Consider the following 138,101-nt stretch of genomic DNA (forward strand, 5'->3'; position numbering starts at 1 on the left):
ACTTTTCAAATGGAAAAAGGCAGGGATTAGGGCGAGAGGAGAAAACCAGTTTCAGCCTGTCCCCATCTCTGGAAAAGTCCCCGATGCCGATGCCGGGCACAGCCAGTGTCTCAGGACTAAGGACATATCCTTTGCCGAGGACTCATGAGCGATTTAGAGTAAGGTGTGCTCCAGGAACAGTGGGCACAGCAGGGACAAGTACAGACAGCCTGGATTCGCTCAACAAACCTTTGTAGAGCTTCCTGGTCAAACTCCTCTGCTTCTCCAGGCTTCAGCGGATGGCAGGTGTTCTGTGATGGAAGCTGTAGCAGCAGCAGCAGCCTGGAGTAGAACTCTGAACCGCACGGGGGTGTGGAAAGGGCTTAAGGAGATAGGTTCAGTGGTGATGGGTACGGAGCCCGACGCGGGGCTTGAACTCACCAACCGCGAGATCATGACCAGAGCCGAAATAAAGAGTCGGGATTCTCAACTGACTGAGCCACCCAGGAGCCCCGTAAAACTGACACTTAACCAGGAAACTAGGACAAAATAAGTGGGTTTTGGTCTTCAGGCTCATTCGAGAGAAATCTCAGGGAGTTTGTGCTTTTGTCAAGTTAGTCTCACTTTGCTCATCTCCCCAGTTGTTGGCTGAGAGATTGAGAACTTTAAGCAGGGCTGGAATGGGGGTGCTTGGGTGGCTCAGTAGGTTGAACTTCCGACTCTTGATTTCGCCTTGGGTCAGGAACCCCAGGGTCGTGGGATCGGGCCCATGTTAGGCTCCGTGCTGAGTGTGGAGCCGGCTTAAGATTCCTTCACTCCCTCTGTCCTTCTCACCCACTCACGTGCTCTCTCTCTCTAAAACCAAAAACCAAAAACAACTAAACAGATCTGGAAAGAGAATGAATCTCAAATGGTAAGGGAGGAGCTGAATGAATGAATGAATGTCTGTCCTGTCCCCTCAGTAGGTTCATTGCTACCTTTCCCAGCTGCCAGACCTAGCAATGAAGACTGAGAAGGAGGGGTAATGCCCGGAGTACTTTTTGAAACACTACTAGTCATTCATTCACTCATTTATTCATTCAACATACTTACTGCGTGCGCACTAGGTGCCAGGAGCTGTATTTTAGACCCGTGCCCTGTCCAAATGATAACTGCTAGCCACACGTGAGTATTTCAGTTTTGGCGAGTTCCAACTGAAATGTGCTCTAAGCGTAAAATACATCTCAGCACTTGAGGATTTAGCATGAAAAAAGGAATGTGAACTATTTCTTTAATAATTTTTAATATTGATCACATTTGAAAATATTTTGAATACAATGAGTTAAAGTATTTATTAAAATGGGTTTCACCTGTCTCTTTTTACCACATTTTAACGTGGCTCCTAGAAATGTGAAAATTGCACGCGGGGCTCACATTTGTGCTGTGCGTTCGATTTCCACTGGGCAGTGTCACGCGGGACACTCTCCCTACTCTGAAGGCACGCAGACCCTAGTGGGTGAGAAGAGCAGAAACAAATGTTACCAGGCAGGCATAGGGTACACCCAGGAGCAGGCACCCGGAGCCTCCCCTCCACTGTTGTCTCTTTATTTCTTTCGGATCTGCATCAGATACAGCGCTAGTGATTTCCTGAAGTTCAGCAATGTGGGTTTCACTCCTCTGCTCAAACATGGAGGCCCACGGAATCCCCTGCCCGCTCAATGAAGCCACACCTCCTCCCAAGTCCACTGGATTTCCTGCCAGTGCCCCCCACCCCCTAGCACGCTGCTGGCCAAAGTGGACTTCCTTCCTCCAACCTCACTTTCCCACTTCCGTGCCCTTGCTTTGGTCCCTGTGCTCCAGCTGTCCTTGCTATCCCTGCCTTCCCCCTGGTAGAATTCTTAAGTTTCAATTTCAATTCGGATTCACCCCTGACCCCCACACCCTCATCACTTCTCCATCTAAATATATTTGTCCTCCTCCAAGCCTCTGACAAACTGGTTATTTGTTCATCTTCCCCCAAACACTGTTAATTCCTTAAGCCAGAACGTGCCGTCCCTGGGGCATCTCGCTCACCTTCAGGGCCAGGTGGCCACTGGGCAAGCAGCGGCGGAGTTCTTGAGTTCGGTCAAATGGCTCTGAGTCATAAAGTTAGAGCTGCCGTGGAGGGGGCTCCGGCAGGGGGAAGGGGTGGCGGCGGTATCGGGAGGCAGCTTAATGGTCCATCCCGGGCCAAGACAATCTCTCTGACGAGGGCCTTTGTTAGGGTCACAACCCAGGCACTTGCGTGAGAATTAAAGCCTGGTCAAGCCTGGAATGCGGGGGCTTGGAGGCAGCAAGGAGAGAAGACTCAGTAAATCAAACAGAACAATGGAGGGAGGCCATCCTTGTCGATCTGCACTGCTGGAGAGCTATGAATGCCCTTACCCCTGGGCTTTCTCTTACACCTGGAAGGCTGATCTGACCTCTCCAAGACCCCCGAGGCAGGGTGTTTTGGGAATCTCTCCTGAAGCAAATGCCTCCAGATGGGAGAGTGGAGGCAACTGAGCGATTACTTGGGGGAGGGGGGACAGAGTAGGCAGAGAGGAAGGGAGCAGGTTTCTCAGTGCCCAGAAATTGCATTTCTGGTAATTATATGTTACCAGATGCTTGCAGGGTTGGGAAACTGCAGTGGTCACTAAGAGGGGCTGTTCGGGGCTGGGCTGCTTGAGAGGATGTGAACCTTCTTCTGATGGGCTCACAGAACACCAAAGTCGTTGCCCCAAGCAACATACCAGCACCGAGTGGAAACCAGAGGCTGGAGGGAGATGGAGACGGTGGATTGAAACCTACATGAAGGTCAGGACTGTCTCGCGTCCTTTGCATTGCCCCAGCAGTTAGCCCAGTGCCCGCCACACGGGAAGCGCGCAAACTAAGTCCTTCCAAACTGAAAACAGGAGACAAAAGCGCCCACTTTTCTGCACTCTTGTGCCTGTCCTATTCAAACCGCCAAGTTACTCGCACTCCCGGGGAGTCAGGGAGCCCGAGGTAGAAGGGTGTGGAGGCACTGGGGGCCCGAGGTAGAAGAGGGCAGGGGACCCGCAGAGCAGAGAGACGCGCGGGGGTGGGCGAGTGGGCGTACGCGCACGCACAGGCGGGCGCGCGGGAGTGTCGGGGGAAGGGGGTGGTCTCCAAAAGGGGGAGGGGAGAAGGCAGGGGGCGGGGAGAAGCAGGGCCCTTTAGGACCCGGCTGCGGCTGCGGGGGAGGAGGAAGAAGCGGAGGAGGCGGCTCCCGCGCTCGCAGGGCCGTGCCACCTGCCCGCTCGCTCGCCGCCGTCGCGCTCACCACCGCCAACATGCTGCCGAGACTGGGCGGCCCCGCGCTGCCGCTGCTCCTGCCGCCCTCGCTGCTGCTGCTGCTGCCGCTGCTGCTGGGCGCCGGCGGCGGCCGCGGGGTGCGCGCCGAGGTGCTGTTCCGCTGCCCGCCCTGCACGCCCGAACGCCTGGCCGCCTGCGGGCCCCCGCCGGCCGCGCCGCCCGCCGCCGCCGCCTCCGCCGCAGCGTCCGGGGTGGCCGGCGACGCCCGCGCGCCCTGCGCCGAGCTGGTCCGTGAGCCGGGCTGCGGCTGCTGCTCCGTGTGCGCCCGGCTGGAGGGCGAGGCGTGCGGCGTCTACACCCCGCGCTGCGCCCAGGGGCTGCGCTGCTATCCCCACCCGGGCTCCGAGCTGCCCCTGCAGGCGCTGGTCCTGGGCGAGGGCACTTGCGAAAAGCGCCGGGACGCCGAGTACGGCGCCAGCCCCGAGCAGGTTGCAGGTAACGCGGGGCTGGGACAGCTAGTTCGGAGAAACTTGGAGGGCAGCGGAGCGCTGGGGGCGGCCGTGCCGCGGGGGACAGGCGTGGGGCCCGGGGCTCCGCGACCGCTTGAGCGGCGAGAGAGCGGAGTCCTCGACCCGCAGTGGGGCGGCTGCTGGGAGGGGGACCCGAAAGTCCGGCCCGGGGAGGGGAGCTGGAGTCAGAGCGTGCGGGAGAGCCCTGGCTGCTTACTGATTTGGTCGGGACATACGGGCAGCGGAAAGGCATCTCGGGTTACCCTAGTCTTCCCCGGCTGGAACGTACCTTGACTTCTATTTTGGAGGGGGGATTTGCCGTGGTGGGGGGTGGGGAGGGTGTTGGTCAGACCCCGGGGAGTGAGAGCTTGAGGCTTATTTGGGGAGCACAGCTTGAGTCGGTGACCGCCGACCAGAGGTTCCTGGAAAGGTGCCGGTGGAGGACGCTGCTGGGGGGCGGAGGCTGGCGGGTGCCGGTGACTTCGGGGACGTCTGGGGAGAACGGGCGCTAGGAGGAGGCGGCGGCTCGTCGAGGGACCCTTCCTTCTGCGATTGTAAGGTGGGAAGAAAGGACTTGCTGGCACTTTGTGGGGTGGGGAGAAAGGAAAACGAGCGCTACTCGTGCATCTCGTTTAGGGGGAACAATGCAAGAGGGGCGCTTGGGAGGCTCAGCCCAGCGGTTCAGTCTGTGTAACTTAAGCCGGGTGGCGGGCTGCAGCCCCGGGTGAGCCTGGGACCGCCGTGCCGCTCACTGGAGCATCTGGGCCCCGGGGCGGACGGCAGGGGGATGCGGGGCGCTGGACGCAGCCGTTCTTACCGCAGGGAGGTGTCACCCCCGTCCTAATCCGAGGGATTCTTCCTGTCCGGTAGAACGGGGCGGGGGAGGGGGGGGGCTGGGAGCCTTTGTAAGGGATCCTCATTCCCCAACCCCCCCAAACCGGGCTGTCAGAATCTCACTTTTGTTTTTGTTTTCCGTTCGCTTTTAAAATTACAAAAACCTCCCGCCCCCGTGGCCTGGAGGAAACTGTAATTACTTTCTTTCTTCTTGGACACCGTTGGGAAAGGTGTCCATTGCCTGCTGCTGTTGCTTAAAAAGCAAGCGAGCCTGACCAAGTTCCTCAAGCTTTTTAGAAAAAGAAAGAAGAGAATAAGTGAACACGTTCTTGCCTGTAAGCTTCTGCGGCCCTAGTACAACTTTCCCCACCCCCCTCCCCAAGACCCCCGGCCCCCCTACTCTTCCTCCAACCAGCTATTGTGTTTCCCCTGTTCTCCTTGAGAATGAAATTGGGGGTCAGAGTTGAAATATTTCTTCTATTGCTCTGGCTCATTTTGACCTTGAGTGCAGAGCAAGTTAGGGCTTCCTCCCAGGGAGCCAGAAGAACCACTGAGTCCTTTCTTCTGCCTCTGCTTGCTTCCCTCCCCAGCGTGTCTCGCCTCCAAGTTAACCCTTCTCTCCTGCTTCTCTTAGAAAGTAATAAAAGGAAAAGTCTTGGTCCTGCCTTCCTCCTCCATTGCCCCCCCTTCGCACCCCCCATGCCCCCCACCAGGGAGGTGCTATGCTTTCTGAGCTGAACTCTGACCAACTAAACATCTTCCTCAGCAGGATGAACTTTTCCAAAGGCCTCCAAGTTCATAGACTCGCTTGGATTTTGACCATCTTAACACAGTGCGTGGTACAGGTCCTTCCTGACCATCGTAGAATTGTTTTTTCATTCTTCATCCTTCTCGCTGGCAGCCCGAAAACCGGCTCTCCTGCTTCCAAGCCCCAGAACAGATGCAGGAGATTCTCTCCATTCACTCCTCCCTAGAGCCCCAGAGGGGGGAGTTGTCAGGGGAGCCCAGGGACAATGGGGTGAGTTCATGGGAAGAATGTCACTCTGGATTTTCTGCCTGGTTATGGGACTCCTTTCCGCCAGCTAGCCCCAGCTGCCTCCTCAGCCTTCTCCTCCCAGTGCCCAGACAGACGCCTTCCGCATTTTTCTCTTGTGTTCCAGACTGGGAAGAGGGGACACCAGGTTGGGGGCGGGGGTGGGAGCTAGATGTAGAAGCCCAGTGGGCACCCTGGAAAGGAGTGACCCAGAGCAGGGTGCTCAGGGGTCAGTAGGGCTGGGGGAAAGGGGGCACGGTGGGGAGAAGCCTGGGCTGGCAGGGATGCAGGGAAGACAGGGGCAAGTTTGGAGGCTTCTGTGCAGGAGAGGGTCTTGGGCTGGGGCAGGGTTGCAGCCCTGCTTGGAGAGCTCCGGGGTCCGGGTTGGGGGCAGGGGCAGACACTGGCCCAGAGGGGACCATAGCGCTGAGTGCTGCTGCCTCCCCCTCTCCCTCTCCCATCCCCTTTTCTCCCCTCTCTGAAGAACCGGCTCTCTCCCATCCCAGCCTGCATTCCTCTTTGAGCAGGTTGCTTTTGAGAATTTTAAACACACCCTCTTATTTTGAGGCAGAAAACCCCAGCAGTTCCGGCTTTGCTGTTAGCTCTTTTGTCTTTGTTCCCAGGACTCAGGGGCCGTGTTGCTGACTTCCTGGGGACGGCTGGGATGCAGGGGGCGGGGGTGGGCACATCTGCGGGTGCTGAGCCTGCGTCCCTTGGGGGCGAGGGGTCGGGACTGGTTGGTTCAGAGCCACTCAGAAGTGAGACTGAGGGTTGGAGTAGGTGAGCCTGGAAGAAAAATGGGGGGGGGGGGCTGAGATGTGGTGAGGTCTGGATCTTAACAGCGCGTGGGTGTGTTTGCTGGTGGAGTGGGCAGAAGTGCCTAGAAATGTCGGGGTAAGAAGAGGAAGTGGGCTGGGGCCCGGCCGGGCCCTTTCAGAATTCTGGGCCGGCGGGGCGACTGGCTCCTTCAGCATCTCCCCTGCCTCCTTCCCCGCCGGGTACAATGCCTGGGATTATGCCGAGGGGCGGAGCCGCCCAAGTGGCCGTCTGGCCCGCTGCACATATAAAGGTGCTATAGAAATGTGCAGTCATTCAAAGTCCCGGGGCAGGCAGGCCGGCAGGCGGGCGGGTCTGAGGAGGCTTTTGCATCTGCAGTTGCTGGGGGAGCGGGAGCGGGAGGGGGGGGGCAGAGGCGAGCCCTGATTTACAGTGGTTCCGTGCAGCTTCAAAAAAGGGGAGAAAAGCAATGGGGCTTCTGGCTCAAAGCGCTGTTTTGCATCTTGTCTTGCATAAATTTGCATACTGAGTTCAAAGTCGTAAAATAGACTTGGGGAATGAGTGGGACCCACTGTCACCGATTGCTAACACCACTACCTTCCGCCACCCTCCCCCCTTCTGGACAGAACACCCAGAACTAACTCTGCTAAGCTGCTCTGAGTCACCACTGGAAGGAGGAGATGGGGGGGTTGAGGGCTACTGCTCCTGGGTCTCTGGGAGGGAGCTGTGTAGTTCCTGGGCCACAGGACCCAGCAGGGTGTGGCTGGGTGCACTCTGGCCTTGGAGGCAGGTCTGATCCGGAGGGTGTGGCTCTGACAGGTCCGGAACCCGCTAGGCAGGCAGTGTTTGGCCAGCTGCCTCCTCCGGCCATTGTGCATGGAGGGCTGGAATTTGAGTAAGTCATAGAATCTGGGTTTTTGCCTGCAGTCTCCTTACTCACCTTCCACTTATGTCCAGATTGTTCACTGAGATAGTTCCCTTTGTGTGGTAGCCATGATCCCATCCATTCCTTTGACAGAGGTATTTGAAGAAGCTTCGAGAAAAAAAAAATCGTACACAAGGTCAAAGGATCTTAGGAAAACAAAATCCAGGGCCAGGAATCTCTGAATTAGAAGAGGTGGTGGAAAGAAGAACCTAACTGTTCGTGACCACCGCAGGGGTCTATCTGTGCACCGGTTCTTGGTCAAGTCAGACTGTTGAGTTTCCTGGTAGGCAGAGGGAAGAGGGAAGCTTAGGTGGTTTTCACCGTTAGCTTACCTTAGCATTGAGCTTTAAAATGAAAATTTCAGGCAAATCATTCCTTTGGGTTAGGGGACAACATGGAAGTTAGTCCTAGAAAAATAACTGCGTGTTATTCGAGAGCAGGCTCACATTCAGTCACCACTGTCCAACATTCGAGGGCTTAATTTGAGAGACTCACTGTACTGTGGCCCATTTATCAGGTCAGAATATAGTTGGGTCTCAGGTTAGCTAATCCCTGCCGTAGAAAATTGGATGTGCAATTGCTAAATTTTGGTACCGGGAAGTTTTGAAAGTCCTTGGGTCCAATGAAAAGCAGAACAGGACAGTACCTGGCCGGGGTGGGTGGGGGGTGGGGCGGGGGGGGGGGCATGCACAGCAGGGGGTGCTGAAGGGAATGAAGATGAGCAGAAAATACACAGGCTGTGCCCACATTTGGTTTTGTCGTTGACCCTCCTCATACCCTACAACAGGGTACCAACAACAACAATGAGAGGATTGGTTATTATTATTGTTGAAGAGCCTCCATGACCAGAGGCTACATTTAGTTTCAGTCTGTCCCTTCCTAGTGTTCCCAGTCCCCCTTTCCTCCCCTGCTTTCTCCATTCTGCCTTCTTAACCACCCCCTCACCCCCACCCCAGCATTGGTCTCCCATGCATCTCCCACTGTGGTTAGGTCTTGAACACCTGGCTGGATGCTAAGTAGGTGGGAAGGGCTCGAGAAAATGGCATGGAAAATCTATCGCCCCCAGCCTTCCACGGGAATCCAGGTAGATGGAGACCAGGGAGGTGATTGGGGGTTGGAATGCTGGCAACCAGTCTAATCCTGAAATGATGGTGGTTGGAAGCCTCGGCAGGGGCCAGGCTGTGTGGGTGGGGAAGTGGCCATGTTCCCTAAGCGGGTTTGTGCTAAGGCTGCTCCCGCTGACACCGAGGCACAGAGGAGCAAGATTATGCTTTTTAGTCGCCAGGGGAGCTGGTGTTCTGCTTGGCAGATGTTCTAGGCCTCTCTAATACTTCTTGAGGTCTCTGGCCAGCATTTTGCTGAGGTGGCAGGCAGCTGCCAGGGGTTCAGCCACCTTCCCATCTGCGCTCATCCTTTTATGAACTGATTTCTTCGCCTGCTTTGTCTCCTGACTTACAAGATCCTTGTGAAGGAGAGGGGGAGGCTTTTTACCCCCATTTCACAGGTGTGGACTCTGAGGCTCATCAACGGATGCCTTAGCAGTAAATAATGAGATGAGAGGCTGACCTTTCCTCTGTACCCCTCTGCCCCCATGGCCAAGTAAGGGATGGGGCTGTCGGCAGGAAAAGCCTTTGACCCTGTCAGCCAGAAAGTTTGTTCCTGGACACCTGCCATGTGCAGCTGATGCATGGGCCAGGTTCCTTACTGCCAGGTTCGGTGGTGTGCATTCCCTCAAGTCCACTGAGAGACCCAAGTCCTGGGGACTTCAGAGGGGGAAGTGGCCAGTGTGCGGCAGGCAGGGGAGACCAAAGGGTCCCAGGGTGGGGCAAGAAGAGCTGGTGGGCAGCAGATGATGCTGGAAGCAGCCTGGCCTCTGCCGTCAGGATGACCGGGTTCCATTGCAGCCCTGTCTTCGAGATCTTGATTGCTGATGCCCAAGGGCCTTCCTCAAATACCAGTTTCCCTGTTGGTGAAATGGGGGTGATTGTATCTCTTCATGGGGTGCCTGTGGGGCTGGCAAGTGTCTGGCACATAGTAGGTTCTCACACACATTAGCTGCCTTAATGTCCACAAGCTGCGTCTCCTCTCTGACGCTTAGTTCGGTGGCCTTTAGAACGGAGGCCAAACTGGCTGTGCCAGGCAGGCCACTCGTCTCTCTGCAGGCTTTACCATGGACTTGAGTGGCCTCATCTTGGTGTGAAGTTGTTCCAGTTCAAAGCCCAGTTTGCAGCCACATACGTGTCACCCAAGGCAAGAGTTTCCTTATCTGTAAACCAAATATAGATAGTACCACTCCGTGGGGTGGTGCTTGCATGCGTGTGTATTTGTGTGTGTGTGTGTGCTTAGGTGTGTAAAGCTAGATAATAAGACAAAGCCGAGCACTTTGGCGGTGTGTGTGTGTGTGTGTAATGCTTCTGTCGGGAGTGGAGAGACTGAGGGGACAGAAGTGGCTCTGGAGTTTGGACCCTGGGTACTTGTGCTGGCTTGCTGCTCATAAGCAGGTGACAGGGCAGAGTTCTGCCTTCATCCAGCCCGCCAACCGTTAGGACCCAGCCCTCCAACTGCAGGTTCTCAGAGGACCAGGGAATCTCTGAGGCCACGTTTCAGGGGTGGGAGGCAGCTTCCTCCATGGACAACCCCCTACAGGAAACCTGCTGGGATCCAGGCTTCAGAATAATAGGGTCCGGGAGGAACCAGACCCGTCTCAGCCCCCTTAGTGCGTAGGGCATGTGTGAGGGTGTACGTTCACTGAGTTGACAAAGCCAGTGAAGGGACTCCGTGGCCCTGATTTCCTGCTCCAGGAAAATGGGCTTTCACATCTATCCTGGCTGAGCCTAGGGTGCCAGAAAGTTGAACGTGATCCTGGCAAAGAAACTGGACGTTCTATCCAAAAAGTGACGTTTCCTTACTACGCTGTCTCCAGAGTTGACTTCACCCCCGAGTCGGGGAGTGGCGCCTCATTTTGAAGGGTTGATGGGTTCTCGACAGGAACGCTGGGCGGGGGAGTGTTTTCTGGGCCCTGAGATTCTTCCTAATGTCTCATTCCATCTGTGGTCCCAGAGAGCCCTCCGAGTGACCGCCTGTCTGGGCATAACGATACAGTGACTCTGTTCTTGAGCATTCTGGTAGAGGGGAGGCCCCAGGAAGCAGAGAACGGGGGTTGCTCGAGTCATCAGGGGTCAGCATATGCTTATGGTGGTGACAAAGCACAGGATCTGCCACTGGGAATCCAAGGTGGCCAGTTCCTTGGACTCTGGGGGCCTTTGTGATTGTGGGGAGGGGGGCACAGGAGGAAAAGCCCACTGGACAGCTGGGGTAGTAGATTCAGAGAAGCTTGTTGGCTTTCAGGTTCCAGGGTAACTGCCCCCACCCTCACCCCCACCTCCACAATGAGTAGAGTGTCTGGGCTATAGATTTTTTTTTTTTCTCTCCTGGAAAATGGACCATCCCCTGTGCCCCTCCCCCTGCTCGGCCACTCCTGCCCTTTAACAAAGCCAGGGAGGATCTGCTCTGGCTCAGCTCCTGGGTGTCAGTCAGGACGCAGAGGGAGACCTTGCTCAGACAGCCACCTCCCCCGGAAAGAAATACAGAGTCGACTGTAGTCAGGAATTGTTTCTTTCCTCCCCCCGCCGCCTTTTTTTAAGCAGGGGGAGGGGGCACTTGGCAGCCCGTGGGGCCCCTTCTGGCCGCCAGCCCCGCATCTCTTCCTGGCTGTTGGGAGGTAGCAGGAGCGGAGATTGGGGAGAAGGGGCAGGGGCTGGCCGGCCTCCAGCTGCGGGGCAGGAGAATTGGCCCCCATGCTCCAGTTCAGCCGGCCGGCTCGGAGCCAGGCCTGGGGTTTCTAATTAGCGGATGGGTATAGGTGTGTCAGCCCGTGTTTCATTCAAGGAGCTGAGTTCTGGGAGGCAGGAAGCCAGGAGGGGCGCAGAGCCCAGGAAGGCCTCAGCAAGCTGGGGAGGTGGGACTGGGGGAGACTTAGCGTACTCAACCCCTGAGAAGTCAAGGAGGTGGGAGGCTTCCAGCTGGAGGGAGCGGAGCCGGATTGCAGAGTGCAGTCAAAGGGTCTACCCCAAAGGGTAAGTGACAAAATGACGGTAATCAAAATTGCTTTTTCTCTAGACATGGGCCACTTTCACCAAAGCGCCTGTAGGGTTTTTTTTTTTTATTTTGTGTTTTCCAGCTCTGTTTTAGCCTCAGGATTCTCCCCACTTGACAGATGAAGAAATCAAGGCTACGTTCAGGTTCCAGTGGCGAGGCGAGCACAGACCAGAATGGAGTCTGGGTCTCCAGATTCTCATTCCGGGGCTCCATTCCATCAGACTCACGCATGCAAAAAAGCAGCGAATTATATATTGCTGCTCAGAAAAGCTCCTTTTCCCTGGGAGGCAGTAATTAAGGCATAACTTCTCAAAAACGTTCCTTTATGCAACTCCCCAGGAAGTTTCTTTCAGGTCTATTGTCTTGGCTTCTGGATGGGGGTGCCAAGTTGCCCCTGGATGGTGAACTTGCTTTCTAAAGTGCCCGAGGCCAAGATAAAATGAAAATGGCGGTTCCCTCGGGCCCTGACTCTGCAGCTGCCTGATAACCCTGGGTAGTTTCTGTGGCAACAGTGGCAGGAGGTGTGTTGGGAGGGATAAAAGGGGGGTGGGGGTGGGGTGGGTGTATGGATCAGAAGGCTTTTGAGGTTGGGTGGGGCTGGCTGGTATCTGACTGATGACTTCCCTCCCTGGGAAGATGAGGGTCCCATGGAGGTGCAGAAGGGACGAGGTGGTGGGGGACAGAAGAAACAAAGCCCTGGGGTTAAAAGCCTTCAATGGCATCTTTCCGTAGGTGATGCCGATGGCCAGATTAGATGCCTTTCTGGTTGGGTAAGAGCTATAAAGCTGAACAACCTGGATTTGGTTTTGGCTTTGCCATTGTCTACATGACTTTGTGCAATTGGCCTCAAACACCATGGTTGTTTTTTTTTTGGGGGGGGGGGTCAAGGTGAGTGTGGATAAGAAATTATCAACCTCATGTGATTGCTTGATGATAAGACAAAGTTATGTACATAAGCCACTTAGCACAGAAACTCAGATAATCGGGTGAAGTCATACAGGTTCTGACCGCCCCCCGCCCCTCCACCCTTAACCTCCTTCCTTGTTCCTCTAGTCTCAACACCCAGAAAAGAGGAGAAGGCAAATGCCTCTTTTTCCATGTCCTCTGATGGGCCAAGTTTATTAAGAAGAGGCACTTAAGAATCCATTTCACAGGCATGGCTTCTTCCACGGGGTGTAGCTTACCTGGACAGCTGCCCTTTGCTTTGGAAAGTCCAGAATGGGGTTAGCGGCGGCGGGTTTTCCACTGGACAGTCGTGGCCTTTGATGCCACTGTCATTCACTACGGCTCTACCAGTGGTGGAGGGCCCAGCCCGTTTATGTCCCAGAGGTGAGGGTTCCCATTTGAACCCATTTGCTTGTCTCTGGTTCAGCTTGCTGCCTCTAAAGGGAGCATAAGCAAGGAAGACCCCTGATGCGATGCAGTATTCTATCAGACACAATTAGTGAACTTTTAGTTGAAGAGAAAGAAAAGCATGGTGACCTATTTAAAGACACTTATTTATATTCAGGACACTTCTTGTGCTGGTTTGAGAGTGTGGCAGGCAATCCTGGACATCCTTACAGGTTTTTAGTTTCTGTTTGCACCCTCTGGGTTCAATTTGTCAGGCCTACAGTCTCTGGGAACAGTCTTATGGGGATGGACAAGAGGTAGGCCGAAGGGGAGGGTGGGAGGAGAGAGGTGGGTAGAACCCAGTCTTTATCACTCTGGGAGCTACTCTGTGGGGAACTGAGCTCTTTGGAACTGAGCACAGGCACAGTTGTTTGTATATGGGTCCCCTGGGAGGGAAGCGTCTTTTCTCTCCCATCTCGTGCTTCCATTTAATGATTTCTTTTTTTTTTTTTTTTTTTCTTTAACTCCTGACCGTCCTTGCTGCTCGGGGGCCTGGATGGTGAGGGAGAGGCCAGGAAAGTGAGGAGAAGTAATACAACATGATATTCTAGGCCAGGACTCCAGGTGGGATGTTCTCCAAATAGTTAGCTTTCCTGAGGTTTAAATGTTTGTTTGTTTGCGTATTTATTTATTTGTTTATATTATTTATTTTGAGGGAGAGAGAGGGAGAGAGAGAGAGAGAGAGAGAGAGAGAGAGAGAGAGAGAATCTCCAGCAGGCTCTGCACTGTCAGAGCAGAGCCCAACGTGGGGCTCGATCCCACAAACTGTGAGATCATGACCTGAAGCAAAATCAAGTCGGAGGCTTAACTGTCTGAGCCACCCAGGTGGCCCCTTTTGTTTCTGCTTTTCTTTAAAGCACTATGGAAGTGAAGTCCAAGTTTGTGTCTTCAAGAAGCTCTTCCTTTGGAGGAGGAGGGCAAAGCATGGAGCGACGGCTTTTAGCCAGTGAGCTCTGGGACATTTTTTGTGTATGGTTAGGGAGGCGGGAGGGAAGTTCACTCAAATTCCAAGAGTGCCTTGCCCAGGGTTGCCCTTCATAGTCTCAGTCAAGCGGCCTTTGGACATTTCGGAAGCCATATTGTCCATCCTCCCTCCTCCTTGAAAGGCTTTCCCTAAACCATGCGGTTTTTCCCATCTGCAGTTTGTTACCTGTTTTAGTCCTTCCTGTGAAACTCTTGAGTGGCTTCTACCCTGGCTCTCTCCTGTTTCAGTTTGAAGCTACTATCTCTCTGGGCCTCGAGGAACAGGTGCATCCCTTCCACTGGGCATGACTGGCCCTTGGGCACCTCCCCCACTGCACACCTCCAGTGCCCTGTGGGCTATACTAGGATGTGCTCGTCCCTTGGCTTTCCGTTCTCAGACCTGCACCGTCTTGATTCCTTTGTCGTCCCCTCCTTGACCCTATGACTGTCTTCTACTCTCTTTGGGTCTTTCCTCTGACTCATTTCCCACTTCTTTTTGTTTTTTGTTTTTTCTTTTTTTAACGTTTATTCATAGTTGAAAGACAGAGAGAGACAGAGTGTGAGCAGGGGGAGGGCAGAGAGAGAGGGAGACACAGAATCCGAAGCAGGCACCAGGCTCCGAGCTGTCAGCACAGAGCCCGACATGGGGCTCGAACTCATGAACTGCGAGATCATGACCTGAGCTGAAGTCGGATGCTCAACTGACTGAGCCACTCAGGCTCCCCTCATTTCCCACTTCTTCATGCCACAGAGACCTGGCCAGGAGCCCCTGGTGATAGGTGGCCATGGTGACACTACTCTGGCCTCAGAGTGGCAGGGCAGTTGTCCAAATCACTGATGTTCGGTCCTTTTCCAGCCAGTGGGCTTTCAGAGGCACCCCAAGTTACAAATACCCCTCTTGACAAGGACCTGGAAGAGTGAGTGCAGTGAAGGAAGGGACTTTTTCTTTTTAAAGTTTATTTATTTATTTTGAGAGAGAGAGCAGGAGGGGGGCAGAGAGAGAGAGAGAGAGAGAGAGAGAGAGAGAGAGAGAATCCCAGCTTGGGGTTCAAACTCATGAACCATGAGATCATGACCTGAGCCAAAATCAAGAGCTGCAGGAGGCCTGAAGAGGCCTGAGCCACCCAGGCACCCCATGAGGGATGGGACTTTTTTTTTAATGTTTATTTTTGAGGGAGAGAGCGTGAGCCTATGCACACAAGTGGGAGAGGAGCAGAGAGAGAGGGAGGCAGAGAATCCAAAGCAGGCTCCATGCTGTCCTCGCAAAGCCCTGTGCAGGGCTCGGACTCACAAACCGTGAGATCGTGACCTGAGCCTAGTCGGTTGCTCAACCGACCGAGCTCCCCAACTGCCCTAGGAAGTGACTTTTAAAAGAAAAACGGTTGCGGAGTGCCTGGCTGGCTTGGTTGGTGGAGTGGGTGACTCTTGATCTTGGGGTTGTGGGTTTGAGCCCCACATTGCATGTAGAGATTACTGATTACTTAAAAATAAAATCTTAAAATGGTAACACTGCAGCCAATAATAAGAATAACGCAGTAACTCCAGTCTACCACCCAGAATTGGGAGCAGTTGATATTTTGTCATTTTTGCTTTATGTCTCTTTAAAAATCTTTTCCTGATGGCCTTCCCCACCAGCCTCTTGTTGCCGTCCCTTGTCCCCAGAGGCAGCCACCGGCATGCATTACTTAGTGTTTCTTTTCCTCGGCTAAACAAATTTGCTAATGGATAGCCAGCATCTGGATTTGTTCTCTGAAGATAAGTTAAATGTGCCCAAGAGGTGTCCTTCTGCCACTTTTTTGCTCTGTCAATATTAGGTTTTTGAGATCTGTTCATGTTGGGTAGATCTCTGAGCGATCACGGGTCAGAGTGATTCTTGCCAGCTGTTGGGTATTATTCCATTGTTATTACTCTGCTGATTTTATTCATCCATTCTCCTGTTTGGATCGCATTGCCGATGGTGTTTTTTGCAACCACAGATGATGCCGTAATGAACATTGTTGCCCATGTGCCCACCGCACGCATATCTGAGAGATGTCGAATCACTGGGTCAGGCTCATTCTTCCCGTTCCCATAGTCCCCGGTCCAAGTTTGCACCAAAGTACACCGTCTGCTCCCATGGGCTTTCGGCAGACAGGTCACCTTGCTGGGTTGTTGGATGACTTCAGTTGAACCGGAGGAGAAATGTTTGGGACCCACAGAAAGGAGTGAAAGCTGAGAGTGCTGTTTGCCATCTTGGTATCAGTTTCTCTGGCTCTTAAGGACAGCCTGGCTCACTGAATCCCAGAGGACCTTGGCTGAATTTGAGCATGTTTTTGTTTTCTCAAACGTTCTGCCTCAGCGCTGACCCTCCCCAGGTCTTTGCCATTCCAGGAATGACCCTGGTGTTTATAAAGCAGCCCGTTAGGGAGTGCGTAGGCAGGGAAGTTCTGTAGAGGCCGTGCTATTTCTGCAGCGGTGTGAGGGCATGCTCTAGAAATCTCCATGATGCCTGGCCAAGAAGGACCCCCTGTGTGCACCCAGGCATGCGTGTGTGTCTGTTTCTGAACCCGTGAGTCTAGGGGCGGAAAGAGCTCACGGGGCTGTGTCTTCGCAGAGCGTGTCTGTGAAGTCATATCTTTTGAAAAGAGGAGGCCTCTTTCCCATCACTAGCAAGTTCTCCAGGAATCTGAGGGCAGAGAGAGAGAAGCACAAAGGAAGGGGGCCTTGGAAATGCCAGAGCTTGAAGGAGGTTGTTAAAAATACAGAGTCCCCGACCCTTGCCGAGGCTTGCTAGTTCACAGACAGGTGAAGTCTAGGACCATTTTTAGCAAGCTCTTTGGATGATTTCTCTTTTTCTTTCTTTTTTTTTTTAATGGGAAATTTCTTTATATTTTACTTTTTTATAGTTTTTTTTAACTTGTTTTATTTTTAATTTTTTTAAATTTACATCCAAATTAGTTAGCATATAGTGCAACAGTGATTTCAGGAGTAGATTCCTTAATGCCCTTTATCCATTTAGCCCATCCCCCCCTCCCACAACCCCTCCAGCAGCCCTCAGTTTGTTCTCCATATTTAAGAGTCTCTTATGTTTTGTCCCCTCCCTGTTTTTATATTATTTTTCGTTTCCTTCCCTTATGTTCATCTGTTTTGTATCTTAAATTCCACATATGAGCGATATATTTGTCTTTCTATGACTGACTTGTTTCACTTAGCACAGTACCCTCTGGTTCCATCCACATTGTTGCAAATGGCAAGATTTCATTCTTTTTGATTGCCGGGTAATACTCCATTGTATATATAAACCACCTCTTCTGTATCCATTCGTCCATCGATGAACATTTGGGCTCTTGCCATACTTTGGCTATTGTCGATAGTGCTGCTGTAAACATGGAGGTGCATGTGTCCCTTTGAAACAGCACACCTTTATCCCGTGGATAAATGCCTAGTAGTGCAATTGCTGGGTCATGGGGTAGTTCTATTTTTAGTTTTTTGAGGAACCTCCATACTGTTTTCCTGAGTGGCTGCACCAGCTTGCATTGCCATCTTCAGATGGTTTCTGACAAACACCCATGACTGGGAGCCGTTCCCGTAACCTAACTCCCTGAATTTGTAAATGAACACACTGAACCCTGCACATCTTGACCATAGAAGGTTTTTTTTTTTTAAGTAATGAACATCCAATGTGGGGCTCAAACTCTGACCCAGAGATCAAGAGTCCCATGTTCTACCGACTGAGCCAGCCAGGTCTCCCATATACTGAGGCCTACACATCTTTTAAAACGTATTTTTTTTAATACTTATTTTTGAGAGAAAGAGAGAGAGAGGCAGAGAGAGAGGGAGACACAGAATCTGAAGTGGGCTTCAGGCTCCAAGCTCTGAGCTGTCAGCACAGAGCCCAGCGTGGTGCTCGAACTCACGAGCCACGAGCCCATGACCTGAGCCGAAGTCAGGCACCTAACTGACTGAGCCACCCGGGTGTCCCTTGAAGCCTACACCTCTTAAACACCGTGTCGAGCATCATTCAGAGTCCCAGGCATGATGGTAGCAGGGGAGCAGAACCTTGGACACCACCCCCCACCCCCAGCTTTCACACCAGCACTTCTCTTCCTATTATGGCCAAAGCTTTGAACCCAAGAGCTGTTGTTCCAAAGGGAATCCAGAAGGTTTAGGGTGGTTTGGCAAGCAGTGGGCCCTCTGCCCTGCTTTCGTACACTGTCACCAGTAGCAGGCGACTCCTTCCCTGTGTGAGCGTGGGTACCGGCCATTCCCCTCCCCAGAGCTTATGAGCTCAGCAGCACTTGGCTGGGCGATAAGCCTGAGGCAGTTGCGGGTGCAGGGAGATGGTCCCCAGCTGAGAATGGCCAGGTCCTGCACTTGTGTGCCATAACCTGGATGACCTGTGGATCTAGAACATCCGAAGAGTCTGCTCGGAGCTGTTTCCTACCACAAGGGAGTTCCTTTTGTTCTAAAGCTGTGCTGAGGAGCTACCGGTCTGTTGCCAAAGGGGTTTCTCCCAGAAGGTGGTAGTGTCTGAGACCTCAGATTTGCTTTGCAGGCAGCCATGCAGGGAGCAGGGCCTTAGAGGGTGGGGAGAGAATGGGAAGGGAGTTTGGAAGGAAGCTGGGTGTCAGCAGGAGGTAGATGGGCTGACCAGGAGAACATCATTCGCGAAGCTGGAATGTGCCCCGCACGCAGCAGCTGTCCATGTACACACGGCTGCCACCTGCTGCCTCTGACCTTTAGGCAAAAGGGTGGAGGGAAACACATAAGCAGTGTCACTTACCCAGAGAGACAAAGGACCTCAGCTGAAAAATAACAAGCTCCCCTTTCTTCTGTACCCATTGTTAACTTCTGCCTCCCTCCCCACCTCCCAGCATGGCCTGGATTATCCCACCCCAGCCTTGGTGGCCTGCATTATTACACATAGTGGCCACAATCAGCCATCCAAAGGGACTGGCTTCAAATTCTCTGAAACAAAAGCTGTTTCCCCTGTATGTTGGTGAATTTGTCTGTGAGCCCTGTCTGCCCTGTGCATGCAAGGCAGTTATGAGCCACCTCCCCTCCCTCCTTCCATGTCTTCTTCTCTCCCTCCCTCTCTGCTTCCCTTGCTCCCTCCCTTTTCTTCCTTCCCATAGATTCTGTAAAGTTAAAGTAATTTAGGCAAATCCACACTCGCCCAAGGACTTCCATCAAATGGTGGACAACGATGCTGTTTAGCGACATACAGAATTCCTATAATCAACAAAATCAGGCTTTAGAAGAAACATGCAAATAGTATTCTAGAACTTTCTTGTAACTCATTTTCCCCCCATGTGCGTGGCCATTCTACAGATCAGCTATCACCCACCCTTCCCCTCTGCCTAGCAAATACGTCTTTCATTTACCCGTTAGATCATCTGCACATTTCTTCTGAAGCTTGCTTCTCCCATGTTGGGCAAATGCTAACAACACTGTATCCAGTTTAAGTAGCGATCATCCTGTATCCGGTAGCAACCTTCACTTTAGTAGGATTATTATTTGCATTTGTCACTCTTGAGGAGTTGGAGCTCAGAGAGGTTAGAGGGTTTGGCTACAGTCATGGGTGAATCATAAACAGCAAAGCCAGGCCTGGCATTCAGGTCTCTTGACTCCTGCAATTCTTTGCCCATTTGAGCTTGCTAGTGAATTGTCCTCTGCCCTGGATGTTCATGGAGAAGCTGTCCAGGAGGAAAGAGGAAGATGGTAAGTTAGTATTCATTCTTTTGCTCAACACGTGTCAAGATTAAGTGCATTTGGGGAGAGACCAACAAAGGGAGCCATGTGAGGTCTGTGCCCAGCTAGAATGGAACCAGGAAAGCAACCCGCGTCACCCCGGCCCATTACTCAGAATCCAGTCTTACAGGGCCTGGAATGCTATCACCTGTTTGAAGGAGGTGAATCCACTGGAGGGAATGATAGATTTAGGGTCAGATTGGATGCTTCCCTGCGGTGTTCCCAGCTCTTAGATTTCCAAATAGTCAGGAGGTAGACTAAAGAGAAGGTTGGAAAATGGCTAGGTTTTCTTCAGGGTGGGGGAAAGACAAGAAGAAAGGAAGGAGACCTTAATCTGTTGTGAAGATGTGGTGTATTTCTGGGGAAATTCCCTTTTCTCACCAGGCCTGCGTTAAGGACAGAGCCTCATATTCTAAGCAAGAGGGAGTAGGGGGTTGCTTTTGGATCTGGGGGGCCTATTTTCTTGAATGCTTTAAGGTCTTCCTTAGATCAGGAATCACCAACTGTCCTTTGGAGCACTGAGGTCAGAGCATCGCGCTAGGGGAAGATGGGGTTTCATGAGAGTAAGGATCTGATCCGTCGGACCCAAGGGTCCATGACCTTCATGGAGTAAGGGCATCAGTGCTACAATCCAGCGAGATTACACTGGGGGAAAAAAGTCTAGGCCAGAATTAAAATTTAAAACTAGGGTATTAATGCGTAGTCTAGAATGCAGAATGCAGGTGTAAGTAAAGCCCTATCTTCTGGAATGTCTGCTTCCAGCTGCCCTCCTGGGCCACTCAGTAAGGCTGCGTCAGAGAACAGCGTGGGGACCCCACGCCAATTGTGAAGCATCTCTGATGGTGGCACGGAGGTTGTGTGTGCTCCTGTAGACCACATGGTAGTCCAGCTGGGCCTCGAGTTTGGTGTCTGTAAAATGGGGCAGCTCGTCCATTGCCTCTCATTCTACTGGCCTTTCTCCTCTCCAGCCCCCCTCCAGGTGCATGAGGTCGAGCGGTGTGGCAGTCCACTACGCGGGATGGGAGTTCTCACGCTTCAGGTCCTCCGGTGTCTCCCCCACTTTGGAAAAGCTTTCCTTTCCATATATAATGGGTGAATTCCCTGTTTCGGTGTTGAACCATTGCCCGGGATGCTATATAGAGAGTGGCTAATCCTTAGGGGAAAGTCTCCGGGAGCCTCTGAGCCTGAAGCCTTTTCCAGTTATGTGATCTGGGCTGCTAAGAACCATTTCTTAGACTGACCTTTGCACTGCAGCCCACGGAGCTGCATACATAAGTGGTTGCATAATAAATATTATTCTGAACCTCACTCTCAGGCCGAAAAAAAAATGCAGCCTAGTATTTTTGTTCCGAGGGCAGATTCCATCTCTAGCTGGAGTTCTACATCTGGAATGTTCTCCTGCGGATTGCTTCTGTCACCTATAAGAGAACATATGGGAAGAACTGGGTAATAACGTGACGATGCCCTTGTCCTACTGAGCGTAGGGGATGCCACGTGAGCACTTCCCCGAGCCGGGGGTAGGAGGGGCGGGAAATGGGAGCAGCTGAGAGCTGACTCCGTGTGCTCCTGCTGTGTGCCTGGCACTGCGTGTATGTGCAGCTTCTGGAATCTGGCTGCCCGCTGGAGGCAGGTGCTGTTTGTCCGCGGTTTACAGATGAGCCTTGCAGCCACAGAGAGCTTAAGTAACTTGTCTGGGGCTGCACAGCTAAGTGGTAGACCTGGAATTCAGTCCGGCGATTAGACTTTGGAGCCTGAATTCTTGAACCGCCTTGGCTGGAAATGTAACCGCCAAGGAATCGAGGCTTTCCTCAGCCTACAGTCTTTTCTGAGCCCCACCCCGTCAGCTCGCTGATCTCCTTCCCTGGGCTTCCATTTCAAGGTGTGGAGTGTCAGCATGTGCGTCAGCAAATCGGACCCGGACCCGTGGATTTCTTCATCCTATTGGCATGTTCGTTGGCAGCATTGAGATCAATAACGGAATGGGACAAAACATAGCCTTGAATCCAAGTGGCCTCTGCGAGGGTGGACAAACTGACCTTGACTCTAGAGAGATCGGGGCTGTCTCAGGACAGGAAGCTGAGTCCGTCCTTGGAGAAGACTGTCCAGTCGGCCCGCATCTTCTGGGACCTGGTGCAGGGCTGTGTTAGGGACTCTGTGGACCCTGGACGCCTTTGCGTTTGTGGCTTTTCCTCTGTGAGAAAAAGTTCCAAAATCATATTTGGTAACTGCATCTAATAACGGAAAGTATTGTATATTAAGACCTTTTTTTTTTTTTTTAATGTAAAAGCTTATTTTTCTTTTTGATTTTAAAGTGGATACATTTCCTAGGCCCCTGGATGCCTGTGCGTGTTGCACCTAATGACGGGCCAGCCCTGCCTAGAGCCGCTAGGCCTGATGTGTACTTACCTATACGCCTCTCTTTCATCCAGCCTGTTTCTTTCTCTTTCTTTTTCTTTAAGTGAGGCTGGTAACTTTTTTTTTTTAAGTTTATTTATTTATTTTTGAGAGAGAGAGAGAGAGAGAGAGAGAGAGAGAGAGAGAGAAAATAAGCCGGGGAGGGACAGAGAGAGAGAGGAGAGAGGGAGACACAGAATCCGAAGCAGGCTCCAGGCTCTGAGCTGTCAGCGCAGAGCCCCTTGTGGGGCTCGAACCCACGAACCGTGAGATCATGACTTGAGCCGAAGTTGGACGCTTAACCGACTGAGCCCCCCAGGCGCCCCCATCTAACATGTTTCCACAGTTTGTTGTGAGCAGTAAAGGTGGGCTGACCTCTGAGACTCAGCCAGGGGATGCTGCTTTGGCCCCTCTGAGTGGTCTGAGGGCGGGGAGAGCTCAGGGAAGGGGAACCAGCAGCCTGGGAGTCCTCTGGATGCCTAGGGAAGACCCCCCCTCTGTCGGAAGGGAGACTAGTGGGCCAGAAGTGTGTTGGAGATGGGAGAGTGGCGGATGGTCTTAGCTGAGGGAGGGGAATGTGGTAGAACTCAGATCAACCTTACGTGGGGCCTGGGGTCATCGGTGCTGGGCTGGGCAACTTCCAGGCCTCTGGATAAAGCCTAACTTCTGAACGGCGGTTTTCAGTGGGGGGGCGCTTTTGCCTCCCGGGGCCTTTTGGCAATTTGTGGAGGTATCTTTGCCATCTGGTAGGGAGGGGCCCAGGATACTGCTTGGCATCCTGTAATGCACAGAACAGCTCCCCAGTGAATCCTCTGGTCCCAGTGTCGGTGGTGCCGGGTTGGGAATCAGGGTTGGTGATGAAAATTTGGGGTGGGTTGATGGGTCCACTCTTACATGACGGGACAGGACTCCCACCCAGCTCGATGGTCAACGCTTCAAATAGCTCTTCCCCTGCAGGTGGTGTTGGGGCTTCTGGAACAGGATTTAATCCGTGGTCAGTTTACTTAGGGTAATACCCAGGCTACCCAGACATTAATCCCATCCCCTTTTGGATGTCTCAAGGTCATTGTCATTAGTCAAGACAACTCTTGTTTTGGGCTACAGAATGTGGAAGTCCTCAGGGGTCATCGATGGGTATGGAGTTGTGAGCTCTGCACTAAATATCCCCAAAGTTCTTATGTTGGGTTCTTTTTAGCGTCCTCGTTTCTCCCTGCCATTTGATGCTTCTTGCCACTATCCACGTGCCTTTTTTCTTTCTCCTTTTAATTTTGTTGATTTTATTCTGTGGTGGCCTTGGGAACCAGACATCCAGAAACCGGGCTTGCTGGAGCCATGCTGCTGTGAACCGTCTGTGTTCTTCCTGTGCCGAATGTCCCCGCGCCTTGTGAGGAAAGCGCTAGAATTTGACCACGCATGGGTACAGTGACAGCTGTTCTGATGTTCGGGGGCTTCTGTTCCTCTGCTTCCTGGTCCTCGGTCGGGTTCCACATTGCCGAGATAACAGATGACTGAGGCCGTCTTCATCACTGTCAGAGTAATAACTATCACAAGCGGGGCCTGGGTTTCTGTGTTCCAGGCCTTATCTTAACTGCTTGGCCTCTAACATGCTCTCAACCGTCTTGCGAGGCGGGAGCTGGTAGGATCCGACAATTGAGCTAAGAAAACAGAGGCGCAGAGAGGTTATGTGTGCAGGAGAAATACAGCTGGCATAAAAAATGGGGGAGCTGGGATTCGACCCTACCAAGTAGTGCTCCCTAGTCTGGAGATAATGTGCAGGGTTTCTGAAGGAAACCGCTGTAGCTGGTGGGGACACCTGGGCCAGGTGGCAGGTGCCTGGTCTCCTGGAGCCTTCTGGAGCATGCTCCGTGAGAGCAGGTGCCAGTTCCCCATGGTACTCATGAGTGTCCCCATCCCTTAGTTGGCAAGTGAGAGTGAATGCCACAGCTTTCGCACAGGGCAGGGTCTGCTCTTTCTACCGTGAACACTGGTCAGGACAGGGGCCATCTGAGCCCACGACGCTGAATTCTGAGAGGACAACCAGGTTCTAAGTGCGTCACCTGAAACTCTTGGGTAGAAATATTTTAGGAGCCATGCAGTCATGTTATCAGGGCTGTAAGTTTTTGAAGGCACGAAAAAGGGGAAGAAAAAATGGGCCAAATTGGTTTAGAAACATCCCCTCCACATCTGTAGGTCTTGTTGGGACCTGAAGGGGGACCACTCAGGGGGGCATGGTCTGAGACCCTGTTTGCTCTGCCTTGTGTGCAAGGGGCTGTTTGAGTCCCAGCCGTCCTAGGGCCCTTGGGGATTTGGCCCCCTTGTTATGACTCTTCCGTACCATCCTGTTCCTCTGGCCTGGCCGTTGGGTGTATACACCTGAGCCAGTGTGAGACTGGGGTTGCCGGGAGCTGTTCTCAAGGCTCCCTCCACCCTGAGCTATGCACTTAGTAGGAACCTTTCCCTGTTGTTGACTGGTGGTTGAAGAAAGTTGAAAGAGACTTAACATGCTCCTTGGACAAGCATCTGGGTGAGGCTACGTGCCTTGTGATAAGCCAAAACTACAGAGCTGGACGGGTTCCTGTGCCTGGGGCTGGCGGTGGCGTGTGTGGACAGACATGGGAACAGTCCAGGGCCGCCGGGACCGTGCTGGAGCGGTCGTGGGACTGAGTCATGGGGGCACGTGAGAAGGGGGCCGTTGGGCAAATGAAGAGTAGCAGCAGGGGTGATGGAAACCGTGGGTTCTGGTGGTGATTCCCCACCTTCTCCCTTGCCAGACATGGCATGTGCCCTTTTAGGTCACGGATGATGAAGATCTTAAACTGCAGGTTATGGCAGGTGAATCTGGGAGGTCTTTCTAGAGGAGAATGATGGATCCAGAAGGACTCAATCCCATTCCATGGTGAAAGCCTTGCAGACACGTTCATCCTTCTGTGCTCCTTTGCTGTGCCTTGGATGGAGGCAGAACCGGCCAGGCCTCCCAGGCATTTTGCTGGGGTCGGACGGCCTGCGTTCAGATCCCGGATTTGTGGTCTTGGTCATTCTCGTGCGCCTTGACATGTCTCTCTGCCAAAGTTGGGGTAATGCCCTCACCCCGCCCAAGAGTTGCTGCGAAACTGAAATTGACAGTCCATGTAAATTGCTTAGCTCAACTGCATGGATATCAGTCCTCTCCATCTCCAGGGGTTCAGACAGTTGCTGGGGGGCCCGCCGCTCTAGAAACAGCACCCTGAGCTGGTCTTCCCTTCCTCTCTCTGCAGACAACGGAGATGAGCACGCTGAGGGAGGTCTGGTTGAGAACCACGTGGACGGGACCGTGAACCTGTTGGGCGGTGGAGGCAGTGCTGGTAGGAAGCCCCTCAAGTCAGGCATGAAGGAGCTGGCCGTGTTCCGGGAGAAGGTCACCGAGCAGCACCGGCAGATGGGGAAGGGTGGCAAACATCACCTTGGCCTGGATGAGCCCAAGAAGCTGCGGCCACCACCTGGCAGGGTCAGAGGGGCCGGGTCTGGCTGGAGGGGCGGGAGGACATGTAAAAGGGGTCTCGCGGTGGGGGAGGGCACCCAGTACCATCCGAGTCCTGTGTTGCCGGAAGGCAAAGCACTTTCCTTTCTGGTTCTGCCACTAACATATTCAGTGACCTTCAGACTGATCACTGTCTCCTTTGGGGGCCTCAGTATTTCTGGCTGTGCAAGGGACTGGGCATACGGTTTCTTGAAGTCCCTTCCTTCTGAAACCTCCACACTTCTGCTTGGCAAGGAAGTGGATGCTAGAGATGAGGCCGGACCTCCTTAGACTTGCTCAGTCTCGCTGGGATATGCCCTTCCCTCTCCCCAGCTCAGCTCTGTTGTCTTGGGTCTTGGCCTGGCTGGGTTGATGGAAAGAAATGGTGGTTGGCCCACTGGGTTGGAGTAGAGATGCTCTAGAGACAGCCACTTGAATTCACGTTTTGCAAGTAGATCCCATTTTGATCCCTGAAAGCCACTGACACAGAACGAGAGAGGGGTGAAAACTCCTATCCACGTGACTTTCTTCAGAGAGTGGAGTGGGGCACAATGACATATCCATGAGGTCGCTGTCGGAAGTCCCTGGTTCCACCAACTTGCTGGGTGACCTTGGGAAAATCCCTTCCCTGTGCATGAACTTCTTTCTGAGGTTGTTCCCAGGACCCGTGTTTTGTGAGCTCAGTCTCACTCCGAGCTCCCTCTTTGCCCCTCTGTGTCTGTCTGTGCCCACAGACCCCCTGCCAGCAGGAATTGGACCAGGTCCTGGAGCGGATCTCCACCATGCACCTTCCAGATGAGCGGGGCCCCCTGGAGCACCTCTACTCCTTGCACATCCCCAACTGTGACAAGCACGGCCTGTATAACCTCAAACAGGTGAGAGAGGATCTCCTTGGCCTTGGGCCCCGGGTGTGCTTGTCCCTGCCCCACCCACCTGTCATCCTCTGAGGTCTGAATGCTGAGGGGGCGTGGGGAGGCCAGCTGCCAGGCCTCTGCACCTCCAGACGCAGAGGCTGACTCCACCTACCCAGCCACCTGCCATCAGCACTTGGGGTCCAGGTTGGGAGGGAGCCTCTGGGAAAAGAGATGTCGGGCTACCCTAATGCCTGTCAACTTATTATTGAGCATTAGAATCGCCTGGCAGTGACTCCTGGGCCTTACCATTCCAGAAAGTTGGGTGGGGACCAAAAACAGTTTTTTTTTTTATGTTTATTCATTTTTAAGAGAGAGAGAGACAGAGACAGAGACAGAAACAGAAACAGAGCATGAACAGGGGAGGGGCAGAGAGAGAGGGAGACAGAGAATCTGAAGCAGGCTCCAGGCTCTAAGTTGTCAGCACAGAGCCAGACGCGGGGCTTGAACCCCAAGAACCACAAGATCATGCCCTGAGTCAAAGTTGGGTGCTTAATTGACTGAGCCACCCAAGCACGCCAAGGATTTGCATTTCTAATAAACTCTCAGGGATTGCTGATGATCCGTGAGCTATACTTGCAGAATCACGGATTTAAACCATTGACAAGTAGTCTCTGCTGACCCCTAAGGGGTCTTACTCCCCCACTTTCCTCACAGCCCAGGCAGGCATCCTGCCCCCTCTAAATATCAGTGTAGTATTCAAAGCTATTTGTACACGTGCCCTCGAAATGTCAGCTGACTACTTCATTTGGAGATCAAAAGTGGAAATAGTGATCTCTTCTAATGAAAGACAGGCTGTGGCTGGTCCCTTATGGGTAACTAAAGGGGTTTTCAATGGTAATTAGTTTATGGGTAAGAGCAGGGACCCTGGGACAGGAATGCTTGGGTTCTTATCTCAGCCACGCCTCTTACTAGCTGTGTGACGTTGGGCAAGTTACTTAACCTATCTGTGCTTCCTTCTGATCATCTGTAAAGTGGTGAAATAATGGCACCTAACTCACAAGGTGGCTGTGCTGACTCGGTGTGAGGAGTGAGCGACTCCTGATCTGAGGGTCATGAGTACGAGCCCCACGATGGGGGTAGAGATCACTTAAATAAATACGCTTTTAAAAAAAAGCGTTGTAAACTGTAAATGAGCAGTGTGTAGACTGTTCTCACGGTGCAAAGCACCTGCTAGGGGCCTGTGCTAGTGCTGACTTCTACTGTCACGTGCTGTTTTCCCTTCACGCTATGACTGAACTCCAGTCCGCTGGGCCCCCACTGGATGGTCCCCCCTCCTGCCGGTGGGCACTGAGTCGTTTCGATGTGGGGCATCCCCCACTAGCGTGGTCCCTGGGCCAGAGCACCAGCATCACGCGGGAGCCAGACAGAGTCTTAGCCCTGCTCCGGGCCTCCTGAAGGGGAATCTGCATTTCAGGGAGGTCCCCTCGCACCCTTCACGGCTGAGAAGACCACCGCGCGGCACCCTAGCTTGGGCGCCCCGTAGCTGCTCGGCAAACCTCGGGCTGAGGGAAGCAGGGAAAGCTGGTGGCCTCAGGCCTGTCCTCCATACCCTTCTCTTCTCCTTCCTCAGTGCAAGATGTCTCTGAACGGGCAGCGTGGGGAGTGCTGGTGTGTGAACCCCAACACTGGGAAGCTGATCCAGGGAGCCCCCACCATCCGGGGGGACCCCGAGTGTCATCTCTTCTACAATGAGCAGCAGGAGGCTCGTGGGGTACATACCCAGCGGATGCAGTAAACCACAGCCAGCCGGTGCCTGGCACCCCCCGCTCCCGCCCCCTCTCCAAACACGGGCAGAGAGAGGAGAGCCTTGCGTGGTGGGCGGGGAGGGTTTTCCAGGAGTGTTGACACGTGTATTTATATTTGGAAAGAGACCAGCACCGAGCTCGGCACACCCCCGCCTTCCCCCTCCCCAGATGCCTGCACCCCCCCCCACCCTTCTCCTGTCCCTGCTGGGGAGGAAGGGGCAGTTGCAGTGGTGGAGCTGGGGTGAAGATTTGGGGGGGGGGAAAGAAATTTTTATTTTTGAACCCCCGTGTCTCTTTTGCTTAAGATTAAAGGAAGGAAAAATAAAGTTGTGTATCTTTTGCCTGAGTCTTTGGGGGGCTTCCCCGGGAAAGCGATCTGGCGCTGGCTGGCCTCGTCTGTCCACCTCTGTCCCCGACTCCACCTCTGTCCCCGACTCCTGGGAGTAGGGGCTGGGAGTGAGTGGGACAGGCACAGCCTTGGCTGGGCTGGGAATGAGAAGGATGGGTCAGGAGGCAGGGGAATCTCCTCCCTCAAGTGGCCTATGGAAACTTAAAGTCTTCAGTCCAGGTGGACCCTTCCAGTGCGGCCACAGGACTCTGGTGTCTCCCCTGGACTGCCAGCTCAGCCTCTGGCCCCCACGCCGTCCCTGGGTGGGCAGTGAGGGAGGAGCGGTCGAGCGAGTGTCTTTCTCTCTCCCACGTTCAGTCTCACGTTCAGGTGGTGTTACAGAGGGCGACAGAACAGGGAGACACTGGATCTGAGGCCCTCTGGCCCCTGAAGTAAGGACAGCTCCCTTCTGGGCAGGGGGAGATGACCCCCAGGTCCCCAAGGAAAGGGAGCGGGTTATTGTATGCCAGCGTGTTCACCAAGGTGCTGCCTCTGGGAATTCAGGTGCTGTTCTCCAAGGGGCCCAAGTAACTCTCGGCTTCCAGAACAGCAGTGTTTACAAGACTACACGTGCACCGATGAGCACCTGTTTCTGAAGCAAAATTCTATGAGAGTTCTACCCACTGTTCTGGGGGCCCCTGACCCCTGGCGAGTTGCAGGGGCCTCTGCACTTGGCAGTGGGCCACAGGGAAAGGAGTGCCCCCCTCTCTCCCCTCGCTGGCACCAGGCACAGAGCCCCACCTTTCCTGGTAGTCCCTTTTTTGTGTCTGGAGTCGGACACTTTCCTGCCACAGGAGGTGAGGGAAGGTGGTTTTGTTCGACCATCTCCCTCCTGTCCTTCCTTCTATCGACTCAGGAGAGGCAAAAAGGCACTTGGGGCCTTTAAGGGGGTGAGACTTGCTTCTCCCCTTAGAAGGAAACCAGGTCCCCCAAAGCAGATAAATCCTGGCCAGAGTGCTCTAGGCTGCATCAGGCCAAGGCCAAGGTCTGCAGGCTGTTTGGTCACTTGGGCCATGTGCTCTGCTGCTCCAAAACTGAGTTAATTCTGTCAATCCTCATGAATCTATCAACGAGGAACTATTAGGCCCACTCTACAGATGAAGAAAAAACCCACAGAGGTGTCCAACCTCCAAGGCCCAGGCTGGGGCTCCAAATTCCAGAGTGCGGAGGCTGCTCAGCTCTGAGTTACGCTGCCCTCTCGGGGCGGAAGCAGGGCGGGGCTGCCTGGAGGGAGCCCAGGGCGCTCTTGGCGCGGGCTGAGTCTGTACCCTGTGGGCCAGCCATCCTGGTTTGGGGTCTGATTTTCCTTCATCCACGGATGGGTGCTCTTGCCGCCCACCCCTCGGCTGCAGCTGCTGTCCTGGGATGGGGCAGCGGGTGCTGGCTCTCCCTGCAGGTGCAGGCGGTCTCGACCCTGGCTAACATTCGAATCTACCGGGGCACTTAAAAAAACATGCATGTCAGTATCCCACCGTCAGAGATTCTGATTTAATTGGCCTGGAGTGGAGCCCAGGTAGGGTTTTCCTTCCTTCCTTCCTTCCTTCCTTCCTTCCTTCCTTCCTTCCTCCCTCCCTCCCTCCCTCCCTCCCTTCCTTCCTTCCTTCTTTCCTCTTTCTTTCTTTCTCTCTTTTTCCTTTCTCTCTTTCTTTCTCTTTCCTTTCTCTCTTTCTTTCTATTTTTCTTTTTCTCTCTCTCTTCCTTTTTCTTTTCTTTTCTTTTCTTTTCTTTTCTTTTCTTTTCTTTTCTTTTCTTTTTCTTCCTTTTCCCAGGCAATTCTAATGAAGAGCTGGGCAAAAAGAAAGCTGGAGTCAGGACACCTGGGTTTGAATCCTGTCCCACCACTTACTGTTTTATTGCCCTGGAGCTACTCGCCTCCTCTGAGACTCAAGTTTTCTGCATCTCATGGGGAGGATCTCAGCCTCAAATAACTGGGTGGTAGCAATGTGAGACCATGGATGTGAAAACCATATAAATTGGGGTGGGTTATGAAGGGGCCATCGCTGGAGTTAACGCTCACGCCAGACCCCCTCCCCCGCCCCCGCCATACCCCAAGGCTGCCGACTCGGGCCCTTTCTGTAGTATTTTTGCAGAGTGCTCATTTCCACGTCACTTGCTCACAGCCTCCCTGTGCTCTAAACCCTCTGAAGAGGATTTTATGGGTGAGCCACACCCCCACTGTGGCTCTAGCTACAGGAACCCCCTGATGGATGGATGGATAGTATGCCCTAGAAACCTTTGCTGAGGGAAAGTATAATTGCTCCCAAGTGGGAAGATGGCTGGGAGGAGTTGGGGGGGAGGGATCTTGAGGATTGCAAGCTGGTTGCTCACCTCCTGGAACTCCTGGGCTGTTGACAAACACTGGGGCTATACTGCCACCTTGGGGGCAGCACAGGAAACTGCTGCTGGGTCTCGGAGGGTGATTTTGCTTAAGCGGTGGTCCCAGGAGTCCATTTGGGAGCTTGGGTGCTTGTTAACCTCGCAGAAACAGGGGACCCATTGTCGAAGACCGCCTGAGCTAGAAGCCTGGGAAGGGATCTGGGAATCTGCATTGAAACACGCCCCCTGGGCGATTCTAATTCATAGAGTCACCTAGTTTCTCGGTGACCTAATTTGTACAATTTGGGGCAGATTCAGAGCCCCTGGTTTAGAAATTATTAAGAATTTCAAGGGGCGCCTGGGTGGCTCAGTTGGTTAAGCGTCTGCCTTGGGCTTGGGTCATGATCTTGCGGTTCGTGAGTTCGAGCCCTGCGTCGGATTCTCTGTTGTCAACACAGAGCCCGCTTTTCGGATCCTCTGTCTCCCTCTCTCTCTGCTCCTCCCCTGCATGTTCTCTCTCTCCCTCTCTGTCTCTCTGAAAAATAAACATTTGAAAAAACAGAATTTCAAGACAGTTATGGCAGAGGATTAAGCCAGGCCCAGGCCCTGTGTGACCACACAGCCTTCGTGCCTGGGAAGCTGGCCTTGTTGTTAAGCCCTCTGAATCGTCCTGGATAGCCACTGCTGTAGAGACTGGACCGGCTCCATAGGATGTGGTGGGTGAGAGCGCCCCCGGGGGGTGAGGCAGTTTTTGAACGGAATTTGGACTCTACCACTTATGACATATGGGACTTTGGACACATTCCTAACCTCTGAGCTTTATTTATTTCCCTTTTAAATACTGGGATGATTTCTTTTTCAAAGAATTGCTTTGAGAATATAAAATCATTTCTGTCGTATAGGAAGTGCGGCTGACGTGTAGTTAGTGCTGCATCCTGGGCTCAGGGTTAGGGTTCTCGGAGGTGAAGATGAGACAGATTACGGCCCCTGTCCCTAAGGGTTGACACTGCAGTGGATGGAAACAGCCACGGGAGTCTGCGACGTCCATGGGAGGGACAGAGGTGTGCCCGAGTGCACTTGGGAGGAATGTATGTCCCACAGGAACAGTTGTAAGGAGGAGGTAGGAGTTTCAGAGGAAGATGTGGTGTGTGTGTGTGTGGGGGGGGGGGTGTTCAGGCCGAGAGAACAGCATGAGCTACGTGGAGGCTTGAGGCTCCCTGTGGTCGAGAGAGGGTGTAGATACAGGAGCAGCTGGGGAGGAAGTCAGAGGAGAGCTCGTCAGGAAGGATTTTGGGGGTCTTGCTGAGGGATTTCAGCTTTGGACTGAAAGGAAAGCGTTTAAGCAGAGGATGGGCATGACTGGATGTGTGATTTTTTTTTTTTAATTTTTTATTTGAGAGAGAGACAGAGAAGAGAGTGCAGGGGAGAGGGGCAGAGGGAGAGAGAGAGAGAGTCTTAAGCAGGCTCAGGGTGGAGCTCGACGTGGGGCTTGATCTCATGAACTTGGGCTCATAACCTGAGCCGAAATCAAGAGTCAGATGCTCAACCGACTGAGCCACCCAGACGCCCCAGATTTGAGAGTTTTCGATGAGGTAGCCAATTCCTGGGACGTGGGGACGTAGGAGGTGAATGAGGAGTCAGCAATGACACTGGGGGTCAGGCTAAGGCAACTGGGTAGATGGCGGTACCATTCTCTGGGACAGCAGCCGGAAAGGGAGGAAGGATTTGGGGAGGAGGAGAGGGTGGTTTAGGAGGGAACGTGATGAGTTCAAATGGCGTTCTTGTTCTTGAACTTGCAGTGTGTAAGGTGTAAGATAAAATAAGATGGGCAAGGTACCTGAGCGTACAGGATGAATTCGATTTTGGGCACACTGTATTGGAGCTGCCCGGAGTGCCAAGAAGACTCTCTTGACTTTCCCATCACGCTCATCTTGACATCCAATTCATGAACAAGACCCATTGGGTTCTATCCACAAGACACTGTTCATATGTGCCCCTTTTGCTCCTTCTCCACCGTCACCTCCACGGCAGGAGAGGGGTGGTTAATGGCGAAGGGTGGGAGCCGCAGATGTGCAGGGCACAGGAAGGCGGCTGTCCTTTGGAAGCAAGAAGAAGGGTTCAGGAGGGAGGGGAATGGGGCGGTGGCTTTCTGGCTAACTCCACAGGGGTTTGGATGCGAAGGTAGGACATTCTCACAGGCTGGTCTTGCTTTTCTCTGATGGGGAGCAGGGGGTACGGAGAGGAGCACGAAAGGGTGTTGTAGACACGGGGGAGCGTGGGAGGGAGGCAAGGCTAGCAGGATTTGGAGCCTGGGGATTCTGTGGTGATGCCAGCCCACACCGCGGAGGGACCTTCTCCAGCAGGGCTCAGCAGGGCTGAACGGGAGTGCCACTGTTGGCTGGTGAGGCTTCTCCAGGGCTGAGGTGCTGCAGGGCAGGTGGGACCCAGAAAAGTAGAGGTAACAGTGGACCCGTGGGTCTAGTCTCCTCAGGGAAGGAGGCAAAGCCGGAGAGGCTCGACGGCTTGGAAAATAGAATGGGGAGACCAAAGACTCACTCTCCCCCGAGTAAGATGCCGGCCTTGCAGCCCCCACCTGTTTCCTCCCTGAGATACAGAGTACGAGTGGAGTGGGGAGCGGGGTGTTGGGATTCTCCGTGTGGAGCCCTTCGGGGTCCTGAGGCTCAGAGCGTGCCTTCTGAGCTTTGAGTGTTTAGAGGCGAGACTGTTGAAGTCGACAGCACAGCGAGCAGTGTCTCTGGAAGTGTGGCCATGGACCAGCGCGGCCGGCTGGCAGTGAGGGAGGCGCCAGCCCAGTCCTACTGGGTCACAAGGACCCCGTGAGTGTCTGATCACTGGGGTGCTGTGGGGGTTGTCCCGATGACCCCTGAATCGTGCAGGGCGGGGTGGGGCGGGGCCAGGACTGGAGCAGCCAGGAGCCAGAATCCTAGGTGACCTTGTGGGTGAGCAGGAAGTTCGCAGAGGAGGGTTGTCAGGGCAGGGGGGAGGCCCACGGGCAGCAGCGGAGCCTGGTGGAGGGAGGAGCAGTGGGGAGAAGACTCCGGGTTCACATACCCCCACCCCCAGCAGCATGGGGGGGTGACAGGAGGGTGAGCGGCTGCCAATGGAGACGCCAGGAGACAGTCCTGGGGCAGGGGTACCATGTGGCTGGACCAGCAGAGCCTTCCCAAGCACTACTCTCCCTGGGCTCCCTCATCAACCCCCCTGCAAAGGGAGGTGAATAGATACCCCATCGCTCTCTGTACCTCCTTGTGCATCTAGGCAGAGGCAAGGCCGAGGGGCCTGCTCTATCTTTGCCTTTGCTGCTGGGCGCTGTCTGAATGACCACATGTCTGAAGGGTCCCAGGGAAGAGAGTTTCAGCGACCTTCAGGATGCATGGCCAGCGACAGGCCAACCTCTTCACCAGGCAGGATGCTCCTAATCGCTCCATCGGCCACATGACTCGGATGGGGCGGAGGTACCGGGGTTTGGGCTGGGCAGAGTGGGGATGCCACCAACTCTGTCTATGTGCTGTGCCCGAGGACTGGGAAGCCATCGGGCACCGTCAGTGGGATGCACGAAGGGCAGTGAACTCCTGTGCACCCCACACGTGAAGGGGGGGCATGGATATTAGGAAGAAGGGACCCAGGAGGAAGGAAAGACAGATAGTGGGGCAATGTAGGAATTGTGCTCTTTCAACGGCTGTAAGGTTAAAATCTGAGTCATTAGCCATTTTATGGCTTTCTTCTTCACTGGGCGGAGACAGCTGGGGGCTGGGCAGGAGCAGGAGGTAGGATTCACGTTGGCCAGAGGTTCCCAGGAGTTAAGAGCTTATACGAGGCACCAGAATCAGCGACTGAGGAACATTCTAGAAATGCCTTCCTGAAAATCCTCTCCAAGGAAAAGGGACCCGTCATTTGCTAAAGGGTAGATTAAGGCCACTTTACGTAATAGCAGGGGCTGAGATTCAATGATGATAATAACGGTAAAAAACAGTAGCTGAGCGCACATTGCCTAATTGCTCTAAGCACGTTGTGTCCGTTAACTCACTGGAATGTTTTGAACGGATGGAGAAGGGGGCGCTCAGGTTTGGATGGGAGGCTGGGTCTGGGGGCTCCTCTGTGGAGGGAGCAGGCCCGTCAGCCTTTCCTCTGCCTGGCCCTTTCTCCTTGCCCTCTGGAATGTGGCCTGAGGGGACCCCTGTGTGCCTCTCACCCTTCACCTGCCTCCCTGGGCCCTCGGAGGACGCTGACGCAGGCTAACTGAATGCATAACTTTATTAAATAAATGCTTTGTCATGACAAAGACAAAGATCAAGGAGTAACATAAATTATAAGTTGAATAAATAGTATACAGCAATCTTCACTTTTTTAATAAAACGTGAGATCCTCTGGCTTTTTGTTTTTGTTTTTGTTTGTTTTATTTCCTCAGGTACAAAATGCTTAAACAGGAGGCGAGCCCCTCAGCCTGGTTTTATTTGCCGATTTATTTTTTCATCCTTTTCACCAGTAAAGATTATGAGCATTTATTTAAAAAAAAAAAGAGTTGAAAACAAAACAAGGGGAGAGAGAGAGTTATGGTATGTACGTATGTAAAACTACAAAGAGCTACAGTAATATGTGCTGTGGTTATTGCTGTCTTAAAAGAAGAAAAAAAAAACCGGTAGGCAACTCGGAATCTGAAGGAATCTTGTCTGACAACTGTCTATCCGTGTGGGCTACTATGCGGTGGTGGGTGGTGGTGGGAGATTGGGGACTCAGGCTGGTGGCCGGGGACCAGGGAGTGGGGGGGGGGACGGGCACGGGTGGCCGGTGCTCCCCACCTTCCCTTCCCCCATTGGAGAGGGGGCCAGAGTCTGTGAAAATGGCTAACCTATATACTCCATTAGAAAACCAAGAAAGTATGTTTAAAAAAAGAAACAAAAACCTAGGAGGAAAAAAAAAAGTGGAGAAAAGTGCAAAAATAAGTCTTGCACTTAGTGGTTTTAAAAATAAAGACAGTACAACACCCAGGTGGCCGGTTGGCAGGTCCCCGTCCCCTCGTGCCACCACTTCTCCAAACCCAGCCTCCTTTCTCTCAGAAGCCAAAAATGTCCTCTTTGAGCCCAAGGATTGCTTCTCCTTGGCCCACTCCCCTCTAGAGTTCCATGGGCACGGCAGCCCTCTCGGGGGGCCGAGCAGAGGGAGAGGGGCAGCCGTGGGCCACCTTGGGGGGGGGCTTGGCAGTTGAGTGGGGTAGCCGTGTGGCTGCCACCAGGCTGGGTGGTGGGAGAGCAGAGGTCAGGCCCCCCTCCCCCAGGGGAGGCTGACCCTGCGGTTACCATGGAGACCAATGAGGTGGTGACAGCAGGGCGGAGGGGTGGGGGGGGTGGGAAATGGGTGAGGAGACAGGAGGTAGACCCCACGGCCTCCTGGGCCTCCCGTCCTCCCCTGTGGGGAGTTGAATGTCTCCAGGCCTGCCTGTCCAGGCCTGGCTGTCTGAGAAACTTTCGAGTCTCTTCCGTCCCAGATGCCCTGCTTTGCTCAGGTGGGTGGGGAAGCTCTGGGGGAAGGAGGCTCAGTCCTGGCTAGGCCTCCCTCAGTCAGCGGGAACCAGTGGAAATGACGGATATCCTCTCGCTGCTAGAGTGAGGCATGAGTCAGAGGGGGATGGGAAGAGGCCCGCTGTTGGGTGGGTGGGTGGGTGGGGCGGGGGCAACACTGAGTCTTGAGGCCACAGAAAACCCGGAGCCTAAGGCCTCTAGGTGGATAAACAGCAGCCGTCAGGCAGCCTGGAGTCAAGAAGATTCCTGCTCAGGATCCCAGCTGGTGGCGTTGCCCACCTGCCTCTCCTCCTGCCCTGCCCCGGGCACGCTCCTCGATGGGGACATCTTCCTCGATGACTGCCTTTGCAGGCCAGGCCTCCCTCTCATCCTGGGAGGTCACTCTCATCCGTCACGAAGGTCCAGCATCCTCCGGGGAGTGGCCAGCTGACCAGAGTCACCCTCTGCAAAAGCACTGGCCTCACAGGTTCGGGTGAGGCGGCCTGAACGGCAGAAACCCGAAGACGCTGGTGGAGTGAAACCAGACCATCCTCCCCCACCTCGCGGCCGACAGCAAAGAGCCGAGATCAGGGGCAGACGCCCGTTCAGAGTCCAGTAAACAGCAGGGGGAAAAGAGGGGGCCCCTCTCAGGAACCAGGTCCAGGTCTTGGGAGGGGTGTGGGAAGGGGTATGCAATCCCTGGCTCAGTCTTTTCTTAGGGGCAACGGCACCCCAGTATCCACTTGGCAGATCCCAGTTAGAAGACTGCTCAAGATCCACAGAAAGAAAGGGCAGACAGAAGAGTGAGGTGGGAAAGGTTTACAATACTGGCCTAAGACACAGAAACGTGAGTCGGGGGTTTGGGGACAGTTGTGCAGAGAGATGGGGCGCACAGACGCAGCAGGTCAAGTGAGTCCTCACGGCCGCCATCCCCGTAGGGCCCTCTGTCCTATGACAATCGACCATCTTTCCTGTCCCAGCCAACTGTCCAGTTGGGGGGGCAGGAGACCCCCCCCTCCCCGAGTTCCATAGCTACAAGTTTCCCACCAGCTGAAATCTATCTGCTTCTCTGCTGTCCCTCTTCACTGCCCCAAGTTCGGTGTTGGGGTGGCCTCCATGGTGCCACGCCATCGGGAGAGAGTGGAGAGAGCTGTGTTCATGGCAAGAAGGGGTCTCCTTTGCCAGTTTCCTGCCCTTTCCTGGCAGGTCTTCTTGAGCCTCAGAGGACAGCCCCATGGCTGCCAATCCGTGGAGGAAGTCAACAGGAATGGGAATTTTCCTGGTTCAAAATCTGGCTGCCAAATGACAGCACCCTTGGAGCATCCATTTCCTGGTCGTCCTGGCCTCTCGTCCATCCTCCACACTGAGGACAAAGCCTGCGCCCGCCCGTGTGGGTGGAGAGCTCGAAAGACTCTGGCCTCAGTCCCTCCTTGCGGGTTGAAGGTAGCCACCTGAGCGCATGGTCTTGTCCCTTCAAAAGCACAGCCAGTCTCTGCCGATCCTTGCTCCTGTCCAGCAGCGAGGGTCTAGAACCTGCCTAAAGTTGCCATCCCCTCCGGCCTGGATTAAGCTCATTTCTCTCTGAGAAACTGTGCCCCCATCTTCCTCTTTCTTTCCTCTCGAATCCCAAAGGGTGTAGAGGGTGGGGAGCCAGGGAGGCTTCTCTTGGCTCTGTCCTCGTTTCTGTTGCTTTGCTCCAAAGCTAAAACAGGGCAGTCCCCCTGCCCACTACCCCCGTCCCTCCAGCCCCCGTCCCTCCATGTGCCCTCTACGTGGGCCTGCGCAATGCAATCACTTTTACTGTTTCCCTGTATTTAAACCGGTTCACTTCCATCGCCCCTGCTGCCACCTCTCACTTCAGTCTCTCTCCCGCTCTGCCAGCGTGAAGGCCCAGAGAGGCTTTCAAAATGCAGGCTCTGCCCGGATGAAATGAAAAGGCTGGGCAGGACCAGGGGGTCCAACTTGGAGCTGGTGTGCGCGACTGGTGCAGGGCCCAGAGCCGGTTACTTCTGGAGGGTCCAAAGGATGTGCTGGGGGGGGGGGGGGGGGGGGAGGGGGGAGGGGGGGAAGGTGCACGCAGGGGCAATGCACCATCGAGAGCCCTCATCTACCTGGCTCGGTGGTACCTATGGACACCCACACACGCGTACGGGGAATCGTGAAAAAATCCAACACCGTGGCCCGCCCAAGGTTGTGTTTGCCCCTCGAGGGAGGCTGGCCAAACCAGAGTTACGGGTTGTGTTAGAAGAATTTGGGTTTTCTTGGTTTTTCCCCAAATGAGGAAGTTCCTCAGTGCCCCCAGAGGAACTCCTTTGAAAAGTTAATGCAAACCTTTGAAAGAAAGGAAAGAAGAAAAAAAAGAAAGAGAATAGATTTATATGCCTTATAGATCACTACATGGAGCCTCGTAGATAAATACGAGGCCACATTGTTTTCAGCCTATCCTCCCCCACAGAGGCCGTGCTAATGGTGAATTGAGTGCAATGAGGGGCTGAAATCACCGTGCGTGTCGGCATGATCTAGTCACCCTGGAAGGGCAAGTCTGTCCACTCTGGGTGTGTGTACTGGGTTCTAAACGTCTGCACGGGGAGTGAAAGATGTACACACAAATCTTTATGTATCTGCTTAGGAAAAATCTATCTCTCTAATGACACTCGGTTATTCATTTGCTCTGTTTGGAGAAGAATGGAATGCATTTTAGTTTTTAGAAGTTTTGGGGAGGGAGAACCCTCTGCCGGGTGAGAGGGGAGGAGGGGCGGGTGGGAGCCATGCAGCTCGCTGGCTGGAGGTGGAGACAGATCCAGGAGAGGCACTGACCCCTTCTGTCTTTTCCTTTCTCCCCCTGCATCCAATCCAGTCGGGAAAACCCCCAAGGGTGTCATCGAATGCCACACCTTGGGCCATACCTTCTAGTGCCCAAACGTCTCCCAACTCAGGCCAGGGCTGGATATGACAGGTGGATCCAGCCATGGTCCCGTGATCTTTCCTTCCTGCCCACATTCTTCTTTCCTTTTTCGAAACTCGGTTTGTCTCCCCCTCTCTTCTACACGTGCACTTTCTTCCTTTCTCTCTCATGTTCCTCCTCCCTTCCCCTCCCTGTCCATTCAACTTGCTTCAAAAAGAAAACCATTTTCAAAGCGGGGGGGGGGGGGGGGTCTCTTAGCTTTTTGCATCTCCGCTGTTGCCGGTTTGAAAGTTGAGACCTTGCTAGAGATTCCGAGGTCCTCAGTTTCCTCAAATAGATAGATATATGTATTTTTTTTTCCCTTAAATGAGATGAAATGAGTGGCGTCCTGGGGTGGAGGGAGGTGCTGGCTTGAGTCGGGGCTGGGGGTGGGACGGGGCGAGGGAAGGATGGGGAGGGGACGCATCACTCAACGTTGCTGCTGTCGAAGGTGTGGCACTGAAAGTCCCCATCGACATACTCCATGCCTGGCAGCTTCATCCCGTACTTGTCCACGCACCAGCAGATGCCACGTTTGCGGCCGCGGGAAGGCTTGCACTGGGGTGGGGAGAGCGACAGGCCGTGAGGGTGGCTGTCCCCGGAGGCTCTGCTCCTGTCTGGTCCTTGTCTTCCCTGCCCCCAGACAGATTCTCAACCCCGACCTCAGCCGTGGGGATCCAGTAAGCCCCCTGCACGGGGATGGCCCCAGGGAAGATGCTAACTTAGACAGTCGGCCCTTGATTAGCTCTTACAAGCTCTTTTTTATGTCACCCATTCAGGGTCCTCCGCCGCGGTGTTCTCCAGGCGGCTACATGATGACGAAGGCAGTGGTGGTGATGGTACCGGGCATCACTTGCACAGCTTCATCATGTAGCAGACTGAACTGCTGAACACTTACTACATAGAAGGTAGTGTTCTAAGGGTTTTACAAAGAAGAGTCCATTATCCCTCATAACCGTGTAAGGACAATGGGTGCAGTCATCATTTTGCCAGAGAAGCTGGAGGCAGAGACATTAAATGACTAGGTAAGGGGGACACAGCTCATAAGCGGGAGAGCCAAGAATGGACCCAAGGCCACCTGGCTCTTGACCCCCGACCCTTGTGGACCATCAGTGTCAGTCACCTGGGAGGGAACGTGTTAGCAATGCAAAATTCCCAGAGTTCCATCCCGGAAAACTCTGGTCAGCAATTGGTGTTTTAATAAGCCACTTCCCAGGAAGTGTGAGAACCACCGGCCTGAGGTAATGGGTACCACTTGAATAGGCTCAGTAGTCCGTGTTGCCCAAAGGGCAGGCTGGCTGCGAATGGGATGTAAATTATCTCGGGGGGGGGGGTACCTGCTGAAAATAGGTTTTGAAGTCATCATCTGCTGGACATATGTATTTCTGTGTGTGGGGTTGTCAGAAAATAGTAGGTGCAACGTGCGATATGACATAGTGATATAAAGCTTCCTTTTTAAATGGATTCATGGAAACAAGGTGGATCATTAAAACTTAAGGAGATCATAGCACAGGAGGGAACGGGGAGCCCGACGACCGGGGTACCTGCACGGAGACCGGAGGCTCAGGAAACACTATTGTTAATGACGGAAATCTTAAGCATTCAGAGGTAAAAAAAAATTTCTGGCAAGTGCCATTTCAGGAGCCCTCTGAACCTGGGAGCAGGGGCGGGGCGGGTGGCGTACCTGCTTCCTCTTGTAGAATCCTTTGCGGTCACAATTGGGCAGGTAGACGGCGCGGGGCACCATGCGTGGGCTACCTTTGAGCTCCTGCAGGGAAGCTTCCATGTGTCTGCGGCAGGGGCCCTGCGTGAGGACAGCAGGGGTGAGGGACACGGTGGCACCCAAATGGAGAAACCACCTGTATACGCAGAGCGCGTGGCCGAGGGCATGGGGGCTGAAGGGTCTGTCGAGACTGTCGCTCCAATTACTTGCTACCTAAGATCTTTCCTCCTCTGGGAGGAGCCTGCGTGTGACTAGACAGGAAGACACATGCTCCCACTTACCTCCCACAACACCCACCCTCAGCTCTTCCGCTCTGCCCTGATTACATCCGGGGTGGTCGTCGGCAGATGCCCTAGGGGAACGTGCAGCCTCTGCCCACGTGACGTCACAGCTCCTGGTGTGTTTGCTGTGGCAGCCCAGCACCTTCCTTGAATGAGCACCGCCTCTACTCCCGGGGTCCCTCGGTCAAGCCCCGAGGCCTGATAAACGTAGGCTGTGAAAATCCTCCCGAATCCCAAGCTGATCTGAGCGGTTAGGCCCTCAGCTAGGCCCAGCCAAAGCACCTGCTGCCCACGGATGCTCATTTAGAAGCAGGGGAAGGTCAAAAGTCAGGGGAGTGGCAGCGGTGGCCAGGTGCGGATGCCGACAGAGATGAGGAGAGAATCCTCGAGACTCACCTGCTCGGATTCCTGTCTCATCTCAGGTGCAGAGATGACCCGGGGGTGGGCAGTGTTCTCAGCGCCCCCGACAAACTTGGACTGGGTCAGCTTCTTTCTGCGGTCCTTCTTCACGGCCTCGGCCTTCAGCTCAGAGATGCGGGTGTGCTTGGGCCGGAAGATCTTGGGCGAGTAGGTCTCCTCAGCCATCTCGGAGGTGGTTGGTTCCTCGTGCTCACGGGAGTCTCTCTCTGCAGGAGAAGGAGGCAGAGGATCAGCCTCAGGGGTGAGATGCAGGCTGTTGGGGGAAAATAGGTGACAGCCCAGCATGGACAGGAAAGGCCAAGTCTATCCTATGTGGGGTCTTTGTGCCTCCGGGACTGTTGGAGCTGGGATGGATTCTGACTTGGGCAACCGGGATAGGAGTAGGACGGTCCTCGGGATCTAGGCTAGCAGGGTGGTGGTGGGGACCATCACGAAGAGGAGGAGATCTGAGAGAGCCAGACGTGTGGGGCTTGGAGGGGAGCAGTGCTGGTGGTGGGGTGGGGGGACCTGGAACCTTTGAGCTGGCTCTGTGCTCTGGGCCCTGGGAGGCTGGAACATAAGTCAGCTCCAGGCCAAGAGAGGCTGACAGCTGGCTGGGGCTGGAGAAGTTATATATAGGAGAGACTTGGTGACAGTCTATACTTAGCTGACTTATGACCTTTAAAAGAAGCAGGACTTTGTTCATTTATTTGTTGATCTGTTAATTCTACCCCTAGCCTTTTCTCCCTCCACAGACTTCCAGTACATTCCTCTCTCCTAGGCACCCTTCTCTGGGTCCCCACGTCTCCTCTCAGCTCTTTGACCCCACCAGCCTCGGCAGACACAGAGCCGCTCTTCCCAGTCGGTCAGGGCGTGGCCAGGATGCCCAGAGCAAGACCAGGTACAAGGTGGGGCGGGTGGGGGCAGGGAGGCCCCGTCTACAACGCCTCTTTTCTTTTCAAATTTTAGAAAGAGAAGACAGGGCTCTGGAGTGACCCAGACTGACTCGAGGAGAGGGAAGATCCGGTCCCCTGCCCACTCCACCGTCACTGGGCTCCCCAGGAGCCATGAGGACAAGGCACCGGGATGGGAAATGGAGGGAGAGGACTCCAAGGAGGTGTGGATGAAGGGATGCACAGGGAAGGAGAACCTTGGTGGGAAGACACTGTTTTGTGTCCCCCGGGCAGAGGCCCTCTTCCCAGGGGGAGTTCCAGGTGTGGGGTAAGGAAGGCGTTTGGGGACCCGGCCTAACCCGGTCAGGATGGCAGGTGGCAGGAAGCACCTGGGCACCTGTTTGTCTCTTGGCTTGGGATTTGTCAAACTTAAGTGAATAGGTATCCGGTCTTTAAGGCCCTGGCAGGGAAGTTCCCCGCCCTGAAGAAGCCTCCACAGGTTTGCAGTGTTTTGGGTGGGGGTTAGCTGATTTGGGTATTTATCCATAGGCAGGGAAGTAGTCACCGGAGAGGAAGAGGACAGGAAGAGAGCAAATGGCGGAGCAACAGGCGGGCTTTCTCTGAGCAGAAAACTCAGTGCCAGGTCCCCATCCCCCACTTTTGGTCTTTCCCTCCCTCTTCCCACCTCGGCTTGACTCAGTGGAGTCAAGCAAACCTGCTGTGATGACTAACTGGCATGGTGATGTGACTGGCAGATGGAGGATGCCTAAGGAGTGGGGTTTGGAGCAAACCAACTTTTCTTGGTTGCAGGACAAGTTAGAATGGGGTGCAGCACAGGGAGGAGCAGAGCCGGCTTGGGGTGGAGGGGGGGGACTCTGTACAAATTGAAAGGCTAGGGCTCTGTTATCTAGTAACTTAGTCCCAAACCCGAGGCTCAGGTCTTGGGGAGAGATGCGTGGAAAGGAAAAGCCAACTGTGGCACAGAGGGTGGCTGAGCCCATCTTGCTGGGTGATCTGAGACACTTCACTCAACCTCTCTGGGCATCACCAAGCATTCGGACTTTTAACAAGCAGTTGACAGCTGAGGTAGGAGAGAGGACAAGAGATAGTTGCCACTGAAAGGTTGGGGGCGTTCTGGGGTGCATGGCCACACCCTTTCCCTAATTGAGATGATAACCACGTGAAGTGAGGGAGGGTGGGTGGTGGGTGGGCCAGATGCCGCCCAGCACCTGGCAGAAGGCTGAGTGTCTCCTTCAGAAACTGCTCCAGCCTGGGCTGCAGGACCAGCAACTTGTCCTCAGGGGCACCTGCAGGGCCGGGCTCCGGGAGTCACCTCTTTCATGGGAGAGACCCCAGGAAGCTGCTTACCTCCAGGGGCTGGCTGTACCAGCTCCTGGAACCCTTCCAACGGACCCCCGGGTCCACGTCCCTGTGTCCAAGCACGAACAAGTACACCCACATTGTCTCAGGGTGCTCTTTCTACTTCCTGAAGACATCTGGGACGGGATCGCCACCCATCCTCCTCTGGCCACCTGTTTTGCAGGGGCCCCTCCGTCCCTTTGGTCAGAGGTTGTCATCCTCCAGATTTCGTGTCACCTCTCACGGAGCTCCTCTCTCTGCCTTGTGGGCCTGGCAGCATGTTGGCTCACAGCACTCCATAGATCGACAGCTTTTCTCAAGACTCTTCGCCTCCTAGGACTTCTTCTAGGAAGTGCTATGGGCCACTCTTACCCTGGACTCACTCTTCCTGGCAGGAGGACAGGGCGGCTGACAGTGGTTCCATAAACTCGGGAGCGAACTCTCCTTGACCTTAGTCCTTTCTCTGAAGGTGTTCAAACACGGCCTCGGGGCTAGGCACATGTTGATGTAGGAAAATGATGCAGATCCCTGTAAGTTCTCTGAGGAACTCAAAACACTCCTGCAAGCCCTCTCTCCTTCTCCGGGCTCACCAAGGCGGGGTTCCCGAGGGCACACCCTCCCCAGCGCACAGGCTCTTTGGCTGCTTCTGAACTTTAAGTTTTGATGTGCCTCCTGGTTTTTGGTGCCACTTAACCCCACGGGACCTCTTAGGCAGCAGGACAGTCGAGTATCAAAGATACTAATCAGGGTCTTGTGGTCACCTGCAGTCTCCAGAGACAGTGGAAACGTGGCACCAAGCCAGCGCAGAGCCACGAAGATTAAAAAGCTGGAAAGTAAGACCGGAGCTGGAATGGCAGAGCCGGCTAGCCCTACTCAGCTGCTTCCCGGCCAAGTCATAAATAGGCGTTCAATTTGGGAAGGGTTTAAGTTTTGGGTGAGACAGGCAGGCACAGGTAGCTGGCTGCTCCTGCACTTTTTCATCCAGAGGATATGGACCAAAGCTGCAGAGGGGATTTAGGGGAAGACTTCCTGGTGAGTTGCCCGGGGCGGGGGGGGGGGGGGGGGGGGGGCCTGAAAGGCAAGGGAACTTCAAGGGGCAGGGGGTTCTGGAAGCTGGTCCAAAAACAGGTCAATACCTCTGCATGGCCAGTAGATGGCGGAGGAGACTGACGGCCACACAACATGTTTCCAGTGCTTCCAAGGACTGCAAGCAATTTTAAAATCTGGGATTTGGGTGCTTTCCTCCTCTACTTCTGTGACAGCTACCCAAGTCCTCTCCTTCTCTCTGTGTGTCTGCAGCATGCATTTGAGGAGTCATGGGGATGGCCAGTGAGGAACTGGAAAAAAACCCACCTGTGGACACAGTGGGAGAGTGGGAGGCTTGTTGGGGAGGGGGGGGGACGGACAAGGCCGACCTGTGCATAAGCCCATGTTGCTTCTCTAATCTGCAGCTGACAAGTGATCTGGGGTGGAAGAGAGACATGCCCAGGGCCTCCCTTCCCATCTCTGGATGTCATTTTGAAAGGATTCTGCAGCAGATGGAAAAGCGGCATGTTCGGTTATTGTTCGCTCCTCCACGGGATGGTGGAGGCAGGGCCCTTTGATTCTGCAATCTCACCCAACGACTGAGGGAGTGAGGGCTATCCCGTCATCCTGATGGTTGCCTTTCAGGTGGGTTCTGAGTCTGGTCTGCCTTCCAAGCTCAGTCATTCCAACCAGCTCCCTGATGGCCCCAGCCCCTGCCAAGTCAGGGTGGCCAACTCCGTTCCTTTTCCATTCATAAGGCGCTCCCAGTTCAGAGCACTGCCCCAGCATCCAGGGACACAACACGGCCGTTCCTGCACCGACAGGAACACCTCCTGGAGGGCTGTGCCATTTCCACGGCCCAGCAGTCATAGAGGGTATCTGGCTGTAGGCCCAGCTGCTATGCACCCGGAGGCACCCTAGGGTGGGCAGATCTACTCACAGCGGAGTATACGATGCATGCTTCCTACCCAAATGCCACCGTGCTGTCCACATCCAACCTCTGGCTGCCTCTGCTCTCTCGCAGGGGCCGGACGGTGCACCAGCAGGTGCATTCTGATTCCATCCTTCTCCCCAGCCCGGTGACGGAGGTGTCGGGGACCTGCTGCTCCCTGCAATCTAACCCTCCATCCTGGGGCTCCTAGTCATGCCCTGGCATCATTAACTCCCTGCTCCTGGGCCGGCGGTAGTTTCCCAATCTATCTTAACCTCATAATCGAACTTAAGAGAAAATGGGGTGGCCCAGATATTGCGACTTTGCTTGCGGAAATTGAAGAAACCGAGGCATATTCGGAATTCACAGCTCCGGAAGAATGTAGGGCTTTGCCAGGCCACCTGGACCTGGGGAAGGGAAAGTCTCTTTTTCTAGCCAGGAGACAAGATGGGTTTGCCCAGAATCTCTACAAGGAATGAAAAGGGGAGCTGGGTTTCCTCTGGCCCTCACTCTAACTCCTTCTGTGGAATTTAAGCAGTACATTTCTTAAGCACACAGCTTTGTCATTTATCTTTTTCTCTCGATTATATGGTAACTGGTATATAATCTTTAAATAGAGGCAGGCACAGATTTCCCCAAGAGTTAAAGAGAAGTGGGTCTAGAAGCGCTTCTGTAACATAAACTCAGGCATGTTAGGGTTCCTTGGATGCCTTGAGAGGTCACATCACTCAGGCCCCTGCCTTTAAGCATTGAAGCTGCTGCAGAGGGAGCCAGAAAGCCGAGGAATTAGTCTTAGAGGAACGGGAACAAGGAGGGATCCCCGGATTTACTGGGCTTCTTTGATCTAAGGTTGTGCTCTCCAATACAGTACTCACTAGCCACATGTGGCTACTTAAATGCACAAATATTAAATCAGATCACGAATTCAGCTCCTCAGTTACTCTATCCACGTTTCAAGGACTCAGAAGCCACAGCGGTGAATGGCTACTGTGTTGGACAGTGCACGTATAGGGCATTTTCATCATCGCAGACAGTTCTACTGGACAGCTGGTCTGAGGGCACTGATCTGTGCCTGGGTGTGGCTAGATGCTTTGAGCCCCCTCCCAACCTTGCCCTGTTTCGCAGCCAGCCCACATCCTCCTGCTTTTTGCGAGGACAGGAGGCTTACGGGGAAATGATGGATTGGCGGCTCCCTGTTTAAAAAACCGTGAGACACGTTTCAGTCTCCTGAAGTCTGACCGTTTCCCAGCTGTGGACGCCATATGAATCAATCACACTGTGTGCGCATGCCCTTGCATAAACAGAAAGGGGACATGGCGGTAGGGAGAGGCTGCTGAACCTTCCTGGGGAATTGCAGTGTCCCTCCTCCTACCCATTCCATCCCTGGCCCGTGTCTGCCTTGCCCTAGTCTCTCCTGGAAGACACTGTTTTCTTTTCCTCTGTGGTCAGCAACAGACGTGCATGTTCTGGGCTCTTTTGAACCTGAATTATGGTCTGAGAACGACAAAAGCACTGTCTTTTCAAGAGGAAAACAAACCCAAACAACCGTCATCCTAAGGGACAGTTGCAGAAGACACTGGAGGGGAACTTTGACCTGGGGTGAGTGACAGAGGCGGGGAGCAGGTTCAGAGAGTCTGTGAATAGACAGGGAGGCCATGAGGCTTACCCCGCTGAGCTCCTTGACAGCCCCTGCCCCATTTCAGGCCAGGAAAACTAAAGTACTCAGGTGCTCTAAGCCAATGGCCAAGTTGGTCAACAGGGATATGTGACATCTAAGCAGAGAAATAAAGACAGCATCTAGCATAGCGGGTAAGCAGTCGGAACAAGAGTCAGACTGCCAGAAAGTCTGATCACCAAGCCCAGGTAAGAGAAACCAGTCCCTACCTCGAGAACTCCCTCCAGAAGTTTCCCCTTGTCTAATTGCATTCCTAATTCCTAATTGCACCTAGGTTGCCTAGATGGCACAGATGTGGCTGGTGTCAAGTTGGTAACACTCCCCAGAATGAAAGGCCAAGGTCTCCCTCACACATCTTCCACCATCCTGGGATCAGAGGTAAAGAAAAAACGCCCCTCATTTTACTTCCCCTAGGGCCCAAGTAGGATTCAGGGCTGCAGCTCCGGTACACATTTCTTGATCCCTGGAAAGCAGCTGGTGGTAACTTTACATATAAGACACACACACTTATGCACACTGAGCCTTGGGGTGCCTGGGTGGCTCAGTCGGTTGAGCGTCCGACTTCAGCTCAGGTCACGATCCCATGGTTCATGAGTTTGAGCCCCGCGTCGGGCTCTGTGCTGACAGCTCGGGGCCTGGAGCCTGCTTCGGATTCTGTGTCTCCCCCTCTCTCTGCTCCTCCCCTGCTCACACTCTGTCTCTCAAAAATAAATAAAGATTTAAAAAAAATTAAAAAAAAAAGAAGAAATACACACTTACGCACAACGTCAAGATCTCTTGCCAGGTTTCTCTGGAGCTGGCGAAGGTGGAGCATGCTCAGTAGAAATGTCTGTTCCCTACAGACATCCCAAACCAGAAGGGAGAGGAGGGGCCAGGTGGAAAGCAGCCTCTGAATGGAAAAGGGGGGAGGCGGGGAGGAGACACTTGGCCATTTCTCTGACCTGGCTACACTTCCACTCATGACTCATCACAGTCCATTCAGAACCTTACAATTAAGCAGCCACATTCCCTCAAAATGGTCCTGGATGGCCAGAAGGGGGTGGCAGGGAGCAAACAGACAGCGAGAATTCTCTCTGGTCCCCCTAAGAATAGAGTGGCTAGGGGTCAGAGAAGAGTCCTGTTGTGTCTGGCAATCCAGACACGAGACTCTTCCTTTTGGACTCCTTGGATGCCGGAGGAGAGTAGGGACGTTATTTCCTTCCTCAGGTTGGGGAGGGGCTTGTGGTGGCTTCTATGCTGTCCAGTTACAGGGCCGCTAGCCACATGTGGCTACTGAAGGTTGAAATGTGGCTAGTGGGGCTGAATTCAAGAATGTATTTCATTTAAATTAAATTAAATTTTTTTTTTAATTTTTGTTTTTGAGAGCAAGAGACATAGCGTGAGCAGGGGAGGGGCAGAGAGAGAGGGAGACACAGAATCCGAAGCAGTCTCCAGGCTCCGAGCTGTCAGCACCGAGTCCAATATGGGGCTCGAACTCACAAGCCGTGAGATCATGACCTGAGCTGAAGTCGGACGCCTAACCGACTGAGTCACCCAGGCGCCCTTACCCCTACATTAATTTAAATTTAAAAACGAATACTCGTTATTGGACAGTTTTTGAGCATGTTTGGAACAACTCAGGTAGGTGAATCCAGTTTTTCAACTGTAACTTTTACGAAACTTAAAACTACAGATCAAGTATTTCTAGTGAAAATGTAGTGTCCCAATTGAGATGGGCTGTAGATGTCAACTGCACCTCAGATTTCAAAGATTTAATGTGAAAGAAAGAACATAAAATCCCTCATTATAACTGTTTGGGCGTATGTTGAAATGATAATATTTTGGATATATTGAATTAAAATACATGGTTAAAATTAATTTCGCCCATTTCTTTTGCCTTTTTAAAAAATGTGGCTAGTAGAAAATTTGAACTGACGTAGGTGGCTTGTATTATATTTCAATTGGCCAGTGTTGTCCTAAAGGGTCTGGAAGGACAGTCATCTTCTTCGGTGGGTGACAAAGAGACTGTGGAGCATATATGCTCAGTTCAGCTGGGATGGAACAATCTGAATGGTTTGGGATAACTGGAGCATCGTTGCAAGACATTGTTGCAAACCAGCAAAGGTCAAAGGAGCCCAGGTTTTGAGTGCAAATTCAGCTTCAGGATTTAGCAAGGGAAGGCCCACATCTGATGGTTGAGGTTGAGGGATGGAAAATGAGGTAACCTATTTGTAGGCGCACCTGGCAGGTGTAACCTACCGGGAAGAGGGCTTTAACTTATCTGTCTGGTCCTCAAGAATCAATCCCCCAAGAGACAAGGGACAGGGTGCCACAGCTCCAGGATGTTTTAGCATGGCCTTTGGCAATTCCTCAGATCAATCTGAGGCCCCCAGCTGTAATCAGGAGGCCTCTCTCTCTCTCTCTCTTCTCATTGGGAAAGATCGTCTGACATACTTGTATACGCTCAAAATCTGGTGACTTGTTCTCCTCCTTATCAACTCTTGTGGCTTGTGGTTTTCTCTCCCTCCTCCCATCCTGCCCCGCAGAGCTTGCCAGCTCTGGTCTCCCCATCCTGCTTGCCTGCCTCCACAAAAGGCCTGTGCTGGCGGAGGCTGGTGGCCACAGGAAGCCGGCTGCTTCTGGGCACATTCTCCTTGGCCCCTGTGGGCCAAGGCACAGCCAAGGGGAAGCGAGGGCCTGCCTGCCTGGCTTCCCGCAGCCGGAGAGCACCCTGCAGTTCAGGAAATGAGGTTTGGTACATGGATCCGAAGTTTGGGCTCAGCACTGCCCCTTTCCACTCTCCTTGCCCCTGCCTGTCCCTCACCAAACCACTGGCCTAAGCCAGCCTTGTTCCCAAGACCAGGTAGAGAAAGGAATGCGACCGAGTGGGATTGCAAATAAAAGGGGTGTTGCATTCTCTGCTTTGGGGCCACTTCACTTCCCATAAAACAGAGCACCCCCAAGTTCTGAGCCCTCCATTCACCTTCACACCCCCCACCATTGGGCTGTACTTGCCACAGCCTCGCTGCAGGTTGGGCCAGGCCCCAGGGACTAGTGAAGAGCCCGGAATGGCAGAATGGAGTATAGAATCAACAGGACTGTAAGACTGAGTTCTATCCACCCGACTCTGCTGCCAACTCCGCGCCTAATTTTGGGCAAGTGACTCAACACCTTCAGCCTCAGCGTCTCATCTGTAAAACCATTGCTTTGATTGCTGTGATCTGTGGGGTCCTTCCAGCATCAGCACTTTTTGGCCAATACCCAGACAATTCCTGGGGGCACACTAGGACCTAGCTAAGCCAAGTGGCCAGACAGGAAGAGCCACTTTGTCTCTCTGGATTTATATTAAACAAAAAAGAAAAGAAAAAAAAAAAAAAAAAAGGACATCATAACAGAAATCATGGAAAGAAATGGAACAGGAAACAAAAGTGGAGGAACGTCTGTATGTGGGGCAGTGGGGAGGAGAAGCTTAGAACTGGCCTCCTTGTAGATTTGCTTATTTGTTTTTGCAAATAGGTAACAAATCTTATTGTTTTGGAAAACATATTCAGATGGCAATTTAAGGATGGTCTCTGGGGACTGCAACTTTTAGACCAACTGCAAAACGCAAAACAAAAACCCTAACAAAACCCCTCTGAACTGCCTCCTCGTCTCTCACCGAGTCCATTCTCCCGCCCTCTTCACTTGTACCCCGTGTTGGTCCCTCACTGGTACCTGCTCTGTTTATGGCATTCTTCCAGTTTCTGGATGCAGTGGGCTCGGAGTGTGCAGATCCCTTTTCTCAAGTTCTACGTTCTTACACATTAAATAGCCCAAGGTTGCAAAGGCATTGCTCAGGTACAAAGCAAAAACTTTAGACAAAAATCACCTTCTTTACCCCGCTAGCCACCTCCCCCTATCTCCCTTCCCCCCATCCCCCATTAAGGGGACCCGGACTTCTGTTGGGAATCCTGCTCTCGTGCCCTTTGCTGGAACCCTCGAGGTGACCTCTGCCTCCTAGGTCCGCCTGGTCCTCCCTCTGCAGCTTTAAGCCCACTTGCTGCTCAAAACCAACCACCCAAGCCCCAGGCTAACTGGCAGCTGCGTGGACTTAAAACTGGAGCCCTCAGGGGCGCCTGGGTGGCTCAGTAGGTTAAGCGGCTGACTTCGGCTCAGCTCATGATCTCGTGGTCTGTGGGTTCGAGCCCCACGTCGGGCTCTGTGCTGACAACTCGGAGCCTGGAGCCTGTTTCAGATTCTGTGTCCCCCTCTCTCTGACCCTCCCCCATTCATGCTCTGTCTCTCTCTGTCTCAAAAATAAATGTTAAAAAAAAAAAATTAAAAAAAACTGGAGCCCTCGGGGAAGCCCTCAGGGATTGCTGGGAACTAGGGGCTGGGGGTGGGGGCGGAGTGGGAAGGAGGGGTAAGAAGAGAGGAAAAAAAAATATGGAAAGAAAATGAGCTCTCACTGTGGCCAACTGTCCATACTCTTCCAGCGTGAGCTGACACAGCAGAAAGAAGGGGCGGGAGGTAAGAAAAGTCCAGTTAAAAGCACCATCTCCTGTCTTCCTGACTCCCATTTTGGTTGGCTCAGGGCACAGCCAGCCTCTCAAAGACTTGTTTCAAAGGGAGGGGATGCGGGTGGGAAAGGAATCTGGCTCCTTCAGTTTTCCATGATCTTGTTCAACCCAGACACAAATTTGGCCAATAAACCTAACTCTGGAACTTGATTTCAACATGGCATTCGGACCAGGTTTGGAGTGGAAGCCAGGGTGATGGAGGCCAAACCCCTCAAAGCAGCAAAGGTCGAATTTATTTTTATTTAGGTAATTTTATTTTTTCTTTCCCAGAGCATACTTTCTGTCCTCTCTTATTTCTCAATGACAGAACTGAAACTCAAAACCCATTTCTCCCTGTATCCCAAGCTTAATGTCCCACAGGCTCAAGAAAGATCTCCCAGACCCGGGCAAATATGTGGGCTGCCCTCCCTCCCAGAAAGCCACAGGGCTCCTTCTCCAAACAATGCCCAAGCAAAAGCCCGGTGCTTCCTTGACTCGACCCAGCTCACCGATATTTATTGAGCCTGGCTCAATAAATAGCTCTGTCTCCCGCCTCCCTCCAGCCTTCGCACACACTGCCCTCTGTTTCTGTATCTATCTTTGCCCCAGAACTGGCCAAAATAAAATGTAGGGCCCGGCGCGCTCCCAGCACCCAGTTCGCGGGCGGACTCGGCTCTCCGGTTGCTCAGCAACGCGCCCAGCAAAACACCAGTCTCCGCCCGCCCGCCCTCGGCTCTTCCTCCCAGCAGCTTTGGCTGCCTGCCACCTCGCTCTCCTCAGCTCTCCATTTCGGATTCTAGAGATGCACTTTTTCTTTCGGTGAAAAAAAAAAAAAAAAAATATATATATATATATATATGTATCTGTATCTGTACCTTTCTTTACATGCGCATGTATCTTTTGATTTATGGGTGTGTGTGTGTGTGTGCATAATCTATATCTGTACGGCAACCGCAGGAGGGAGAGGCAAATCCAAGTTCTCATTGCTGATTTTGGGAGGGGGACATGGCGGTGGGGTGTTGGGGAACAAGATTTCTGGCCAAAGGAGCCGACACTCTCCTCCCGCTCTCTGTTCTTTTCCCTCTTTTTATGAACCGTCTCTGCCCTGTCTCCAACTTTTTGGGGACCCACTCAGCGGTTTTCGAGTTGAAAGGCGCTAGCCAGGAGCGCCCACTAGCGTACTATCGTCCGGAAGGAAGGAAGGAAGGGGGTCAGCTCCTGTAGCCATTCCGAAACTGAGGTGGGTCAGGCACCTGCCGAAGGCGGGGTGAAGTCGCAAAGTCTAGGGTGGGGCGTGGAGGGTGCTACGTGTTCGCCGAGAGGCACCTTTTGGGTGGGGGTTGAGGAATGGGCTGCAGAGAATTCTAAAGGGCATCTTGCTTGGGACAAAAGCCAGTGTGTGTGTGTGTGTGTGCGCGCGCGCGCGTATTACGTTGAACTGGAAAGTTGGCTGATGAGCCAATTTGCTCTTCCAGCAATTGCGCGCGCGTGTGCGCGCGCCCTGCGCGCACAACTTTCACACCAACCGCATCACACCAACCACACGGTTGGGCAAATAAAAGCGGGCCCAGAATGCGGCTGAGTGATACCTTGCATACTTTCGATGTGACCGGATTTTTACCCAGAGCGCTGGCTTCCAAGCCAGGAAATCGATTCATACCTTTTCTTCCCCCGTGCTAAGATTTTCCAAATCCACATCCCCCAAGATGAAGGCGGCCAGGACCGCCTTGGAAAGTGGCTCCTAATAAAAATAACTTCGCAAACGGGCCTCTAGGGCCTCCGGGGCCTGCGTGTTGCCCTCTGTTCCTTTTTGCAGGCTGCAATCCGGAGAACGACAGCCTCTCGCAAAGTGGAGGGGCAGCCGCGGGCGACGGGCGAAACCTGCAAACTTTGCAGGGATCCAGGAAGAACCCAGGAAAGTTCTCCTGCCGCTTCTCAGGAGCGGACTCCTTTCCTGTATGATAATGTCTGTAGTTTGCAGTAGGGAAAACTCACGTTGGGTGCCTACACAGAAAAAAAATTATTTAGCCAAGTCTTAACCCCTTTTGGAGAGAATAACCAGGTTGATGTTTCAGAACCCAGATTTTTGTGTCCAATTCACTGGAGTTTAAAAAAAAAAAGTAAAATCAGGTCTAAGTCCAAACGGAAACCCCGTCTGGTGGTGGGGGCTGCGGGTAAGGAGGCAGAACTGTTCTGACTGAACTGATTGAACAAGTAGCTCTGTCAACCTTTTAAACCCTAGACGCCAGACACAGAGAATTTGGGGGCGGGGCAACCAGGGGGCGGGGCTACTGGAGGCGGAGGGGAGGCTCCCTGAGCGCGGCTTTTCCGTCTCCGCCCACTTGATTTTGCATTCTGCGTTTCCAGGGCCCCTCTTGCATTTACACCACACCCACTTGCGATCCGATTTGAAAGATTGAGGTGGTGGTGGTGGTGGGGAGATTAGCACTGGCGGGCAAGTTGTGATGTCTGAGTTTTCCATCCCTTCTTGTCCCTCTACCCACCTTTCTTCCTAGGTGAAATCGGAATTTGGGCGGGGAAAAAGGAATTAGATTCGGGGACGAATACTCAGCACAGGAACCTAAACCTTACCCGTTCCTCCCCGCCCCCCGCCGCCCCCCCCCCCCCACCGCCGCGGAGCGAGCTATTGTAATTTTTCCTTTCCCAGGAGGAAAGAAGGTATTTTGCATTGTACTATGTTTCACCATCTACCACAAACAGTCAAACCAAGTCAAGAGCAATGGTGTGCACGTGGGAGGGGCATCAAAGCCCCCACCCTAAAGGCGTTAGCTTCCAAGCGTGCGAGCGTTGTGTGTGCGCGCGAGTGTGTGCAGGCGTAGAGGATAGAAATGTCAGGACGGACTGGGGAGGGGGGGGAGGGCAGGGACTGGGAGGCACAAAGGTGGAATTACCACAGCAGACCCGTAACGCCTCTCTCTCCAGGTCCCCAGTCAAAGCAATATTTTAACAAAAGAGATTTTCTTTATCAAGTCCAGAAAAAAACCGTATTGGGTGGGGGTGGGGGATGGAGGAGGGAATCGATAATGTAACATGCACCCTCTAAGATTGGAGACTGAGTACCCGGCGGTTTGGACCGGGAGACTGAACAGCAGCTCAGAGTCAGTATTCGGCAAGAAGGGGGAGGGTGAGAAGGGTGGGAGTAGGGGCGAGGAGAAGGAGCGAAAACCGCGAGAGAAGCTCGGCTAGAAAGCAGCCCGGGGTAGCTGGATCGGCCAGGCTCCAATTCCGAGGTGCCCGGACCCTCCCCACCCTCCTCCCCGGCTACACCCCGGCTCTAAGCCACTTGCTGGGCCAAGCGCGCGGGGCCAGCTTGTCCCGTGTCCCCCGGCCGTGCGCCGTGTAACTGACTGGCACACCGAGCGCGCTCACCGATCTTGGCTTGCTCGCGGTAGCTCTTTTCGTTGAGGCAAACCCCGCGGCCGTGCAGCAGGGCGTGCAGCGGCTTCTCCTCGTCCTGCCGGGGGAGACAGCGCAGCCCCTGGGCGCAGCGCTCAGTGTAGACGCCGCACGACTGCCCCTCGGCCAGGGCGCAAGTAGTGCAGCAACCGCAGCCCGGCTCTTTGACCAGCTCGCAGCCCAGGGGGCTGGGGGGGCACATGGAGAGGGCTTTCTCGTCGCAGGGCTCGCAGTGCACGAAGGAGCCCAGGCCCTGGGCCAGCCCCGCACAGGAGGCCAGCAGCAGGAGGACCGCGGTGAGCACCATCTTCTCCGTGTCTTCCCCTTTACCTTGGGGCGGGGCACGAGAGCGAGAGTGTAGGGAGGAAGGGGCCAGGGGGGCGCCCGGAGAAATTAAAAAAAAATTTTTTTTTTTCTGGCAGGTAGAGCAGGTGCCCTCCCCCAGACAATTGCAAAATGTAGGGAGAGATGGAGGGCTGAGGCGCCCACGATCAAGTCCCAAATGCAAGGATTAAAGGACTTGCAACAGGTTGGGGGGAGAGCTGCGCCAGGTGCACGCGGAGGGAGTGGAGGCCGGAGAAACAACACCCCCCGCGCTCGACGGGACCCGGTCGGAATGACAGGGAGGAAAAAGCCAAAAATTGTTCACCCCGAAACAACCACCGGAATAATGCGCTCGGAGGCTGTGGAGGAGAAGGGGGTGGGGGTGGGGGAGAAAAATGGGTCTGCCTTCAAAAATTTTGTTTAAAATCTGAAGTATACCCTGCTCCTCTCTACCCTTCAGCTGCCTGCGGCGCGCGGCTGCCGCGGAGCAGGTAAGAGGCGGCGGCTGTGGCCGCGAGGGTGGGGGGAAAATGTTGAAATCAAGAAATTAAAAGAAAAAAAAGCCCCCAATCCAAAACCCTAACACCTCTTTGCTCCCACGCTGCCACCACCTCTTCGAAATTCGCAGGTTCCGCGTGAAGCTCGGAGAAGGGTGCAAACGGAGGAGGGGGGAATTAAAAGGAGCAAAAAAGGAGAAAAAACCCTACACCGATTTGCAGCCCTTTCCTAGCTCTTTCCCCCGGCAGAAGTTTCCAAAGAGACTACGGGCTCCGGTGGAGCAGGCGCTTTTAAATAGACGGCCCCTGGCTGCCAGCCAGTTTGTAGCTGCTATTTGAGCTCCCCAACACCCAACCCAGGCGAGGGTGCCAAGGAGCTTTGCAGTACAAACTCACACGGGGTGGGGGTGGGGAGAGGCCTTCTAGACACACGGGGGCTCCCCTGAGCTCCCGGAACAGTGCCCTCCTCCCCCCGGAATGTAAGAAAGGGGCATGGGGGACAGGGCTGGGCTGCCTACAGGGGGAGGAGGTGGGGGGGGCTAGTGGAAGAGAGAATTCAAGGAGGTGGTGGACACAATGAAGAGTAACCCGGTCTCCCCCTCCCTCCCACCCCTCAACTAGCCAAGGCTCGGGCTGCCTGGAGAAGCATTTTCTTATTAGCCAAGTGGATATATACGGTGCCCAAGAAATTCTTCCCAAGCTTTGGGAAATGGCTGTCTGCTAGTGTTTAAGTTACTGTGTGTGTGTGTGTGTGTGTGTGTGTGTGTGTGCGTGTGTGTGTGTTTGAGTGTGTGTTTGATGGGGGAGTGTTAGTGTAGGATGGCCAGCTGAGAGGGTAGTGAGCTGAATGAAAAAGAAAGAAAAAGAAAAGAAAAACTGGATTTCCCCCCTTAAAAGTCTGGGCAAGGGGATTTAATTAAGAGCATTTCTCTTCCTGGTGGACTGACTGTCTTTGGTCATATGATCAAGAGGTGGCCACTTTCCTTCAGCTCCATTGTTGGCCCAGGGAAGCTGTGTGTGTGTGTGTGTGTGTATGTGTGTGTGTGTGTGTATGCATGCACGTGCACACATGCTTGTGGGTATCTGTGCTGTGTGTACGTGCAGGAAGGGACATTCATACAACGGCATTGTGGGGAGCAGTGAGTTACAGAGACTGGCACTTTCCAGAAGATGCTAAGTCTGAAAATCTTGCTGGTGATCTAATGTGTCCTGGTGTGGAGTTTTCCGATGGAAGAAGGCAGATTGGAGTGATACTTTCCCTCCACGTTCTTTCACAGGGGGCATTTTTATGGGATAGGGCCACATCTCTGGAGGGGATGGGTGACAGACAGACCAGAGGAACACCTTGTTATAAGGTTAACTGCCATGCACAGGCACATCTCAGGACTGTGAGCTGACAGCCGTAGGACCTGCTCTGAAGAGATCCTGACCAGGAATATTACTATTCTATCTGCAACCTCAAGCAATCTATTCAGACACTACTGGATCCCTTCCTTCCTTAGTAAAATGAAAGAAAGCTAAGTTCTTCCAAGAAGGAAGGTGGCGATTTCAACTTTGCTTCTGAAATTGACACGGCTGGGCTGCAGACTTCGCAACCAGATCAGAGAGAAACGCACAGCCGGTCATTGCTGCCCCATCTGAGAGGACGGTCCTGGGTTGGACTCATCCCTTTTACATTTCCTTCAGCCCTTTCCAAGTGCTCTCACTTTCCTTTGGAAAAGGGGCTGCATTTCATGAAGTTTGCCACTAGACTGCACCCTTATCTGTGATAAGAATTCTTTGCGTAGGACTGCTCTTAAGAAAAGATTTCTTTTGCTGGTGTGGTTCAGGAGCATCTCATGGTATGCTATTAACTTTCCCAGATCCTGATCTTTCTTCTTGATTATCTATTAGCTGAAAGCCACATTTTAAAACAAGGCTAAAGTTTAAAGTTGTGCTTTTGTTTGAATTGCCAGAGGGGGTGTAGGTATTAGCTGGGAGGAGGGGGAGGAGTTGTGTGTGTAAAGGTTAAAAAAAAAAAAAATCCCAAACAAGCAAACCAAAAAACCTTCCAACTACAAGACCTGTTTGCATTGCATTTCCCCGTCCATCTGGGGACTTGGGAAGGTAGGGGGAAAATTAATATCCAAAAATTTGGTTGAAATATTTGAGGAACCGGGGAGTTCGTGTGTTATTTTCCCTTTTGTGTCAAGTTCAGACTTAGAAGGGTGGCCCAGCGGGGCGGTGTGCGTTCTGACCCCTGCTCCTCTGTCTGCACCAGCTCGCAGCAAAGATCCTCCAAGCACACTGGTAGCATTTAAGATGAACAGGGAAACTGTGGCGCTCCTTCCAGAGAAACATGAGTTGCTGCTTCCAGCCACCCTCTATTCCGAGAGAGACGGCCTCCGGTGACACGTCTTTTTGTCTAGCCGACTTCCAGTGGCTGGAAAAGAAAATGTGTGAGGACAGGTAGAAGGAAGAGGGGAATGATTCATGGAGAGGACGAAAAGCCTGTGGAGAGGAGGAGGAGGAGGAGGAGGAGAAGGAGGTGGCTGGGGCTGGTCCTTGGGGTGGGGCACAGAGGGGCCATGGAGAGTGGATACACTGTAAACATTAAGTGATTCTGTTAACATTAAGTGATCATCACGGGTCTGGCTTCAAAAGAGTTTTAAGTTGCTCTCCCAGGAACCTCGGGTAGGCTTCTTTAGAGAGCACGGGAGAAAGAATTCTCAGGAGCCTGGGGCTGTCTGTAGTGGTTAGGTCCAAAGGCGGGACTGGCCGGATGGGTCTGCTTCCATACTTACATATGGCAGCAGAAGGGAAGGGCTGGTGCACGATGTTGGATTGTGGGGCGTGCCGATGAGCTTTTCTTGATTCTGTTACCCCTTCCCCTCCACTCTGAAGACCTACATCTATTCACAGTCACTTTTAGAAGATTGCTTTTGGAGCAAAAAAAAAAAAATGTTTGCATCAATGACTTTAGTTGGGAGGGGCTCATTTATTCCTGCCAGATGCAAATGTCAGAGGCCAGGTTCCCTTCCCTCCTTTCTTGCTGACTTGCTTTCCTTGCCATTAGCTTCCCAACTCTGCTTCCCACCCTGGCATGTCCAAGTTTTGATGTCTTTCAACCACATTTTTCTTGGAGAAGTAAGAAGTTAAATATCATCCACTTGTGTCTTATCCCCCTGGAGCTCACTCCTCCCTATTCCTTTAAAAGACTCACTGCTTATCAAAACCTGGCTCCAAGAAGTACAACATAGATTTATGTGTTTATATGGACAACTTTTCAAAGGGCACCTAACATTTGTGTTTTATGAAGCTTGAATCTTTTCCTCTGATCATTTTCTGTGAGTTTCTAAGTGGTTTGCAAGGCCAGGGTGGAAGCTGCTAACCTGGTTGGGAAAGCTGGACTTTTAATAAGAAGACATAAAGTATCATTGGTTCCTGGAAACCAATTTGACAATAAATTTCATATTAAAAAAAAAAAAAGAAGAAGAAGAAGACGACCATGGGGGAGGGGAAGGAAAAAAAAAGTTAGAGAGGGAGGGAGCCAAACCATAAGAGACTCTTAAAAACTGAGAATAAACTGAGGGTTGATGGGGGGGTGGGTGATGGGCATTGAGGAGGGCACCTGTTGGGATGAGCCCTGGGTGTCGTATGGAAACCAATTTGACAATAAATTTCATATGAAAACAAAACAAAACAAAAGTATCATTGGTTCCTCCCTACTGGAAAGGAAAACTGTCAGCTGGAGGGTCTTGTCTTCATTCTTTCCTTTGCGTTACTCTCCTCACTGTCTTAGACAGACTTGCCTAAACCACTCCCTACTGTGAGTAATTACTCTATTTTAAAGATCCTATGAGATTGACACCAGTCCCTTTTCCGGAGGCCAGCACACGGCAGGCATATTAGCCCTGCCACTTCATCTCAGCCTGAAACTAAGGTATGGTGACCTTTAGGAAATGAAGTACCCAGTCGCTCAGGTCCCTCCCCAGATGAGGGAAGTTCAGCGACATTGAGGTCTGTGCAGAATGGCTCAAGGCAGCTGTGTTGTAGTGATGGGGCTGGAGGCTAGGTGGCAGAGTGGATACATCATTTCACACCCGCCTCCTTTCTGGAAGGGAAAGAAGCAGACACTGGTGGAGGTCTTTAGCCACGGGGATGGGGGTGGGGGTAGCAAAGGCACCGGTGGAGGGCCCCAGCCACACCCCGTGGGTCATCTGTGTGTCCCCGGAGCCTGGGCACTGCCCCTTTGCCATGACAGCACCGATACAGGGGAGGTGGGACACCTTCCAAGTCCCACCAGCAGCTACGTTGGTGATCACTGTACCTTGGAGACAGGTTCGGCCAGGTCAGAACTTGATTACTTTGGGTTCATCAAAGAATGCCCTAAAGCTTCTCTGATGAATAATTAGAATATGACCTTCAGCCAAAGTGCATAAAAAAAAGTCCTCGAAATTTTTTTTAAGTGTTAATTACGGTATATTGCAGCCATTCAAAGAGCAGAAGATAGTAGAACATACCCTGTACTAACTAACCGGGCTGAACACGTTACAGTTTTGCCATCCTGGTTTGAGACTTTGTTAAAAAGACAGTGTTGCAGAGAACAGCTCACTGCCTGCTCCCGCCCCTGCCTCTTTTCTCTGCAGAGCTAGGCATTCGTCTGAACTAGCTTTGAATCCTTTTTGCACAGTGTTTTTCTAGGTTTTACTAGAAGTTTCTTACAGAACAGGATTAGGACAATTTTGAGGGTGAGGCCACGAGCTCCTTGGAGTTAATTCTGCAGTGGTGCCTGCTATGGTGACGAGTTAACTACAGTCCACGTTGACCCCAGGCTCCTTTTGAAGGAGCTGGAGCCAACTGTGACTCAGAGTGACTATGTGAGCAAGATTGAAGTTCATAGTTTTAAGAATTGATGTTTAGAAGGCTTCTGGAACCATTCCAGAGAGATATGACAGAATAGGGATGGCTCCATAAATCCAGTTTCTGGTTGGAGGCCTTCTTGGATCACGGGGTCTGACATGTTTGTACAATGGACAGCCCTAGAGCTGTGTTTCAATTTTGGAAAAATGAGATTAACTGTAAAGAGTGATCTGGTGTGATTAAAAAAAACCAAAAAAAACAGTGTTGGTAGATTCAGATCTAGGAAGAAGAGGGGTGGGTGAGTTAGGGAAGATGAAATCACATGGGACAGGAGGACAGAGAGTGTGTTAACTTTCTGAAGCAGATGCATTTGAGCCATGAAAAGGCCAAATAAAACTTCAGGGCATGGTTGGAATCTAGGTTCCTTTGCGATTAAAGGGAAAGAAACCATAAGAGCTAGCTTACCACCACCAGCCTATAGGGCAAATTTACGTGATTTAGAAAAAGATACTCTTCCTCAGGATACATCTATTTGTCAGAAAATTGTTGTGAAATACAGACTTTGTTAGAATGAGAAACTTTACTCCCCCTTCCAGGAAATTGTCATAATGAATGTACATATCTATGATGTCTGATATGTGAATAGTGCCACTTAGATGGGGTTCTTTATTGTGCAGTGCACAACCTATGCAATGGTATGTGGTAGCCCTGGTTGGAAAAGTTGAGCCATCAGGAAACACTGTTTTTCTACTAGCGTGGAAAGGATTGGTCCAGTGACATGGTTTGATCCATTACCAGAGTTGAGGAATGGTCCTGAACCCCTTCAAAGCAGCTGACTCTGGTCATGTTCTCAGCCGGGCCAGTCTGCACCTTTGTGCCATTCCTTAGAGAAGCTATGCCTTTCCATGCTCCCATATTTTTGCACAAACTATTCATTCTGACAAGAATGCCTTTCCCCTTTGTTCTGACTAGTGAATTAGTCATTATTAAAGACCCAAATGAAATCACATCTATTTTGAAAGGTTTCCCTGACTCACATGTGTAATTTCCTAAAGACACCTAGCTATGTAGCTGTGTTTATCCTATGTGGTCCTCTGTCCTCATCAGTAAAATGGAGGGAGTTTATTGTCTACCCCATATGGTTTTTGTGAGCCTTAAATGAGGCAGTCGATGTGAGCCTCATTAGTGCTTGATCATTATTACCTACTAGACCGAATCTTTCCCTTTGGACAGAATGTTTTGAAGGACCCAAGGCCATACTCATTTTCATATATTATTTCCACTTTTCCTTCTTTCCCTCCTTCTTGGCCAGGAGTCCCCAGGACAGTTCCTGGCATGGAAGGCCCTTAATAAATTACTTTTGAATGAAAACTGTTTACCATTCCCTAATTATTCCAGCATTTTGTTAATCACCTTGTTTTATTGCTGCATCATTCTGACTATTGGTCATGTCACTGTTGATGTGTTTCTATTTTGTCCCTTTATCTACTAGTCTGCTCAACCCTTTGTGTCTCAAATGTGAATAATTGAAATAGTCTTGTTTTACTTAAAATCTTTTAAAATATCAATAAATTCCAATATACTCCTTCTGTTGGACTTAAAATATGTTACTTGTAGTATAACTTAAATATGTACAAACACAATAAGGCCTAAGTTCCATAAGCTTATCTCATTGTAAAATCCAACAAATGTGTCAATAAACTCGATCAAAACTACAAACCCAACAAAACACAAAATGACAACATTAACTTAGTGTGTTGGTTGATTTTTACTTGATGTTCTGCTGGAAATAAATCACTCCTGTCCTGATTATGCTTTAATTGTTATGGTACAAGATGTTTTGGCTTGTATGATGTCTTCTTTGCTGACAGAATCCTCTCGCTATTTTCTTTTTATGTTTAGTTTTGAGAGAGAGAGAGCACGAGAGCGAGCACAAGTTGGGGAGGGGCAGAGACAGAGCAGGACAGAGGATCTGAAGCCGGCTCCACATGGACGCAGAGAGCCCGATGCAGAGCTTGAATTCATGAACCATGAGATCATGACCTGAGCTGAAGTCAGAGGCTCAACTGACTGAGCCAACTGAGCCACCCAGGTGTCCCTCTCTCACTGTGCTTTTATTATTTATTTATATATTTACTTAAATTTATTTATTTATTTTGAGAGAGAGAGAGAGCAAGCATGAGCAGAGGAGGGGCAGATTGAGAGAGAGAGAGAGAGAGAGAGAGAGAGAGAGGGAATTGCAAGCAGGCTCTACTCTGTCAGCACAGAACCTGATGCAGGGGTTTGATCTCATGAACCACGAGTTCATGACCTTAGCCAAAATTGAGTCCGACACTTAATTGACTGAACCTCCCGGGCGCCCCATCCTCACTGTTTTTTTTAAAAACTACAATGGAGTCATGGCTTATGTAGTGACTGAAATCAGCTTGAAATACACAAATTGAGTAGAGTCCAAATCACCCGTGAAAACTCCCTTAAATCACCTGCAAAACAAAATGGTCCCGCGACATCTTCACTTTTATGAGACAGCATCACGTCGCCCCAGTCGGTGCTGGTGCACTGTCTCAGGGTCAGGCTCGCGTCCACCTGTTAGCCTAGTGGCCCGTGATGAAGACAGTAGTGCTACTTGGCTGTCATGCCTTTGAAAATGGGACGTGTCTTCCAGAGCTGCATGGGAGGCTGTGTGACAGAAGGAATCCGCACGCCACGGAGTGACAAGCCTTAGACAAAGACGCGTATTAAACACATATAAAGAACGTGAACGGTCTGTATTCTGATGGCTGGGAGGCATGTGTCAGAGGCTGCCCGCACAGATGGAGCGGTTCCCAGAGAGATGGCTACCGATCTGCTGGTGAACGAGGGTGCTTGAGTTGAGGTATCACACGCAGCACGAATATCCCGTCTCACTAGGCCCTTCCACTTGTATAGACTTAGAACAGGTGAAGGCACCAACTCGACCACCGAGCAGGACAGGGAAGCATCTTAACCATAAGCCAGCCAAAGAGACAACATCTGTCTGGAGTAAGGATTGAAAGGCAGAGGGGAGAAAGATGGGGGGTTTACCCAGTGAGGCGACACTGGGTGTGGAGGGTGGGTTTGGTTTTCCTGGGCCCCAGGCTTTTTTTTTTCTTTTAAGTTTATTTATTTATTTTGAAAGAGAGACATCAGGCAGGAGAGGGACAGAGAGAAAAGGGGACGGAGGATCCGAAGTGGGCTCTGTGCCAACAGCAGAGAACCTGATGTGGCACTTGAATTCATGAACCGTGAGATCATGACCTGAGCCAAAATCAGCCACTTAGCCGACTGAGCCATCCACGTGCCCCTGTTTTCATTTTGTTTTGATGATAACTTTATTTTTCAAATTTTATTTTATTGTATTTATTTTTTTAACATCTATGTATTTTTGAGACAGAGAGAGACAGAGCATGAACGGGGGAGGGTCAGAGAGAGGGAGACACAGAATCTGAAACAGGCTCCAGGCTCTGAGCTGTCAGCACAGAGCCCGACGCGGGGCTCGAACTCACGCACCGTGAGATCATGACCTGAGCCAAAGTCGGACGCTTAACCAACTGAGCCACCCAGGCGCCCCTCACATTTTATTTTAATTCCAGTATAGTTAGCATACAGTGTTATATTAGTTTCAGGTGTACAATATAGTGATTCAACACTTCCATCTCTCATGCAGTCTGAACCAAAGAGTGAGAGAGAACGAGCTGGTGAGGGGCAGAGAGAGAGAGAGAGAGAGGGAGAGAGAGAATCCCAAGCAGGCCCAGCACTGTCAGATTTCACGCACTGGCAGATCCCAGGAACTGTGAGATCATGACCTGAGCTGAAACCAAGAGTCGGACGCTTAACCAACCGAGCCACCCAGCTGCTCCTGAGCCCCGAGTTTTGAATAACACGGTCCCTTCAGATTAAAGCAGCCCAACCTTGAGGAAGTTACTTAACCTTCCCCTGGCTCAGTTTATTCTGCTGTAAAATGGGCTATGGTACCTACCAATGGGTTGGCACGAGGGTTAAATGAGATCATCTCTAAATCACATAGCACAGCACCTGTTACACAGTGTATTAATTTGCTAGGGCTGCTGTGACAACAGAAGTTCATTGTCTCATGCTTCGGGAGGCTATGAGTTCAAGACCAAGGTGTCGTCGGCAGGGCGGGGCTCCCTTGGAAGGTGCCAGGGAAGGATGTGTTCCAGGCTTCTCTCCCAGTTTCTGGTAGTTCCTTGGGAATAGCCTAGCTGTGGTCTGTGAATGACGTACCCCTTGTGTGTGTCTGTGTCCTGATGTCCCTGTTCAAAAGGACCCCAGTCATATTGGATTAGGGGCCACTTTACTCCAATATGACCTCATCTTAACTGATTACACTTGTAATGGCCCTATTTCCTTTTTATTTATTTAATTTTGTTATTATTTTGTAAAAAACTTTTTTAATGTTTTTATTTATTTTTGGGACAGAGAAAGTATGAGTGGGGGAAGGGCAGACAGCGAGAGAAACACACACAGAACCCAAAGCAGGCTCCCACGGGACTTGAACCCATGAACTGTGAGATCATGACCTGAATCGAAGTCAGACGCCCAACCAACTGAGCCACCCAGGTGCCCCCTCGGTGGCCCTGTTTCCAAATATGTTCACCTTGTGAGGGACGTGAAGTTAGGAGTTCAACACAGGAATTTGGGCAGGGGCAGAATTCAATTCATAACACATAGTAAACACTCAAGTGGTAGTTATTATTCACAATACCTTCTTCAAACACGTTTTCATGGGGGTATTTTTGTAGCCAGGTTTGCATCTTTTTCTCATCGTCTTTCCAGGCCTTCATTATGCCTAGAAAGAAAGTGCCCTGAGAGCAGGTGATTTGACCGTGGGGTTCAGTCCTGTGCTGTCTAGGGTCTAGGCAGCAGTGGGCCCCCTGGAAGCCCCACGGAATGTCTACAGATTAATGAATGAGGTCTGTTTCTCTCCTCCTTTCTATTTACTTATTTTTTATTTCTCAATGGCCAGCCTTCCACCTTAGTTACCTTTTCTAGATTGCGAAAGCATTAAAGGCAAAAGACATGAAACCAAACACATTTTAATTTCCTTTGTTGATAATTATTAAATCCTCCATAATCACTTGCTTCCTGCAGCCAGTGAGAAACCTAGCCAGATGGCAGAGGGCAACAGAAGTGTTGCTGGGGGTGGGGGGAGTGAAGTGCCTGTGTTGGGGACACTTAGAGGCCATTCTGGGCACTTCCCGGGTGCTTGATTTTGGCCGGAGCTGGGTATTTGGAATGCATGTGGCCCAACTCTACTCTGAGAGTCTGGGAAGAAACCAGTGAGGTCAATATTGGCTCTACAGGTTGAAAGTCAAAGTCAAAATGAAGAGCCACAGGCCTGGAAAGGTACAGGGACTTTATCTGGTCCTCAGAAAGGTGTGACGGATGCCCCCCGCATCTCGTGCAATGATTCTCTGTCCGCACACCACCAGTGCGGGCCCAAAAGATGTGGCCACCTGTGTGTGATGGCTCCTGGTCTGAAAACAGGTCAGGAGTTGTGTGAATCTTGGACTTGGACAGGAAGTGGAGTGTGAAACGCCGACAGACCATGCTGTGTATTCGAGAGACCCAGAGACGGACTGTTGTAAGCTAAGTAGCTCTGTACTGGTGCCCGGACTCAAACCCCCCCCCCCCCACCTTCCGGTGAGAGAAAACAGTGAAAACACCCTAATAGTGTGCTGGCATCATCACGGTACAAATGCATCTATCCATCTGCCCAGCCAGCTTCTCACCGCTGTAGAACAGATGTTGCACATGCACACAGCCCCTGGCAAGAAACAGGAAGGATCCAGCCGGGTGGGGGCTGGGGTTCAGGAGAGGCAATAGCAAAGCAGTGATATACTTTCAGGCTACTGTTACCACTTGGGACCAATGAAAACAGTGTGGGCTCATCCTTGCCCACTTCTTTTTTAATTAAGGATTTAACTGGGTATTGAACTCGACTTAAAAACGTTTTTATGGTGGAGCATCTCAAAAATACGCAGAAGCAAATAGAGGAGTGTAATCATCCCCACGAACCCATCCCTCAGCCTGGACAATCATTATTCCACGGCCGTCCGGCCCCACGTACACGGCTCTACCCACTTCCGCTGTTTCTACAGACTGAATGTTAACACAGAATGAAAGTGTAAGTGTTCTGCCTCAGGTACGCTGTTAAATTTATGGAGCTTCTTTGTTCTCATACCCTGAACATTCACCTGAACATTCCCGAATAATAAGTAGGACGACAGATGATTTTCTTCTGTATTACGGAGGCAGAATTCGGTGGCCAGTAAAGGAATATTTGAGGAAGGCGGGTGTGTGGAGGGTACGTGAGTTTGAGGTTCTAGAGGCTGGACATCTGAGAGGATGGGGTGGGAGGCAGATGATCCGGGCAGAGGAAGCACTGAGGAAAAGTGGAGAGTAGGAGGCGGACGTGGGCAACGTCTGGCGGAAGCCAGCCTCAGCACAGACAGCACGGCAGGGCTGGTGGTAGAGATCTGGGGAATCATCCACAAAAACGTGGCAGTGAAAGTACGGACTCCCAGAGGGAAGGCTCTGTGCGGAATAGAACACCACGGTCTGGGCTTGGGAGGAGAACTCACGTTTTCTGGGCAATCATGCTCCATTTTGCAGGAAGGCGGAGAGGAGGTGCTGGGGAGGAAGGGCAGGTGGAGGCCACCTGTTTGATTTGACTAGATCTTGCTGCAAGACGTCAAGAGCTGGTCATCACGTCACGGCAGGAAGAGACTGGGATGTGTCGAGGGAAATGAGCTAGGATGGACTGGGGCGGGGGAATGGAGAGAGGGGTGGCTGTCTGCCTATCCAGAAACCAAGCCCCTCTACCCACATCAGAAAGTGTCATTCTAGCCGAGAGAAAAAGAGAGAGAGAGAGAGAGAGAGAGACAGTAGGGACAGAGACAGAGAGACAGGGTATGCGTGGGCAGAGAGCACCTCTGCAGGTTTAAATTTCTAACTTCAGGGAACATCTAGACCCTCCTTTTTTTTTTTAAAGCTCCCCGGATTAGTTCAGGCTCACCCAGGAAAATCTCCCTTGGAATTGACTCAGTCAACTGCAAATTAATTACATCGGCAAAGTCCCTTCACCTTTGCCGTATGAGGTACCACAATCACAGAAGTGATGCCCCGTCACCTTTGCCATATTCTAGTGGTTGAAAGCAAATTACATGTCCCACTAACACTCGGGGAGGACTTTATACGAGAGCACACGGGTCATGGGGGGTCGTCTTCTGCCCACCGCCACCATGCCTGACAGATCACTGAGTGTTAAAAGCTTTTATTTTGTTTTACTTTTTTATGTCAAAGACATTTTTGTCCTCAGGTTTTCCACTAGTGAAACAATAGGACACTGAGTCCTTGGACCAGCGCTCAGGCTCATGCATAGACCCAAGCGTCAGGAGAGAACAGATTTGAGAAAGGAAGAAACGTCATGTTGTTTTCATGCTGCTCCGGTTCTGCCGTGTTTCAAAAAAAAGTCAGAGGAGGCTACCGGTCAGCAGACAATTAGTGAGAGCACGAGGCACTGCCCTTCACTTTGTGTTGCCGGGGACACGAAGATGAGATGAGTGTGTTTCCTGATCGCAGAGGTCTTTACAGTTTTCTGTGGGAGATCGCACCCCTACTCTTGATACAAAGTGGCCTAAAGGTCATACCTTAGAAGATGTAGGAGGCAGACCACACCCTGATGATCCACACACCTTGCAAGATGTCCTGTGGTTTCTGGTCACTCAAGCACCCCTGGTCTTTGGATCGCCCTGGGGAGTATACTTCAGGGAGGAACACACAGACTGTTGGTGCCAGGCGGTGCTTGGGCTTTGGCTGACATCTGGTCAACCCCACAGTCATAAAGCTGCACAGACCTGCAGTGTGGAAGAGACAGACCGCTCCAGTGAAAAGTCGGGTTTTCCAGCTCTAACTTCCAGGGGTTATTCCAAGTGTCAGGGGTGTGAGAGGAACGGAAGGCGTTCAAGAGAACTGACGAAGAGTGTTTGGGCTGGGAGTGGACTCTGCTCCCCTCCCGAGGCTGGCCCAGCCCAGCCCACCTCACCCCCAAGTCTTTGAAGTGCGCTACCTGGATGGTGAGCTAAGCCACGCTTGGCAGGAGGGAGGGAGGTTGTGTGGTCTGGCAAAGAGCAGAGCGGAGGGGCAGAGGGACCAAGCCTGAATCTGTAGCTGACTCACGGCACCTCTCGTGCCAGGCCGTTTCACCATTCAGTCCAGATGGAAAATGAGGAAAAGACCCAAATCAGGATCTCACTGAGAAATCCAGATGCCTTTCAGGAGAATAAACAAGGCAGCCTGCTCTCTGCGGTCTCCGTTTCCCTGTTTCTGTGCGAGTGTGTATGTGTCCGTTTCTGGATCTTAGGGGGGTGTGTGTTAGCTTTGATCATTTCTCCGTCCCCCTTCCTCTTACTTCCTGTGGGGATCCGCTTCAGGACTTGCTTTTGGTCTCAGCTTCAGTCACTGTCTTCAGGTATGACTGGGCAGAGCCCATAGTAGGTGCCCCTGCCCCTCAAGGCTTCTTTAACTTCTTCTTCGGTTCAGATGAGGTCTGGGTTTCCGCCACACCTTCTGAGCGGTGTGCCTCAGCAAGCCTCTGCCCCTCGTCTTGACAACGGAAATGATGGGGGCCGGGGGAATAGAAAAAGCTCTTGACCTGGCAAAGGCCTTGCGGGGCCTCCGGTTCCGTCTGTTGCTGAAGCAACGGCATTTTTTTTTTTTTTAATAGGCACTTCTGGTACAGGAACAAAGATCAGCAGCAAAAAATCACTCCTTTCAAGTAAGTACTCTTCTATGGCCTTGGCTTTCATTTTTCTCTGCTACCCTTTGTTTCACACCCGAGATCCTTATATAGGCCAGCCTTCTTCCACCTTTCTACCATTTTGTCCTTGTTTACTCAGGAAAAACACATCATTTTTTTTTCTTGGTCTCCCTGTCCCTTCCCGTTCTTCCTCACTCAGGGTGATTTGGGGTGAAAAAATCCCTTTCATTGTCTGCATTTCATTTGAGTCCATGTACAGAGGCAGAACCTTGTTCCATGGAGGACTGTGTCTGCAGACGCACTAGTCGGGAGTCATACAGGCCTGGGTTGGACCATAGCGCCTCCACCCATTAGCTCAGGGACCTTGGTGTGTGACCTTGCTGAGCTTCAGTTTTCCTTGCTTGTGAAATGGGAATAATTATGCCCCTGTGCAGGGTTGACGGGAGTACGAAACAGGACAACATATGTAAACTTCTTAGCATACTGCCCACTAAATGGATGGCCTTTTGGCCTGAAGTCTCAATTCACTGTGGACAAGGAGAGTATTTCCTCTTGGCCTTAACTCCCCCCGTCGGTGTATTCATCGTTCCCTTCTTACCAGGCATCGTGATGGTTGTTCTGCCTCTGCTCACGGGGAGCAAGTCTCAGTGCCTTGAACCCTCCCTGTCCCATCACAATGATTGGCTCAGGGAAGGACACCTGACCCCGTCAAGACTCATTCCTCAGTGAGCTGGGCCCACTAGACCCTCGTTCAGACATGTGAGTGAAAGGTACAGATGGAAGAATTGGTCGTGGTCACGGGAGCTGAAAAGTCTTAGCGGAGGCTGGGATATTGGGCAACAAGGTGAACAGGCACTCAGTGGCAAGTGAGGAGGATGCAGCTGATAAGCTGGAGACAAGTGAGAGTCACCCTGGTTTTCTTGGATCCTCTGATGTTTTCCCCACGATTCCATGACACTCCGTGACATGATTCCAGTATTCCCTCTCAACAGCCCCTGTTACTCCTTGAACTCGTCCGAGAGGGTTTCTGTTCTTTGCGATCAAAAGGACTTTCACTACAACGTCTTCGTGGATTTTTGGATTTGGAGTGGTGCCGGGCGGTCCCTGACGTCTTCTTCTGCCACCTCGAAGAGTGTTGGGATTGTGTATGTTTATGGTACGTTGACTCTGCAAGATGCTGTGTGGTAAGAGCTCATTGTTTTGTCAGCTTTCAGGAGCAGAAATCTCCCACTCTTAGGAAGCTCCGACGCTGGTCCTCTCGCTGAAGGTTGAACCCCTCTTCCATTATGCTTTGTATTCCCTCTGGGAGCCCTGTAGCTCTTTCTTTTTCCAAAAAATTGTATGCGTTCTAGGAGACCAGAGATGTTTTTTCTGCACCTAAAAACTCTGAGTTTCTCACCGGAGATGTCCTGGAGATAGAAAAATCTCTTTGGAAGCTTTAAGCCATATCTTATCCTTGAAGGATGCCTTATGTTTCAGGACCTGACCATGTCCTTCTGAGGATTCACCAAATGTTCACAGACATCATCTCTTTGGTCCTTCTGACAATATCTGGTTAGTTACGTGAACCCATTCTACCAGCCTGGAAATAGAAGCCGCAGGAGGGCCGGTTGGCAGTATCGATCTCTGAGGCAAGCCAGCATTGGAAAGCCGAATAGAATGCTTCTTTTCCCAACCATCACAGGCTCACTGCCAAGCTGCCAGCTAGAGACCTGAGCCTTGGGCAGACCTCGTTTCAGGGTGAGTCAAAAGCGTGAGGGAATCTTGTCCACACATGCCTAACAAGGGAAAGGCCCCCAACAGAGATGTTTCAAGGAGTTCTATCAGAAATTTGGGAGATCTTTGCTCTACTCTAGGAGAGAGAGAGAGAGCTCATCAAATTGGAGGGTGCATAGCTATCCGGGAGATGAGCAGGGGAAGAACTTAGGGATGCCCTAAGACCCTGTCTTCATTGTCATGGTCAGTGTTTATGGAGTACAGAGTTGTAGCCTTCATGATAGGCTCAATATACATCTAGTCCTTTAACAATAGATCTGCTAAGACAGCACGACTGCTGTCTTGGGCATCTCTGTGATGTTACCTTAGAGACCAGCTAAGCCACTTCTTTGATTTTCTCTAGCACCTGAGAATTAAACTCTGCACCCGGACCAATACTTTCAGCCGTTTCTTAATCCAAACCAGTACTGTTGTGGAGGGAAAATTTAGAATGAGAGAGAAAATAGCCTTTTGGGATACCAAAGGTCTTTGACATTTGGTGAGTTTGAGCATCCCTACACTCTCAACATTTAATCATGGGCATATTCCTGAGTGGGAGCAGGATTAAGGCAGATGGTGAGGGGCCTTAAAGCAACTTGCTCTGCCCTAGATCCTCAGCCCTAGTAATTTTCAGACGGTTATACGAAAATAGAATTCACAACGGATCAAGGTTCACGTTTATGGTAGAGGGTCTATGTGGGGCTGGGTAGTAGTGTTTCTGTGGGGGACCTAGGGTAGATGCCTTACTTAGGGTTAAGGATGTCAGATAAAGCATAAGATGGTCAGTTAAATTAAAGTTGCAGATAAACAATGAATAGAGTTTAGCATAAGAATGTCCCATGCAATATTTGAGACATACTTACATTGAAATTTGTTGTTTCTCTGGAATTCAAATTTAACCAAGTAGCCTACATTTTTATTTTTATCTGACAACTCTACCTGCTCTACCTGGGGCAGATCAAATCCCCGGCATCTCCGGGTTTGTGTGGAGGTGGTGTGTGTGGATGTTTACACGTAGGAGGCATGGGTACCAAAGCACATAAGAAGAGTGTGTCTGTATCTTGGGAGGAAACAGTATCTGGGTCAGAAGTCATATGAGTGTTTTTATTTTTATTTTTTTGGCTCTTGAATGGTTCCAAAATTATTAATTTTCTATTTCCAAACACTTCCCAAGAACTTAGAGATCCTTGGAGTGCTCCAAAGGCCCTCGTGAAACTTGGGCAATGGGTCTCCTCCATTAAACTTCTCCACGAGGTCATTTGGAAGAATGAGCTAGCTGGGATTCTTAGCGTGTGGATCTTTCCTTCCTCTTTTTATCATTATCTAGAATTGTTCTCATTAAACCCCTCTTTCTTCTCTGTGATGAGCCACCAGAGAGATGAAATATGAAGACAGAAGCTGTAGGAGCTTGGGCACGGCTGGGGGAAAAAATAAATGGACTCTTCTTAGAGGTTCCGGCGCAAGAAAGAGGGGCATCCAGCGAGGGCTTTGTGGGTGCGGCGAGAACAGACTCTGGGCTAGGACTCAGGGAAAGCTGGCAGGGGATGAGTCAATCCGTAGCAGGTCTAGGAATGGAAGACTCTCCGCGGCTGGCTCTGGGCTGTGCAAAGGGAGTGGCGAGTGAGGGCTTTTAGCTCCAGGCTCAGTCCTGGAGGAGGAAGGGGAGGGGCAGGCAACATTACAGGTTGCAACTAACTCCAAAGCATTGCCCAGAGCTTTTTGGTTGCCCTGGAATAGAGGGGTAAGTTCAACCGCCAGTCTGGGGTATCTGGAGCTTTTTGTTCAAGGCGGATTTGCCCCTGTTTGATGCCGGTTGTCAGAGGACTTGGCCAGGGTTAAGTAGTGTTAAGTGCGGGACAGGGGTGAGGAGGCGGGCTGGTCCCAGGTTTCCTGTCCTGGCAAGCTCTCCCTGAATGCCTGGGTAGGACACGCTCTCTGGAACCGAGTGTTCCTGTGACATCCAATGCGAGCATCTATCTGTCCCTCTCCTTGGTGGCCTTCTCTGGGGATACGCTGGTCCCAGTTCTGCTACCTGGGAGCACACACCCTGTGTCAGCATGGGGCCACCTGGGGCCACAGGGTGGTCGTTCAGACCCACCAATGTCTCATTTCCCAGACCCAGACAACACACCGGGTGGCAAATTCTGGAAAACTCGGGTTTGGTCAAGCTGGAGACTCAACCTGTTAGTGCAGGTGGAGGACAAGATTCCTACTGGCTTCCCTGTGCCTCCCAAGTTCCTGGCCAACACAGGCACCAGACTCTGCAGACTCTGCCAAGAAGTTCCCTTCTCTTTGCATCTTTGACTCCCATTTAATTGAGGGCCACAGAAAAACGGATACATCCCTTTGGACTCAGTTTCCTCATCTGTAAAGTGGGTGGTACCACATCCACTCCCGGTCTCAAACTAGGACATTCCCTTCCTAAAGCCTACAATGATACAGTTTAGATGTAGAGTAAGGATCTCTTTGCAAAGGCTCTTGGGGTTTGCCCCTAACATATCCATCTTCTTAAATTTGGAGAGTCATGGAGATCTTGAGGTATAATTCTTGGGAATGTCAAGGATTTAGTGCATAGCAAAGTATCGATAATGTGTTATCGTCGGTGGCTGGGGTCGGGGCGAATCTTAAGCATTTGTATCTTCTGCATGAGTGGGCATCACTTGTGCAAAGAGAAGTAAGCATTACTTTGGAAGGCTGTCTTGAGGGGAGCCATCCAGCCTCCCCTTTGCTACCCCTTTTTTGGAGGATGCTGACAGGTGAGCAGATTTTTGTGTGTGTGTGTTAGGAGCCAGGGGTTCGATTCTGTGGCCTCTGGAAGACCCTTATGACAGATGAGTCTGTGCTCAGTGCACACAGCTAACTCGTACCTCTCTGCAGGAGCATGTTGCCAGGAGCCAGAGCGGGAGGAAGAAGAGGAGTGAGAGTGGGAAAGGAAGAATGGAGGAGGGGGAGAAAGGAGAGTAAGAGAGAAAAACCACACTGTCATGGAAAGCTTGAACCTTCCCTTTCAGCCTTTCTCTTGTAATTAGTCGGTGCAGCTGGAGGGGAAGACGTTTTGGTGAGTTGCAACTTGTTGGACTCCAGTCCTCAGGATGTTGAAGGCTTGCTCAGTGTCTGGGGAAAACTCAGTTCTCAGATGGCCCCTCCTCCCTCTCTGTCTTTTTATTTCAACTCCCCACCCAGAGGGGGTTTGTGAAGGGTTGGAAACTTTCTAGTGTCTTGGCCAGGAAGCCTTCTACCTAGGGCTGACCTGGAGGCGCTGGGGAGGACCTGGGTGAAACCGGATTCCCTCCACCAGGGATCTGGGAGCCGACTCTGCAAAGGTCTCAAGGTCTCAGAGGAGCAGTACAGAGGGTAGCAAAGGAACAGGGAGGGGGCCGAGCTCCAGTAGGGCAAGTGCGGTCTGGTTGGTTCCTCCCAGGCAGGGATCCTCTTGCGATCCCGGGAGTGTGGTGCCAGCGTCTGCCTCCTCCCTGCATTGCAGGCTCCAAGGCCATCAACGAGGGCGACTTTTATGACTACGGGTGCCCAGGGTAGTGCGCTTGAGTGGCCTGTTGGGGAGAGCAGGGCCTCCAAAGACAGATGACTGGATTTGAATCCTGATTCTCTGCTTACCACTTGAATAACTTGAATAACTTGCAGCCAGTTGCTTAATTTCCTTGTGTCTCAGTTTTCTCACCTGTCAAGTGGGTAGAAGGTAATCTACCTCCTTAAGAAGGGTGTTCAGCAGAGCCCCTGGTGCACAAGCACTGTTATAAGCTTCTATTATTACTGTTCTCGCAGGAGGCCACAAGGATTTTGCTTAGGGACAGGGCACACCCACCTTTGGGCCCCACCCGGCAGCAGGAATCGAGACGCTGTGCCAGTGAGAACTTCTATCTATAACCAGTAGGTATGGCCCCTGGAAGTGGAGGCACTGCCTTTGCATTGGACCAGAGCAGGGCTGCTGGTGGGGCTGCCTAGAGGTGACTGCGTGGGAAACACGGGACCCTGAGGGTGATGTGGTCGGCTCTGCTCCCGGCTTGCTAATCGCTCCTCTCCCGCTTATCCAGCTGGCCGTGTCGGGCGGCAAGAGCTGAGTGCCTTCGTCATCACGTGTCAGCCAGGTGAGCGGCAAGGGTCACGGGGGAACAGAAAGATTCTTCAATGTCATCTGATTTGCCTTTGGTGGGAGACGCTTCTCTCTGCTGATGGGCCTGGCCACCGGCCATCACAATAGCTGTCGTTTACGGGGGATCTACTCAGTGCCCTGCGCACTGCGATCGGTTCATGTCTCTTGTCCTCACATCTACCCTGAAAGAAGGGATAGTCATTCCTAGGTCGGAGATGACCAACTGATCATCCAAGGTCAGGCTGCTCCTAAGTGCTCCGTGAGCATGAGGATGAATTGTAGGATTCCCAAGCTTGGGTTCCTAATAATGTTAAGAGTAACTGACGTTAACAGAGCCCCTGCTACGTGGGTGATTTTACTGACGATTTAACACCACACACGGAGCCGTGCCTCTCTTACAGATGGGGGTGTTGTGGGTGGGGAGGTCAGACCAGACGTTCGGGTCGCTGTAATCATAGCTAACATTTATTGATCGCGTCCCATATGCCTGTTGTGTAGAATACAATACACAGCTTCACCTATGCGATTCTTACAGCAATCTCATTTGACGTACGACAAAAGTGAACCTGACTTTCTCGGTGTCACTGAGCAGCAAGTTGGAAGAACTTGGGGTTCCGAATCCTGTTTTTCTTGATGAGCTGCCCACGGCCTCCTGCATCCCCCACTTCCTCTCATCTCCCCAGGGTTTCAGGAGACAGTTTCTCCTAGTCCCTGTCTCTGTCCCCTTTCTGAGGGGAGAGAGAAGTTTGCCCAGTGTCCATCTCGGAGCAGGGCCACTGAGGTCCTCAGGAACCAGCCCACCCAATTTTACTTCTTGTCAAGCAAAAGGCATTTTGTGTATTTACTCATTTTTTATTGTTGAGTTTTTAAAATTTTTATTAAAAAAATTTTTTTTAACATTCATTTATTTTTGAGACAGAGCGAGCATGAGCAGGGGACAGGCAGAGAGAGAGGGAGACACAGAATCCAAAGCAGGCTCCAGGCTCTGAGCCGTCAGCACAGAGCCTGACGTGGGGCTCAAACTCACAAACGGGGAGATCATGACGTGAGCTGAAGTTGGACGCCCAACCTACTGAGCCACCCAGGCGCCCTATTATTGAGTTTTAAACCTTAATTCCTGTATAGGTAACATAGCGTGACATATTATATTAGTTTCAGGTGTATATATAATAGAGTGATTCAACAACTCTATACGTTGCTCAGTGTTTACTGTGGTAAGTGTACTTTTCATCCCCAGCACCTATCTCCCCCACCCTCACCTGCCTCCCCTCTGGTAACCATTGGCTTCTTCTCTAGAGCTAAGAGTCTATTTCTTGGTTTGCCTCTTTCTCTCTTTTTTCCCTTTGCTCATTTGCTTTGTTTCTTAAAGTCCATATATGAGTGAGATCAGAGGTATTTTTCTTTCTCTGACTTATTTCACTTAGCATTATACTCTTAGCTCCATTCATATTGTTGCAAATGGTAAAATTTTATTCTTTTTTATGGTTGCATAATGTATATATATATACACATTATATATACATATATGTATATACATATATATACATACATATATACATGTGTATATATACATATATACACATACCACCTTCTTATATAATATATATTATATATATAATAGTGTGTATATATATATTATATATACCATATATATACCATATATATATATACCATATATATACCATATATATACCATATATATACCATATATATATACCATATATATACCATATATACCACATATATATATACCATATATATACCATATATATATATATACACCATATATATACCATATATACCATATATATATACACCATATATATACCATATATACCATATATATACCATATATATATATATACACCACCTTCTCTTTATCCATTCATTTATTGACGGACACTTGGGCTGCTTCCATAGTATGGCTATTGTAAACAATGCTGCAGTAAACATAGGGGTGCATGTATCCCTTTGAATTCGTGTTTTTCTATTATTTGGGTTAATACCTAGTAGTGCAACTACTGGGTCTTAGGACAGTTTCATTTTTAACTCTTTGAGGAACCTCCATCCTGTTTTCCACCGTGGCTGAACCAGTTGGCATTCCCACCAGCTGTAATGTGTTCCTTTTTCTCCACATCCTCGCCAACACTTGTTTCTTGTGCTTTTGACTTTGACCATTCTGACAGGTGTGAAGTGATATCTTACTGTAGTTGTGATTTGCATTTTCCTGATGATGAGTGATGTTGCGCATCTTTTCATGTGTCTGTCGGTCGTCTGGAAGTCTCCTTTGGAGAAATGTCTATTCGTGTCTTCTGCCCATTTTTTTAAAAAAAAGTTTATTTATTTATTTTGAGAGAGCGAGCAAGAGAGTGAGAGGTGCAGAGAGAGAGGGGGAGAGAGAATCCCAAGCAGGCTCTGCGCTGACAGAGCCCATCCCAAGAACCATGAGATCATGACCTGAGCTGAGATCAAGAGTCTGGTGCTCAACTGACTGAGCCACCCAGGCGCCCCTTCTGCCCATTTTTTATTGCAGTGTTTGTTTTTTGGGTGTTGAGTTGTATCTGTTCTTTATGTATTTTGGATACTAACCCTTTATCAGGTATGGCATTAAACAAAAGGCACTTTAAGTCGACAGGCCAGGCCAGTCATCTTCAGAACTGCTCTGTTACTCTTTGCTTTCTCTATATAGCCACTATCCCTGCTGGGGCCCTGAATCCATGCCATGTGCTTGGATAGTTCCAGAACCTACAGGATTAGGGCTGTCATTCTGTCTTGTGAGAGAGCAATGGTTCTCATAAGGTGCACCTTCCTCCTCCTCCTCCCTTTATCCTTTCTTTCCCTGTCCATCCCCCTCCCCAAGCCCCTCAAAGGATCCTATTAGCTCCCTCTTGCTGCTGCGACAAATTACCACAAATTTAGTAGATTCGAACAACACAAATTTATTCTCCTCTAGTTCTGGTGTCAGAAGTCAGAAATGAGCCCAAAGGGGGCCAAAATCAGGGCGACAGAAGGGATGGCTCCTTCTGGAAGCTCCAGGGGAGAATCTGTTCCTTGCCTCTTCCAGTTTCAAGCTGCCAGCATACGTTGGCCTCTTGGCTCGCGGCTGCCTGACTGTAGTTTCTGCTTCTGTCATCACCTCACCCTCTCACCTCCACATTGCTACAGCCTGCCTCTCATAAAGACCCATGTGATGGCATCATTGCATCCGTTCAGCTAATCCAGGACGATCTCCCCACCCCAAGATCACTGGCTTCCATCTGTAAAATCCCTTTTGCCATATATGGTCTCATTTGCGTAAATTATGGAGATTAGTGCATGGACATCCTTAGGCAGCATTATTCAGCCTACCACAGGGACACTTTGTGCTTCTAGAACAACTCTCTACCTACCTGTCTGTGCATTATACCAGCACATAAAGCTACTATCTACCAAATATGGACTCTGGGCTTGGAGCTGGACCAAGCACCCTATGTGCTTCACCTTGCTGGCTCCTTACAACGCTCTATGACGCTGCTACTGCTAATTTTATTCTCGTTTCAGAGGGACAAAACTGAAGCTTGTGATATGTGACTTGCTTGAAGTCACACAGGGTGTAAGTCAAGGATCTAAAATTTGAACCCAATCTATTTGATTCCAAGATCATTCTCTTTGACATCCCACTCTTCCTGCCATGGTAGCCAGCCCCTAAGAAGGCCCCAATGATCCTTGATCAATCCCTTTGTAGGTTCCCTCCCACATTGAACCAGAATAAACCAGTATGACCAATGGAATATCATGAAGGTGAGGGTGTGTGTCTTCTGAAGCTAGTGCATCAAAGACATTGTAGCCTTTGCCTTGCTCTCTCTTGGACACTTGCTCTGGGGAATCCGTTGCCATGTCATGACCACCCTCAAGCAGCCCTGTGAAGAGGTTCATGTGCTGAGTCACGAGGCTTCCTGCCAACAACCAGCACCAACTTGTCAGCCATATGAGTACGCCATCTTGGAAGTGGATACGATAGTTCCAGTCAGGCCCTCAGATGACTCCAGGCTGGGCTGACTGACATCTTGATTGCAACTTCATGAAAGACCCAGACTCTAAGCCACCCCAGCTAACACGCTCTCAAATTTTTAACCCACAGAAACTGTGAGATAAGAATAATTATTTAATACATCTTTACTATTTTAAATATTTAATAAATACATACATATTTCTTAATTGGCTTTAACCACTACTTCTTGAAGTCATTTGTTATGTAGCTGTATGTGATGAATACAAGGCCCTGGGCAGGTTTTGCTCTGAGCCCTAGCTATGTCAAAAGAGGTGCTAGCCAGGCCTTGACCCTCTGAAGCCCATGTTGCATGCCAGCAGGTTAGCCACTCAGCCCTTCAGTGGAGAACCCAACAATTCCAGAAGACTCCTCATTCCTGAGCCACTTTCCACAAAGAACAGAAATATCTGCCATCTGCTACCTTGCTGTTCTAAAACCATCAATGGTTCCTTAATGGCTACAAATGGTTCTGTCGAGTTGAGACTCCTTAGTCTGACATTCACCCTCCCTACCCCCTCCACAACCCTTCCAGTCTCGTTTCTCATTGCTCCCAGGCTGACCCTTTGTGCCTGGCTGAACCGAGGTGTTCACCACAATTGCAATCTCTTCTTGGTCTGCCTGCATGCCCTTCTTGCCCCTGGTCACCTGCAAATGAATGAACAAATACAGATGTGAGATCTGCTAAGGTACCAGAGGCTAATGATGGATGCTTCTATGTTCAGTGTCTCAATCTGCACAACAAGCCATTTTTACAGAGAGGCAAACAGGTTAAATGAGCTGCCCGAAGTCCCAAGGGAAGTAAATGATGGAGTCAGGCCCACTCAGCCCTGTGGCTGTAAGTTCAGTGTTTTTCCACTGCATCGTCTTACATCTGACTCATTATTTCTATGGAATTTTACAGTTTATAAAGCCCCTGCTTGTTGTAATTTTTATTGAAACTCACAACAACCCAGTGTGATAGATGGAGCAAGAATTGGCCGCCCCATTTCACAGATGATAAATTTGACGTGAGGAAGAAGATTTGTCCTCATGGGAACAAGTGTCAGAGCTGTGATTCTCTCTTACGTCTCCAGATCCATGGCTCTTTCTTCTGCCTTCTTTTTGTACTTCTCCCTAAACCTACCATAGATTTTTGCATATAACTGATGCCCAATGCATATTTATTTGTTGGCTGATTGATTAAGATTTTAATGTAGTCTTTAGTAAGTGGTGCAAAAGGGGTTCTGGTGTCTATGGAATCGCCTGTGGTAACTGAGACAAACTTTACAAAAGAACTTAAATAGGTATAGCAGCAAGGTATGAGGGCAGACTTCATATGGAAAAGGCCAATAGTCAAGGAAGGTAGACCAAGGGAAGCTATGGAATTAACTATGCTGGGAATCTCTAAAAATGGCCCACCCTCACCTGGGTCCAAGAAAGTATTGTTTATTCTTAGGGGCAGGAGGATGGACAAAATGAGCCATGGAGGCCCTGGGTGGCCCAGCATCCATGACTCCATGATATGGTTATCATTGGTATCCATGCTGCTGATGGAGAGGAAAGAAGAGGAAAAAGCTTGTGCCTCTTTCTTTTGTGGATACTTCTTGTCCTGAGTACTCAGGGCTTCTGCTGATGAAGAAACCATTCTACAAAGAGGTCCTCTGAAGACAAAGTCATACAGGATCAGGTTCCTTGGGCTGTAAGGTCTCACAGGTTGTCTTGTCCATGCACCCATCCTTAGAGATATCAAAATACTCCAGTAGGTACTCAATATTTGCTGACTGACTGAGTGAACGTTATATGAATGGGTAGCTGTGTCTTTCTTCTCTCTCTGCTGGGCTCTGATTCTGTTTCACTTGTCTTGGACACCCACTCCACTTCCACCTGACCTTGTTGGGAATCCTTCTGTCTTCCAACCCAACCAAATCCAGTAGACTCTTGACCTGCCCTCTGTGGACATAGTTCGTGACCGGCTCCCCCAGCATCATCTTGACTTGGGTTCTTTTTTCTTTTCTTCTTCTTTTTTAAAGCCTAATCTCCGTTTTATTTTTTTCTAGAGAGCCATTGTTCTTCAGTCTTTAAGGACTTAGCTCTTTCCATGGGCTTTGGTGGAGGTTGTGGGGCAGGACCCCGCGGGTCTAAATCAGGGTGTGGGTGTTCTGGTCCTTTTGTGCCTCACAAGAGTGGTTCTTGAGTCCTGAGTACCTTGCTGGGAATGGGACCACTCACAGAGTAACACAGTAATGGAGTGTCACATGCAGCTCGGGAAGCACACAGGTGTTGAAGACACTCACTTTAGAGATGTCCTTGACCAAGGTGGCCTCCACCATGTTCTGAATAATGAACTTGTTAATGGCCTTGTCTTTGGCCACGCAATGGGCACAGCTGGTGCAGTGAATAGGCTGCACATGGCATAGTCCTTTGTGGCATGACTGTTACTCCTTCTTTCCTTGGTCATCTTGGAAGTGAGGACCCGAGAGAGCTTGACCTGGGTTTTTTTTTAATTTATTTTTTTAACGTTTATTTATTTATTTTAGAGAGAGAGAGACAGAGAAAGACAGAGAGGACACAAGTGGGAGAAGGACAGAGAGAGTAGGAGAGAGAATCTCAAGCAGGCTTCATGCTCAGTGCAGAACCTGACTCGGGGCTCGATCTCATGAACCATGAGATCATGACCTGAGCCAAAATTAAGAGTCAGATGCTTAACTGACTGAGCCATCCAGGCGCCTCTGACCCAGATTCATTCATTCTTCCTTCCTTCCTTTCTTTCTTTCTTTCTTTCTTTCTTTCTTTCTTCTTTCTTTTTTAATTTTTAAGGTTTATTTATTTCTGAGACAGAGAGAGACAGAGCATGAGTGGGGCAAGAGCAGAGAGAGAGGGAGACACAGAATCCAAAGCAGGCTCCAGGCTCCGAGCTGTCAGCACAGAGCCCAACGCAGGGCTTGAACTCACAAACCGTGAGATCGTGACCTGAGCTGAAGTCAGTCGCTCAACCGGCTGAGCCACCCGGGCGCCCCTGACCCAGATTCTCTTTTTTTTTTTTTTAATTTTTTTTTTAACATTTATTTATTTTTGAGACAGAGAGAGACAGAGCATGAACAGGGGAGGGGCAGAGAGAGAGGGAGACACAGAATCGGAAGCAGGCTCCAGGCTCTGAGCCATCAGCCCAGAGCCTGACGCAGGGCTCGAACTCATGGACGGTGAGATCGTGACCTGAGCTGAAGTCAGACGCTCAACCGACTGAGCCACCCAGGTGCACCACCCCCCCACCCGGATTCTTAAAGAACCTTTCCATTCAGATTCATAGCTTACTTGGAGTAAGACCTACAAAGAGACTCAAGTACAGCAGAGGAAGCCTTTTGCACCCAGCCTCCCTTTCAGAGTCCAGCCTGCTGTGTGTATCTAGGAACTGTGAGGGTGACAAGGCCGGTCCTCAGATCACATGGAGTGGCACCGTAAATCTCCATCTGGGAGCCAGGAGACGTGGGCTGAATTTGGAATCTGTGACACGCCAGCCAGTGAGTGTGACCTTGAACAGGTTCTTTCTGCTCTGGGCCCTGGCCTGGGTTCCTCCCTGGGAACGAGGGGGTTGGGGGCCTTGCATTCTGTTTATCCACTTAACTGCCATTCCTGCTCAGGTATGCAGTGATGCAGCAGCGAACAAAATAGAGTTTCTGCAGCTGCAGAGCATACACAGATGGGGAGGCTGACAAAAACCAAATAAGGCAGCGAGCAAGTAGGTAACAGATGTAATGCAGGTGAGGTGAGTGTGCAAAAGCTAAGTACAGCAGGTAAGTGGGGAGCGAAGGATAGGACCTCCCTTAGGTGAGGTCAGCACGGCAGACATCACCCAAGAGCTGACATTCGAGCAGACCCCCGAACAAAAGGAGAGGACAGTCCATGCATGTGTCTGGAGGGTGGATCCTCAGGAGAGGGACAGCAAGTGCCAAGGCCCTTAGAAAGGGACTGGTTTGGTGTATTTAAGAGACCACAATGAGGCCAGATGGGGACAGAACACAGAGAAGTAAGCAGGGGGCCAGACCATGGTGAGGACCCCAGACTATAGCCTGAGCGACTGGGAAAGCCATCAGGACACTGAAAGCCAGGGTCTGGCACGGGCTTACTTGTGTGTTAAGAGGGTACATTGGGGGCGCCTGGGTAGCTCAGTCGGTTAAGCATCCAACTTTGGCTCAGGTCATGATGTCACAGTTGGTGAGTTCGAGCCCCGCATTGGGCTTTGCACTGACGGCGTGGAGCCTGCCTCCAGATTCTGTGTCTCCCTTTCTCTCTCTGTCCCTCCCTGGCTTGTGCTTTCTCTCAAAAATAAATAAACATTAAAAAAAAAAAAAAGGTACATTGATGCCTGAGTTATACAGCCATGGGCTTCTCTTAGCCCTAGGCTAAGCAGTTCTGGCTTGGCAGGGGCGGGCTGGGATGATCCCAAAGCTAGGTCCTGCCCGAGAGGCAGACTTTGTGATCTGTGCCAGGACAGACTGCTGGGACCTGCCTGCTCAGGTCTCATCCTGTCACTGCACCTGAGCCTCCGTCACAGACTCACTGGTGTGCAGGAACACAGGGCTACTGACAAATTCACCCACACCTCCCAAACAGTAGGCCACAGCGGCTGCTAAGTGAACGTGTGGATATTAACTTCGGGGCTAGATGTTTGGTGTCTCAGCCGCTTCCAGATGACCTGTTCTTTCCTCTCCAGAAAAATCCTTCTCTTTTCACACCGCTTCCGTCTGATGGTCTGCATCCCCGTGTTTATTCCACTGTTTAGTTCCCTTTTCTTCCTTATCTGTCCATCCTCTGAGGCTTACATCTGTCTCTTAAAAGCCAGAAGGGAATTGAGCAAAACCTGGAAAGATGGCTGCCTGGTCCACAGAAAAGTTAGGACACTTGCCTCAGGTTTTAGAACTAGAAAGTGGTAGGGTCTGTATCTGAAGTTGGGAAGTTTGTTCTAGAGTCCTACTGAGACAGCTCCATTTTGTTGCCTTCCAGTGGTTCCAGGGCGTGGCCGGCTGTGACGACACCCAGGGCATTCTGGGAGCACAGAGACCAGAGTGCCGGTCCAGCTGCAGAGGCGGCGAGATGGTCGGGGGCGTCTTCCCAGGGGAGGGGGTGTTGGAAATAGGTTTTGCGAGGTGAGTGGAATTTTGCCAGGCAAAGAGGCCCAAAGCAAGAAGACTGGGAAAACCTGAGCTGTGTTTGGGGAGCAACCAGTCAATTATTGAAATTAAATACCAGCAGGGATTACCTCAGTGGAAAAATCAAGAAACTGGTTGTTTAGCCCAATCCTATAGTTTTTGTTTTGTTTTCAAGTAACCATCACTAAACAAACAGAATAAATACAGATAGTTTTCAGGTAATAAAGGAGATTAAATATTTATATTATGCTCAGGTCAAAGGGTAAATAAAAGAGGGGGAGAAGGGAGGAGCAGGCTGGGGTTGGAGATAGGGAATTTCCTGTTTAGACAGAATAGTGTCTGGTCAGTCTGTGACATCTGATCCCAAGAGGAAAAAAATTAAAAAACATTTGGGAAGCCGAGTCAAAAGGATCCAAAACACTCAGCTCAGTTGGAAAACCACCTCTCAGGTCTCATGTTCCCTTTTCCTAGGAATGGTTCATTATTAAGAATATTAAGTGAAGAAGGGATTTCAAGAGAAAAAATTCTGATTTGTAATTATAAGCCCCGGTTTACGCCATACCTTTCTCCCAAGAGCTCAGATTGCTGGAGGAGAATTATGGCTCTAATTCCTCACAACCTAATCCCTGCCTCACACTGCTTTGCCCCAGACCATTCCCTCCTGGCACATCCTGGAGAGAAAGGTGAGGCCCTGGGTACAGCTTCTGGAGCCGACATGGTGCACCAGGGGGACTGTTGGATGCTCAGGCTTGACCTCCAGGACTCAGGTCCCAAGGCTCTGCTGTCTGTGCTCTCGTCCCACCCCAAGACTGCCAAAGAATACCAGACATCCGTCCACTTAGCCACTGGGGGCACCTCAGGCCAACCATACTAGCAATCAGTGTCCCCTTTTCTAGAAGTGTCCAGAAAACACCATGACTTTCTTCGAAACAGTATCAGAGTCCCCACAGAGAGAAGTTCTTCTCAGTACCTAACTCAAATATCTTCAGCTGTGGTACAGCCCCCATTCTTTTGGATCTTGTCAACAGCTGGCATAAAGAACAGGTATATTGTCCCCATCACTTAAAGAAGTCCCTGGAACCTTCCCTTGACTGGCTGATCTTTAACATTCATTGGTGAGATCCTCTGTCTTGCAAACCAGCAAGCCAGGCTTTTCCAAAGCTGACAAAGTGGAAATTCTCACATCCTACCTGCTAGAGGAGGCGAGCCAGTGAGTCCACGGTTCTTTGTTGAGTTCTCTCTGAGTGCAGTGCCCTGCCCTAGGTGCTCTGGAAGGTGTTAATCGGTTGTGACACGGTCCCTGTCACGAAGGAGTCTTTGGAAGGTGGTAAAGCATATGTCCACCAAAAGCCAAACGTCAACTTAAGAGCTAAATGTCCGTGCAAAATAACCATAAGCAGTATCTCGAGGAAGAGTATTATAAAAGTAGCTCACTTTTAGTGAGCACTTACGAAGATTCAATTTTTCAACTCGTATGTAAAAATACCAGGATTGTTCCTGAGGCAGAGTGGGGGTCAAGGGATGGTGGCCAAGGCTTGAATCAGCCTTTGACGTGCTATGTGTCCTTGGACAAGTCATTTTCCCTTCAGGCTTTGTTTCATCTGGAAAATGAAGGGGTGTTGGGCTCAACCTCTTGGGTCTTGTCCAGCTCTAAATGCTAGAGGCTTTATGCCTCTTTTATAAACACTATAAGGCACATGAACGGTTCTGCTCAGCTCAGTGCTCAGCACTTCCTAAGCCAAGTCTTCAAGTTTTGATTGAGCTGCTTCAGGGGTCCTGAAGAGCAAGTGACCCCAGGGACGGAGTGAGTGGGCAGGACAGACTGCATAAGGAAGATGCGACTGGAGTGCAGTATATGTAGGGGGAGGTAGCTGAGGTCACCCATTCCTGTCCTACAGATGTGGCTCTAAGTGTCTAAGTTAATGCATTGACAATCGTCCTTTGTTCTATCAGTTAGGATCTGCTCAGTTGCAAGTAACAGAAAATTACCTGAAATCTGCTTCCACTGAGACGGCGATGTTTTAGCTTATGTGATCAAGGAGTCCAGCTGAGTGATGGACTTAACGCATGATTCAATCAGAGCTCCTGTTCTCTAGGATTCTCTCACTTCTGCCCTCCTCGAAGTGTTGTCTTTGTCCTCAGGCTGGCTTTTCTCATGGTTGCAAGATAGCAGCCTACGGCAAGCATGGCTGCATACTTCCTTGTTCCACCCTCAGCCAACAAACCAGTCCTGTGCAGGACCAGCCACATAATTTGTGGGGACCAATGTGAAGGAAAATGCGTGTCATGTTCAACAATTACTAAGAACTTCAAGAAGGCAAACCCAGAGCATTAAACCACATACGGGGCCCTCGTAAGTGTAGGACTCTATGTGAGTACGGGTCACATGCCCATGAAATCAGCACCGGTCCTGCACTTTCTCTCATTGGGCCAACGTGAACTAAGCACTATAATTCCCAGGGGAACACCGTGAGCTGATTGGCTTAAATGTGGATTATTGCTCGTCCTTGGGCTAACTTTTATGGTAAATTGGATGGAATTATCTGATTGGCTTAGACCAATCAGGGTCCATCTTTGGAGTTCAGGTCAGGTCATATTGTACCCAACCAGAAGTGCTACAAAAGAAAAGAGGAGAGGGGAGCCTGGGTGGCTCAGCTGGTTAGGCGTCCGACTTCAGCTCAGTCATGATCTGATGGCTCATGGGTTCCAGCCCCACATCAGGCTCTGTGTGCCTGGAGCCTGCTTCAGATTCTGTGTCTCCCTCTCTCTCTGCCCCTCCCCTGTCACACTCTGTCTCTGTCTCTCTCTCAAAAATAAATAAACGTTAAAAAAATTAAAAAAAAAAAAAAAAAAGAAAAGAGGAGAGGAGAGGCAGCCACATGTCAACCGAGTTATCAGCGGCTCTGTGCCTGGTTTCAGAATGGGCGGATCAGACAGTATCTCCCTTCCAGAGGAACATCTGAAGGGGGTTCCCATCCTGAGAAGCAGCCTCGCTGCTTTCTCCTCACTTTCTCTGTCTTCTCCAGAGCAAATCATGCTTCCTTCTGGCGGGCTGAGAAGAGCCTTGATTTCAGGCAGTGTGGGGTTATGGAAGGAGCTCTGAATTCGCACTCCTGGGTGTATAGCCAAAGGAAATGAAATCTGCACTCCCGTGTTCATTGCAACATTATTCATAGTAGCCAAGACAGGGAAACAACCTAAGGCGATGTTGACTGATGAACGGATAAAGAACCGTGGGATACATACACCCGCACATGTACACACACACACACACACACACACACACACACACAACATAGTATTGTTCAGGCTTCAAAAGGAAGCGAATTCTGCCATTTGTGACGATGTGGATGAACTTGGAGGACGTTATGCTAAGTGAAATAAGCCGGACACAAAAAGGCCAACATCGCATGATGTCCCTTATATGTAGGATCTACAAAAGTAACACTCAGAGAAATAGAGACTAGAATGGGGGTTGCCAGGGGCTGGGAGCTGGGGGAAGTGGGGACACAGTCAGAATCTAGAAACTTCCAGTTATAAGATGAATAGTATTCTGGGGATTGAATGCACGGCATGGGGACCACACTTCATAATACTGCACCGTATACTTGAAATTTGCTGAAAGAGTTCCTGAGTGTTCTCACCCCAGACACACAAATGGTAACTGTGTGAAGTCATGGATGCGTTAAATAGCTTGATTGTGGTCGTGGCCACACGGTGCGTCCCTCTGTCAAGCCACCACATCGTACACCTGAAATACATGCAATTTTTGTTTGTCAGCCATCCTCAATAAAGCTGGCGTTTTAAAGAGATGATTCTCTGTGAACTGCTCGTGTACAGATTTCAGGTGAGTGTTATTTTAGTGAATGAACGTAACTGCCACACTGTGAAACTTGCCAGTAGTGTTACAAACACGTGTATAAAAGATGTTTCTGAGAGTAAGGGAAAGAGAAGTGTGGGATTAACCTAACCTCCCCACTTTGCCCCATCCCAGCTACGTCATCTTGGACACGTATCTTTCTCTATGGCTGTTTCCTTAGCTTGGAAGGAAAATAATGCCAACCCTCCCTATGTCACTGAGAGGATTGCGTGAGTGAGTATGTTTTGCAGCCTGGACAGGACGATATACATGAACAGGACTCCTGTTATTTAATTTTTTAATGTCTATTTTTTTGATGGGGGAGGGAGAGAGAGAGAGAGAGAGACAGAGAGAGAGAGAGATTGGGGGAGGGGCAGAAAGGGATACACAGAATCCGAAGCAGGCTCCAGGCCCCTAGCTGTCAGCACAGAGTCTGATGCAGGGCTTGAACTCATGGACTGCGAGACCATGACCTGAGACGAAACGGGACGCTTAACCACCTGAGCCACCCAGGCGCCCCTGTTATTTGTTTTAAAACTTGGGAAGAGGGTCTGTGGGTTTTTAACAACCTGAGTAATTGTTATACGAGATGTCCTGTAGGTTGTGGGTAGGAAACAGGGAAATGCGAGGTGTAGGGACAGATCAACTGAGCAGGGCAGTTTAGGAAAGCCATGGAAAGACTCTTGAGCTTTAAAAATTAGGAGAAAGGGGATTGGTATTTCAGCTGGAGAATAGGATTCCTTGTCCAAAATAATAGTTTCAAGGGAAAACTCATCCCAGTTTCTAACCAACATAGGAAATCACCTCTTGGTCTCCCCCATTGGCTCACTGCCCCAGGATCTCCCTCCCCTATTACCATTCTTGCTCTCCTCTCCCTCTCTCTCCTCCACTCTGCTCAGATATCACTTCTCTGGTGCCTTGCTTCCAACGTCTTCTGGGCAACCTGGAAAGAATCACCAATCATTGGTCCTTGGTAGTCAAGGATGAAGAGAATGGAACCAAGTTCTGACAGATTCCCAGAGCTCGGGTCTCTTGCGTATGCCTTCCTTCTACCCGAGACTTCAGCATCCATCATTCTTGACAGTTGTTTGCACAGGGAGGCTCCTCCAAATCTGCAAATCCCAGGTGCTCCAACAGGGCGGGCAGCTTGCCTGCAGCACGGCAACGTATCTGGGTGTCTATCTTGACACGTGCACCTGCAATACGGAAGGCACGTAAATGAGACATTACTGATTCACACTGAAGTTGGTTATTCCAACAGCTTCCTCCACTGCACCCTGGCCGCCCCTATCGCCACCGCACCAAAAATGAAATAGTGTGATTTCATACTCTCTCATGTATAAAAGACACACAATAGATGATATCAAACCTTCCAGGCTCCCCTGGCCATCCCGAAACATTGATTCTTATAGACCCAGAAACAGCTAAAGACATTACCAATTTTATTCTCCTGTTTCCAGTCAATGCTCCATTCAGATAATCTCAGGAGGGAGTTTGTATACGATCTTCCGTAGAAATTACCATAGAAGGAGGCTTTGTGGCGTTCTTGGCTCACTTGTTCAAGTACTTTGCATCCTGACAGTTTGGCAAAGCTTCATAATTATAAGGACACTTGTGTGGGGGCTGTTCGGCATCCATTTTCTCTTTTCTCTGATAACACCACCCTAATTTCATGTGGTATAATTATCCATGGGTTCACCTTGGTCTCCATAAAGTCTTGTCCTTGACTAACCCTCAGGTGTCCTGTTTTGGTTGGTGACCTGTCCTGGTTCAACCAAGAGGTGGGTCCAGGATCAGGCTCTGCCAGCCAGATTGTCTCTCCTGAGAATTAGCTGAAGTGAGTAAGCAAGCTGAACCACACTGGGGGGCCCCACAGTGGGATCCTGAGCACACGGACTTTCCTTTCCGCTCTACAGAGATGCCCTGACCTACCCTGGATCCAGCCTTTCTAAACTTGACTTCCAGCTTTTTTGTTTGTTTGTTCCTCTGAATCCCTATGTTAGCCCCCAAATAATCCCTACTCCCCCCCCCCCCCAAGTGGGTTTTGTCATTGTTTGTGTGGTACATCTTCTGTTTTCCTTCAAGTCTGTCAGGGTGAGTTCTATTCATGGCTAACCAAGGCAACTCATTTAACTTGACGATGCTTATACTTTCCCTAGACAAGGGTATTTACATACCGTCCATATATTGGACTAGAAAAATCTGATCGTAAGCATCTGATCCTTTCCCCATTTCCAGATCCAAAATTCCAACTGGACTAGACTTCTCCACCAGGATGCACATAGCCAGGTCTTGTACCCCAAGCCTATAAATTTCTTCAACAGGTGCTGGGTACCAGTCACCATGCTGGGTACTAGAGATTTAATCCAAGGCTCTTTCCTCAGGGAGCTCCCTGTTCTAGTGTGTGGCACAGAGGAGGGAACACTCCGTTCAACACTGTGTGCTAAGTGTCGCCCCCGGGGAAAACTGAGGGGGGCTCCCACGGGAGCGGTGAGCGCGTCTGTCTGCTCACTAGCTATCCCAGGAAGAGAGCCTCGCAGGCTGGAGCTGCCCACAGGGTTGTGCATGAATGCGTTCTGATAAGGATTGCCTCCTGAGGTGGGGGCCCGCCCTCCCTGCCTTGTGCCCTTTGCCCCAGTCCCACCAGTGACACTGGACGCCATCAGTTCTCAGAACACGTGCTGTTTCAGACCCTGGGCCTTTGCACATGAGGCCTGAGTGCTCTCTCTTCTCTCTTACGCCTGGCCAGCTTGTCACCTTCTATAGTCTAAGCAAGGGGGTCTCCCTCAACCCTTCCTGTATGCCCTGCTTGCCCGCGTTCTTCCTCCTTCCCTCCTCCTCCTCAGCTGAGCCCAGCTCCCCTCTTCCCGTCCACAGGAGCCTCTCCAGCCTGCTGTCCTAGTCCTTCCTACCAACACTGCGAGATCTAGCAAATAATAATATAGGCCGTCCAGTTAAATCTGCATTTCAGATAAACAACAATTTTTTTCTGGCGTACGTGTGCCCCATGCAGTATTTGCACATACTCGTGTGAAAATTCTCCTTGTTCTCCTCTCCCCACTGGGGTTTGGCCCCTGATTATCCCATTTCTCCCCGTTCGCATCACTGTGAAACATTCCTTCCCCCGTCTCTCCACCACGTGCCATGACCCACTTGCTCACCTCTGTCCCTTAGGCCCTATCTGCCACCCGTGCTTCTGGGCCAGAGTCCATTTGACCTGTGGGTACAGCTGCTGCCTTCGCAGCCCCCCGCTCCCCCCACCAGGAGCTACAGGGGCACCCTGGGGGTGGACCACAGAGAAGGAAAAACTTTTTCCTCTGCTCTATCACTGGGGGTCGGTTTCCTTCCTGCCTCCTCCCTTTCGCCATCTCTCCCAAACTCAGGAACTTCAGGAGAGGGCAGTAGCTCCATCACTGGGACGGGGCTGGGCGAGGGCAGGTCTAAGGATGCACAGCAAGGAGTACTTGCTGCTAAGTAACCCTATTGTGTCTTAGGTTCCGGATTCTTCATTGAGCGCTTACTAATATCATCTCGCTTAAAAACCAACCAAGTCACTTAATCCCCATAAGAACCTTAATGAAGAGGTTAGTAGCGTCCCCATTATACAGATGAGGATGCTGAGCTTAAAAGGTGAATTACTGGATCCAAGGAGCACAGCTGTGAATCAGGGGGTGGCGTGGGGCTGGGAGCCAGGCAGTCTTAGCCACAGCTTGTGTCTTCACCTTGCCACCCTGCCTGTGCCGGAACAGGGCTGAGGAACACAGTGGGCACATCTTGGTACCATCCCATCCTGTCTATGCAACGGAAGAGTCCTTCTGGGCAGTGACTCTGGATATACACATTCTTATTTTTGCCTGCTTTCTCTGCTGGCTTACCCCTTCTCTCTTACCCCGGGGGTTTCCCCAGCCCTGCGAGCTAGTTTTGGAAGCCTTATCTGGAAAAGACCCTATCTCCCCACGCCCAGTAGGCCCGGAGCCATGCTGGGTGGGTGTGCTTTTGGAGATTTGGCTTGAGATCTCTTGCAGCCCACAGATGCTGGGCGGGTGGGGCCCTCCCGTCAGGGGACTTAAGACTCTGCCCTTGCTCTGTGTACCTGGACCTTGGGAGTCGTCTAGCTCTCACGTGTGAATATATCCACTTTTCATGGCTGAGCCTTTGCTAATTGCCAAGGCTGTTTCTACCTGGTGTTCATGTGTGAGTCCCACATGAATCCTGAGTACTTTCTCCCCACCTGCCATGTTACCCTCAAGAGGAATCACAGGATCGCAGTGTTAGCCTTAGATTTCAGTGAGAGATCATCTTATCTAACTTCCTCATTTTCCAGATGAGCAAATGGAGGCCTAAGAACAGTTGGAGATATGATCAGGCTCACAGAGTGAGCAGTGACTTGTCTTATCTGGAAATACGGCTTGAAGAAAGGAATCCAGAATTCTGAGGGCATTGGTGGGTGGGTTGGTTTATTCTGATGACAAACTGTGGCCTGGAGGGTGTGAGAGAAGGCAGAGTTGAGTCTCATGAACATTGTGGTTTGGCTATCAACCATGTTCCACATCCTAGGGTAACTCAGGGCATCTGCCCCTCATGTGATCCACATTTCTGGAGCCGTTTGTGTCTTTCTGAGGATTGTTCATAGAGTGGGCTCTTTGGGGACCCAGGGAGGAGTGGTCAGAGGGAGAGTGGCCAGTCACCAGGAGGCGAGATGGTAGGAGGGCTTTGCACGTGGCTGGGGGGGATGGGAAGATCCGTGAGGTCCCATCACACCCTGGATTCTACAAACCTCTGTGAGCTGGGACTCGAACTCAGGCCTGGAGGTGTTGTGTCATTTGTGTTGGTGTTTTTCAGGTGGGGCATGCTGCCTGTGCTAAGGTGGTTAAAGTCCTCAAAAGTCCCCGTGGCCTCCCTCTGCCTCGTTAATGTTCCTAGGCTGAACTAAGTCTGTCATGTTGGGCAGTATCTCCAGGGTAGCAAATTTGGTCTTCGTGGGGCCCCGTGCCTTGGTTTCAGAAGCCCTCTTAAACTTCCTTCTTGAGGGCAGTTTGCATTCCTTTTTTTTGGTAGCTCATGTGGGAACATGAAAATCGCATGAATTAATAAGCATTTGTTGAGCACTTGCTGTATAATATCATGCTAATTTCAGGGGGGCACCTCGAAGAAGAAGTCAGGGGCTCACACATTCTTTAAGCTCTGACTTATGTTTGGGGGGGTCACTATCCCTCCAGTCCCCTTCAGAATCTGCAGTGCTAGAGTGTTTCCCAGTCTGCTTGCTGATGAGAAGTCTGTCTCCTTTCGGCTAGGAATTTGCTTCTTATTAAAAGGTGAATCCTTCTTTTTGAAAATAATGTTTAAAAGTTTATTTGTTTATTTTGAGAAAGAGGGAGCTTAAGGAAGGGAGGGGCAGAAAGAGAGAGAGAGAGAGAGAGAGAGAGAGAGAGAGAGAGAGAAAATCCCAAGCAGGTTCTGAGCTGTCAGTACAGAGCCTGACATGGGGCTTGAACTCGTGAAACGGTTGAGATCATAACCTGAGCCACAGTCAAGAGTCAGACGCTTGACCCGCTGAGCCACCCAGGTGACCCAAAAGGTAAGTCCTTCTAAGAGAGGTCTCATTTATGCTCGGATCAGTTGTAACTGATGTTTATCTAACTGATGATGTAATAAGATCTTTTTTGTTATTTTCATACGATTATAAAAGTAACACCTGGTCACTGCGGGAAATATGAAATATATAGAAAATGCATCAACAAGGAAACCCACACCACCCTGTGCTTGTATAACTCAGAGACAACTGTGGAGCGTTTGTTCCGGTTTCAAATAGGTGTAATGCTTAGTTTACTGAGAGGCATAGCGGTGTGCAGAGGCTAAAAGCAAGATCTCTGGGCAGGTGCCAACCAGTTACTAGCTCTGTGACTTTCGACAACGATGGACTTCTCCCTGCCTCAGTTGTTTCAGTCTGTAAAATGGGGATAATCATGGTGCCTATGCTATAAGGCTGTTTTGAAGATTCAGTGAGCACTGCCCAGTTCAAGAAATGAGAGCCATCCAGGTTATTACTGCTGTTGGTATTGTTTGGTAACTCATAAGTAGCTAAGCCTCCCTGGGCCCCCTAGTCCTACCCATTCCAACTTCTAAATCCTTGCTGGGCAATGTAGATTGTTCTAGAATTTCTTGGGAGATAATGGAGATGTTTATATCACTCTATGCAACAAATCCTGCCTTTCTCCCATACGCTTTAAACATCTGTGTGCTTTCTCTGACATTTTAATCCTGGTGGAAATTGTCTCATGGTCTCTTCTCTCTCTTTCCCAAGAAACTCTTCCTCAGCCTCTCCAGCCACCTGGCACTGAAACCTTCCCACCCCTTTGGAATCTCATCAGCTTACAATGCTAGCAGCTGCACTCAGTAGAACTAAAGAGCCAAATCCCAACCACACCCCGGGGGCCTCATTTCATTTAACCATGTGTAGGTCAATTTACATGCATGTACAAGTTCATATCGATGCACCCAGGTAGACCTCCCCAAATGGAATCACGCTTCATATTCTGTTTGTTGTCTTGCATTTTTTTTTTTTTTTTTTGCCAGTATACCTACCGTGAGCACTTACCATCATGTATGGCTTATCCAAATGGGGGAATACTATATAGTCATTAAAAATAATTTTTAGAGATTCTTTTCTGATTCTAGTTTTCTTGTTCTTTGTTTTTGCTTTCGTTTTTATTTACTTACTTTTAAGTGTATTTGTTTTGAGAGAGAGAGAGAGAGAGAGAGAGAGCAAGCACAAGCAGGTGAGGGACAGAGTGAAGGGGAGGCAGAATCCCAAGGAGGCTTTGCACTGTCAGTGCAGAGCTCAATGTGGGGCTCAAACTCACAAACCTTGAGGTTGTGACCCGAGCCCAAATCAAGAGTTGGATGCTTAACCGCCACCCAGGCGCCCTGTTTTTGTTTTTAAGTAGGGAGAAAGCTTGAGGCTGCAGGCCCTGGAGGCAAGAGGCTAGCCGTGAAGGCAGCCGGCGAATCAGCTCCAAGCCCCCATACACAGTCTTCTAGAACCCAGCTCGTGCACATTTGCTTCACCATCCTTGTTCTCTTCCTGAAACTCTCAAGACGGTCGATTGGAACATGCTTTCCTAGATTTCCTGGCAACTCCTCTTCAGTATCCTCTGCCTGTTTTTCCTCTTCTACCCACTTTTAAAGACAGGTGCCCCTTAGTGCTCCCCCTTGGCCATCTCTCACCTCTTGCTTATCCAGCCCCCCCTCCCCCCCCCCACCCAGGGCCACCTCCTTTCCTGCAGGGCCTTCAGTTGCCACTCGCATACCTAGGACTCCCAAAGCTTTTCCTGTAACCATGATCCTTTCCTGGGCTCCAGATCTCTGCCCTCACCCCTGATCTCTCCACTTGCTGCCTCCCAGGCCCCGTCAAGTTCAACACGGCCGACGTGGAAGTCATCATTTCTGCCCCAAACCTGCTCCCCCCATCTGGCCCTCTATTTCATTCAGGAAACGCCATTCTCTTCCACCGGCTTCTCAGGCTATATAGACCATCCGTCTCTTCGCCCCTCCTTCCATGTCCAATCAGCGTGGTACGTTTTTTATAAAAATTTATGTAGTCAATCAAAACTAGTACCCTTCATTTTGAAATTATGCTCATCCGATGTCTTTTGTATCAGAATGCTCTTAAAAGAAACAAAGAAATGTAGGCGATGATAGATGGTGGTTGTTTTCTTTTTCCTGTTTGTATGCTTTTAGTGTCAGGGAAGGTGACACAATTGATTGACCCTGAAATCCAGACCCCTTGCCCTTTTCTGTCTGGAGCCAGTTTTGGGCAGGGGTCCACCCCATCCCCCTTATTAGAGGGCAATTCTGATAAGTCTAAGCCAGAAGTTTTCAAAGTGTGGCCATGAGACTCTTCCAGGGTGTCTGGGAGGTCAAAACTATTTTTAGACTAAGCCATTATTTGCCTTTTTCACTCTTATTCTTTTATGGAGTACACTGGATTTTTCCAGAGGCTAACTGTCATGTGATCTTGCAGCAGATTGAATGCAGAAGCAGATATGAGAACCCAGCTGTCTTCTATTAAACTAGAAATTAAAGAGATCTGCAAAAACATGGAACAATGCCATACTTCTCACTAAACTTTAAAAAATAGTTATTTTTCATAACAAATGTTATTTATGGTAACATGTAGTGAGTTTCTTATTGTTATTTTAAAATGAATTGATAAATACGTATTTTTAAAACTTCTTAGTGTTAATTTTTTTATGCAATACACATAAGTAGATAACCCACCTACACAAAAGCTCTCTGGGGTCCCCAGTAACTTCTAGAATTTTAAAAGGATCCCAAGTTGGAAAATTTGAGAACCACTGGTTGAATCCGGTGACCGTTATCGGTTACGTCAGTGACCCAAATTAACCCAATCAGATTTGCTCACGGAAAGATTTATATTTCAGGTCTGGGGCAGAGATGTCTCTGCTTTTTCTCATCGGATGTGAAAACTCGTAGGCTCCGTTGCCACTGGTAGCCTCTTGCAACCATGTGGGAAAATATGGATGCTGCGGGTAGCTCTCGGGGAAAGGGAAGGGCCTCAGGGTCTGGAGGCTGAAGTGACCTTGTATGAAGCCACTCTGGGCCCTTCCAGAGACAACAGGAATGGAATCTCCTCAATGTTGGGTTCAGTTCGAGTTGGTTCTCTGTTACCTGCCTCTGAAAACTCCCTTAATTGATATAACACTTACTTGGTATAATTCTACACCCGATTCCAGCATGCGTGTGGGTCTTCCGATGCCACCAAGCAATGAAATCAATTCTGACGCTACCTGGACGTAGTTTCAGATCCCCCAGGTCAAGCGCTCAGTCCTACCGGACCGCTGTCCCCACTGACTCCAGGGGGCGCTTCTGACCTACCAAAGATTGGAGGTGCCCCCCTCCCCCTCCTTGGGTTCAATTAATTTGCTGGACCTGCTCACAGGACTCAAAGATACATTTTACTCACTAGATCACCTGTTTATTATAAAAGGATGCAGCTGGGGCGCCTGGGTGGCTCAGTCGGTTAAGCGTCCGACTTCGGCTCAGGTCATGATCTCGCGGTTCGTGAGTTCGAGCCCCGCGTCGGGCTCTGTGCTGACCGCTCAGAGCCTGGAGCCTGTTTCGGATTCTGTGTCTCCCTCTCTCTCTGACCCTCCCCCATTCATGCTCTGTCTCTCTCTGTCTCAAAAATAAATAAATGTTAAAAAAAAAAAAAATTTAAAAGGATGTAGCTCAGGAACAGCCAAGAGAAAGAAATGTGTAGGGCAAGGTATGGGGAAAATGGCTGAGAGCCTCACGGCCTCTCCAGGCGTGCCACTCTCCCCACTTCGACACCTATTCTCTGGCCTCAGTGCTCTCGGAACCCTGTCCCTTCGGGTTGTTATGGAGGCTTCGCGCAGTAGGCATAATTGATTCAATCTTTGGCCATTAGTGATGGAACTTCCTCCCCAGTCCCCCACCCGTCTCCCTTCATCAGAGGTCAATGGTGACCTCTAAATACCAAGTTGGTTCTCCTGGCAACCAGCCCTCAGCCTTAGGTTCTTTCCAAAATGTACTTCATTGACCTAACAAAGGACACCTTTATCGTTCTCACTACTTAGGAAATTCCAAAGGTTTCAGGAGCATCGCGCCAGACATGGGCCCAAAGATCAAATATATATTTCTCATAAATCACAATATCCCTCTTGGAAAATGAAGGGTTGTTATTCCCACGTTGGCCCCAAACTTTGGAGGACACTTTACTGTCCTGAATAATCTATAAACCACCGCATTAGATGATCCTCAGAGGTTTGTCCAAGCATGAGGAAGCACCAGGAAGAAGGAAGGGCTGAGACGGAGTGGGGAGCAGAGAGTTGAGGCCACGTGACAAAGAAGGTTCACCACATATAGATGTTCCAGTGCAGGGAGAGGGAGAAAGGTCAGACGCAGGGATGCCCGGGAATTTGGAGCCTCTGTGGGTCCTTGAGAGCCAGACTCCTTGAGCAATAAACCTCTCTCTTCCATGTCCCCCACTCCCTCACCTCCCCTCTTTCTCCGGCTCTCTTCTCTGTAAACCAAACTGTCAACATCTGTTCGAGTGAGCTGACTCATGGTGACAGCTGGGAAAGTTTGCTCCGCTGCTTGACAAGTGCTGGATTAAACTTCGGTGCCCGGGGACAGAGGAGAGGCTTCTATCTCATATTCATGCCACCAAATGGAGAACAAAGGGGATGGGGAGGGGGGAGAGGCACCTGTGTCACCTGGGTGACCGTCCCCAGTACCTTCCCCTTCTGTTGGCAATTGTGCTAGTTTCTATCTTGTCTCTTTGTTCCGGACTTTCAAACGGTTTTGCACATCAATTTGGGTGTAATGGATGGGTTCCCATACCTTCTGAAAATAGCATTTTCGCCTGTTTAAAATAAGTCTGGTGTCAAGGGGCAATAATTGATGCTTCTCTCAACAGGACAGTCTGTATCCACGGCAGACATTTCCTGGGAGAGCTGGTTTGACTCTGCAAACTTACAGATACCTCTTGGGTTGGAAACCTCACAGTGAGTGAGGCTGTATAAAGGCTGAAAACGTTTGATTTTTTTCCTTGGGTTTCGGTGGGCAGCAAAGTGGGAGAGGAAGCAGAAAAAGAGCTTGGGGACATAAAAGGACAAATTGGACTTTTCTCTAATAAATTGCAAGTAAGACATTAAAGGTCTTTCTTGTTAGGAAAAGATCAAAGCTTGATAGAAGCTCCGTGCAATTTTTTTTTTTTTTTTTTAAACAAAAACTGCTACAAAAGACACAAAGCACATTAGACTTGGGCTAAGCCCCGGGGAAAGTTGATGTCCAAGTTAGGATAATCAAACAGAGTTTAATTTAGTCAGTTCTGGAATAAAACCAAGGCTGCATTCAGCAATATTTGAAACCAGTTAAAGGTTAGTGAATGAGATGCTCGGTTGTATTTAGATTTTTGCTTCTGTTTATTCGTGTCTTACATTGCACTCTAAATCACACACCTTCTTTTTAACTGCAAAAGAAGATCATTGTCATGCCTAATCATTTTATCACAGGTTTTAATTAAAAAAAAAAAAACATAAGAAATGGAAAAAGCAAGTTTTGACCTTTATTATTTACTTTTTCACTCTGAGGGGTCCTCAAAGCCAGAGGGTGTCTGTTAGTGGATTAGAACGAAACCACAGGATAATTACTTTCTGGGCTCTACCAACGCAACAGGAGTTGTTTTCTATTGTGAGAAATGCTGAAAAGTTTGCCCCAAAATTAAACCAATTAGGGTAATAAGGGGAAGAAGGAGAAGATTAAATTTATTTCCATCTGATTTAACTTATTAATTTCTCAGGGGAGAAGGATTTCCCTGCCGTTGACCTCCAGGTTTTAACCCATGAGCCCCTTCTGTTCTCGAAATGTACTTGGGATTTCATTTGTACCCAAAAGGCCAGGCCTTTTTGGTGGGCTCAAAAACCTCTGATCTCGGGAAGTAGGTTTTGGAGAATGAGAGTCAGCGAACAAGTTAGTCAACAGATTTCTTGGAGCCCCTACTATGTGCCAGGCATGTTCTACAGTCTGGGGAGTCAGCGTGAACAAGTCAGAACACCTGGGCTCTGAAAGCTTATGCTCTAATGGTAGAAAACAGGTAATATACACATAAACAAAGAAGTCAGGAAAATAGTTGATCAATGCTGGCGAGAAGATAGAATAGGGAAATGTGATAGAAAGTCACTTCCCAGCGGAGAGGACAGTAAGGGCAAAGGCCCTGGGGCAGGGATGCACTTGCTGTGTTTGAGAGAGAGAAAGAAGTCCTGTCTGACTGAGGGCTAAGGCAGCGAAGCATATAGTGTACCGTCTCCTCTGCTCTCCTACGCGTGGCCTTGCGGCCAAAACCTTTCAACCTTTGTCTCTGCCTGGTGATCCTGCCAAGCTTCCTATAGAGAAAAACTGCCCAGCAGGACTTTGTTGACTCTCACGACTGGTCCTGCGGTTCGTGCCGGCCAAGTGGCAAGGAAACTGGTGGCTTCTTCTTCCTGGCACCTTAGGGACTATAGTTTTCTCATTAGGTGTAGGCCTTGGTTCAATCATAATTGCATTGTTACGGGTGGTCGGCTCTGGGTAGGGTGTCCCGCTTTCAGTTGCTGATAATGGAGTCCGCTTCAGTTAGTGTAGGCTGAGGGGTTTATTAAGAGGTGTGGATGTATCACAGACCAACTGGGAGGGCAGAGGGAAAACGCTCTAGGATGAGCTTCCGGGAACGGCTCCTGCAACCATACGGCAGAACTGGGCCCCAGCGGGAGCTCTTGCCTCTGCTCGGCTCAGAAACCTACCTGCTGAATCAGGAGGCCACAGCCACAGCCGGCTCCAGTTCAACGGGCATCCCATACTGATTTTCTCTTCCCTAATAGCTTCATTTCTTTTTTTTTTTTTTAAATGTTTATTTATATATTTTGAGAGAGAGAGAGAGAGAGTGCGAGTAAGGGAGGGGCAGAGAGAGGGAGAGAATCTGAAGCAGGCTCGATCCCACGAACCATGAGATCATGACCTGAGCCAAAGTCAGGAGTAGGATGCTTAACCAACTAAGCCAGCCAGGCACACCTCACCCCTCAATAACTTGATTTCAAATCAAGTTAGAGGTCCCAAGTCACATCCCAAACCTTAACTGTGTGGGCATCTGAGAAATGTAGTTTTGGGGGTTCTACCCTCTGCAGTTGGAGGAAAACCTGTTGGAAGCTGGAATGGGTGCTGAACGAGGCAGTCTATCCCCCCATCCCCCCCTCCCAGCTAAGTGTGGGCTTATGCCATCTGCATTCTGGCGTGGGGCTCAGTGACCCCGGCAGCTCGCTCTCCTGAACACCAAGGCTCCGACGGCTGTAAAACCACAAGCAATTTTCCTTTTCAGGCCCCGAATTCAGGAGCGTGTGCCCCCAGGCCAGATTTGACGTAGGTTGGGCCGGTCTAACCTGACGGGGATTTGGAGGTGCTCAGAGGAAAAGCCCATGAAAAGAGCCGACGTGTGGCCTCCAAGCCCCAGGAGTGGGCAGGCCGTGATTGCTTCTGACCACTTTCACAGCTGCAATTATCAACACGGAGCTTGACATGTAGTAGGCCCTAAATAAACATTTACCGAACAAACGAGGAAATGAGACAGAGAATAGGGTGAGGAGCCCTTGGGTACGAAGCAGGGGGCAGAATCATTTGAGCCCGTGTTGTGTTTGATAAATGCTGATAATGCTCCACGTGTGCCCGGCGCTGTGCTAAATGCTTTACAAATACTAACACATTCAATCCTCACAGTTCCGCGAGGAGGTAGGCACTTTATTAATCCCATTTAAAAACTGAGATGCAGGGAAGTTGTGTTACTTGTCCAAGAGCGCACAGAGAAGAAGGGGGGTGGGTAGACAGTCCTTCTGTCGCTTATAGGATTTCTCTGTTATTGGTGTGTCCCTTACAGGCAGTTCCCCGTGCCCACCTGATGATATGAAAATAAATGTGTATAGTAAGGCATGGGGGATTTGTTGTTAATATACCGAAATCCATGGATCCTGAGTCTCTCTTTCTACTTCCTCGTCCTCTTCCGGCTCCTCCGGGCCAGGCCTCGTCCCTCTCCCTTCCCTAAGTTGCACTGGGTTTTGGTGCAGTTTCAGTTCCCAGGAGGGTCAGATGGGCCCCTCAGCTGGGGGCCTGCTGAGCCTCCAGGAGGCCATACCTCCCTGGAAAAATCCCGACACGGTGCTGGGCCTGCGATGGCCCCTGTGGTCCTCCTCTGACTGCCTGACGATGGCGGTGTCCTAGAGCTCTGGGGTCTGTCCCGGAAATGCTAGAGAGACCACTGCAGCAGCACAGGGCATCCTGTCCCCTACTGTCCACTAGGGCCAGCTGCCAGGCTCCTCCTTGGCCGGTTTCTTTTGGGGTAACGGGTGCCTTGGGAAGGCCAGGATGGAGGGCTGTTGAAACTCCTATGTAGGGCAACATGCTGTCTGCAAACGCTCTGGAGAGCTGGCTTTTCTTACAGGGGCAGCGAGGGTTGTTTGCAGAAACAACAGGGATTCTTCTGGCAGACTGACAGAGGACACAGGGCTGTGGGGGAAAGCATCCTTTCTGCCAGCACAAACAACAGGGTGGGGGCTCTTAGGGGCAAGGAGGAAGGGTGTGCTCTTCGGAGTTCAGTCCATCCATCTGCTTCCAAGCAGGTGTGCTCTTCCCAAGCTTCCATGGCCTTCTTGATTGAGGCACCTTCCTTCCACAAAGGCACTAGCCAATGGGGAAGGTGCTCTGATCCCTAGTGCCTCTTCCTTCTCCTTCAGGACTACCCTCTCTGTTTTCCATGGAAATCTAGCCCGACTTACCTCAGATACAGGAGAAAAGCCGACCACGCAGGGTTCGCTGCCCCTGACCCAGGATTTCCCACACTGGGAGGGGATCGAGGCTCCCTGGGCCCGGGTCTGGAATAGTCCCTGTGACCCTACTGCAGACCCAGTGGGTCCGGAGCCCCTTAGCTCTTGAACTTCCTCCCTTTGAGTCACAAAACTACATACCCTGCTCTGTCCCTCGGAGCATATTTTTTCTCTTGAATTTTTTTCTCTCTTCAGTGTTTACATGAACTGGTTGAACCCATCACGTGGTGAGCCCATGTTTATATTTGCTGAAGTGCTGCCTGGGGAAGTTCTGTTTGTACAGAGGTCACCCCATCTCTGGGGCTTGGCTGCAGTCCTGCGCTGGGGTTTCAGCACTGGTAGCTGAGCCACAGCGGGGGCCACCCTCCCTCTCCTCACTTCTCCCTCTGCCCCATGTTCCAGGATCCCGGTCCCAGTGGCCGGGTACCTCCCAGAAGAGGAGGAGGAAGAGGCAGACTCAGGGGAGAGAGGGGCCATCTTCGTCCCTCTTCATCCTCAACCTAATCCAGAGTTTTCTCAGGATTTGCCTGTCTCCTTTCTTAGAACTTAGCCGTCTTCCATAGTCTTGGAGGTGGTCTTGGGCTGGCAGAGTAGACGGCAGAACTTAGAGATGGGCTGCTCTGTAAGTTGGTAGAGCCCATGCACTTCAGAGTCAGACAGAACTGGGTTGGAATGGTGTCTTTGCCAGTTACTAGCTGTGTGGCCTTGGACAATACCCCTAAAGCTCAGTTTCATCATCTTAAATGAGTATAATAGTACTTACCCCTTAAGATTGTTAGGAGGATTAATTTAGGGTATGCCTACAAAGTATTTTTAATTACGATGATGATTACGAGGATAATAATAATAACTATTGCAGCAGTTAAAATTGGCAATATTCCCTACCCCTGTCTCCCTCCTCTATTAGAGCAGTGTTTCTCAACTTTTTTCATCATCACTCTCCTTTTTGTGCATTTCCGCATTATGATTTCCTTATCATCTCCCCCCCCCCCCTTTATGTGCTCTGTATCTGTTCGTGTACTGTCCACCTTTTGGCGGTCCAAATCATTGCGATAGCTAAGATGTTTTGAACTGCCTCCCTGCCCCCAAAATAAATTTTCACAATGATGTTATGTCTCTGGAGGATGTGTGTGTTTCAGAGAGAGGCTCTGCTATCCGGGGAATCATGCAGGTTTTTATTACTGTCTTTTGATCAGATGGAAAATGAGTAGATCCCATTGAAGCTCTTTAATGGGGGTGGCTGTCCACACGGGAGAACCCCAAAGAAACCAAATGCTTGTCATACAACATTGGGCACCCATTGCCATGAGGGTGGAGCGAGGGCATCTACTCATTGCAGTTGAAATTGTATCTTTTTTCTCCTGTCCCCCACTTAGTGTTTGTTTGTCTTGGGACATCTCTCCCTGGTGGGAGCACTGGAGGATCCATATTCACTCTTTCTCGTGGGACTGGAGCCCATTCTTCCACTGGTAACTTTGGGGCTCAGTGATGGCCAACATGCCAACGTTGACCAAATGGCTAATTCTAGAGCTCTACATGAGACAGTAAAAGACAGAATGATTTAGGGAGCTGAGACCTCTTTGTATGGAAAGGAGCAAAGGGTTCCTGAAGGAGAGTACATTTAGGACACAGATACTTGGAAAAGTGGGTGCTTGAGGCCATGTGAATAATCTAAGTGCAGGTGGGCCAACTTTAGGTGAGACAAGGCTTCCTTTCTAGCTGTGTAGGCCAGGCCCTGCATAACTCCCGGGAAACCATCACAGACTATTACGGGAGTGGTGCTCACAGGCATTGTGCAATATGGCGGCCCTGCATAGATGACCTCTTCCTTGTGAAAGTCTAAACGTTAGATGCCTTCCCTTGGGAGCTGAATGAAAGCCCATGTTCACAGTTCATTTGAGGTTTGTCCAGCTTAACTGATCCTGCCCTTTTGAGTTTTCTCTAATTCTTGAACAAAGAAATTTGCATACACCTGCAGTTTGGTGTGTTAGTCTTGTGGTGGCCAAGAAAAAGGAGAGGGGAGTGTTTTCCCATCCTGACTCATCCTGTTTTCTAGGAGTGAAGTGCTAACGACCTCTTGGAAGGGATATGGTCTCAAATACTTGGAGGGACCAGGGGGTGGCCCCGGGCGAGGTCTGTGGCAGATTACCTCAAAAGGACATACACGAGAAATAACGTTGGATCCTGCAAATACTTAGACCAAGCTGTCTTGAGAAAGGATGCATGAAGAGGAGAACTCCTGAGGTAGAGTCTTCCGCTGTGTGCTAGGCTGGCTGCAAAATGCTCAGGTTAACATCGTTGGTCCACAGTGCAGATCATGATGATACCTATTATCTAGCTCCTGGATTTAAACACATTTTTGCAGACGAGGTTGGCAATGTCCCTCCTCACTCTGACATCTTCTGGAGGCTGCCCAAGAGAATTTTCTATCCGTTCTGCTTCCCCGTGGATGTGCTTGTTAACTTCTTTCCTGAAAGCAAATGTTGCTTATGGAGAAGAAGGACTGTGTCTGAGAGAGGCAAAGGCAGGGGAAAGGAGGGTAGAGAACACAAAGGCTTACATATCCCGGCTCCGTCTGGAGCGCAAGTTCCCAGCTTTACGGTATCACTGTAGGTTTTTAATGCTACCCAATTGCAGAGGCTTTCAGATCTTTTACGTTTTCCCTATTTCTCAGCCATTTGCCCTTTCCTAATATTTTCCCTGGAGACCTTTGTGCTTGATATCCTGCCCCGCACATGCTTCTCCACCTGTTGCAAGGCACCAGATAAGGCAGTCACAAGCAGGGCGGCCCCCTTGAGAAATAATTCTCACTGCAAAGGGCGGGGGGTGGGGGGGGGAGCGGGATGCTGCTGGGTGCGTTGTGGGGGAGGGGAATGTCCTGCTGAGGCTGGGAGGCCTTACGTGCTGGCGTTGTGAACGTGAACCCGGAGCCATTCAGAAAGCCCTAGGGCAGCCCAGGCTCTGGCCCTCGCTCGCCATTACTTTGGGCAGACTGAACTTGCGTGCCTTCATCTGCAAAAGGAGGGATTTTCGAGATGGACGTTGAGATCCTTTTTCCAGCTGTTGATACGTTATGACTTCTAAAACAGGAGTTGGAAGGATCACCAACTTCTCCTCACAGTGTCTGTGTCTCATTTGCTAACCACTTAGGGTTCGCATCAGCATACTTCCCAATGTGGACCCCAGCCACTCTGTGAGCTAGAAGTAACACCGGCTTTCCTCTTTCACTTTGGCTGAGCTTTTAGTATAATGATTCCATCCTGTTTCAACCCCCCCCCCCCGCCCCATTTCCCACCATCTGCTCATCCTTAGTCATGAGGACACTTCCCATGAGCAGCTGGGTGAGGGCCTGAGAACGGAGGCTGAAGCCAAGTTGGGAATGGGTTCTCCAAAGATGCGGTGGGGGGAGGGCACCGATCATTAATGCTACCAGTCAACTTCTGAAACCTCCAATGATAATTGCTTAACCATGAAAAAATTCTCCTCCATTGTCCTCCTGTCCCAGGCCTTTAGGCAACTAACCTTGGAGAGAAGAATCTCTTTTCTTCCGAACTGTGACAACTTATTGTTGCTCTTTTGGTCCACTCACGTCTTTATTCTTCCCTGAGCTCTGCAGGCCATGGCAAAACTGTGCCCAAGCAACCAGTGGGTTGCTCCATGAGGATACCCCAGAGCTGGGGTCTTTTTTGCCTTTTTGGATCTAGTTGATGGCAACTTATGCCTTCTGGGAGGCTGGAGAGTAATGGAAAGTGGGCTTCTCTCTTGATCTCCATACCTCACCCCTTATCTGTGGACCAGAGAAGGGAGTAGAGTGACGGTACGTGTTAACCCTACAAGATAAGGCTGGAAGCTTCTCTGCCTCACATAAGAAGGGCCCTATAGGGGTGCCTGGGTGGCTCAGTTGGTTGAGTGTCCGACTTCAGCTCAGATCACGATCTCACAGGTCGTAAGTTCAAGCCCTGCGTCGGGCTCTGAGCTGACGGCTCAGAGCCTGGAGCCTACTTTGGATCCTGTGTCTTCCTCTCTCTGCCCCTTCCCCGCTCATGCTCTGTCTCTCTCTGTCTCTCAAAGATGAATAAACATTTAAAAAAATTAAAAAAAAAAAAAAAAAGAAGTGCCCCACTGTTGTTCCCACCTGGACCTTCACCTCTCCAATGGTTATCCTCTAACAAAGCAAGAGCTACTCCATCTAAGAACCACCCGTTGTTTAGCCAATACACTTCTGCTTCCAATATGCCATCAAGCCCTTTCTGTCTAGAGAATAAGAAGGTAGAAGCTGAGAACGGGCAAGAAAAGGATATGTTAACCCTTGCTAAAAGTTACATTTGTCAACACATCTGCAATTGCATAGGAAATCAATATTTTTAGAACTCCCTTAATACCACCCATCTGGAAGGTGCCCAGCGTGGAGAAAACGAGGAAGAGAGGGTGTGTACGTTTATAAGGTGGGAGGCTGTGGTTCTAAGAAATGAGAAGCCATGTGAATACATTTTATAGAGGAAAGCAGGCATTGAAGAAAAGATCCGCTAAGAATGATTGACTGCTAATCCCCTTCGGTAAAAGGAGCCACGCTTTGTGCATCTCTTGGCATCTAGGAAGGACTGGCCACCATTGACCCTGAGCAGAACGATCCGGGGAACTTTAATCCACTTGAGAGAACAATTATCTTGAGAGTCAGGAGAATTTCTCCTGGGCCGCCTTTCCTCCTATTTTATTTGGATCATATTGTTTGGGAAGTAACCTTGCATGAGCTTAAACATGGCAAGTCAGGGTCTCCTTCACTCTTTGCCTCCCTGTCATGAATCATCTTGAACCCCTCCATCAGTCAGTCCTCCAACTGGGCTCCGTCCTCTCAGAGACTGGATGGCAAGAATGTGTTGCACCACAGAAAAAGGTTTGGAATAATGTTAAGAAAAAGCAGACATCGCAGGCCCCGAGCAAAGTGTGAATTGGATGGTATTATATACTTTTTAAAAAATACATAAGCATGGAAAGTGGAAGAAATACACCCAGATGTTACCCATGATGAAATTGTGGGTTTTTCCTCCCTCAATTTTCCCAAAGTTTCAAAATGCGTCTCTTTGGCGGAGTGTATATCCGTTGGAATGAGGGTTGGGTTACATCAGTCATCGTCCCTGGTCAGAGTCGGTCTTCTGGATTTAAGAAGAGGGGGTGGGAACCGGGCCTTTTTCAGAATAGACCTGTGGGAGGTTTTCTGGGTCAGTACCTGTCTCCCTTGCCTCTCTCTGATTTTCCCCTAAGCAACCCATGCGTGCGCACACACGCTCCCTTCTACCCCGAGCTGCATGTGCGGAAGGCACCGAAGAACATCTAGGAGAGGCATCTGTACAGACACTGTTTAAAGCCAGCCAGCTGGTTTCAACCCTCTCCCGAGCCACTTGAGATGGTGGGAACTGAGCGGTTGCTGAGTCGGACGTGGGTGAATTGCAGAATCCACTGGTGAATTGCTCCTTTGTTCTCCTCCTAATCTTCTAATCCCGGGGAACAGAGAAAGGAGTTTTCCTGGGACTTGGGGCTCAGCGCTCCAAATCCCTCCGTCTTTGACCCCACCCTGAGGGTTGGAGTGGGGGAGGGCAGGTGGAAAGTCACCAAGGAGAGGGTGGCGTCCAGGTTGTGAAATAGTTAGCAATGGCCCACCATCGCCTTTCTCAAGCAGCTAGACTTAAGGTGACCTCATGTTAGGACCCCTGCCTTTCCTGGTTCTGGGCCACCGCGCTGTCTGAGCAGCCCCGCTGTGGCCCTTTCCAGCTCACCCATCTTTACCACACAGCAATGCAGTGGCTGAGAGCCAGGGAGCAGGAACCGACCTTTAGAAAGTGTGTTTAAAGCTGAACTTCTCCCATCTGACTAGCCAATCACCGCTCCAGTGATCAACATATCCCTGGGCCTAAACATGTTGTAAATGCTTGGTGTCCTGTACCTGCCTGGTTGGACCCCCATTGCAAGGAGGCCCAATCCATGGCTTGGTTTCCTGCGCAAACCATTTCGCTTTGCTCAGGTCTGTGACCCTGGGCTGCTGCTTTTCCTTAAACTCGGCAGCGACTTCTGCTACCGCGTGTGGCCAGCTGTGATGATAACCGCAGCTAATGTTTATCGGTGGCTTGATCTGTGTCAGACGCTGGTGAAGAGGGTTTGGTGGGTCGACTCATTCAGCCTTCGTCTCCGCCCCGGGCGGGAGTTGGGTAAGGAGCTCCATTTTGCAGATGAGGACGCTGAGGCATGGAGATGAGGGACTTGCCCCGGAGGCCCCAGAGGGAGAGCGGCAGGGTCCTTGGGAACAGCCCGGCTGGAGGGTGCAGCGGGCCCGACACCCCGGGGGGCAGGGAGCAAAGGGGCTCGCTGGCCACACTGGCATGCCAACACACGGCCTCGCAGAGGCCACGGCATCCCGGTCGCCACCACGGTGTCTGGCTTCAGGGAGCGAACGCGTCGTTGGCTTGTTAGGCATCCGGCTGAGTCCGGGTCGGGGCCTTACCTCCCCGGAGGGGCCGGAGCAGGTGCGTCTAACACACGCCGCCCACAAGAAGCCCTTTTTGGATGAGGCAGAACATAGAGGTCATATTCCGTTCACTGTTTCTCTTAGTTTTCAGAGCCACCCCTCCCTGCCTACGCTCCACCCCTATTCTCCGTCGTCACCTACGATCATCCTCCTGGATACTTTCTCGGGAATAAGCACCAGCGTTGTATCCTGAAATTATAGAGAAGGATGGGGGTGGGGGGACTCTTCAAGTCTTGGTTTTTTTTAACTGACTGAGCCACCCAGATGCCCCCTTTTTGTTAGGGTTTATTTATTTATTTGTTTATTTTGAGAGAGAGAGAGAGAGAGAGAGAGAGCATGAGTGGGGGGGGCAGAGAGAGAGGGAGACACAAATCTGGCTTTTTGGAAAATCTATTTTTATTTTTATTTTAAGGTTTATGTTTTGAAAGAGAGGGAGAGAGAGAGAGAGAGAGGGAGAAGAGAAGGGGAGGGGCAGAGAGAGAAGGAGACACAGAATCCGAAGCAGGCTCCAGGCTCCGAGCTGTCAGCACAGAGCCCGATGCGGGGCTTGAACTCACGAACTGTGAGATCATGACCTGGGCCGAAGTCAGACGCTCGACTGACTGAGCTACCCAGGTGCCCCCCCAAATCTGGGTTTTGAAAAAATTCTCTTATAGCCTGTGCTGGGAAGGAGAGGCGGCACTCCTGGGCTGAGGGGCTGGGCTGAACTGGAATGTGAGGGGGTCGTGCGGGTGGACGGGCTTGGTGAGCAGTGTGGGGATCTTGAAGCTGGTCAAATGGCTTCCCAAATCGTTTCTTAGTGCATCTGGGTTCCTTTGTGCCTTGTGCCAACTTGAGCCAGGCAAGCAGAACTCTGTCAAGGGGACGGGGGCTGCAGGTGAAGCGACTCGTTCCCAGTTTCAGCTGGCACGAGAGCAAACGCGTTGTGCTCTGAGGGCCACCGAGCTCTGCCAATTCCAGGCTCCAGACGCTGGCAACAGCTGTCTAATGGCTCTGGCATGGAGCAGCAAGGCATTCTGGGTATTGACATGCAAATAAGTGGGGCATAATGTGTGTGGGTGGGCAGAGGGACAGTCTGCTCACAGGTCTAGGGTGTTCTTTGCCCCAGGGGACTGTCGATCTCTCCCTAATGCAGCCGCCCAAGAGTAGGAGGGTGGTGGCAGGGAGAGGAGAGTCCAGAGAAAGAAAAGGAGAAAGAGAGAATGGGCAGTGGGCAGCCAGCTGCCGGGACACGGTGCCAGCTCATGTTCTGGGAGGACTGCTTGACAAAGAACCGGGCCAGATCTCAGAGGAAGCTCCTGGGCTGCCCGGGCTTCCAGAGTCGCGGGCCAGGTAGGCTTCTTCTGCTCATGCCTGGCCCATGCGCCCCGGTCAGGAGCTGTGGAGCTTCCCTCCTGTAGCTGCCCTCAGCTGCCCCAGTGGGCCCTTGTAACCGGAAGTAGCCCTGCCCCGAGGACCCTCTGAGGCGTGTCTCCTGTCTTTCCCTGTTCCCAGGTACTCGGTTCAGTGATCTGTGGCCTCTCTCCTCTTCATCTTGAGTCCTACTCATTCATTCAGACTGGTCCCCACCCGGCCCCCAAGCTGAGGAGGGTGGATGGATGAATGGATGGCAAGTCTTCCAGCGCTCCTGGGGACCCTCTTCCTGCTGATGTAAAATAGCTCCTGACACCTCAGCGGTGCCCCAAATATCGCTTTAAAAATCAGTCATCTACGGAGGGTGAGTTAACTGTTTTAGCAGTCATCACCCAACACCTCAACGGCTCAGCACAATAAAATGGATTTCTTGCTCACGTCTCTGGGGGAAGAGGCATGGGGTTGTCGGACCGGGATCGTGGGACTCTGCTCCATGACGTCACTCATCCGTCTGACGTCTCTTCTCCTTAGAGCCCCGGGTCCATCGTGGAGGCTCCAAGCCCCAAGGTGGCAGGTCTGAGGGGAGGGAGAGCATGGAGAACCTCGTGGGAAGGATCGTGCTCTGGGAGCGTGGGTGGTGGTGTTCATCGCTCTCCCGACATGTGCTCAGGCCTGCACGTGGGAGGCTGGGAATGTCGAGCTCTGGAGGGGGGAGGCCGGTGGTTTGAACAGTTAGAGCATCTTTGCCACGAGCACCTTGTGTTTAAGAGCATTATCTCTTTGGCGTCAGAAAGACTCAAGCTGAAAGCTGAGCCCCACCACTAAGTGGTGCGTGCTCAGAACTTTGCAGAAGCAAGTGACCATTGGAGTTAAGTGAGGAGGAAGATGTTCAAGCCAAGGTCATTCTGACACCAGAGCTGCCTGATTCGGCGCTGGTTGCTTATTCTCTCTGGACCTCCATTTTTTTTTTCCCCCATCGGTAAAATGAAGCTAATGCCCTCCAGGGTGGTTGTACAGATGGAAAAGTGATGTACATAAGTCCTTATCACAGGGCCCTCAGCTGCCCCAGCGAGCCCTTGTAAACGGAAGTAACCCTGCCCCGAAGACTTGGTAAATGTCGTCTGTCACTGTTACTACTATTTAGTGCCACTAGAGTTGTTATTTCATATTAAATTGTGTACCGGGAGCTGGGGATAGAAGACTAAGCCAAGTAGAAATCATCCCTGGTCCTTGAGCATCTCACAGTCTTTTACAGTAGTCGGATTGTCCACCAGTAATTTCCGTATGTGACATTTCTTCATGAAGGGGGTGGGTGGCATGGACAGAGATGAGGACATCTTAGGGATTCAAGGGAATTGGTGGCCGCTGAGACGTAGCTTGAAGAGAGGGGAGGGTTTTGAGGAAAGGAGACGTGGAGAGTGGACAAGTGGTGGCCGGTGAGGCTGTAGGAAGGCGTGACGGTTGGGAACCCCCAGCGGCCCACACGGGGGGATGGGGCAGAATGTAGCATGTGCTCTTGTAGACGTGCTGGGTCACAGTGGAGGAGAGAGGATAGGTTAGTTGGAACCAGAGCAGGAAAATGCAATGAAGTGAAATTTGATTTTGGCCTGGAGACAGTAACTGGGCCTTCTTCGCAACCTCCGGCCTTGCCTTGTGTTTGTCTGGATGTAAGCCTCAGCGTGTTGTCACTTCCCCAACCCCCATACCTGCTCCTGAAGCAGGGGAGATGTCCAAAGGCAGTGCACCTCTCTCCATGTAGCGAAACCTTCTCAACTCCTTTTAATCACCTCTGCTCTCCCTCTGGGGGCATCCATATTTTTTTCTTTTTCCCTTTCTTTCTTTCTTTCTTTCTTTCTTTCTTTCTTTCCTTCTTGTTTCTTTTTTCCCTTCCTTTTTTAAAAAAAATGTTTATTTATTTATTTTTGAGAGAGACAGTGAAAGGGAGAGGGAGAAAGAGAAAGCAAGCTGACGAGGGGCAGATAGAGAGGGAGAGAGAGAATCCCAAACAGGCTCTGCATTGTCAGCGCAGAGCCCAATGCAGGGCTCCAACCCACGAACTGTGAGATCATGACCTGAGCCGAAACCAGGAGTCGGACGCTTAACTGACTGAGCCACCCAGGTGCCCCCTTTCCCCTTTAGGTTCTATTTCCCTGCTCCCAAGAGGGTCTAAGCTTCCTCTGCCCACTTAGAATGCCTGGACCTTTCCTTTGGGTCTATTTTTTTCTTACACAGAGCAATTCACTGTCATTTGCCTTCTCATTATGTATACCCATGCTTTACCTCCTTTCTGCAAAACAAAAGAAACCCTTACCTTACCTTAGCAGCAAGTTAGTTCTTTTTTATCCCTTGTCAAACAATTAATTGAGTCCCAACTCCATCAAAGACAGTATGTGGTGATAATTAGGGCTGTTTCCATGCAAGGGGTAGTTGCCTTCCCCACCCACTTGAACCCAGACGTGGCCGATGACTTGTTTTGGCCAATGGGATGTGAGTGGAAGTGATGGGTCTCACTTCCTGTCAGAGGCTATAAGAGCTGGTGTGAGATTGAGAGTCACCGTGACCTTTCCTCTTTGCCCTCTGTCACTGACACAGGCGATGTTTGAGATGATGGCAGCCTGGGTCATCTAAGACTGGACCCTGGATGGAGGAGAGAAGGGCCATTGCCCGGGTCTGCAACGTGCACGAGGTAGAAAACAAACCTGTGTTGTTGTAAGCCTCTGAGATTTGGGGGTTGTTTGTTAGAGAACATAACCTGCCTGTCCATCCTGACAGATAAGCCTGGTGGCTCACACTCTGTAGGATGTGTCATGGACAGAAGTCGTCCACCCTCTGAGGGTGGAACCCTAGTTTGCTGTGTCCGTGAAATGCTTTCTGATGAGACTATGGGGTGACACTGAGAAGCACCCCTAGTGCCCCAACAAAGAAAACTCTTTAATGTGTGTGCCAGAAAGCTCTGGGGGTTGCTGCCCAAGGAAGAGATGGCAAGACAGCCAAGGATGGGCCAGCCTCCCAAGACCTCAGCCTGGAGAGGTTTGACTCAACCCCAGTGTCCGTTTATTCATTCATTCACTCATCTAACCTAAGACTGATTGAGGGGCACCTGGCTGGCTGAATCGGTAGCTCATGTGACTCTTGATCTCAGGGTCGTGAGTTCAAGCTCCATGTTGGGCATAGAGCTTGCTCAAAACAAACAAACAAACAAACAAACAAACAAACAAACAAAGTACCTATTGAGAGTTGCAGTCACTGAGCATTCAAAGCCAATTAAGACATGGCTCTAGCGTCCAGGAACTCCCAGACAGTGTGTAAATTCTGGATTAAAACACAGTGCGATAAGGACTCTGTGGTGTCCGGGGCGAGTGGGCATAGAATGATTGAGCTCCTAAATCACTCTGGGTCCTGAGGGATGAAGAAGTGACACATTTCTAGCCAAGTCTCCAAGGAGGAGCTTCCCTTTCCCACCAAAAGGAATTTGAAATGATCCCCCCAGCCTGGACGCCGGAACTCTGAGACCTTAGTGCCTGGATTAAAGAGAAAGCTGCTGGGAGGCAGAAGCAGACCCCAGCTCTTTGCACAGTTTGTAGCGAAGCAAGTTTTCTTTCAAACAAACTGCGCAGTTTGAGCCTCAGTGGAAACTGAAGGCGTGGAGTGAGCAGCGGACGCAGGGGTGCGGACAGGGGCTGCGAGAGCATCCGGAGCCGGGCCAGGCCTGCGCAGCTCGCTGCCTGCAGCTGAGGGTTTTTACTGCCTGGAAGGAGGGGAACCTGGTCTGCGTGCCAACAGTCCGCTCAGCCTTTTGGCCACGTTGGCTAGGATAAGGCAAACCTTTTAGCCGTTGCAGAGTTGGGGCTCTGACGGTCTCATCAGCTCCTTCTCAGCATCTTCCGTAAAGCTAAGATTGGCATTGCAGGTTCAGATTTCTGTTTCCAGACTGTGAGAGGCTGGCTTGACCATGGGGCAAGACTCTGGCTCCCAGAGTCGAGACACCACACGAAGCGCTCTCTTTCAGAGCTCTGTCTTCATCCACTTGTTCGGGTCCCAGAGGGCTGTAGTGGGCACTGGGGCTGGTGTGCAGAGCCAGTGTGGCTCTGAGGAGGGACTGGTCTACTCCTTCCCAGGTGGTGATGCCATCTCCTCCCAGGGGCACGTTGGGGAGCTGTCCCCCAAGAAGATGAGGCTTGAGTTATATTTTCTGGATGAATACAGGTGTTTCAGGCAGAGAACACTGTTTCTGAAAAGGCACAGATGAATAAAACAGCGTGGTGAGTGTGTGTGTGTGTGTGTGTGTGTGTGTGCATGGGTGACAATGACTGAGGCTGAGTCGAAAGGCACGTTTTACCATTTTGAGGTGACAAGCGGTCTAACACAACAATAACCATTTGCAAAGCCAGTCCGTTCTGCAGGGAAGCCAGTCTGGTTTACATCACAGTCGTAGACCATCTTCCGTGCTCTGACCCCAGGCCTTGGTTTTGGGTGAAGCTGCCTGACATCTGGCCTGTCACCCGTGCCCCCCCAACCTCGAGTCTCCTAGCAAGACCGTCTTCCTTGAGCCTAGAGTCTTCTGAACCACCCGAGTGCTGTGCTTAAGTAAGGCATCATCTGATTACTTCCTTGACAATCTTTCCTCCTTCTACGTGGGACCTAAAGTAAATGGTGCATCTTACACTGAACGCATTTGAGATTCAATGAAGTGTCATGAGTTGGTTGATGTACTTCTCCAAGCTCACTGAAGCAGCACTGTTTCCAGGCTTTCATTGGAATTGCTCTAGTTTTCTTTGCTTTCTATCCTTGCTTCTAGGACGGTTGTCAGCTTAAACGGGTGTTAATTAGCTACTTGTCAATAACCATGAAATCAGCATGCTTCCGGCACACTCTACCTTTGATGACCTTTTCCTCTGCGATGAATTACGGACTCGGATTCAATATGCAACGCTTTTGATGAGAAGAGTTGGAAGCAGTGAAAATTCAGAAATGGACTACATAGCCAACAATAAAAGATGGATTTAACACATCATGAGACACCGCATGATAGCATGCCATCTAGTGTGAAAAATTGTGTTTGTGAAGATCTACATAAATGGCAGGAGAAAATGCTCGCGTCCTACTAATATATCAAAAAAGCCGGTTAGATCCAGTATGATCCTGATTCCGGTAAAATAATTATATACCCCTACATACACAAAATATGAGTTTTGTTTTCTTTGTGCTTTTTCTCTGCTTTCCAAATCAATACAGTGAGTTTGCATCAGTTTTATAATAAAAAAAAACATGCTCAGTTCACTACACCTATTTGAGAGGTGGGAAATTCTTCACCGCGATTTTTTAGGGCTAGGTGGGGCTTCTTTAGCTTTTTGTTGGGATTTTGCAGCCCTGAAAGCAGAAACTGAGAGTCTGTGCGACTGTTGCCTGAAGGAAGACAGGGCCATCAGCTGTGGCAGGAAGAAAGCCAACATGACGTTGGGCTTCGTTAAGAAGGATATTGAAACCAGAGTTCGCTGCCCTGCCCTCCTCACACCAGTTGTGGTGCCAACACATTCTACTTGCTAGGTCTCAGATAAAAATAATAGAGGTTCGCCCCATGATCCAGCTCATGGTAGGCATGCTGCTTTGATTCTTCCTCCTGAAAACATGAAGGATGAGGAGTTACATGGTACATATTTATGAAGCTATCTTGGGTTGGAGTAGGGTGAACATGGATATGACTTTCGACACCTTCCCTGTGTGAAGAAGAGAACATTTCCAGAAGAATGAAATGGGTAATCTTAGAAATGAATGGAACACACACACACACACACACACACACACAAAATGGAGTATTACTCAGCAATCAAAAAGAATGAAATCTTGCCATTTGCAACCATGGAGATGGAACTAGAGTGTATTATGCTAAGTGAAATTAGTCAGTCAGAGAAAGACAAATATCATATGACTTCACCCGTATGATACAAAACAGACGAACATAGGGGAAGGGAAGCGAAAATAATATAAAAACAGGGAGGGGGACAAAACATAAGAAGCTCTTAAATGTAGAGAACAAACTGAGGGTTAATGGAGGGGCCATGGGTGGGGGGATGGGCTAAATAGGCAAGGGGCATTAGGGAGGACACTTGGGATGAGCACTGGGTGTTCTATGTGGGGGATGAATCACTGGATTATACTCCTGAAATTATTATTGTACTATATGCTAACTACCTTGGATGTAAATCAAAAAAAAAATTAAAAAAAAATAAAATAAATAAAAAATAAATAAAAGGACACAAACTGTACAGAGCCATTAGTAGCTTCTATAGAGATTATTACCCTCCAAAGGTGGTATAGGTGGGCTATAGAACATCAGAAATGAAGTTAATGGAGTTTGGGCTTATGTCCCTAATCCAGTGACTTCCAGCCTTTGCACCCTTGGGATATAACATTGGAAACACACTTGATAGGATTAAGGATCTGAAGATAGCACTTAATGAGTCAGCAATTATGACAATGCAGCCAATGAGAGCAGTATAGTCATGCCTTTCCATATCTATGAAACATCCACTTGTCTCACGAATTTTTTGTATTCTTTGCAATGCCATGGCCCTTATGAGTAGAATTCTTTATTACCCTGGACACGCTCTCTTACATTCTCTCTGGTGGGTTCTTCCACGTTGCCCTGAATATGTGCCCCTTCTTCAGAACTCAACTCTATCCCTGCCATTGGTTGAATGTTTGTGTCCTCCCCAAATTCATGTTAGATTCCTAACTCCCACTGGGATGGTATGTGGGGTTGGGGCCGTTGGGAGGTCATTAGGTTTGAATGAGGTCATGAAGGTGGGGCCCTCATGATGGCATTGGTGTCCTTTTAAGAAGAGGAAGAGAGATCAGAGCTGGCTCTCTCTCCATGTTGGGGCACCAGGAAAGGGCCATGTGAGCGCACAATGAGAAGGTAGCTGTCTACAAACCAAGAACAAGATTATGACCTGGACCAGACCATGCTGGCCCCTCATCTTGGATTTCCAGCCTCTAGAACTGTGAGAAAATAAGTATCTGTTGTTTAGGCCACCTACCCAGACTGTGGAATTTTGTTATGGCAGCCCAAGCAGACTAAGATGGTCCCCTTTCCCCCCTGCAAACTTTACCTGCTCTAAAATGAGTTACATGATATAGTGAGTTCAAAGGGCCACATCCGGGGGCCCCTGAGTGGCTCAGTCAGTTAAGTGGCTGACTCTCAGCCCAGGTCTTGATCTCAGGGTCATGAATTGAAGCCCCGCATTGGGCCCCATGCTGGGCGTGGAGCCTACAAAAAAAAGACAAAAAAGACAAAGAGCCACAAGCATCACTGCCCTACCAGTGTGGGTGCTCAAGTGCATCAAAAACAAATACCATATTTGTTCCGATTTGGTGGCTCACCTGTGAAGGTTGGCGGGTATTGGTTGAGCACGAGTGACCCAGCCTATGCCTTTAGGATTGTTAATAGCCATCTCCAGAGTTTGCTCAGAGAGCTAGCAACGCTGGGCTACGTGCACGTTTGGTCCCACCCAGGGTGACGCCTCTTATGTTTCTGCAGAACAAATATTTGGAAAATAAATGAACGAGGTATTGGTGTTTCAGAGGCCCCATTGTCAGTAGGTTATTTTCTTTGGTTGTATCTCTGGCAATCTCTGGGGTTGTGACAATTCAACCATTCTTCCTTTCTAGCTCCAATTGCCCAACCCCATGTATAAAATGAGAAAACAGGCTGGGGTGAGGGATGCCACATTCAGGTGAGAGAGGACTTAGTTGGGGGAGACCACTAATTAGAGGAATCTTTCAGCTTAGACCAGCTTCTTAATCTTGGCTTCATGCCAGCCAAAGCTTAACTGGATGGTAAAATAGTGGATCAAATTAAAAGTGTGTGTGTGTGTGTGTGTGTGTGTGTGTGCATGCGCGTCGTTAGTAGACATGAATTTGCATATTGGTTAGCTTGTATATCGATGGCTTCACTGATTAAGCTCTCAAGACTTTGATCCTCATAGAACCATGATAATTCTGATGGAGTAGAACATGATCTGTTATATGTGCTCATGGGTGGGGGAGGGTGGAATGTGTGCACAGACTCAGAAAATTCCGCTGCTGATTCTGATTCACTCCTTGCCCGAGAGCTACTCATTTGGGGGGAATTGTCACCTCACTTTTGCTTCCTCATAAATGATGTCATTTGGATGTCATTTCTCTGGATCTCCCCTCACCCACACCCTGGGCTCCTAGCTTTCTAGGGTTAGGATCAGAGGATAAGAAGCCAGGTTCATTGATGTGCTAATGAAACACCGGTTGCCTGATTTTGCTCTGCAAGAGAGGCGGGCCCCTGTGGGGTTCTATTAATTAAGTGCTGAATCCCAGCGGACAGACAAGTTCCTTCCAAGTATGGAAACATCCTGAAGTCTTTTTCATGGGTGAAAGCTGGGGGGAGGTTTCAGTTTGCTGGATGGAGGTTCTCAGAGTCTTTGATACTAAAGATGCTGTTCGGGGAGGGACAGGACAAGGCTCAGCGAGGTTGGGGACGGGTCCATTGGAAAGGGCCAGCAAGCAGCAGGTCTGGTGTGAGAAGGGAGAGGCCCAAGCCTATGGCCACTCAAAAACTGTGCCGATGCACAGAAAAAGAGCTGGGCTTTTAAAGCAAGCAGGAGAGAAGTACCACCTTCTCTTTTTTCCCCATCACAAGACAAGCAGCTGGACTCTGGTCAGTAGCAGGAGGGGTAAACCCTGAGGGCTGAAACATACGAAGAGGTCACTTGGTATATTCGTTACCTCTTTGCTTCTGTAACAAGCCACCCCATACTTGGTGGCTTCAAATAACATGAATTTATTATTTTACAGCTCTGTAGTCAGAGGTCTGCCACAGGAAAATGCTGGCCTGCAGAAACCAGGATTGCCTTCCTTCCTGGAGGCTGTAGGGGAGAACCAGTTTTCTGACTTTTTCCAGCTTCTAGAAGCAGCCTCCATTCTTTGGCTCAGCGTCACCATCATCGGGGATATTCTTCTATCTCAAGGTCAGCTGATTGGCAACCTTAATTCCATCCACGGCGTTCATTCTGTGCCATGTAACTTGGTGTATTCACAGGTTCGGGGGATGGGGGCAGGTGGCATTTGGGGGGACCATTATTCTGCCCGCCATCTTGCTTTTGCTTCTGTGCCTTCAGCATCCGGCACACGGTGCGTCCATTCTGGCAGCAGCTCAGCTCCATGAATTGGGGTCTCGAAGACCCCTTCCTTCTACTTCCAGCTTTTACTTCTCACTTCCCCATCCATAAGTATGTGCAAGGAATCATTTTAGAGCAGAGTTTTAAAAGGTGCACTACTAAATATGCAATTATCATAGAACCTGCCAATTAACTCCACGGCCTTGACCCCAGAGCGATGAAGGCGTATCCTCACACAAAAATAAATGCTTATGGTAACTTTACTTGTAATAGGCAAAAACTGGAAACAACCCAGATGTCCTTCAACAGGGGAACGGTTATGCAGGTTGTGGCACAGTCACATGACAGAGTACTATGTAGCACTAAAAAAGGAATGAAAAATCGATACATATAATTACGGACACATCCCTACACAGCATGAGAAAAGGCAACTTCGAAAGTGTGCATACTGTATGCTTCCAATTATAGAACATTCTAGAAGTAACAACGTTTTAGAAACCGAGAACAGATTGGTGGTTGCCAGGAGCTACCGAGCAGGGAGGGAGGGAGGGAAGTGTGTTGGGCAGCGGAAGGGCAGGATGAGGGACCCCTGCGGTGACAGAAATGTTCTGTATCTTGACTGTACCAATGTCAATCCCTCGTTCTGATTTTGTACTGTGGGTTTGTAAGATGTTCCCCTGGGGGAATTGAGTGAGAGAGACATAGGAGAGCTCTCTACCATTTCTCACAACTGCACGCGAATCTCCAATTTGCTCAAAACGGTAGATTCACATGAAGTTGTAAGAAACTTTAATTAAAAAGAAAAAGGCTTTCCACCGGCCAGCAACAGACTCTGGAGAGGTGGTTCGTTACCTTCCACAGCGGCCCAGGGGAGTTCTAAAAGGCCTCCTGTGGGGGCGCCAGGGGGGCTCAGTGGGTTGGGCGTCCGACTTCGGCTCAGGTCATGATCTCACAGCTCGTGAGTTCGAGCCCCCGTGTCGGTCTCCATGCTGACAGCTCGGAGCCTGGAGCCTGCTTCGGATTCTGTTGTCTCCCTCTTTCTCTGCCCCCCCCCCCCCCCCCCCCCCCCCCCCCCCCGCTCACACTCTGTCTCTCTCTCTCTCTCAAAAATAAATTAACATTAAAAGGCTTCCTGTGTGCCTTGGAGGGCGGTTAGTGGGTTCAGGGCCTATCTCTCACTAAACGTGGGCTACTTTGGAAAACTTCCTATTCTTTAGTTTGGAACATGGGCAACACATTGATTTCCTCCAATCCCGAGAAGTTATTTTTACGCAGGGCATCAAGTGTGTGGGGCCACTGAGGGTCCCAGCCAACAAGGGGGCACATCCCTGATAAGGGGCCACCTGCCTGTCTTCCTCTGTCCTCTCTCATCCTCTCCTTCCAGGCTTCACAAATGCCCCGGGCAGAGGGTGCCTGAGGCCGGGACCTGCCCGCCACACCGAGGGGGCCAGCGGAGGAGGAGTGTGTGTGCAGTGGGTTGGGTCCCCTGCCCCGTGGACCGGGCATGGCCACGTGCAGGCTGCAGGTGGGCAGGGCCACTCCGGAGAGAGCTGGCTCAGCCCCACGCACGAGGCGGCTCCTGGCCGGCTCCGGGGCTGGCTTTGCTCAAGGCCAGAGCTGTCAACTCTGTCCTTTTGAAAATGAGCAACAAAGGGGAAAAGGAAAGAAAAGAGAAAGGGGCGGGGTGGGGGGGGGCAGCCCAGGGTGGGAGTGGGGGAGGCACGGGCTGAGAGAACAGGTGGGGACTATTTAAACAGAAGGCCTGACTCAGCCTTTTTCTTTCACTGAATTTCCAAAGGACTGTTTGTTTTAGCTCCCCCAGGCCCCTGGCTGGAGCGGGCTGGGGGCCCTTCTCTGGGGGAGAGAAGGAGCTGGGACTGTGGTAGGGAGGACCCACACAGCAGGCATCCTCTGGGCTCACGGGGCCTGGGGTAGGCGGGTCATTTTGCTCACTTTCTGCTCTCTGAGCTCCAGAGGCAACATTTCGTCCTGGGCTCTCATCTAGGGAAACTCTGGGCACTCGCAAAGGCTGGAGGAGCGGGGATGAGAAGCTTGGGGGAGAGCCGTGAATGTGCCCCCACCGCTCCAAATGGAGAAGAGGAAATAAATGCCATATGAGAAGAGGAGGCAAATGCCAGATTCTAGGCATTGGTCTCGAAAATGTGCAGATGGAAAGAATGACCAAGGTGGGGAAAACAGATTTCTCAGGTCTCCCGGGTCTAATACAGAAAAGTCACTGTTCTCTTTCTCTTCCCACAGGAATGCCTACACTTTCTGAGTTCTTAGTTCCATGATTATATTCACAAATAAGGCAGAGTGTGGACTTGTAATTAGCTCCTGGCAAACCACACCTCCTACAGGAAGGCCTCCAGGTCACCTTAAAAAGAGTTACATTTGTATTTGGTCTCTGCAAGCGCTCTTTCTCTCAGTGAATTCACCTTGGACTGGCATTTATAACCCAGGCGCTCAGTAAGGCTGCAGTTTATGGCAGAGCACAATTTGTAAATCTAGGGAGGTGTGCTTTTGTTTAAGCGATCACATTGAAAGCTAATTGCTTTCAAAGGGCTCAGCCTTATTGGGCCATCATTAGTGCCTACGAATAAATGATGCAGTTTTAGGATTTGATAGATTTCTCCCTGGGGTGTCAGACTCCACCTGAACTCAAGAGTGGAATACATTTGGCTGAACGCAAAGCTGCATTTCAAGGAACAGATAAGTAGCATTAAAGGAGAAATGTAAATAGGCTTCCAATTCGTGAATTTGCTGGCCCACTCCCACCCCCACGAAGTCTACAAGACTGTAGCTCCCCGCATCTTATCAAGAGATGAGTCTGGGGCAGACCCACAATATTTAAACATTTTTAAAAAATGTTTAACATTTAAACATTTAAATGTTAAATGTTTAAATATTAAAAAAAATTTTTTTTCAACGTTTATTTATTTTTGGGACAGAGAGAGACAGAACATGAACGGGGGAGGGGCAGAGAGAGAGGGAGACACAGAATCGGAAACAGGCTCCAGGCTCTAAGCCATCAGCCCAGAGCCTGACGCGGGGCTCGAACTGACGGACCGCGAGATCGTGACCTGGCTGAAGTCGGACGCTTAACCGACTGCGCCACCCAGGCGCCCCAAATGTTTAAATATTTAACACAGAGAGAGAGAGAGAGGCAGAGAGAGAGAGAGAAAGAGAGAGAGAGAGTGAGCGGGGCAGGTGCAGAGAGAAAGGGAGACACAACATCCAAGCAGGCTCCAGGCTCTGAGCTGTCAGCACAGAGCTCTACGCAGGGCTCGAACTCACAAACCCTGGATCATGACCTGAGCTGAAGTTGGACGCATAACCAACAGAGCCACCCAGGTGCCCCAGACCCACAGTATTTTACCTGGTTGTTTTGCTTTACATCAAAATCAGATTTTAAAAATAAAAATAAAAATATATGCTACACATTTTCAACGTAAGCCAATTTGTCTAATAAAATGATGAAAGAAAAAAATCCCCCAAATCAAACCGAAACAACAACTTGGGATCACCCCCACATGACCAGATTCATAACCCATCTGGAAGAATATTCTCACACCCTGAAAGTGTGATCAGATCCACCCCCTACCTTAGCAGGGGACTGGAGGAGGGGTACGATCTGTGCCTTACCAGTCCTCTGGTGAGTTGGGAAAGACATTCGCTCCTCTACTCTGAAAAAAGAAGGTACTGGGTTAAAGGAGAGGTCTTTCACCCCTGAGGATCCCAGGATTTCTTTCATTGTTGTGTGAACTCCATATTGTGGAATATATGCAGTTAGGATCTTTAAGGATAATGTTCTAGATCCCAAATCTTGAAAATCAAAACCATCGCTGCCAGTTAATGCACAGTTGCTATTTATCATAGGGTGTTTATTTAATTTCAGTAAAAAAAAAAAAAACCCTGCAGTTATTCTGTTAAGTGCCAGATCCCTTCCTACGCTCCACATGCTTGATCTCCTGTATCCTCATCAAAACTCCTCAAGGCAGATATGATTATGTTACCTTTTCATAAGGTGTCATACCTATGACACCAATTTTAGTATTTATTCATTTGACGCTAAGTCTTAGAACTTGCCCAAGGGCACACAATTGGTAGAAAGTAGTGTAGTTGGCATTTGAACCCACATCTATTTTAATCCAAGACCCGCCTTCTTTTCTTTCATCGATACTGCCTAACAGCCCAAACATAAAATATTGCTACCATTCCATTTAGATTGTTGGCTTTCTTTCAGGTTCAGTTCCTATTCTGCCTTTCAACATCCAGAACATAGCTCATGAACCTTTATCAGACACCTGGTTGGGACTACGAGATAAGCGACCCTAAACACTCTTGTGCTCCCAAGGACACCTTCAAGAAAGTGAAGAGACAATTCACAGAATGCGAGGAAATAGTTTACAAATCATGTAACTGATAAGGGTCTTCTATCTAAAAATATATAAAGAATTCTTACAGCTTAACAATAAAGTGGGTGATGGGCATTGAGGAGGGCATGGGATGAGCACTGGCTGTTGTATGGAAGCCAATTTGACAAGAAATTATATTTAATTAAAAAAAATAAAAAAACAAAAATAAATAAACATTAAAAAAAAAGACAACCCAATTAAAAAATGGGCAAAGGACACACATTTCTCCAAAGAAGATATATAAATGGCCAATAAGCACATGAAAATACTCTTATTATCATTAGCCATCAGGGAAATGCAAATCAAAACCAGCAATGAGATATCACTTCAACCTCATGAGGATGTTATGATCAAAATGGCAGGTAATAATAAGTATTGGTGAGGATGTGGAGAAATTGGACCCCTCATACGCTGTTGGCGAGAGTGTGGACTGGTGCAGCCTATGTGGGGATTAGTCTGGTGGATCCTCAAAAATTTAAATGTAGAGTTACCATAAGACCCAGAAATTCTAGGAATAAACTCAACCAAAGAGATGAAAGACCCATATTCTGAAAACTATAAAACACTGATGAAAGAAATACAAGATGATGCAAAGAAATAGGCAGACATTCCATGCTCATGGGTTAGAAGAACAATTATTGTTAAAATGTCTATACTACCCAAAGCAATCTACAGATTTAATGTAATCTCTAGCAAAATACTGACAACATTTTTGGCAGAACTAGAACAAACAATCCTAAAATTTGAATGGAACCACAAAGGAGCTCAAATAGCCAAAGCAATCTTGAAAAAGAAAAACAAAACAGGAGGTATCACAATTCCAGACTTCAAGTTATATTACAAAACTGTAGTCATCAGGACAGTATGGAGTGGTCACAAAAACAGACACATAGATCGATGGAACAGAGTAGAAAACCCAGAAATAAACCCACAACTGTATGGCCAATTAATCTTTGATAAAGGAGGAATGAATATACAATGGGAAAAAGACAGTCTCTTTAACGAATGGTTTTGGGAAAATTGGACAGTGACGCGCAAAAGAATGAAACTGGACCGTTGTCTGTCACCATACAGAAATGAATGAAAGAGCTAAATGTGAGACCTGAAACCATAAAAATCCTTGAAGAAAACACAGGCAGTAATTTCTCTGATGTTGGCCATAACATTTTGCTAGAAATCTTTTGAGGCAAGGGAAATAAAAGCAAAAATACACTATTCGGACTACATCAAAATAAAAAAGTTTCTGTACAGCAAATGGAAACAATCAATAAACCTAAAAGCCAACCTACTGAATGGGAGAAGATATTTGCAAATGACATAGAGGATGAAGGGTTAGTATCCAAAATATATAAAGAACTGATACAACTCAACACCCCAGTACAAATAACCCAATTAAAAAATGGGCAGAAGACATGAAAAGACATTTCTCCAACGAAGGCATCTAGATGGCCAACAGACACATGAAAAGATGTTCAACATCACTCATCATTGGGGAAATGCAAATCAAAACCACAATGAGAGATCACCTCGCACCTGTCAGAATGGCTAAAATCAACAACACAGGAAACAATAGGTGTTGGCAAGGATGTGGAAGAAAAGGAATCTTCGTGCACTGTTGGTGGAATGCCAACTAGTGTAGCCACTGTGGAAAATAGTATGGAGGTTCCTCAAAAAATTAAAAATACCATATCATCTTGTAATTCCACTACTGGGTATTTGCTCAAAAAAATACAAAAACACAAATTCAAAGGGATACATGCGCCCCTATTTTTATAGCAGCATTATTTACAATAGCCAAGATATGGAAAGAGCCCAAGTGCCCATCAACTGATGAATGAATAAAGAAGATGTGGTATATATATATACAATGGGATATTATTCAGCCATAAAAATGAATGAAATCTTGCCATTTGCAAAGATGTGGATGGAGCTAGAGAGTATAATCCCAAGTGAAATAAGTCAGTCAGAGAGAGACAAATACCATATGATCTCACTCATATGTGGAATTTAAGAAGCAAAACAAATGAGCAAAGAAAAGAGAGAGAGAGAGAGAGACAGAAAAGAAACCAAGAATCAGACTCTTAACTGATGGTGGTTACCAGAGGGGAAGGGGAGAGGATATGGGAGAAATAGGAGAGGGGATCGAAGAGTACACTTACGGTGATGGAAAAAAATGATAAAATAAAAAAGGACTTATTTCAGGATATAGTAAAGGCAATTACATATAGAATTATGAAAAAAGGAAACCCTGCAATTCCAATCCTAGTATGTACCCAGGAGAACTAGAAACATGTCCATGCAAAGACTTCTACATGAATGTTGATAGTAGCATTATTGTAACAGTCCAAGAGTGGAAACAACCCAGATGTCCATCAAGGGATGAATGGATAAACCAAATGTGGTCTATCCGTACCATGGAATAGTATTTGGCAATAAGAAGGCATGAAGAACCGACTCACGCTACAACATGGCAGAACCTTGCAGACGCTATGCTGAGTGAAAGCAGCAGACAGAAAAGACCACATGTTGTATGATTGCATTTATAAGAAAGGTCCAGAACAGGTAAGTCTATAAGCATAGAAAGAAGAACAGAAAGAGATGGCCTAGGTTGGAGGGCTGGGAAGGAATGGGTAGGAGAGGAGGCAATGCTAAACGGTTTCTTTGGGGGTGATAAAAAAAAAAAGGTTTTAAAATTGATCATGATGGTGGTTGCATTCTGGCTAATTAGTGACCCTGTGCATATACTAAGAACCATTGAATTGTACATTTTACACTTGATCTTAGCCAAAAGGCTGGGAAGCGATGAATTGTACATTTTAAATGGATGAATTGTATGGATTGTGATTTAAATTTTGATAAAGCTGTTAAAACAACAACAACAACAATTCAGTGCTGAGCTTCCTGCAATCTTGGTAAGAAATGAGCATTGGAATAATCAAGTGCAGCTTTGCAGAGGAGGTGGGATTTGCGCTGAGTCACGAGAAAGAGCTGGATTGACCATGGAGAAGCGGCTTGAGGTCTTTCCTGACTTGGTGGGGGGGGGGGGGGGGGCGGGGATTGTCAGCCAAGGCCTGGAGACAGGGGTGGCCTTGCAGGTGTGGGGACAGTGAGATGGTCTCTCTGGCTAAAGGCGAGAGTGCAGGATCTTCTGCAGGAGGACAATGGACGGAGGGGATGCAATCCGAGGGCCCTGGAATCCAAGGTAGGGCACCTGACTCCACAGGGAGGGCGACACTGAAGTTCCTGGAAGCATCCGATGAAAGCGGTACTTTAGAGAACTCTTGCCGCCCTGGTCTTCTCCACGTACCTTCCTCTTACCTGGAATGCCAGGTCCCTTCTCCGATTCGTCAACTTCTATTCAGCTTGGATGAGCAGCTTGAACGTGTGCGTATTCCATCCTGGTGGGGGATGAGAACCAGGGCCTGGGGCAGGGCAGCCGGGGTGCTGCCCTGAGGAGTCCTTGCGTGATGGACAGCTCGATGGCCGTCTTCCTGAGGCCGCGCCGGGACGTGCATCGAAGGCAGAGGGCAGGGCACACGCGGGGCTGGAGACGTGGTGGACAGAATCCGTGGAGAACGTGTGAGGAGGAGAGCTGAGGGCGAGGCTCAGGGTCGGGGTTCCCCAGCTCAGTCCAGAAATGGCTTTGCAGTGCCTGTGTCTGGGAAGTGGGTGCTATGCAGGAGCCAAGCTGAGCTGAACAAAATGTCGTGTCCCTGGGCTCTCCTTTCAAGAGATCCAGTCACTTCCTCTTCTTCGCATGTACCTCTGTTCCACCACCCATTCGAGTGTGGTGTTAGCACTTGCCCATTTCTCATCCCTTTGACAAGACCATAGACTCCTGGAAGCTGGTGACCCTGGTGTTTTACTCCTCTGTGGTTCTGCCCCAATCCCGTATCCTGCCTGACACACTGCTTGTGCTCAGCAGACACATCTTTGGTCTTTCCAATCTATGCGCCCCTCCCCAACCCTCCTCAAAGCTGTCAGGAGGAAAGTTAAGGGCTTTGAGAACACTCTGGCCAACTTCTTAAAGTTCTTACAGTTCCAGTGGTTGGCATCTACTCATTTGACACCGTCTAGTGAGTGCCATGAAGGCGACGTCACAACGGTTGACTTCTGCTCTGGTTCTCACGTGTCTCTTGGTTCCTGCTGACCTCCAGGGAAATCACAAGTATAAATACCTGGCTTTTGGGGGGGGGGGGGATGGTTCTGGGTCATTTGCCTCTTCATCTGCTACACGCGTTAATTTAGACGGTCTCTCCAGCTAGAGGCGAGGGTGGGTTGGGGATCAGAGGAGTTAGAGCAGGGGAAGTTAGCAGTAGAGCTGGGGTTTGCAAGAGGCAGTCTGGCTCCGAAGTTCACCCAACCAGCCTCGACGGTAGAGGGGCCTTGACCTTGTGCTTTCTTGATTTCAGTGTTTCCTACATCCTCAGAAGAGAAGCTCCTTCTTTGGGGCTGAGCTCTGGTTTTCGCCCTGCTCACGGGTGAGGAGATTCAGACAGGTTCTGTGGCCAGTCACGCTGGGGTTGTGGAGTGGCGCTCGCTCCCGTAAGGACCTCCAACATGTATCTGGAATCCCGCCTTCCACGGTCACACCTGACTGGGGAAAAATCAGGTCACCGCAAGTCCCCAGATGTGACTTCTCTGCTCTGCTGATGTGTTTTGAGAACTCTATCCAGTCCTCCCTCTAAGTTCTCACAGATAGATTTTGGGACCCTTGAAGAATGCCTCATATATCCGGCACACATCAGTCCTCTGCACCTTCTCCCCTGGACGCCATCATCTTGAAGTCGCCTGCCCCAGCTCCCTGGCAGGGCACCTTCGACTTTGCAAATGCCGCGGGAGGCTGCCAACAGGGGCTGGTGCCTGAGTGCCCTGCAGTGGGGAGGAGATTAAGTGTCCTCTAAGAGGTCTGAGCACAGTTCCAGGAGAGGGCACTCAGAGGGGGCAGACAGCCCTTTGAATCTGGGGACTGCTGCTCACCTAGGGTGCCATTGATTTGGAGACGGTGCCAGTGGCTGTGTGCAGAGGCTATTCTGGGCAAGGAGAACATCACGGACGACACACACAAGGCTGTCGTCTGGGACTACAGAGTTGTGCTCCGCGCAGAGCCCTGAAGTCAGCTGGAGCTGCCCTGAATTTGTCATGAATTCAAATCCTACCTGATTGCGCAGAGCCCAGGCAAAGCGCTGTCTCCTCCCACCCCAGCCCATCTTGGACTTTCATAGCATTTATCATCGGGGGCAATCAACAAGGATTATATTGACAGCCCGCTGCTTGCCTCACTCTGCTTTCCATCTGGCATCTGTGGAGAAGCACTCTCCCCACCCCCTTGCCTCACTGGAGTTGGGTGGGGTGGAAATGAGTCAGGACGTCTAACCTCTTGAGTCTCCTCTCCCCTGTTGTAAAGCTTTTCTCATTATTCAGCATCCATTGCGTGGTTGGCATCACGACAATACGTGGCCTGGAGCTGGGTTTCCTGGAGCCGCATTTGGATTGGGTGCTCGAAAGTGATGAGACGGGGCATGGAGGGGAGTGGAAGACGGGTCCCTGGCTGTGGCAGCCTCAGAAGCTCTTCTATTGCAAGCTCCTGAGTGATGTTTGGACTCTTGTGGGGACACTTGCGAATTATTGGCCAAGTTCTTTGGGGGTAAAAAAAAAAAAAAAAAAAAGAAAGGAAAAGAAAGAGGAGAGAATACTCTCAGACAAGTACAGCAGAGGAATCAGAACAGTTACACGGCATCTCCAAAAAGGCAGGCAAAGGGAAGGTGGGACTCATCAGGGACCCTGATGTTCGGGGACCCACACGCAAGTTCTCATCACCACATGCTGCTGCTTCATAGAGACCGAGATTTCTAGATGCTGCTCACTTGGAATTCTCCAGCAGAAGCTGGCTCCCTCCTCCTCACAGGACTATAGGTTCTGTGACTTGTAACTAGGTTAGCAACAAAGGAAACCACATCACAGCCTTATAAAGAGGCCGTGGAGGTGAGACTGTCTGCCTTCGGGGAGAGGGCTGGTGTTCCTTGATATTTGAGAACAAGAGTCAGTCCTTACTTTCTGAAAAGAAGCAGGATAGCGATGAAAAGGAGCCAGCCCAGGAGGTGAGTGTTCGGAGGGGCTGTTCGAGCTCCCACCCGTAAGCTTTTGAGAATAATGACATCACAACAGCTTCAGAGATTGGGGGTGTTTGGGACCGTGCTGGAAGTCTGTGGAAGCTGAGTGGGAGGGGAGAAGGGGCACCTAAAAATACTCCATGGAGGAATGGCCCATGAGGTCAACCCCCAGGACACTCTGCCCACCTTGGCTGGACTCTGGTTCCAGTTGCTTGTCCAGCTCTGAGGACAGTCATTTGAATGGAGCTGGAGCTCAAGAGCGAGTGTTGACTGATGGGTGGCTTCAGAGGGACACAGGGAGCCCACAGAGGGCTCAGAAGGGGGGCCAGAAGTGGTGACATGGCTGCAAACTAGAGCTCAGTGGCAAGGTCAAGGCTGTGGGACTGGTTTCACTTGGACAGGAGTGGGCTGGAAGCGTGGGCTGGGGAAGGGCCGTTCTGGGCCCCCGGAATGGTCAGGCCTTGGCTCTTCCCCTGCAGCGTGAGGCAAGAATCAGAGCATGGCTTTGCTCCTGGGGATGGGCTGTGAGTTCCTGGAGCACTGGGAGCCCCACAGCAAGGCAGAGCCGCATTTTCAGGTCATCGGCACAATTGTCTCCTTCTCTAAATGGCAGACATTAGGACTTCCAGCCATCACAGCTCACAAATCCCAAAAGGCCTCCAGCTGAGAAAAATGACTCCTCCGTGGTGTGTTTCCGAAAGCTGGCACGGGGGTGCTGGGGACAGTCACGAACAGGTGGGGAGCCTACGTGGTAGCCATCGATCGCCTTCCGCATGAGGTCACCCACTTGCACACTGGACCTTGGAAAGGAAGACAGGAGTGAGGCCAAATGGGGATGTAAAGATTCTTTCCCCGGGGGAAGGGAACAAATTCGTACATATGGAGCCCCTAGGATGGGCCAAGAACTTTACATGGGTTTCCCGTTTAAGTTTTTAATAATCCTGTGGGGGTAGGAGAAGGACAGTTTTTCTTCCATTTTATAGATTAGGAGGTGAAGGCAGAGATTAAACAATTTACACAAACTTGGGGAAAGAGTTGTACCACTGGGGTTTGAACCAGAGCAGGTCCAATTCCAGAACCTGTCTACCATTGGTGAGGGATCTGGAGAGTTTTTGTCACCTCCAGTGTTCATCGTGGGTACCCGGGGGAGCATCTAGGACAGGCTCACTTCTGATTCTCAAAGAGTTTACGTCTAAGTTAAGAGCAAGCCAGTAGAAAAGTTATCTGGCACCCCTCCCCAGCTCTTAGCTTGGGATCTGATGTAAGTGGAGGGTCCAACATGGAGCATCCCTGGGGTTCCCCACCCCCTTCACTCCCCAGGATGAGAGAGAGGTTGTGTGGAGCAGAGGAGGGATGTGGTCGGTGTGTCTGGAAGCAGTGAAAGAGATACAATCCCCAAGCTTGGGTGTCTGGTTCCCCCAGCCTGGAATCTGAACCGAACCATTTTCCATGGGCAAATTAGCTAAACAATCCAGCCCACAAAGGGAGCAGCTCTGATGTGTCAGTTAACAAGCTTAGAGGGGAGGGGTGGGGGTGGGGGGGGTGCATGCAGCTAAGAGGGGAGGGAGGGGAACGTTGGCGAGAAATCCACCTTCTCTTGTTTGCTGTCTTGAGTCCAGCCATTCTGCTTGGGAACCGGGGAGGGAGGCTGGTCTGATTTCCCTATGCTCTGAACGGTGGGAATTTTTTTTTTTTTTTTTTTTTTTGGTGGCAGATTATATTTTCTTGAGGTGGTTTGAATTACACCTGCCCCATTTCATTTAATTAGGGCTGATGCTGCTGCCTATTGTGTCCAATGGGCCTTCCTGCATGAATAAATAGTAACATGTTTGTTTTCTTTCGGGTGGGGCTTTTTTTTTTTAATGATGGGGTTGGCAGAGAAGAGAGGGTACAGGAGTGATGATGAAATCATCAGGAAAGAAGGCGAGTGAGTTCTCACCCCGCCGAACCTGCAGCGGTGACTCTTCCCGCCCCCAGCTTCTTCTTGGACCCAATTGTACCCAGGGTATTCAGTGCCTACTCTGTTTTCACCTCTGTCCCCCAGCCAGCCTTTCTTTCCGTCTGTGTATACCTGGGAACCAGGCATTTCCTCCTTCTGTTCTACGTGTCTCCCCTGTCTCTTCTCATTTCACTGTAGTTTTCCATCCAACACACCCCCTTCTCCATAGCTTCTGGCTACTTCAGGATCATCAACAGAGAACTTGTTGAATGAGCCATGATTCGGTCTTGCCATGGAATGTTATGAAGCCAGGAAAAAGAATGAAGAACTCAATATATGTTGGCTTGGAATGCTTATCAAGAAGAGCTGTAAAGAAAAAAAGTGTTCTAAATAGTATGCTCCCTTTGTATAACAAAGGAAGGCTTGTGTGCGCACATAATATTTCTGCAAATACGCAAAAGAACCATGAACAGTAGTTATTTCACTTTGGGACTGGAGCCCAGATATGGGGAGGGGTCTGCTCTTACTTATATTGTATAACTTTTTGTGCGATTTGATATTTTTTATTATCATGTGCACGCATTACTTTTTGCAATAAAGCATTGATTTATAGAAGGAAAGCACAAAAGGTAAAAACATAATTTAAGACATTATATACTTAATTACCAGGTGAAGCAGTGATTCAGATCTGGCCGAGAGGATCCAGGTTTGAATCTTGGTTCCACCAAATATGAAGTGCTTAACTATAGGCCATTTCCTCAATCTTTCTAAATCTCCGTTCCCTCATTTGCAAAATGGGGATAATGACAGTATCTACTTTATTAGGTTTTAAATCTTATAGTTTTCAGGAAAGGCTGTTGGTTAAGTATATGCCTAAGTGGATTTAAGTTTCAATTGCTTTATAAAGTTTCCATGAAAGTAAACGCGCAAATCATAAAAAATAAAATCATTAAGGCCAGGGATCTTGATAGTCTATTTAGAAAATGACAGTGCTGGGTAATACAGCTTCTCAATTCCGAGGACAGTGAGAGCATCGCTGGAGGCTTCAGGGAGGAGGTACACAAAGCCGAGCCTTGCAGGATGCGTGGAAAGGCCATGTCAGTTATGGGTAACAGTGGAGTCAGAGGTTCTGAAGAAAGGATAGAAGATGTCGGTGAAACAGTGAGTAAATGAATGTGGCAGGAGCAGAAGTTTCCTCTAGAGGGTGATCTGTGGGGGCAAAGACATTGGAACCAGATTGTTGGGGGCCTGGAAGGCCAAGCCAAGGACATCACACTGTCCTAGAGGCAGCAGGAGGCATCACGGACATTGGATAAGGGAGTGGTCGGGTTACGTATCGCAGTGTAATAAAGTATCCCCAAACACAGTGGATAAAGCAACCATTTGTTATGCTCACAGAGTCAATGTGTCAGGGATTTGGACAATAGGAACAGTTGGTCTCTGCTCCTCAATTCCCAGGGGCCTCAGCTGGAAGACTGAAAGTTGGTGATGACTTGATTGCTGGGTCTTGAATCATCTGAAGGCTTGTTTACTCACGTGTCTGAAATTGATGCTGGCTGTCAGCTTAGCTGGGTCTGTCTGCCAGAACACATAGTCAAAGTCTCTCTATGTAGGCTGGGCTTCCTTGTAACATGGAGGCTGGGTTCCAAGGACTAGTGTCCTAGGAGAACCAGGAGCTTATAATGCCTTTTCTACCATAGCTTCAAAAGTCATGCAGTATCTCTCCCTGGATTCTGTTGATCAAGGTAGTCACAAAGTCTTGCCCAAGTACAAGGGGAGGGAAAGTTGAGTCTACCTCTCGATGGAAACAGCCTACCGGACTGCTTGTTGGGGCCATTTTTTGCAAAGAACAGTCTGCTGCGGAGAGTGACATGGGAAAAGCCATTCATTCAAAATAAGTATTTGTCGAATATCTGTTATGTCTTAGGTACTCCGCTAGAGGCTAGCGATAGAGTGATGAGCCGAAACAGGTATGATTCCAGCCTCCTAGAGCTGACAGCCTAGTGGAGGAGGCAGACATGAATCAAGTCCTAGCACAAAAACATGTAAAATTTCAACTATAGTAAGACCTAAAGGGAAACATGGGGCTAAGAGCTCATATAACAGGGCATGGAGTTTACAGAGTCAGAGAGGGCTCGATAGGTTTCCTGGGGGAGGTGATGTCAGGCCTGACAAGTGAAGGGTGATAGAAGGAAGAGGGTTCTCTGTGAGTGAAGACCCCAATGCAGGTGGGAGAAGGTGTGTGTGATGACTGTTTACATAGGCCTGGTGAGAGAGCATAGTGGCAATGAGAATAAATAGGCATTTATTCTTTGAAAGAGAAATTTGGAACAAAGAAACAGCTAGCAGAACAAGGGAAACTTGGGTGAAGTGAAGGGTCCAAGGTTTCTATGAAGTTTCAGGTCAAGGTGAGGAGGAGGAGGACGCCATCATGAATCATGAAGTGGGGACAGTTTGAAGAGTAAGAAAATTGGGTTCGGGTGGAGAGGTGTTGAATTGGAGGTATTAGTGATAGGAAATAACAGAAATGTGTGTAGATAGTTGGTTTGTCTGGTTCGGTAAGGGGAAGGAGCTATGGGTTTTGGAGCAATGGATAAGAAACTGGGGGAATGATTTAGACGATCAACACACAGAGAGTTGTAGATGAAGGAGGACCTGAACGCTGGAGAACGCCCATATCTAGGGAGAAAGAAGAGGCAGAATGGCCAGAAAGAAGACAGGGAGAATGGTCTGAGATGGGAGGGCTATGGCAGGCAGTCATCTGGAAAGCCAAAGGAGGAGAACCTTTCAAGAGGAGGAGGTGGTCTGTGATGCCATATGCAGCCCCAGGGCAAGAAGAGGTAGCAGCGAACAGAAGCCCGGCTTGGTGCAGAGTTTCTGCAGGGGGCTGGAGACAGAAGGAGCAAGAAGCATAAATCAAGGTAGAGAGGGTAGGAAGGAAGCAGAGGCAAGTGGCTTGAGGATTTTGTCGGTAGAAGGAGCAACCAAGCCTTGGAGAGAAAGCAGATGCAGGAAGGTCAAGGGGAGGCTGGACAAGACTGGGAAGACCTGCTACCATGAAAGAACATGAGAAGGAGCTGGAAAATGATAGAGAAGGAGGCAGGAAAATAGACTTGGGATCCCCCTTTGTCTAAAGATTTCTACTTATTTTTAGGATGATGACCCCCAAAGACCATGGTTAGAGAAGACCCTCTTAGAGAGGAGTGAATCCAGGAGGGATTGGTTGGTGTTTTAAATCCACACCTCACCAAACCACTGAAGTAAGATACCAGAAACAACTAGTCTATGTAAAATTTTGCCTCAAAATTCCCTGGTAACAAAGAAAAAAGAATTTGAATGTTTAAAAGCCCTCAAAATCTCATATCCCAACGAGAGCATTTATATTATTTTGAAATAGTTTGTTTGCATACTACTCTCTCCTGGCTAGCTCCTGTCCCTCCAGGGCAGGGGTCGTGTCTTACTTTTCTTGGATTGCCAGGACCTTGCCCGGTACCTGGTGAATCAGGGTCTCTCGGAAGGTCAAGAGGGTCTTTTCCATTTCTGAGGACCCTGACACCGATTGAAACCCGAACGAACGACAAAACAAGGTTCTAAAAGTCATCATCTGCTTCAATGGACAAGTGGAAGGAGTCAGCACTTCCCCCACGTGTGCCCCAAAATAAACATGCCCCATGCTATTCACAAGATGGTCACAGGTCTATTAAAAAATTACTCTTAGTGAAGAAGCTTTCAATTCTGCCAGGCCATCTTGTTGGCTGTGTGCATAATTTCCTTGGGAGCCATATTTGAGGATCTTAGGCTGTGAGGCAATGGATGATGAACTTCCTGCACAACAGATTTCCCAGCCATTGCCCCAATCCTGCGTGGCCCTCTGCTGGGGACCGTGGCATACAAAAGGCGCTCAGTATTTGTGCCGTTTCCTCTATTTGAACCACAATGTCTGTGAATGTGTCTTTGAGGCCCCCCTTCATGTCTTTCAGGTCTTTGTGCCACTGTTTGCTCTTTGAGGTGGCCGACCCTGACCATTCAGTTTTATTTTTATTTTTTAAATGTTTATTTATTTTTGAGACACACACACACACACACACACACACACACACACATGTGCAAGGAGAGAGGGAGTGGGGAAAGGGCAGAGAAAGAGAGAGAGAGGGAAACAGAGGATCCGAGGCGGGCTCTGCAGGGACAGCAGAGAGCCTGATGCGGGGCTCAAAATCACAAACCTGAAGTCCGACCCTTAACCAAGTGAGCCACTCCAGAGCCCCAGTGACCATTCAGTTTTAAACTACAGCTCTCTCCATGCCCCTACACTCCCTAACCCCTTCTCAGCTTTATTTTTCTCCATCGCACTTACCGTCCCCCAACATTCTCTGTACTTTGCTCATTTATTTGTTTGCCATCTGTTACCTCCTTCCAGAATGTGATCTCCAGAATGAAGGTACTTGGTTTATTGTCCCATACTTGTGTGAGTTTCCTGGGGCCAGTACAGCAAAGGACCACAAACTGGGTGGCTTACACAACAGAAATATATTGTCTTACTGTTTCTGAGGCAGAAGTCTGAAATCAAGGTATGAGCAGGGTGGGTTCCTGCTGAGGCTGTGAGAGAGAATGTGCTCCCGGCTTCTCCCCCAGCGTCTGGTGGCCTCAGGCGTTCCGTCTCTTCACATTGCTTTTCTTCTGTCCGTGTGTGTCCAGATTTTTCTTGCTTTTTTTTAAGTTTATTTATTTATTTTGAGAGAGACAGAGGCAGTATGAGTAGGGGAGAGGCAGAGAGAAGGGGGAGAGAGAGAACCCCAAGCAGGCTTTGGGTTGCCAGCATAGAGCCAGGCGTGAGGCTCAAACTCACTAACTGTGAGGTCATGACCTGAGCCAAGATCAAAAGTCAGACACTCAACTGACTAAGCCACCCAGGTGTCCTCAAATTTCTCCTTTTTCTAAGGACACTTGTCATACTGGATTAGGGCTCACCCTAATGACCCCATTCTAGCTTGATCATCTGCTAAGACTGATTTCCAAATAAGGTCACAGTCACAAGTACTGGGGGTTGGGACTTCAATATCTTTTTGGGGGACACAATCCAATCCATAATAGTATCAACCAATATTTGTTGAATAAATAAATGAGGTTTCTTCCTTTACTTAGGAAGAAAATGGACCTTTTGAGGGTAGAGCCGATCTCAATATACCTTGGTAGATGTGTGACAAGAATCTACTGGTGGGCAAGGGACAATGGAAGGGTGGCTCCCAGAGCTGTGTGACAGAGAGCTGAGCAGGGAAAGGCAGGGGCTGTCTATAGTCAAACCAGGGTGGGATGCCCTCCACACTCAGCAAAGCAGAGAGCAGACCAAGGCTCGGAGGGATTTGGAGGGTACAGTACCAGAGTGCTCTGCAAGCGGGGGGGTCTAACATCAGAGTGGATG

At 50.2% G+C, this 138,101-nt stretch overlaps 2 protein-coding genes and 1 long non-coding RNA gene across 4 annotated transcripts; 2 read left to right on the forward strand and 1 right to left on the reverse strand.

The window, feature by feature from the left end:
* Window positions 1-3,192: 3,192 nt before the first annotated feature.
* Window positions 3,193-28,388, forward strand: IGFBP2 (insulin like growth factor binding protein 2). The gene is made up of 4 exons (XM_027051162.2): window positions 3,193-3,747; window positions 25,162-25,391; window positions 26,138-26,278; window positions 27,888-28,388. Exons 1-4 carry the CDS (start codon window positions 3,291-3,293, stop codon window positions 28,050-28,052), a joined length of 993 nt encoding a protein of 330 aa, XP_026906963.1. The 5' UTR covers window positions 3,193-3,290; the 3' UTR covers window positions 28,053-28,388.
* A 6,635-nt stretch (window positions 28,389-35,023) lies between these two features.
* On the reverse strand, window positions 35,024-56,547 carry IGFBP5 (insulin like growth factor binding protein 5). The gene is made up of 4 exons (XM_027051172.2): window positions 55,424-56,547; window positions 41,630-41,859; window positions 40,914-41,033; window positions 35,024-39,787 (listed from the first exon to the last, which is right to left on the reverse strand). The coding sequence occupies exons 1-4, from the start codon at window positions 55,755-55,757 to the stop codon at window positions 39,656-39,658; spliced, it is 816 nt and encodes a 271-aa protein (XP_026906973.1). The 5' UTR covers window positions 55,758-56,547; the 3' UTR covers window positions 35,024-39,655.
* A 9,128-nt stretch (window positions 56,548-65,675) lies between these two features.
* LOC113595247 (uncharacterized) lies at window positions 65,676-114,486 on the forward strand. Of its 2 annotated transcripts, none has more exons than XR_008295562.1 (4): window positions 65,676-67,279; window positions 68,474-69,625; window positions 69,881-69,931; window positions 111,202-114,486. It is a non-coding gene; the product is annotated as an uncharacterized LOC113595247 (long non-coding RNA). The 2 variants fall into 2 exon arrangements; XR_008295563.1 differs by lacking the exon at window positions 111,202-114,486 and adding an exon at window positions 70,515-77,094.
* Window positions 114,487-138,101: the final 23,615 nt, after the last annotated feature.

The sequence above is a fragment of the Acinonyx jubatus genome, chromosome C1 (assembly GCF_027475565.1).
Source record: "Acinonyx jubatus isolate Ajub_Pintada_27869175 chromosome C1, VMU_Ajub_asm_v1.0, whole genome shotgun sequence".
NCBI classification, from domain to species: domain Eukaryota; kingdom Metazoa; phylum Chordata; class Mammalia; order Carnivora; family Felidae; genus Acinonyx; species Acinonyx jubatus.

Bases quoted from the DNA above. Each gene is read 5' to 3' on its own strand.
- IGFBP5 (XM_027051172.2), bottom strand. From the start codon at position 55,757: ATGGTGCTCACCGCGGTCCTCCTGCTGCTGGCCTCCTGTGCGGGGCTG. The intron at 41,860-55,423 runs GTGAGCGCGCTC...CTTCTCCTGCAG, and splicing joins CCGCGAGCAAGCCAAGATCG to AGAGAGACTCCCGTGAGCAC. The intron at 39,788-40,913 runs GTACGCCACCCG...TCCCCACCCCAG, and splicing joins GATTCTACAAGAGGAAGCAG to TGCAAGCCTTCCCGCGGCCG.
- IGFBP2 (XM_027051162.2), top strand. From the start codon at position 3,291: ATGCTGCCGAGACTGGGCGGCCCCGCGCTGCCGCTGCTCCTGCCGCCC. The intron at 25,392-26,137 runs GTCAGAGGGGCC...CTGTGCCCACAG, and splicing joins TGCGGCCACCACCTGGCAGG to ACCCCCTGCCAGCAGGAATT. The intron at 26,279-27,887 runs GTGAGAGAGGAT...CTCCTTCCTCAG, and splicing joins GCCTGTATAACCTCAAACAG to TGCAAGATGTCTCTGAACGG.